The sequence below is a fragment of the Heterocephalus glaber genome, unplaced genomic scaffold (genome assembly GCF_053883595.1).
Source record: "Heterocephalus glaber isolate CG9 unplaced genomic scaffold, H.glaber_assembly_v1.0 deba00001550, whole genome shotgun sequence".
NCBI lineage: Eukaryota > Metazoa > Chordata > Mammalia > Rodentia > Bathyergidae > Heterocephalus > Heterocephalus glaber.
In genome coordinates, this window is record NW_028258343.1 from 9,487,928 (window position 1) to 9,632,106 (window position 144,179).

At 43.2% G+C, this 144,179-nt stretch overlaps 2 protein-coding genes, 1 long non-coding RNA gene, 1 other non-coding gene and 2 pseudogenes across 12 annotated transcripts in view; 5 read left to right on the forward strand and 1 right to left on the reverse strand.

The window, feature by feature from the left end:
• The first annotated feature begins 18,188 nt into the window (after positions 1-18,188).
• Stx11 (syntaxin 11) lies at positions 18,189-58,761 on the forward strand. 4 transcript variants are annotated; one of them, XM_087190079.1, is made up of 3 exons: positions 28,788-28,930; positions 45,446-52,161; positions 57,102-58,761. In XM_087190079.1, the coding sequence occupies exon 3, from the start codon at positions 57,107-57,109 to the stop codon at positions 57,968-57,970; it is 864 nt and encodes a 287-aa protein (XP_087046205.1). In that variant the 5' UTR covers positions 28,788-28,930; positions 45,446-52,161; positions 57,102-57,106; the 3' UTR covers positions 57,971-58,761. The 4 variants fall into 4 exon arrangements, with proteins under 4 accessions (XP_087046204.1, XP_004846078.1, XP_087046205.1 ...); XM_087190078.1 differs by lacking the exons at positions 28,788-28,930; positions 45,446-52,161 and adding an exon at positions 18,189-18,605; XM_004846021.4 differs by lacking the exon at positions 45,446-52,161 and having other exon boundaries at positions 28,781-28,930.
• LOC101710184 (histone chaperone ASF1 pseudogene) lies at positions 18,677-24,179 on the forward strand (annotated as a pseudogene).
• A 15,954-nt stretch (positions 58,762-74,715) lies between the features above and the next one.
• Positions 74,716-74,798, forward strand: Trnal-uaa (transfer RNA leucine (anticodon UAA)). The gene has a single exon. It is a non-coding gene; the product is annotated as a tRNA-Leu (tRNA).
• A 4,676-nt stretch (positions 74,799-79,474) lies between these two features.
• LOC147824233 (ribosome biogenesis protein BRX1 homolog pseudogene) lies at positions 79,475-82,378 on the forward strand (annotated as a pseudogene).
• Positions 82,379-111,920: 29,542 nt separating this feature from the next.
• On the reverse strand, positions 111,921-119,036 carry LOC147824234 (uncharacterized). The gene is made up of 2 exons (XR_015442627.1): positions 118,914-119,036; positions 111,921-114,040 (listed from the first exon to the last, which is right to left on the reverse strand). It is a non-coding gene; the product is annotated as an uncharacterized LOC147824234 (long non-coding RNA).
• The window catches only part of Utrn (utrophin), a 527,655-nt gene continuing 502,383 nt past the window's right edge, over positions 118,908-144,179 (forward strand). For 2 of the 6 annotated variants that reach the window (XM_087190252.1, XM_087190262.1), the window contains exons 1-2: positions 119,457-119,674; positions 124,804-124,974. In XM_087190252.1, the coding sequence (XP_087046378.1) occupies positions 124,896-124,974 (79 nt within the window). In that variant the 5' untranslated portion in view covers positions 119,457-119,674; positions 124,804-124,895. Of the gene's footprint in view, positions 119,048-119,456; positions 119,675-119,749; positions 120,016-124,803; positions 124,975-144,179 lie in introns of those variants that run through there. The other 4 variants (XM_087190253.1, XM_087190254.1, XM_087190259.1 and 1 more) reach the window with 4 other exon arrangements.

Sequence of the window (144,179 nt, forward strand, 5' to 3'; positions counted from 1 at the left end):
TGTGAGGACCCCAGACAGAGCACTCTTAACATGAAGATGGGGCAAAAAGTGGCTTCTAATGCCAGCAGCTCACAAGTGACTCCTGTCAGTCTCAAGAGCACCAAATAGAAGTTTGTTCTCCTTTATATACTTCTTTTTATATCTATGAAGCTTATTTTCATTACAGTTTCCCTGGGAATATAGCAAGCAGGATTTACACAAAGTGGAGCAGTGTGTGTGTGTGTGTGTGTGTGTGTGAATTCTGGCAGGACTTCCTGAATCCATTATGCTCCTTTGATGACAGATTACAGAAGTTGTCATGGCTACTCAGGTATATTCTACAAAGAGCACAGTTACCTAGTTAACCCGTAGTTGCCTAATAACATGTTGGGAGCAATGCTACGTAATTCTAGGGAAAAATAATTTGAGTAGGCCTATTTCTCCTGCCTACAGACCAGCTAAGACATTCCAGACATAATTGCATTTTGGCCTCGGGTCACAACTGAGACATCAGTGATCCCAAGATGCTGTAATCTCCAGGACAAGACCTGCGGGAGATGCCAGGGAGGAACCAGATCTTCATCTGCATAGTTCCGCATTGTTCTTAGATTTCCACTGCCCCCCCCCGCCCCCAGTCTTTTTACACCTTGTTTATCCCAATGTAAAGTACTGAACTCTGCATTTTCACTTGTTATATCTGTTTCCCCATGTACTGAATAAAAAGTGGTGCAAGCTAGGGGGCTTTTGTCTTTGCTGCCCAGAGCAGCACCGATCAAACCCAAAGCTCAGCTTCTTCTCATTTGTCTACCTTTCCTGTAATTTACCGTGTGCTGCCGTGGCTCACAGGAGACTAGGACTTACTGCAGAGGTTCTGGTAACGTCCCCTTCCCCTGTTCCCTACAATAACACAGTTAACCCATAGTTGCCCAGTCCATAGAGAGGGATGGTCTCCTCTCTCAGGCTAATAAAAGTGTCATGGATGGGTGGACCCCAACAACTTCTGAGCATTTTTTTTTGTTTTTAATCTATAAAATTAGGGTATCAGTGATGCCAGTACATAGTTCATGGATTTCTTTACAAAATAAATGAAGTTGAAGGATTGGCACCTTGAACAGGAGTGGAATTCAGATACCCCAGGATGTCAGGAAACAGACCGACAAGCCTGTCAGAAGCCTGTTTGCTGGAGATGGAAAGCCTTGCTGGGGGAGGACTTAGGCAGTGTCTGCAAAGATCTATTCATTGACTCCCTCACAAATATTTATCCAAAAGCCATAGTCCTTGCTATGGTTTTCCCAAAAATGTGTATATTGAAACTTAATCCCCCATGTGATGGAATGAAGATGTGGGGCCTTTGGGAGGTGCTTGGATCGTGAAGGAAGAGCCCTGATGAATGGGGATAGTGTCTTATAAAAGAGGCCTGTGAGAAACCTCGCCCCTTTGGTCACGTGTGGACAGAGCAAGAAGGTGCTTTCCATGAGAAAAGAGGCCCTCACCAGACATCAAATCTGCTGGTCCCTTGATCTTGGGCTTCTAGCCTCCAGAACAGAGAGCAATGGATTCCTATAGCTTGCAAGCCACCTAGTGAGAGGTATTTTGTTAGAGCAGCTTGAGGGGAGTGAGACTGTGGCACTCTGTGTTAGGCTGTCAGCATGCTGGCTAGCTGGAGTGGGTGGAAGCAGGGGTGTGACCCATCCAGAGTCTTTTCCTGTAGGATCTGGGAAGCATTTAGGAAGAAAACTCATGCCAAGGCGCTCTGAATCAGGCACAATGACCTTGACAATCTGAGACTATTGAAGACTGGGGACAATACGTAAAAATGCCGAGTATTTAATAAAAGCCCTAATACACTTGAAATGAGGAGCAGAACTCTCCTAACAAAGTCTTCGATATGAATGCGAGTGGGGTGCAGGGCAGTTTTCCTCACAGGATACAGAACACCAGTGGTTTTGCCATCTTGAGGGAATCACTGTCCTCACAGTGCTGAAGAGAGCTCTTCAGGAGGTAATACTGGAACTCTGCAGGCCAGGCTACAGGTGAAAACATTTCAGGAATTTGCAGAAATTATCCGGACCCTGTCCTCAGTGTCAGGCTAGTGAAGCTTGGGGACCTTTTGGAACAATGCCACCACGCCTGGACCATCCAGTGGGTGCAAAGCTCCTGGCAGGTGCTCACCCGTTACCCATGACTCACTCCCCAGTTCTGACCTTCTGTCACTAGACCACCTTAAATACAATTTTTGAATATAGAGCTAGAACCCAAAATGTCAGCCTTATTGTTGATTTTTATTCCACCTGTATACAGTCAGAAATCACAACTGGCAGGGATATGTTCTGAGACATGGATCATTCGGTGATTATGTCACCATGTAAGCATTGTAAGTGTCCTTACATAAACTTACATGGTGAAGAGCATGCTGCACTCCTAGGCTACATGGCATGTATGTGGTATAAACTCTTGCTCATAACACCATGATGAGCCAAAGAATATGAGATGAAATCAAGCCCAAGAGAAAATGATGCAATTAAGTTGAGCATAGTGAGCCAGAAGGGTCCTGGAACTCTTGGAGGCTGAGGCAGAAGGATCACAAGTTTGAGCTCAGTGTGGACAACTTAACAAATTAATGAGACCCTGTCTCAAAATAGAAAGATAAAAAGGGTCCAGGAATGCAGTTCATTGTGAAGTCTCTGAGTCCCAGTACTGAAGAAAAACAAAACAAAACAAAACAAAAATAAAAAGAGTTGCCATAAACACAAGATGGATGAGGCTGCTACTGGCATAACAGGGCACAGGACTTTATTGTGGACTCTAAGCTAGTGATAAAAAGTACAGTACAGTAAATACATAAAGTGGCAACAGTCATTTATTAACCTCATCAAGAATCATGTACTGGTTGCAATCATATGTTATACTGGTTAGAGTTTTCTAGAAGAACAGAACTGATAGGAAATATTTATGTGTAATTAGGCAAGGGGATTTGTTAGACAGCTTACAGGAGCAGAGGTGGGAGAGTCCACAGTGACCATTCGTGCATTGGAGATCTGGTGGATTTAGCAGCAGCTCAAGGCCTTGGAAGCTGCAGAATAAGAGGGATGAAGGATGCAGCAAGAGTCTGAAACTGAAGGCCTGGAAAGTAGGACACGCTGCAAGGCTGAAGAGACTGGAGTCTGATGTCCATATGCAACATCAGCAAAAGACATGGCTGCTCAAGTGGAATGGGGCTTCCAAAACACGCAGCAGACTTCCCCTTTCTTTCCTTTTATTCCACCTGGTGCCACACATGATCAGGGCAGGTTGCCCAGCAGTTTGCTGGAGCTTTCCCACAGAGACATCCAGAAGTGTGCTTTACCAACCTCCTAGGTGTTTCTTGATCCAGTCAAGTTGATGGATGATGGTCACATGTGGACTATACTTTATATAGTATATTTTATATGACTGGTGGTACAATAGGCCTGTTTACACCAGCACCACCACAAACACGAGAGTAACTGTGCTATGACCAGCTATGATGTCCCTAGGCAATACGCATTTTTCAGCTCCATTATAATCTTATGGCAATGCCATTGACTGAAATCCCCCTATGGAACACATGACTGTGTTTCCTTAAGCCTTCTGCTAACTCAGGATTCAGGGGAGCAATGTGTGCTCCAGAGCCTTGCTTGGATTCTTCCCATATGAGCAGGGTCAACACAGAGTGTCTGAGAGAGTTCTACCGGGCTCAGGAAAAAAGTGTGGATGCAACAAGAGGTCAGAGCAGGGCCCAGAAGAGGGATTGTACAAGAGATAGGGACATAGACTTCCTTACAAAAGGGTTAATGTGAAATTCAGTTTTTCAGAAAGAGGTGTCCTTGTGAGGCCAGCGGAGGATTCCATTTTCAGAGAACTTCTTAATCTTAATTAGGAGTTTATTATTTATTTCAAATGCTAGAGCCGTAAGTCCCCATCTGAACTTAATAAAGAGCTACTGAAATGGACCAATGTGGGAAAAAGATGAATATGAAAAAGTCTAGGTAGAGAGAGAGAGAGGGAGAGAGAGAGAGAGGGAGAAGACCAAGTTGCAGGTGGGAGAAGGGTGGGTGGATGTGATTCTCACACCACGTGTGCATGCATGGAAACTTCACAGTGAATCGCATTAATTAGTATGACTAAGATGTGCCAGTAACCACAACAATAATAGAAATGTGAAAAAGGGTTGCTGTCATATTTTAACACAAGGCAATTCAACATTGAAACTATTTCCATTTCTTCTGTCACAAGAAAATTAGCACCAATCAAAACTATATTTTTCTTTTTCCCAAATACACCTCAAAGGTTAAAATAGAACACCAAATAACACAAGAGACATACTAAATGTCTCAGCAAGTGTTTGACTGAGATAACATTTAACACTTCTGCAAAAAATTCAGAAACTGTCACTTCCGTGTTAGAGCTGAAAATAGCTTACAAGTTGTTCTTTCTGGTGTGAATCCTTATTAGGCTTTGTGTTATTAACACAAATCACTCAAAATAATTCCAAATGAGTGCATGTAGACTTAGAAAGAATCGTGTAATGAATGATGCTAGATTGTTGTAAAGCATTTAATCCATTTTAAATGAATGTTTTTTCCAAAGAGATCTGGTTCAAGGTTTTCTTTTTCCTCTTATAAATTCACATGTTACATACCAATTCCACTTAATAAGAACATATTATGAAGCTTTTAGTAAGAATTCAGGGATCAGAATCACAAAGATAAATAAAGATGTAGTGAATACTATGTAAAGGACAATACAACTGTGGTTATGAATATGAAAATGTTACAATTTATTATAACAGGAGGCAGCATATTTAGAGCAGGGGTAGATTACTTTTAGTACATAGGACAAAAAAGGCATTTATAAAGGAAATGATCTAAGAGAGGCTTAAGTATCAGCAGTTGGTGATGTCCTTTTAGGGAGACCGTTCTTGGAGGGGGCCTATCATGAGGAAAGTCATGGAGAACTGAAATCTACTACCATGTTCAGTGAAAGGCAGGTGTTATAGCTTAGATCTAAAATGTCCCCCAGAAGTCTTGTGTGTTCAGATGTGGGGCTTTTGAAAAGTGATTAAATCATGGAGATGCTATAGTCAACAGTGGGTTAATCAGTTGATTAGTTCATAGGTGAAGATGCTGTTAGGAGGTGGGGCCTGGTTGGAAGTGGGTTGCTAGAGGTGTGACGTGGAAGGGTGTAATTTTAGCCACAGCTCCTCCCTCCTCTCTCTGCTTCCTGGCTGCTATGGGTTGAGGAGCTCTCCTGTGCCATGCCCTTCCACCATGCTTTTTGTGCCTTGGAGCCAACCGACCATGGATGGAATCTTCTGAAACCTTGAGCCAAATAAACTTCTCCTCCTTTACATTGTGGGTTTCATGTATTTTGTTCCAGCAACAGAAAAATGACTAATACAGCAAGGTAGGAAGGAATATGGGTATGAAGCTAAAATGCTGTTGTGGGAGATGTTTAATTCATGTTAGCAAAAGGGGATGGGCTTAATCTGTAAGTGAAAGAGACTCATTGAAGATTGTGAGGCAGGATAGGGTGTGCCTGTGTGTCATGGCGGTGTGGCCTTGAAGACTGTATCGGGTCCTCTGGCTCTTTCTTCTCTCTCTGCTTTCTGGCTGCCATGAGGTGAGCAGCGTTCCTCCATCATGACCTTCTGCCATGATGCTTCAGCCTTGGAGCCAGCCAGCCATGGACTGACTGCTGAGACTAAGCACCCCAATAGCCTCTTCTCTGTTGACTTACGTATGTCAGATATTTTGACCCAGCAGTGAAAAAGTGACTGAAACGGTATATTTCCCTTCTTCTTTTACTTAGAAATCCCCCACCTCCAACTTTCACGAGGCACATGTCAATTTGGAAGACATTACTCCCTGCCCTGCCCCTGCAGCTAATGGGGTCACTGTTTTAAGGTCTGGCTAATGGATAAAAATGGAAACAAACCTGTGCAACTTCTGTGGAATAATGTTCAAGGAAGAAGATTTGTTTTTCTTCATTATTTCTCTTTCCTGATGGTTGAAATGTAGACATGATGGCTAGAACCAGAGCAGCCATCTTGGCCAAGTGTAGGTGGCTTGAAAGAGCCATAGAGGTCTCGGGTCTTAGGTAGAGACACCTCAGGGGGAAATAGCTGCACGGTGGCTTGATGGGCCCTGAGCTGAAGTGGAGTGGTAGAGACGGAAATGAGGTTTTGCTGGACATCATTCCCCAAAGATGCCTATAGCCCTTTCACAATTTCTACATTTTTGCTCCTGTGATTATTTTCTGATTTGAAAGGCCTCACCTTCAAGACGTGCCTCATCTTGTGAAATTGGCTTCAATATTCTCAAGTGGACTTGTGTTTTCCCATAAAAGTTTGCCCACCCATTTATTTGTTCATGTTGCTGCTGCCCTTTCAAACATATAAATAAAACCAGCAGTGTCTTTGCTGCTTATTCTGGGCAGATTGTTAAGGCCTTCCTACTCATGATCTCTCTCAGACCTCCATGCACGCCCGTAACAGGAATAGCCTCTCTCCAGTGGCCCTAGTTCCCTCATAAGCAACTCTCTCCTGCCTATTTGACAATGGAGGTGGTGTGTGTGTGAAGTATTTTTTTTTTCTGTGCTAGAGCTTCTCAGGAGATCATTGGGGAGGTAGCTGCCCTCAGAGCTAAAGGAGCTCAGTATGGAGAAAGTGGGAGTGGTTAACACCCATTACCTTCAGCCTTCTGCATTAGCCACAATCCTCAACAACATGGAAACTCCATCCCTTTCAAATATTTAAAGCACCTATCACACAACAAATATTTATTGAGCACTTATTTTAAAAACCACATTCTACACTTTATTTTGGTGACTGAAATTAAAACTAACAGTTCTATTTTATTATCATAGACTAGCCAGTTGTCTGTCATTTGCTGAGAGAATGGTACATATCTCCCCCATCTAAAATACTATATTAATCATTTATCATAAATTAATTTCATGTTTGTATGTGTGTATTTGGACTTGATAAACTCAAATCTAGTAATTACTAGTAGTTATTCCTAGGGATATAATCACGTTTTCTTAGTCATTTTCTTGTCACTGGGACAAATACTCGGGATAGCTTTATTCTGGCTCATGTTTGTAGTCCGTGGTTAGTCAACTCCCAAAGCAGAAACAGTATGGCAGAGGAGCATGGTGAACCAAAAGCTGCTCATGTCAAGGCATCCACAAGCAGAGAGAGAAGAAGGGAGCCAGGAAGGAGATACCCCTGCAGTTCATGCCAGCAGCGACCTACCCTTTCCGAAAAGGCCCTATCTCCTAACTGGAAGTCAGCTATAGCACTCCATGATCCAATCCTCTTCCCAAAAAAGCCATGCCTATAGGTGCATAAGGCTCTTAGGGGAATATGTAGATATAAACCACAACACTTATAATTGTGTTTACCTTTTAAAATTTTAAAAGTAATTATAGACTCAAAGGAAGTTATACATGTAGCTCAGAGTACCATGTGCCCTCACACCAAATGTGACATCTTATACAACTGTACAAAGCCAGGAAATTGACATTGGTAAGTCATTGTTAACTAAAGTACAGCTATTCACATTTTCACCATTTAAAAAACTTTTTTTCACTATTATATGTGTTTATAGTTCTATGTAATTTTATTTCATATACAGACTCCTGTAACCACCACTATAGTGAAGAAATGGGGGCCTGGGGTTTTAGCTCAGTGGCTCCGCCACCTGCCTCACAAGTGCAAGGACCCGAGTTCGATCCCCAGTACCAAAAAAAGGAAAGAAACAGAGTGACTCCATTACCTACTTCTTTTTATCTCTCTCTCTCTTTCTCTCTTTCTCTCTTTCTCTCTTTCTTTCTTTCTTTCTTTCTTTCTTTCTTTCTTTCTTTCTTTCTTTCTTTCTTTCTTTCTTTCTTTCTTTCTTTCTTTCTTTCTTTCTTTCTTTTTTACCAAATCCAGAGAAGGAACCAACTAAAAAAAGAGAACTAAAGGCCAATCTCCCAAATGAACATTACACATATATTTTACACACAAAAATCCTCCAAAAGATACTGAAAAACAGAATACAGTAAATCATTAAGATTATATACCATGACCAAGTAGGATTCATCACAGGGATGCAGGGACGGTTCAATATATGCAAATCAATAAATGCAATACAACACATTAATAAAGCCAAGGACGAAAACTGTATGATCATCTCAACAGATGTAGAAAAAGCATTTGACAAAGCCCAACATGCATTCATGATAAAAATCCTACAGATAATTGGAATAGATGGTTTTTGTCTCAATCTGATAAAAGCTGTCTATGACAAACCAACAGCCAACATCATACTAACTGGACAAGAACTGAACTCTTTCACTCTAAAATCAGGAAGAAGACAAGGATGTCCACTATCACCACTTTTATTCAATATAGTTCTGGAAACACTAGCTAGAGCAATTAGACAAGAGAAAGAAATAAAAGGAATAAGAATAGGAAAGGAAGAATGATAGTTAAACTATCATTATTTGCAAATGACATGATACTTTACATAGAAGACCCCAAAAACTCCACCAAAGACTTCTAGATTTAATAAGCAAATTCAGTAGCATAGCTGGATATGAAGTCAGCAGTCAAAAGTCAATAGCCTCCCTGTACACAAATAACAAACTCACTGAGAAAGTAATTAGGGAAACAACACATTTCACAATAGCATCCCCCCAAAAAGAAATACCTAGGAATCAGTCTAACAAAGAATAAAAGACCTTTGCATTGAAAACTACAATACTAAAAAAAAGGAGATGGAAGAGGATATCAAAAAATGGAAAGTATCCCTTGTTTTGGGGTAGAATTTACCAATACAGTGAAAATGGCCATACTTCCAAAATTGTGATACAGACTTAATGCAATCCCAATCAAAATACCAATAGTGTATTTCACAGAATTAGAGAGAAACAATCCTAAAATTCATTTGGAACCAGACCCAGAATAGCCAAAGCAATTCTGGTCAACAAAGGCAAAGCAGGGGGCATCACAATCCCCGACTTGAAAATATACTATATAACCTTTTGAGCTCCATTTTTCACTGGCATATTGCCCTTGAGGTCCTGGATGGTTTCATGTATCAGTAGTTCATTTTTCACATGAGTGAGTAGTGTTCCATTGCATGGATGCACTAATTTTTCAATCATTCACCCAGGGAAGGATGTGTGGGCTATTTGCAGTATTTTGGTATTATGTATAACATTGTTATGAACATTTGTGTAATGTTGTGTTTCTTTAGAATAATTTCCAAGAGTGCAACTGCTGGGTTATATGATAAGTACCATTTCTTTTATCAGACATTGTCAAATTATTTTCCAGAGTAACTAAGCCATTTTACACCCCCTTGAGCAATAAGTGAGAGATACAGTTTCTCTGTACCTTTGCCCACATTGTGTGTTACCACTATTTTTAAAATTCATCCTTTTAAAAGGTGTAATTCCATGGCTTTTAGTATATACACAAAGTTGTACAGATATCACCACTGATTTCAGAAAAGTAATTTAATTATTCTCAGAAAAAAATTCATATCTATTAGCAAGTTATTCCCCCTTTCCCACTCCACACTCTCAGGCCCTAGCAGCCACCAACCTACATTTTTTCTTTATGGATTTTCCTATTCTGGACACTTTACATTCATGGAATCATATCATATAGTCTTTTGGGTAAATATTATTTTTAATTTTCAGCACATAGTCATATTTCATTGTGGTTTTAATTTGTATTTCCTTAATGGCTAATAATACTGAACATCTTTTCATGTGCTTATATGTCACTGCTATTTCCTTCACATATTTGTTTATATTCTTTGTTTTATAACTGGATTATTTACAATTGAATTTTGAGAATTCTTTATATAACCTGGATCCAAGGCTTTTGTCAGACCTGTGGTCTGCAAATATTTTCTCCCATTCTGTAACTTGTATTTTCATTCCTGTTTACTAGATATTTCCATGCAGGAAAGTTTAAATTTTTGATAAGGTATTAATTTCATCTTTTATAGATTATGCTTTTGGTGACACCTCCATGAGCTGTTTGCCTAGTCCTATCCCAGAGGATAGAAAAATCATAAAGGAGCTAAGAAAAAGCTCCATTAATCCAAGAGGAATAGAGAAAGAATATGCAAGCCAGTGACATACAGAATACAATAGAATTGAATGACATTTTAAAGTCCTGACAGGGGAGGGACAAAAGGATCCATTAATATTTTATCTCACACACACACACACACACTCCATAGGAGACTGAACATGTGTGCTGGGAGAGCTGGTTAACCACACCCTGTGATGCTGTCATCCTTGTGGCTGATACTGACATTTGAGGTTTAGAGGACAGAGAGATAGGGAAGGGAGATAGAAATGAAATGGGGGAGAACAAGAACCAGCTAGAACTCACAGCACAGACCGAAGGCTGTCAGCTCCCAATGCCTCAGATCTTGATGGCACTTAAGTGTCCTGCAGAAACCAAAAGGCGCTCACGCGCGCGCGCGCACACACACACACACACACACACACACACACCTGGCCCAGGAGTGAGACAAGGTGAAAGAGGGCCCTGGAGAAGGAGTGGCAGCTGAAGGCCTAATTGCAATGTGCAGGACAGGGAAATCTGGGAAATGCAATCAAGCTCTGCCATGGCATCTGACAGTCTTATTTATTTTAGCAAATTTTTAATAAAGTGGGCATGGTGATAGAGATGTCTAAAATCATCTGGAAAAGGTAGCACACAGGTCAAGTGGATTTCGATGGCGTTTATTGTGAAATCCACATCTCAAGAAGAGTTCCATAGCTTTGCTTAATAGGGAATATATCTGGATGAAAAGAAGTCCTTTGCAGGAGGGATTTTAAGGAGAGTCTACTAAAAGTACACACTGGAGGGCAAAGCGAAGCTAACCTAGAAGGAATACTGGTACACGTAGAAGTAACAGTAGGAAGTCTTCATCCCAGAGCTCCAAGCAGCCCAGAGCTGAGAGTCCCTGGAGTGGTCAGGGGCTTAGCTAGTGCCAGAACCTGGCATCACCTGGGAAAAGTAGTGAATACCCTGCTCGGGCCTCATTCCGCCCTCCGCTGTCCTGCCACTGCTTCCTGGGGCTCAGAGCAGCATGTGGAATGGACAGGGATGGACCTGGAGGACAGAGAACAGGGAGGCAGAGAGTCCTGTCCAATTCAGCTGGCCTTCTTACCACATCACAACAGAACCCTAAATAGTTATGCAGAAAGATAACCTGGTGTAGGGTTTACATTCTCTGAAGAACTTATTCTTTCTCATGAATGTTGGCATACATTCATCATCATATTGACAAATACCATTTTTTTCCTCAAATAGAATGCTACCATATAAATTATTTTCATAGCAAAGACTGACTCAACTTTCAATAAAAGTGAAATGTGGAAATCTGCCATATTCTCACTTCATTAGTCATAAATTTTCTGCATGTTAGTCAACTTCCTTAAAAAAAGCCTTTTTTTGGTACTGGGGATCGAACTCGGGACCTTGAGCTTTTGAGGAAGGTGCTGAAACCACTAAGCTAAATCCCCGGCCCCAGAATAGCCTTTTTAATATTTAAATTATTAAAACTTACCTCTACAGTGACATAAAGCAAACAGTGCAGAACAACAAAAATACAGAAGTGATACATGAGAGTATCACCCCTAAGCCACTCTTTGGGTCAAGAGGTAATAGATTGGCTACAGGGACGGAAGTCATCAAATCACCAGAAACATGCCTATCAAGCTCCTAAATCAGCTCAGGAGTCCTGCTGTCTTAGTTACCTTTCTCGCTGCTGAGACAAAATACCAGAAGTTAAAGGATGAAATACCAAAAGTTAAAGGATGAAAGGTTTATTTAGCTTATAGTTTGTAGAGGTTTCAGACCATAGTTAGCTGGCTCCAAGGCAGGGTGGCATGGCAGAAGGGCAACACAGAGGAGAAACAGTTCATGGCAAAGTAGGGCAGGCAGAAGGCAGCAAGCAGCAAGCAGCAAACAAGCAACAAGTCACAAACAAAGAGCTCTTTCTGCCCTTATATTTTATCCAGGCTACCTGCCCTTAGGGCGGGTAGCACTCACAACCTTAATCCTAGCACTGGTAAATCAATCCCAGCACCACATCCTGAATCTTGGCAGCATGCACCCTAGATCCAGCACCTCTGAAAAGCCCCACCTATGACTGCGAAAGGTTTTGGTGAGGACATCTAGATACAAGCCGTAACACCTGCCAATAGGCTGTCTATTTAATTGTGTTCATGAAGCACTGGAGAACACAGTCCAGAGGAAGTTTCGCTCTGACACCTACTTTTAAGACAGTCTCCTCTCAATATCATTTTCCCTCCATTCACAGTGAAAATTACAGCAGTATTTATTGATCTTTTAATTCTGTTTTCAGGTCTTTACATAGAGGGCTCACTTAGTTTTCATATGATCCTATTAGGGAGGTGTTCTTATTCCCTTGATTTTACAGACAAAGAAACAGGAGGAAGGAAGCCAGGTCACCCGATGAGTATCACCCAGCAGGGGCAGGCTCTGGGCCAGGCAGCCTGACAGCCTTGTCTCACCAAGATGTACCCCCATTAACCCACGACCTTGCCGAGTGGGAGCCGCTTGGCCCAGCAGAGTGTACAGTAGTGTACACACTCAGAGAAGTTTACTGAATGATCAAATAATTGAATGAGTAGGGGGAGGGGGGAAGATGAGAGAATGAATATACAAACAGGTGCTTGAAAAGGTCAAAGATTGTTTCACAGTAAATAGGAGAAAGAAGGAAAGGTTATATCGAGGCACCTTGAATAATGGTAGGATTTCAATGAGTGAGGGTAACAAAAGGATTTTAGGTGGAAAATTTATATACATAAAATCAGAACTCAAAGGCTTAGGGATACATTCAGAGAAGAAGTCACCCAACTTGGCAGTGGCTTAGGGAAATCAAGGAGATGGGTAAAGTGAATGGAGATTGCTGAATCCTTGAAATGTAAGCTGAAGGAATTATGGGATAAAAACATGGAGGTCACTGGAGGAGTCTGAAGACCGGGGTGGGAGGATGACCATCTCAGCACAGTGCATCAAGGAACCTAAGTGGTGATATGCAGGAATTCAGAGCAGAGACAGCTGACTGGCAGTGAAAGGATCCTTTGGAGGTTTAAGAAGTGAGGAGTTTTAGGGAGTCTGTGAATTCTGAAAATGTACACAGTATTTTGTCTGTGTCTGTGTATGTGCAAATGTCCACTGAGAACACCCATGGTCTCACTGATTCTCAACAGCTGTGCCCTCACCATAGGACTGCCTCAAGCCAAAGCCCATCGGGAAACCCAAATTCCATACAGCCAAATATCATCACACTATAAATGGAATTAAGAAATTGTAAATACACTATGTTCTCCTTTCTACTTTGCCGAATACAACTTTCAGATCAGAAGACTGAGAAATAGGTTGGCTAAGTGTTGGCAAAATATAAAAAATGGCTAAATTTAATTACTACTGAGCACAATTTGGGTGTTGATGGACTAGTGTTTTGATGAGTAAAAGACTTAACATAATTCGTATATTATGGCACTTTTACTATATTTGTTTATTTATTTACCTATTTTTGTAGTGCTAGGGATTGAACCCAGGGGCCCACAAATATGAAGTACTCACTAAGCTAAACCCCAATCCATAAATTTGTTTTTCTTGACTTCTTTAAGCAAAATGTTATGTTTTTATGAGATTTCACATAATTTTGTTTATCAATAATCATAATCTAAATGATTTAAAAATAAATAGTAATGATTTTCAGAGTTTACTTTTATAAAAAATATAAATAAGGTAAATGTAAAACTCAAAATATCAAATAATATTAAAATTATCATTAAAATATAATAATAATTAAAATAACAATGAGAAACGACCACATTCATCAGAATGGCTAAAATCCAAAACACTGGAACACCAAAATGCTGAGAAAGATGTGGTGTATCAAGAACTTTCATTCATTGCTGAAGAGAATGCAAAATGGTCCAGCTACTTTGGAAGACAGTTTGGCAGTTTCTTACAAAATCGAACACAATCGTACCATTTGTTTTAATTACTTTTCTCATTGCTGAGACAAAATACCCAACACCCAAAGTTAAAGGGGGAAAGGTTGATTTAGCTCAGTTTGTAGAGGTTTCAGTCCACAGTTGGCTAGTTCTAAGGCACAGTGGCATGTGGCAAAGGGGTGCCGCAGAGGAGAAACAGTTCATTGCATGCCGAAGACAGCTAAAGCACAAGGGGCCTTAACAATGTCTTTTTGTTCCTTGTATCTTATCCAGGGTACTTAGGGTGGTAGCACTCACCCTTAGTCCTAGGGCCCTTAAGCCTAGCATTGCACCATGAATCAATTCCAGCATCACACACTTTAGATCCAGCCACCTCTGAGAAAGCCCCACCTATGGCCACATAAAGCTTTGGAGGGACATCTAGACACAAGCCATAACACCATATGATTTAACAATCACTTTCCTTGGTGTCTTATGAAATGAGTACAAAGGTTCTGTTCATACAAAAACCTGCACACAAATGTTTATGCCAGTTTTACTCATAATTTCTAAAACTTGGAAGCACCTCCTCGAATGGATAAACAGAGTGTGGAACATCTGCACAATGGAATATTATTATTTGTTAAAGCATGGTGAAAGGTTTTGGTTGTTGGAAATAAAGTCAGAAAGTGATGATGCTGATAGTGGCTTACTACTTTCTAGGGACCATTCTAAGCAGTTTGCATGTGTTATTATCATACTGAATCTCATAACTTCTCTATATAATAGTCTTTGATGCAGTTTTTCACATATTGTCATTTCTGAAATCAGGATGCATCTTGCTGGCATAGGACAGTAGTTGTCAATCTGAATTGAATTTGTTTAATATTTTCATTTCAGCCAGTCACCTGGAAGCATAATCCACCCAAGTGCACTGTAAATTAAATTATCTCCTAGAGACTCTGTCTTACCTGAGTAATGTGAATGCAGACTTCAAATTTCCACAACTACCACCTTCTGTGAAAAAGCAAGGGAGATATTTTCCTCCCTCTCATTGATGTCAAGATGGAGACCCAAGACTCGGATTCTAGAAAGACTTTCTCTTCAGAATATCTTTTTTTAAAATTTCAACTGATAAGGGTCTTGCTTCATGATGGCAGTAGCAATAGTAAAATGAATGAAATAAAACAGAATTTTCTGGAAACATTCCCATTTAAAATGGAGCTTTAGCGGCCGAGGATTTAGCTCAGTGGTTCAGCTGCTTGCCTGGCAAGTGCAAGGACCCCAGTTCAATTCCTGGTACCAAAAAATAAAATAAAATAAAATAAAATAAAATAAAATAAAATAATAAAATATAATGGAGCTTTAAATTGTGTCTTCCATAAAACCATGGACATTTTCTTCCAGATGACTCACTTTGCCATCTGATGGCAGTGCAATAGTATTGTACCACCTTCTGTGGACACTCCATGGGAACATACAAAACCGATCCCTCAGGATGAAGAAACTCATGACCAGAAGCTAAGAACCAGACTATAAGGAAAATGTGAACACCTCAAGCAAGGAACGCTGATAAGCCAACTCCACAACATGTTCTTCACTATGCACCCTTGGTATCCTTGTGGTCAGTATCACGGACCAAGGAAATTAAATCTTGCAAAAACAGATAATTTTGAGATTCTTGGAGATCAAAGAGAAATATTATCCTTTGCCATTTGAGAAAATGCAATCTAATTTTACTACTAATAAGTGAAAAAACAACAATGTCTTTTCATATAAAAAAAGGATTGAAACAGCAAGTTTTCTTGGTAGCTTTTTCTGTATGTAGGACGGATTTATTTCTTTACCCTTCAGCTTTGTATGGAGGTCTTCTGTGAGAGCAAGATTTTTTCTTTCTTAGTGTCACATAAAGTTGATCTTACAATCAAATGTGTATCATATTAAATAAAATACATTAATATTTCTAATTGACAGATTAGGAAAGTAAGGCTCATAGAGATTGGTTAACTTGGTCAAAATCAAGCCGCCAGAAAGTCGGGGTGTCTATGTCACTTTCTCGTGGCTGAGACATAATGCCTGACACAATTTAAAGGAGGAGAGGCTTGTAGAGGTTTCAGTCTGTAGTTCATTGGCTCCAAGGCAGGGTGGCATGGCAGAGAGGAGAGTTGCTCAGGGCATGGTGAACAGAAAGCAGGGAGTCAAGGGAGGAGCCGGGAAAGCAAAGGTGACCTTCTTGGTGACTCCTGCAGTGACCCTTCCAACAAGGCCCCAACTTCTAAGAGGAAGTCAGCCAGAAAACGCCTATAATCCAATCACTTTCCAAAGTTCCCCTCTGATCACCTGAGGCTCTAGATATAAACCATAGCAAGTGGTTTTGCAGAGTGGCTTCTCCAGAAGCATTTGCAGAAACAGTCTATGGAGTGGTACTGTCCAATATTCACACTCCGGGGGGTATCGGAAGCAAGGTTGGGCAGAGGAAGAAGTCAAACTGTGATGCAGGTCCGCCAAAGCCTACTCTGACTTGGCCAGGAATTCTGAAACACATAGTGCTTGTCAAACTGTCCGGCAAAAAGCTCAACTAGCCTGGCCTTTCTTCTGGCAGGGGACACAGGCTGCCTGGGGTTCAGCATAGTCTCAGAGGAAACAGGTCTCTCTGCTGCTGAGACAGACTGGGGGTGCGCTGACAGGCAGATGCTGCCTGCTGGCAGTGTTTCTGGCACCTGAGCATCCAGAGAGATGGCCTCATCCATCTCTCCTGAGAGAAGGGTGTAAGGGCAGCTCAGGGCAGCACTTGGGCAGTCTGGCTCCAGAGCTAACATTCATGACTGCTAGGACGTCCTCTCTCCCTGACAGATTCAGTGGGGTTAGTCCATGGTGGGCCTGGAACGCCAGGCTAAGGACTCAGGGATCTGATGTTGTCTCTTTCTTTTACACCATACTTCCTATGTAGCTCAGCCACAAAATAAGTCTATCTTTCCAGTCATTACTGATGTTTGCAGAGGTCCAGCTGTTCCACAAAATTTAATTTTCATTTCGATGACAGTATAAATAATTATAGTTCAGGCTTACCAGGATACTGGAGTTTGTAGTTATATGGTTTCACCATTAGCATCTGGTTGACAATTGTGTGGCATCCAAACCAAACCTGACACCAGGTAAAGCTCACATGGTAGCAGGGTGATCTGCAGCACTACAGGAAAGTGGAGGAGAGCTGAGCCATCACCTGGCACTCAGCAGTACAGGAGCCCAGCGTGAACAATCTGAAGAGTCAGTGCTAGGCCACTGACTATGCCACGTTCACCATGCTGCATCGACATTTGGAAGGAGATGGAAGACACTTATTGTTTCAGGTCATTAGCACTAGATATGATGGTAACTACTCAGTAAAGGCACTTTCATTAGAATAAATTCATACAGTGGAATTTTATTTTAGGGACAGTTTTAGACTGATTGACCTGTTAATGAATCATGGATGGATGAGTCAAGATGAATGTACTGTGTAAAAGGAAAAAGGATTAACAGTGTTAATGAGGGATCCCCGAAATGAGGGCCTAATGTATTCAAAGCAAAGAGGCCCACATAGACAACAGGTGAAAAACAAAATACCAGATGCTCTTTTCTACATTCAGAACAAATCTTTGTGGTTTTGTTTTATCAAAATGACATTCAGTCAACATAGTTCATGTGAATACTATGAATTTCATAGTTTCATGTGTGGGTTGATTTGGATCTTACGGTTTTTTAAAAGAATGTGTAACCAAAAGGAATTTATCATGTTTAAGGGATATGGTATTTATTTTACATTCGAGTAACATAATAGTAGGCATAGTTTATCAACACTGGGTGCCATACTTTTTTCCTTTAAGAAGAGTCCATTTGTTAATTCAGGTGGAGAGATGCTGCGCCAAGGCCCGTGGAAGAAATAAGGGACGAATAAGTTACGTGCAGCGACATCTGCAGTGTAATGTGTTAGGAATTCGGATTTGCATGGGAGCATCTGTTTTGTAAAGGTTTTTTTGTGACCAGGGATGCAGAATTGTGGCAAAGTTCCTGTTTCATAATTCACCTTTGTCCATCATCGACTTGCAGCACCAAGTTCATCACCTTTAAAGCAATCTGCTGGAGCAGCCTGCTTTCGACACACAGTGCTAGTGGTGCAAGACCATGCAGCCCCTACCTCAGAGTCCTCCTTCCATTCGGGGCAAGAACCTCAGAATGAGGGGAACATCTCTCTTCTCCATAAGGACTCTTCAGGAAGGTCATCAGCCAGGGGCAGACACCCCCAAGGGAAGACTCCCCTTTGAATATGTGAGTTCATTGCTCAGACTGCCATCTGCTTTCATTACTGTCACTTTTAATCAGTTCCTCATTTGCAACACTTTTATTTTCTACAGTGTCAATATTGCATTTGTAAGTTTTTTAGGGTTGTGGAAGGATGTGCTTGCAGATAGTGATCAACAGACTCATAGAAATTCTAAAGGATCAGCAGAGAAGAAATCAGTCCATCTAAGCAGAGTGTGTGAAAGAGAAAAGTAAGAGGAATATGGAGCTGCAGCAAGGAAATGAAATGGAGGAAGAGGAGGAAGAAGAGATCAAAACCAGGTCTCCACCTCAAAGTAAGGTTTTTTGGGTGCAGAAGTGCATCCTTTCTAAATAGGTATCACACATTCATCTCAGTGCCCAAGAGATGGATGTGAAAATGTTTAACCTATTTGTGAAAATGACACTCACTGAGAATGAACTTAATTATTCCGATTCCAAGTCAGTCTTTAAAGGCTGAAGACTGAACTCTTTTCTCTGTACAAGTCATTACTTTTTGGTTACATTTGCTTATGCTTTTCTGTTTCACTTTAATAGTTCTGTAGAGAAGGGCATGGCGCAAAAAAGGAGGTTACCAGAAATGAGTATTGAGTAATAGTCTCATCTTAAAATACTTTAGCAATTTGTTATGCAAAATCATAGTTGCAGAAAAATAGGTTTCCATCAAGAGCCGTTAAACAAATCAATTATTCTCTTTCTAGATTAGATTTTTTAACCCATTTTTATCAGACAGAATTCTCATTCTATTTGCATGCATAGAGCAACCAGAACATATTAAACTTCATCCTCTGATAATAGATATACACATATATCAGAGGGAAGTTTTAACTTCATTGAAATTTGAGTTAAAATAAAAATACAACAGTGTCATTTCAAGAATTATAGGCAGGAGCCAGGGATTTAGCTCAGTGGTTTTGCCACCTGCTGCGCAAGTGCGAGGACCAGAGTTCGATCCCCTTTACCAAAAAAAAAAAAAAAAAAAAAGAATTATAGGTAGGGATAAAGTTTAATGCAATTCCTGCCTCTCATTTTCTAACTCTCTTTGTGTATCATGCATGGAAAAATAAATGAGCTTATTGAACAAGAAGAAATTTGCTTTCCTATGAGGGTCATAGTAAGTACATGTTGCATTCTTTTCTCTTTTTTAAAGTAAGTTTTCTAAGCTCACCTAGAGTTCCACCTTGCTTTTTGATATAGATAACAAGATGAAAGAAATCATTTGTTTGGGTAGCTCTTACGCTTTGGTTCTTCTGTGGTTTTTGTCGTTCTCAGATTCTTTATTAATGGTTAAAAACAGGGGCTTCAGGGCCAGACCTTAGGATTTAAATCCAGGGTCTTCCATTTGATGGTGCTTGGATGGTGGACAAGACACTTTAAGGCTATTTACTCCTCTGTCAAATGGGGTTGGGTTATGCACACTTCCACAATTTGCAATGAGAATTAAATGAGACATAAAGTGCTTAGCATATCAAAGCTGAATAATAAGTATTTGTCGTCCTTCATATTGGTATTAGTATTATGAGGCTTATATCTTTCAGTGATCTGGTATTTGCTAATATTTGCACATCTTAAGCCTTAAGGCTTAGAATATGTGTCCCCCGGTAAGACTCTCTATATTGAGTAATAATGATTTGTTTGCAGTACTGAAGGTTTTGCACATTTCATCACCTATCAGCAAGCATTTCAAAGCTTATTAGAATTGAAATATTTAAAATCTTAACAATTAACCTACTCAACAATTCTCATTTATATAGTTCCCTAAATTACATTTTGTGTTTCGAGGTGCTATAAAAAAAGATTTGAGGGGCCAGGGATTTAGCTCAGTGGTTTCACTGCCTGCTGCGCAAGCGCAAGGACCCAAGTTTGATCCCCGGTACTGAAAAAAAAAAAGATTTGCCTGAGAATCTAAGAATATTTTTCTAGTTTGAATGTACTGGAGAAAAGTTTATAATACATAATATGGTTGCTTCACAAAGCTAACCCGTGGACTGAACTAAGTATGTAATAATATCATCAGGGGATACCTTTTGCAAAGATTGTAGTTATACAGTTTTCAGGGGTTGGATTTAGGGACTATAATCTTGCTACTAATTAAGGATGTCCTATCAGTTAGGACTCTAAAGGGAAACAGTGGTACATTCAAATTAGGACAATTCCAGCAGGGTTTATAAATATAAATAAAGTGACTATTATAAAGATATGGCCAAATGAAAAGAACTGAAGTGGAATCCCATGCTGAGAATCCTCAGTAGGGAGAAATGTCTGGAACTAGGATGGAAATAGAGTCATACAGGAAGATTGCCTTAGAGGAGCCATGCCCTTCTGTTGAGGGGCATAGACAGCCCTTCCGTTTGGAATAAATTCCCTGAGCTATGGCCTCTTCTTCCTTGCCAGAGCTCCCTCTGGCCAAGCCCAGGGGAAGCCGTGGGGCCCAGGCGCCTGTTACACAAACCATCAGCTCAGCCACCCAAGGCAGGCAGCAGAGTGGCAGGAGGGGGAAGTGGATCTAGACAGGGAAGCAGATGTTACATGCTGGCGTTATAAAAATTTAAGATTTGTTTTTCTCATTATAGTCATAGTTGACAAGTGTTTATAAAACACTGTCATAGCTTTATAAAAATGCACTAGACAAGACCCTTATAGGAATCAAGTGGTTTTGGGGGGTTTTTTTGAACCACAGGGAAAGAACATCACAGGAGAACATGAGAGTTTAAAATCTATGTTCTGTAAAAATAAAAGAGATATATTTACTACAGGAGAGCCAGAGAGAGGTTTCTAAATCTCACTCTGTCTGAGGGCCGATCTCAAGGCTCTGAGCTCAGTGCTTGCTTAGGTCATTCACCCACTCCTCTCCAACAAATATTTGTTAAGTGTCTCCAATGTGCTGGGCATTGCTTTAGACTCTGAGTAAAATTAATGAAGCAGACATAATGCTGCCTATTTGAAACCTACAGCCTAGGAGATGAGTCAAATGAGGCAGAGGAAGACTTAGATAATTTCCTAGGTTTGCATTCATGATGACTGTCATTGAGGCCAACAGAACCACATGATTAGTGTGTGTGGAAATATAACATTTGAACAGGAAAATGGGAGAGCCTTCAGCACAGGCATCAGTATGCAAACGAACCATAGATTTTTTTTTTTAATTCTTTTATTGGTACATTTTAGGTGTACAATACGTTTACATTTATCATTGGGTGTTTGTACCCGTACATGATGTATCTTGGTTCTGATTTTTTCCCCATTACCTGTGCGCCCTTCACCCCCTCCACTCTTCCCTAGTTACATAGATTTCGATTCCATTTTTTTTCTTTTCTCATAATTTTTCCTTTCCCTTTTTCCCTTTCCCCTTCCCCTCCTACCACCCCTACACCTTTGGACCTTTTCCTATTTCAAATTATCCATTATTCATTTTAATCCTTAATTACACTTTCAGTTTCTCACACTTGAGAAACTATTTGGTATTTACACATGTGTGTCCTATTTATTTCACTTAAGAGGATGGCCTCAATATGCATCCATTTAGCTATAAATGTCTCCAGCTTCTCGTTCTTTATGGCTGAGTAGTACTCCATTTTATAAAAAAACCCCACATCTTCTTTATCCAGTTTCCAGTTGATGGGCACTTGGGCTGTTTCCAAGCTTTAGCTATTATAAACTGTGCTGCTATAAACATGGGTGCACATATATCACTGAGGTATGATTCTTTTAATTCTTTGGGGAAGATCCCCAGCAGGGGAATAGCTGGGTCAAATGGGACTTCTAGCCCTAGTTCTTTGAGGTATCTCCATACTGATTTCCGAAGCATAGATTTTTAAGCAGCCTAGTCCCCACACCCCAAAGAAAGATCTTCAACCTAAACTTTAACTTATCCAGCTCTGGAAAAGCTCATCCAAGTATTATTTGTGAGTCAAGATAGAGGTGGCCATCAGAATCTAGAAAACTCTCCAATACAACAACCAAGGAACTGTCTGTAATAAAAGAAATGTTCTATTCTGCACTGTCCAATATAGTAGCCCTTCATGATGGGGACTGGGAAGCACTTGAAATGCTGCTAATGAGACTGGGGGCTGAATTTTAAATTTGTTTAATGTTAATTAAGTTTAATTAGCCACATGTGGCTCTGGTAAGATATCATGCAGATCAATGACAAGGTGTGTGAGCTGGGGGCAGCTGAGCCCCAGCTGCTTCATTTAACCTCATTTCCGTTTTCAACAGGGTTAATAACAGGCACTCATATTTTTCACACACCACCATGTGCCCTGCAGGGTATCAAATGGGGAGAAAGGGAAGACAGGCTATGAAATGAAGAAGTGTTAGAGATGGTTGGAAGAATTGGAAGCTTTGTGCCCGGCTGGTATGAATGCAAAGCAATGCAGTGGAAAAAGCTTTGATGATTCCATAAAACATTAAACGTACAATCACCATATGGTCCAGTAATTTCACCTCTGTATACTTAGAAGAAATGAAAGTCGGGACTGAGAGAGAGATTTTTGCACCCATGTTCTTAGCAGCATTATTCACAATAGCCAAAGGCTGAACGTAAGATAAGTAACCACTGACAGAAGAAAGGATAAACAGTCTGACATACACACACAGTGGACATCATCATTATAACATTAAAAAGGAAGGAAGTTCTGGCATGTGCTGTAATGGGGATGAAGATTACAGACATTATATTAAGTGAGCCAGGCACAAGAGGACAATCTTCTAGTTCTGGTGGGGCAGTGGCGGCGAGGCCAAGCTCCAGGTGAACAGTGTGGTGGTGCTGGACAACCCATGCCCCTTCTACGACCCGTTCCAGTTCGAGATCACCTTCGAGTGCATCGAGGACTTGAGTGAACACTTGGAGTGGAAAAATATCTATGCGGGCTCTGCAGAAAGTGAAGAATACGATCAAGTTCTAGACTGTTTTGGTGGGCCCTGTTCCTGCAGGAAGGCATATGTTTGTATTTCTGGCCGATGCACCGAACCCGGGACTCATCCCAGATGTGGATCCAGTCGGTGGCACTGTTGTGCAAAGTTCTTGCACCTATCGAGGCCAAGAATTTATTAGAGTTGGCTATTATGTAAATAATGAATATACTGAGACAGAATTAAGGGAAAATCCACCAGTAAAACCAGACTTTTCTAAGCTTCAAAGGAACATTTTGGCATCTAATCCCAGGGTCACAAGATTCCACATTAACTGGGAAGATAACACAGAAAAACTGGAAGATGCAGAGAGCAGTAATCCAAATCTACAGTCACTGCTGTCAACAGATGCTCTACTTTCAGCGTCCAAGGGGTGGTCAACATCGGAAAACTCACTGAACGTCATGTTAGAATCCCACATGGACTGCATGTGACTGACCACCTGCCATCCTGTTAGTGCAGATTAAGCTATTAAAACCACAACTATTTCCCTGAAATTCCATAAGTACATAGTCAAGACACAATGTGAAGAATTTCATCCTGTAGAAAGTTTGTAAGAAAACCAGTATTGGGGCAAATTGTGGAATATAAATACAACTATTTTTAAGTTAAAAAAAAAAAAAGAAAAAGAAAAAAGAGGACAATCTTCTAAGATTCCGCTTATCTGAGGTACTGAGAGCAGTAAATTCACAGAGACAAAGTGGATGGTGGTTGCCGAAGGTTCTGGGGAGAGGAGGGGAGCAAGTTAAGTGTTCTGTGGGGGCTTGGGGTTGCCGGGTGCCGCTCAGATGGACGGCTTGGTTTAGTGGCCTTCCACCCTGTCAGTCAGTGGGATTTTACATCCTCAAAATTAGGAAAGCCAGGGGCCAGGGATGTAGCTCAGTGGCGCTGCGCCTGCCTGTCAAGCACAAGCAAGCGCAAGGTCCTGAGTTCGATTCCCGGTACTGAGAAAAAAAAATAGAAAAAATTAGGAAAGCCAGTAGTGTCCAGATGGTTCTGCTGCTGAGAAGTCCTCATGCTGCAGTCACAAGCTTCTCCACATGCTGGCTCTGTTTATCTGGGCTTCACCTTAAGGTCCTTGTCAGCCCCATCTCTCTAAGAGTCCAACCAGATTGAAGGTGACAACCAACCTCCAAGAGTAATTGATAAAACCAGAAGACCCACCTGGGGCCTTGGCAGGGGGTGGGCAGAGTAATGGTAGAGAGGAACTGAGACTGGCCACCCTCTAAGCTTTGTCAGGATCACATCTGTATCCTTTCATATTCCCAGCTCAAATAGCCCACTCTGTGACGTCTCACTGTTTCCCAATGGAATCTCTCTACATCCAATCCATTGAGCCTCTAGTACCTTTTCAGTTTGCCTCAGCACTGTCATTTATATCCTCTTTGCAGGCCTAGATGACATCTTTTATTAGGATTATTTTCTTACATACATCCTCAAATGCTATCTCTTCCATATGAGCCTGGCAACTTCCAATGTTAGTCATTCTAGACCAGTGGTGGCGAACCACTGCGGCAGGCTGTTTGTTATCATTGAAAGCTCTAAAAGGTTCGCCATCACTGCTGTAGACCTTGACCTAGTTTTGTTTGCACCCAAGTAAATAAACGAGACTGGTGAAAGCACACAGCTATGCCAGCTGCCTCCTGTTGAATTCATGTCCCTGACCTCCCATGAACTCTTGTTGACCCCCAACCATCCGTTCTATTTTCAAAGTCCGTTTCCTTTCCCACTGTCCTAGACACCTGTTACATGCTTTTCCTCACTTTTCAAACTTCCTCCCGGCTCTTCACTTTTCGTTAGCAGGCTGGTTTCGTATGCTGTTGATGCAGTGCGTCCCTGCTCCACATTGACCAGCATATGTGCATGAGCAGCCCCTGCTCGACTGCGGAGGAGCTTCTCCTCCAGAGTATCACGCGTGTCCCACGCATTGTCACTCTCTCCTTCCCTTTTTTTTTTTAAAAATTAATTTTATTGGGACATTTTGGGCATGCAACATAGGGACATTCATCTTTGGAAATCTGCACCATCACATAATCTCTCTTGGTTATTTTTTCCCCCTTCCCCTGCCCTCCCTTCAACCCCTCCATCCCTCCCATTTACAAAGACTTTGCTTCCATTTTCTCATATTAATTCCGTCCCCTTCTGTCTCTCCTTCCTTTCTGCTTCACCCCCAGGAGCATATAAACATGCACAGTTTCTTCTAGGAAGCATCTCTCCTTTGCTTCCTTCTAGCTGCTGCTCCATTGTTTGGTCTCTGCTCTTTCTTTGTGTTCTCTCTGGGCCCACCCCAAGTAGGCTTTGGTCCATGCACCAGCCAAACTCTTATCAAGAAACTTGAGAAGCCAATTGGTCCATTTTCAGTTCTCATTTTTCGGCCTGTAAGAGCATTTAATAGAGTAAATCATTGTTTCCTTTTTCCCCTCCCTTTCTGCCTGCCTGTTTTCTTTCTTTTTCTTTTTTCTCAGTGCTGAAGATTGAATTTAGAGTCTTCACACGGAGCTACATCCCCAGTCCTGTTTTATTTTGAGACAAGGTTTTGCTAAGTTTTCCAGGCTGGACTCCAACCTGGGATCCTCTCGCCTCAGCCTCCAAGAATGACAGGATTGAAGACCTGCACCACCACACCCTGCACATTCTTTCCTGAAACTTGTTTTCATTTGGTCTCTGCAACCTCATTCTCTCTTGGCTCACCTCTTACCCCACTAAGCATACCTTCTCATTCTCCTTTCTTGATTCTTTACCTTCCTTACCTCCGGACTGCAGACTGCTCCAGGACCCGGACTTCACACCTATCGATTTTCGTTGCACACCATCTCTATGCTGACCACTTCCAAATTTATAACAGTGTCCCAGACTCATCTAACCAACTGCCTTTTTGACAATGACAACTACAAAGAGAAAATGTCAAAAAAAGGAACTTACTCATGACAGCCCCCCCCACTCTCTCTCTTATTTCTCAGGCAGTCGCCTCCATCTCAGCATAAGGAGCTGCTTTTACTTAGCTGCTTTGGGAAAAATCTTGTTCCTTGTCTCCTGTTTCTCTCTCATGTTCTTCCTCCCATTAATCAGCGATTCCTACCAGTCTTCACTTGTGAACATGTGTAGAACCTGACTGCTCCAGGCCAGCCTCACTGCTATGGCTTCAGATTAGTCGAGAGTCTCCAGAGAAACAGAATGATAGGCTGGGTGGCCACCTGATATATGTACAATGCATCTCCCAAGGAGTTGGCTTGTTAGAGTTAGGGAGGCTTCGAAGTCCCAAGATCAGCAGCCAGCCAGCTGGAGACCCAAAGAGCCAACGGGGTAAGTTCTGGTCAGAGTCCAAGTTCAAAGATAAGACTGAAGACTCATTTCAAAGACAGGCAGGCAGGGAGAGAATGAACACTTCCTTACTCTGGCTTTTTCTTCTACTCAGGCATTCACTGGCTTGGATGAAGCCCATAATCCCTGAGAAGGGCAAAGTGTTTCCCTCACCCTGCTGGTCCCACTGTTAATCTCATCCAGACACCTTGGTAGGCACACTCAGAACTATGTCTAACCAAATATTTGGCAACTTTGGGAGTCAAGGTGACAGAGAAAACTGTCACAGCTGCCTAATTGGCTGAACTGCTTCCATCTTTGGCCGTTAATGTATCCTCAATACAACAGTGGAGGGGAAGCAAGCCACATCATGTTGCTAAGAATTCTTCAATGTCTCCCATCTCAAGGTAAAATTTAAAAACTGTTGCAACTGCTAAGGCCCCACTTGCTCTATGCCCCATCAGTAGCTGTACTCCCTATTCCTCTTCCCCACTCTTTCTACACCACCCACAGATGTTTCTCCAAGAAGCCAAGCATGTCTGGCCTTTATCTGCACCTCTATAGGTTTGAAATAGTCCTAATACAAATACGAGCATGGTTTCCCCCCTCAGTGGTTTTCTCATCTTACAGGCCTTTGCAGGAAACCCTTTTTTTTAAAATATAGCACCCCTTACCTCTCTTACTTACTTCTTTTAAAGATAATTTTATGAACAGTTTTAGATTTACAAAAAATTTTTTTTGCAAAGATGGTACAGAGAATTTCCATAAACTCAGTTCCCAGGGTCCTCATTCATCACCATCTTAAGTGAGCATGGTTCATTCATCAGGAGTAACCAGTCTTGATACTTTGTTACCAACAAGAGTTCATACTCATTCAGCTTTCCGTAGTTTTGACCTAGTGTCCTTTGTCTGTCCCCAAATCCCATCCTGGATATTTCATTACATCTGGTTTTCAGGTCCTCTTGGGATTCCCTAGGCTGTGGCAAATTTTCATTTTCCTTGCTGTGGATGCCCTTGACAGCTTTGAGGAACGTTGGTCAGATACTTTAAAGGATATCTCAGTTTTGGAATTTGATGATTTTCTGATAGCAAGGCCAGGATTATGGCTGTCACGGAGGAGGACTACCACAGAGGGAAAGTGACATTCCCACCACCATAGGAAAGGTTCATAATCACAGCAGTTTGATATATGACTGCTGATGGTGACCATGAGCAGGATGGGGTGGGTTCATCCGCTGTAAAACTACTGCCTTCCACACGGTACTTTCTTGGAGGCAGTCACTACGTATCCACAGCCCACAGGTAGAGCTGGGAGTCTATTCCTTGAGCGGAGTGCTTCTGTAATTACTTTTAATTATTATATATTTTATGAGTAGAGGACAGCAGAACATAGTGATTACGTTCCTCGTGGGGGGTTGGTTCTTTATAATTATTTGGCATTCTGTGTGGAAGGTATACCTCTTCCCCACTTACGAATTCAATCAACCATTTATTCCTGTCATTATAGACTCCGGCTATTTCTTAGCTTGGGTTGTAGTCCAACACTACTTTACTCCTTAGATGATCGGAGCTTTGGGCACTGGGAGCTCGTTCACTTGGCTGATCTCTCTCACATTCCCTCATCACTGCGGGGTTCTTTTCTTTTCCCCCTTTTTTGTACACTTCCTTATTTTTAAGGCTTAGCCTTGTTTTCCAAGACACACCCCCACTTCACACATTACACATTTTCTGTTTATCTCTCCTCACTGAAATGCCAGGGCCCTGCGAACGAGGTCTTGGCAATAAGTTTTGTCCGGTGGCCTTGAAAATGAAGTCTCGACAGTACTTTTGTTTTTGTTGTGTTGTGTTTGGGGGAACCGAGGACTGAAGCCAGGGCCTTGCACTGAGCTACATCCCCAGCCTTATTCATTCAGTTAATTTGGAGACAGGGTCTTGCTAAGCTCCTCTGGCTGGCCTTGAATCTAGAGGGTCTTCTTGGGCAGGTCTCTTGGCAGGGCCAGGTGGGGTCCGGGTGGCCTGGAGGCGAGGGTCTGGCTGACCGCTGAGAAGGCGGCGCACCCGGCATGGCCTCGCGGGTCCCCGCGCCGCAGCCACCCACGCCAGCGCCAGCCGCAGGGGTCCGGGCCGCGGAAGCTCAGCCGCGTCGGGGTTTCCCCGGGAAAGTCCGGCGCCTCGGTGCGCGGGGAAAGAGGCGCGGCGAACTCCCTCCAGGGCAGGCCCGCGTCCCGGTGCGCACGGCCCGGCGCCCCCGCAGGTGCGGGTCCCGGAACGGGGCGGGGCCTGCGCGCCAGCTGCGGCGGCCGCGAGCGAGCAGCGGGGCTGGGCCGGCGGCGCCCAGATGCGGCCGCGGAGGCGTGGAGCTGCGTCGGCCGGGAGCCTCCGGGAGCCGCCGGGAGCCTCGCAGCAGGTCTGTGGGCCGCGCGCTCGGGACGCGGACTGGCACGCGGACGGGGACGGGGACGGGGACGGGGACGGGGACGGGGACTCGCTGCTCCCGAGGCGGGCACGCGGGGACCGGGACCGCCTCCGTGCCCGGGTGGGTTGTGCACCTGCCGAGGTCCTCGCGACCCTCCGAGGACCTCGCGGGGCGCGGCGTTGGGTTTCTGGTGAAGGGCGGAATGGCTTCACTTTTCGTTTTAAATTTGGGAGGGCGTGGGACTGAGGATTGAGGAGTTCGCGGTAATTACTGTAGAGATCCCTGTTGATAAACTGCCTTTCTAAAGTATCCACCTAAGACCATTTTTCTCCTCTTCCTCCTCCTCCTCCGCCTTTTTTCTTTTCTTTTCTTCTTTTTGGTGCTGGCCCTAGACTTTCAAGCCTTTCACACTGTGGGCAGGCGCTCACCCACTGAGCTCCAGCTCCAGCTTATTTCTTTATTTGTTACATTGCATCTGACTTCTGAGACAGGGTCTCCCTAAACTGCCCAGGCTGGCCTAGAACTTGCGGCCCACCTGCCTCAGCCTGCCTGGTAACTGGGATGACCACGCCCAGCTCACTTTTTTTTTTGTTTTGTTTTGTTGTTTTTTTTAAGGTTTTGTTTTTAAATGGGGCTTTATTTCAGCTTGATCATCTCTTCACTTCCTATGAGGGCACACTCTCTCAAAAACACCAGAATGGGGACTTCTTAGCCCGACCTCCACAGTGACTCAGGAGCCAGGAAGTGCAGAGACATCGGTACCGCCTTGAAACAGTTCCTACGATTTCATTTTCTTTTTTCTTACCTTTTTCCATTTCTTTTTAAAGAAGGCTAGAGAGAAGTGTCCAGGAGAACTGTCTACCTCAGGAGGGAATTCTCTCATTTTCTGCCCTCCAATGACTTCCTGTCGTTCTCAACGCACTGCTTAAGCCGTTTCTCAGCAAAGGGAGGAGTTGTTATTTCCACACGGGTATCCAAAAATGAGTCACAGGGCTGCTCTCTTAATTGTGAGACTTTGCTAATCAAATTTTGAGAAGCAAGGTTTGCTGTCTTTGTATTTAAAACAAGACTCTAGATGGGGAAGGAGTCCTGTGGTGCCCAGCTGGAGCAGGGTGTAGGAAGTGACAGTTCAAGTTTTTAGTTTCCTAAAGAGCCTGATGGGACAAAACACCAGCCAGGGTCACTAGGCTGATCTAAGATAACAACCCTGAAAATCATGTGCTTTGCTACAGAAAACCAAGAGAAAAATAACTTCATTGTTTAATAACCATTCTGCTATTATTTTCACTGTGTGGTAGAAATATTCCTTTCACATAGGAAGTTGGTGTCTGAAACGGAAATATTTTGCACAGTTTGTCTTTACAGAATTGGTGTTAAAACCACTCAGAAGGTTTTGGAAGAAGGTGGAAGGCTACTGGGGCTGAGAAACTGGAATGTTTGAGCAGACAGGTTCCACTGTGACTGAGGAGGGACAGCCAGGCAGGGACAGCATCTCTCTGGGAGCTGAGTTCAGTCCAGACAGTCAGTGCCCACCTTCCGGCGCTGGCCTCACAGCTGAGCTCTGTTACACAGCTGGGACCAGGAAAGGATGCTGCCCAGCGGGCTTCGGACACTCGGGGAGGCCAGCAGATGCAAGAAAGCCCCCAAGCAATGGGATGGGGCCATGAGGAGTCCACACCCAGAATGGGATTTCTGTCCAGTTTGACTGGTGTTTCTGCACATCTGGGGTTTGGAATGTGCACGGCCATTGCTGAAAAAGCAAGGACAGTTTGAGTTCCGTCATCAGCTTGTCTTTGTGGGCACCTACTCCTCCTTCGATAGTCATTTAAAAATATATTAAGAGACATGCTTTTAAGACATTTGATTAACCATATTTTGTGTTACTTAATGACTATGTAAAAAGAAGCCCAGGCTGTTATTACCTGTAGGCAATTGCAGGTGCTTTTACTATGTGCTGTTTAAAAACATAGATTGACTAATTAGTGGTTTATAACTTTATAACATCATATTTCAGCAACTTTGAGCTCATTGTTTTTATTCAGTAGTCCTTATCCAAGGTTTGCTTTCCTATGACTTCATTTACCAAGGTCAACTAAGGTTCAAAATATTAAATAGAAATTCCACAAATAAACAATGAGGTATTTTCAGAGAAAAAGACATTCACATAACTTTTTAATATACTATATTGTTAAAATTCTTCAATTTTGTTATTGTTATTACTCTCTTATTATGCCTAATTTGTAAGTTGAACTTTATCACAGGTGTGTGTATAAAAATGCACTATATATAGGGTTCAGTACTATCCAGTTTCAGATATACCCTGAGGGTCCTAGATTGTACCCCCAATAATAAGAGCACTGCTGCATATTAAATTTTTCCAGTTGGGCTGGGGATTTAGCTCAGTGGTTCCACCACCTGCCTCACGAGCACAAGGACCTGAGTTTGATCCCCAGTACCAAAAAAAAAAAAAAAAAATCCCAATTATCTAAGAAATCCAACTAGGAAAGGAACTAGTGCTAAGGTTGAAACAAATCTTAGTTTCTATATTTTGTTTCTCCTTCAAGAGCTTCAAGGTTGCTCGCTCTGTGAGAAAGGAAAGATTGGGTGGTTATTCAGTATCAGATTCTCTGAGCTTGGCGTAGGCCTACCTCTGACGAGTAAAAGGAAGTATTGAATGATTAGAGAATGACCCATCCCAGAGGAGGAGGAGTTTTCAGGCAGATGGAGGGCAGGCGACCCAAAGAAGGAACAGCACACGTGGAGGAGTGAAACAGTGTTATGGTCAGGAAAATCCAGCCTGGATGGGCATGAGGAGAGGAATGGGGGGGGGGTGCTGGAGAGATGGGCAGGGCCAGATCACAAAGGCCTGTGTGCCCCCGTGAGCCCCCGCTGTGGCTTGCTTCATCCTCTGGGAGCCTTTGAGCAAACGGATATTCTCCATACATGATGTTTAAAAACCTGGAATAGAGAAATCACAGGCTAGATTAGATGAGAGTCGCATTGGCCGTTGGGAATTATCGTAACGTCTGAGACGAGAAATTAAAGAAGGCTGGAGTCAGGCAGTGGCAATGAGAAATAGGAAAGAGAGAAGTGTCTGACAGGTGTGCAGTAAGCAGAGCCCAGCTGCAGATTTATAAGGGGTCTTCGGGAAGAGGGAGGAGGGAAGGGGACGGTTGTGTGTTTTGTGAATGACTAGGATGGGATTATCTGCCAGGTGGAAGGGTAGATTTGGGCCGAAGGATGATTTGGATCTCACACAGTAGTTGGCTCACAATCAGTGCTCGTTAACGTTTTTTAGCTGAATAATAATGCTAGCTAGAAGTTATTGAGTGCCTCTGATGTGCCCTTGCACAGACTGTCTGTTATCCTCCCTGTAGTCCAGTGACGTGGGTGCTCTAGTGAACTACTTTGACAGGTGAAGAGTTGCAGGGTTAGGGATGGACAGAGCCAGTAATGATCTCGAGCCCCTGGCTCCCGATCTTGTATTCAGTGATGTGCTGTCTGTGTGAACGAATGAATGAACCATATTTGGAACTTTGTGGAAACTCCAGTTGGAGCTGCTCTCCCGATCCCAGCAATTCCTCTCAGCAGTAATGGCCCCAAGACATAAGTGGGGCCACCGGTGGCCCCAAGTTTGCTATCTGACACCCTTCCCCTGCCTTCTCTCCAAGAAATACTTGATTGATCTAGGAATAAACCTGGAATTATCAGAGATTTTCCAGGAATTTAACCTGCTGAGGGAGACTCAGGGTCTGAGGGTTTCCAGAGCTTGGAGCACCGTGCCCACCGAGCTATCTTGGTTATCACCCTTCCAAGTAATGAGTGCTCAGCACTTCATAGTTCTTAGATGTGCTTTGCTGCTAAGATTTCCCACAGGGAAGCAAAAAGGTTGGCAGGGATTATGTACGCATTGGGGGCCCAGGGTGGAGGAATCCTGAGTAAATGCAGAGAGAGAGAGAGAGAGACAGAGAGAGAGAGAGAGAGAGAGAGAGAGAGAGAGAGGGAGATGCACAGGTAGCTGCAGACTGTGTGCTCATGGCTTGTGTCCTGCATACTGAGGCCTGCTTTGTTCTGGTTTCAGTCTGAAGCGGGCACCTTACCTGCCTCTCTTGCATCTAATTTCCAGAATCTTACTCAGTGAGCTTGACCCAGCTGTGTCCTTGTGCTCTGATTTTGGCTGGGTAAAATGGTTCAAGAGTCTTGGGTTTACACCCTGCTCTCTGTCGAGGACATCTGGGTAGATCCTTTGTCCCTACAAAGGTATTTTGACCAACAATCCTGTCCTTTAAAAAAAAAACTCTTGCCCAACACTTCACTACTCTCATTGTTAGATAATTCAGCCTACCCTGTCTGGATTTTTGTTCAGTAAGATGGAGCTGAGTATTTTTTTCTCAAAGATTTCTACTTTGGACCACTTGAGAATGATAAGGACTAAGTTAAAGCTGCACCCAAACTGAATCAGCAAAGTCAGTCATAGGTTGAAGCTTTAAGATCTTCCGATATCTCAAAATTGACATTTTAAAGTGTTTTCTCCACATCTGAAGTGAATGTTTCACTTGGCGTTTCTTCCGGTTTGCCAGGAAATCAAGATGTGGATAGTTTCCCATTGTGTGAGAGCAACGTGAAGCTTTCTGGGGGGATCCAGCCCCACATGCTTATTCTTTGGTTTTCGTTCCCATCTGTGATCCATACTTCAATCCAGTAACAAGAAGGGGGACGCTTTTGGTTAATCGTTCCTGTGGGGTTGTCTAGCTCCCCCTGTTCTTTGAGGTTTCCCTGTGAGCTGGGAATGCTGCAGAGTTAGGGTCCCTAACGGTCTCTGGAGTCCCTTCAGGTTCTCACCAGTCTGGGACTTTTGTTGATAGTGAAGCCACTGTGAATGCCACCATTCGTGGGCCCCTCTTTCTGAGCTTATGAATGGTGGCCATTAGTTTTGTATCTTTTTTCAAGTTCTTTCTTTTTTTGGTACCGGCGATCAAACTCGGGTCCTTCTGCTTGTGTAGCAGGCGGCAAAACCACTGAGCTAAATCCCTGGCACTCTTATTCAAGTTCTTTGCAAGGCTTAATCATTTGGTAATTTCTAGTATGAATCACAGTTTTAGAATTGGTAATTTTGGCCAGGGATGTAGCTCAGTGACAGCAAGACTGCCTCACAAACATCCTAAGTTTGATCCCTGGTATGGGAAAAGAAAGAAAGAAAGGAAGGAAGAAAGAAAGGAAAATAGAATTGGTGATTTCAGTTACCCTTGAGATAATGAAATGTGCTTTTTAGCTTAAGTTGTATTTTTTTGTTTTGGGGTGTTTGGTTTTTTTTTTTGGTACCGGGGATCGAACTTGGGTCCTTGTGCTTGTGCAGCAGGCGGCAAAACCACTGAGCTAAATCGCCGGCCCTGGTATTTTTTTTTTTTTTTTGAGACAGGGTCTCGCTATGTAGCCCAGGCTGGCCTTGAGCTCACAGCCATCCTCCTGCCTCAGCCTCCCGAGTGCTGGGGTTATAGACATGCACCACCACACCCAGCTCAAAGTCTTATGTATCTATTTTTTTTTTTTGGTACCGGGGATCAAACTCAGGTCCTTGCGCTTGTGCAGCGGGCGGCGGAACCCCTGAGCTAAATCCCCAGCCCATATCTAAATTTTCTGACAGTGAAATTTTTTTGGAAGCAAAAAACATGTATTGGTAAATTTTAGATATACATAATGATAACACTCATCATAGGGAATTTGTACCTGTACATTCTCATAACAGCCTGGCATAATAGAAACTATAATTATTATTGTAGTTGCTTTTTTTTTTTTTTGGTACTGGGGAATGAAGTCACATTGTAGTTGCTTTTGTTGCTGCTGTGTTCACAATTTATGGACTTGGCAACTTGTCCAAGATGTCTTCCGAATTCAAAATTGCTGCCTAGACAGCAGGAAGATGAAGTAGCCTCAGTCCTGGGAAGGTGAGGAGTGGAAGAAAAGCCAGGGGAGGGGAGCCTGTGGCAAGTCTGGTATCAGCACCTAACAAAGAGGGCTGCTGGGATGGTGGCACATTGCCTGTAATCCCAGCACTCTGGGAGGCTGAGGGAGGAGGATCACAAGTTTTAGTCTAGCCTGGGCAACTTGACAACTTAGTGAGTCTTTGTCTTGAAGGAAAATAATAAATAAATGGCTGGGGTTGTAGCTCAGTGCAAAGAGTCTGGGTTCAATCTTCAGTACTACAAAAGACCCAAACAGGGGGCCGGGGATTTAGCTCAGTGGTTCTGCCACCTGCCTTGAAAGCGCAAGGTCCTGAGTTCGCTCCCCGGTACCAAAAAACAAAACAAAAACAAAAACAAAAAACCCTCAAATGAATGAAAACAAAGAGGACTAAACTAGTCTTTCTGCAGTTCTGGGCTTTCACACTGCTGCACTGGAAACAGTTTTGTGATCAGTCGTGTGTCACTGAACGACAAACCTAAGTTTAGAAATGTGTTAGGTGACATTGCTGTGGGAACATCATAAAAGGTCCATACGTAGACCCAGGTGTTGCTGCATAGACCCAGCCTGCCACATACTTAGGCCATGAAGTCCCAGGCCACAAAGCTGGGGAGCAGGTGACTGTACTATAATGCCGCGCTAGGTATCTGTGTGTCTGCACAGAGAAAAGGTGCAGTAGAAGGGCTGTGTAGAAGACAAATTATGGCACATCCACCTGGTCAGGGCCCCAGGCCTGAGCAGGGAGCCCGCAGGACTGGACCTGGCTCCAGGTGAGTCGAGCAGTGACTGAGGCGAGGACAGAGAGACCTACCACGTTGTTGTACAAACGGTACTTTATAAACACTGCGCAGAGCGGGGCTGTACTACAAAAAGTACTTCGCTTGATAAAAAATTAGCCTTGGCTTCCTGTAACATTTTTACTTTGCAAGTTTTAAACTCTTTGACTCTTGTAATAACACTTAGAACACAAACATATTGTATAGCTGTGCAAAAATATTTTCTTTATAGGCTGACTTCATAAGCTTTCTTCTTCCTTTATTTATTTAAAATATTTTTTTTTACTATTTAAACCTTTTTTGTTAAACACTAAGACAAACACATGCATGCCTAGGCCTACACAAGTTAGGATCCTGAAATCCCTGTCTCTACCTCCGAAACTGGTCCCACGGCAAGGTCTTGAGGGGCAGTAAAATGCCTGGAGCTGTCCCCTCCGCTCATGACAGTGTCTTGCTCTGCATCCTCCTGCCCAGGGCTCTTCTTTAAATGTGTTTTACTCTTTTCAGAAATATACCCATGGTGATTTGCTTAGTCTGTTTCTTCTTTTCATCACAGATCTCCTTGTAAGCTGATAATACACCATGAACATTCCTGTTAATGAAATATCTGGGTGTTAGATCCATGTTTTCAGAGTTTTTAAGGAGCCTGCCAAGTTCTTTAAAATCACTACTAAACCCTTTACTGTGGGTTTTCTTGGGGATTCTTTTTCTTTCTCTTCTCCTACAGTTTCCTTCTCTTTTTTCTGGCTGTGTGTTCACTGAATCATAGGAATTTTCAGCTCCCCTATAGTCTTATGGGGTCACCTCTTGTATGCCTATACAGTGGACCCTTGACTTAGGAACTCAATTCGCTCCCAAGGGCTGGTTGTAACTCAGGTTGGTCAATTGATGGCTCAGGCTCCTACTACATAGCCTTCAAAGTCTCTCTCCTGTACGCTGACAGATTGTAGCGTCCTTAGAGAGACACTGGCCCAGGATTTCTCGATTAACTCCACACAAGAAAGAATGTTGTAGTGCTCCTTCCAGAACTCTTTAAGGGTTAAATCTGTTCCTGAGACCACCTGGAAGCACAAGCAACTGGCATTTGGGTCATAACTCAAGACTTAAAACTAAAATTCCAGTCATTACCCAAGTTGTTTGTGTGTCAGACTGATCGTAACTCGAGGGTCCGCTGTGTATGTCCCGTGCTGTTGACTAAACCATCATTATGTATGCAGTATATGACTTTATTAGGCTACAGTTGCCACCCTCTCCTCCTCCTCTTTTCTAGATCCACTGGAACAGTTTCTTGGGGTTTCAACACGTCTTCCCCAAGCACTCTTGCTACTGCTGCATGCTCCTGTAGCTAGAGGGCTGTTGCCCTAACCCGTGTGTGTGTGTGTGTGTGTGTGTGTGTGTGTGTGTGTGTGATGGTCAGATCTTGTCAGGAAGCATAGGGATCTGCACAGCAACAGAGGAGCACCTGTGCCTGTCTCTGCAGACTGGGTCACCTGTCCCCGTGGGCTGGGTCCTGTCTCTCACCCCTTCCTTTTCATTTAAATTCCCGAGGTGGCTGCAGAGAACCCAGGCCAAATTCCTTGGCTGGCTGTTGGTAGAGATTGCTGGGGGAGGGGTGGCTATGCCTTTGCAGGCTTCTGCCTTAGACAGCAGGGTGTGAGGTGTCAGATGCCATGAATAGAAAATGAAGGAGGGGAACCCTGAGCTTAGGGAATCAGTAAACTTTCCAGGAGAAAAGGAAGATTCCAGGAAATCCTTCTCCGGGGGGAAGCTTTGAGGTGCTATCTTAAAACTGTAATGACCATCTAATAAGATGAGAGAAGCAACTTTGGAGGGAAGTTTAACATTCATACATCCCAGAGAATATATTGTCAAATTCACTGAAATGGGCAATAATTTTTCTTTGCAGGGGAAAGCACTTTTAAGCCTATTGATTTTGAGTCAGATTTTTGTAGGAAGTATTAGTCACCTAAAGAATAATTTGGTAAACTTCTGGGCACTTTGGTCTGTTTTGCTCACTCCCGAGACGACACTTTGGTGTAGCTCCCATGTTCATGCCTCTGTTCAGGTTGAGGCCTGGGTCCCTCCCCTACCTCCCAGCAGCGAACCCCTACAGCACTTAGAACTGCATGGAGACAGCTCTCTAGGAAGGGACCCGCCTCCCTGCGACTGAGTTTGCCCTCCTCCACGAGCTCTCCAAGTAGTCCCTGTTCCTCTCTGTTGTTGCATCTGGGGCTGAGCACCGCTGCTCAGCGGTGCTCAGCTGTGTCCCACCAGGACCCCACCGGGATCGTAACTCGGACCCAATAATGAATTAGAGGGACAAAGTTTAACAAAAGGAAGACACTTTATTTGTAAAGAGGAAAAAGAGGGAGAAAGGAGAAGATAGATGGGTATCCTGATGAGAAAGAATCAGGGTAGGGGCTCCGGAAAGATGGAGGACGCATGGCCTTTTGCTCTCAGCTGTTTTTAGGGGGTGGTGATTCTCTCCCCTCTGCCTGGAACTTGCCATTTCTAGATTGGCTACCAGGCACCTCTGCTTGACGTCATTTCCTCCTTTTTAGTTAGCTTAGAGTTAGTAAGGACGTGTGTGGAGATCTGCTGTTCTCTATAATGACCCTAGAGTGAACAATACAGTGAGTCTAGGGTGAATACACGTGCGTGTATATATATGGTAGTGCATAGTTGTGAATACACACTGTCTTAAAGTTAGTCGGCTGCACAGCCGGGGATGTAGCTCAGTGGCAACACATCTGCCTTGCAAGTGCAAGGTCCTGAGTTCGATTTCCGGTACTGGAAAAATAAAATATAAAGTTGGCCTCCACCCTGCTTTCCCTATATTCTTTTGGAGGTGGGGACGGCTTATGGTTTGTGCGCTTGGCTTTCTCTCTGTGTCCCGCCTCTCAGCTCTTTTTCTGGTCTCTTGGTGCAAGTCCCAAGGCCATTTGATGCCTTGCTTTATCTGGGTTTTTTTCTGCCCCTGTCTTTGACTTGCTTCTGAGGGGAATTTCTCTAGTAAAGCTTGCTTTTAACTCCTTCTAGTCAGGATTAGCTGGCAGACCCAAGGAGGCCCCTATTTTATTTTCCCACCTGCAGACCCCTGTCCCTACATCTGCTGTTGCATTTATGGGCACTGATGTCCCTCCCGGCCTGTGCACCCACTGTCTTTTCCACCGAAGTGTGCAAAGAGAGCTAACCTCGTCAGAAATGCCTGAAAATAGCCACTCCACTGAGCATGTTTACTCAAGGAGTGTTTATTGAGGATTTCCTAGAATTCCTGAGGTGTCTGGAATGCACGGCAAGCACAGCAGGTGCAGGCTGTGAGTCCCCTGGAGCTCACAGGCAAGCATGAGAGAGACCGTGGACAAGAAGCCGTGTTATGAAATGATCAGTAATAGAATGTGATGAGCGCCTGATGGAGGAAGCACCAGAAGTGTCATGTAAGAGCTGGATACCCAGCCTGGCTTTAGGTCAGAGAAAACATCACATTCTCAGGAAGCCAAAGTTACATCAAAATAGAGCTAGGAGGCTGGGACCTCCTTTTAACAAAGGCAGATCTTTTGGGCTGCTTAGTTCAGAACTGACGGGTGCTTTGTGCCTGTGTCTGATGTGTGAGCACACAGGCTGGCAGAATAGAACAAGGAAATGAGTTCTTCATTTATGGAGTGAGGTAGAGAGCAAGGGACAAAGAACAAGGCTCTGCCTCATTCACAGGCCTGCGCTGGAAGCTGGTTGAGATTTTCATCTGTAATATGCAGTGGAAGAAAATAAACAGAAACCTCTGAAAATCTTCAGCTTACATCACAGCTTTAAAAAAATAGATCTAAGAATGTGATTATTACATCCTAGGAGGGTGCCTGCCGCATCCTGGGGGGACCACAGGAGGCGCAGGTCCTTAGAGGGCTGTGCGACTTCTCAGCGACCACTTGACTTTCGGTGCTCTGGAGAGGTTGCAGTGTGTAGCCGTTTGTAAGTCCGTTTGGAGAGAGGTAGTGGTTTGCAGGTCGTTAGTTGTAGCCTCCACTTAGCAGGGTCCTTTTCCTCCTTTTCTGGCCACTTCTTGTCCTCATTATCGTCCTCCTCATCACCATTGTCATTACCTGTTTGTTTCCCCCCCACAAATGATAAACTCAGGAATTATCTCGGTTTTTAAATTCAAAATTGTTTTGGTATTGTTTTCAAGTTCTATTTGTGCATTGATAGGGTATAATGTGATATTTTGATATATGGATGGGTGTATATATTAGCACACACAATGAAAAAAATCAAGCTAATTCACGTACCCATCAGTTTGTTTATCGTTGTACAGGGAGGCATCTGAAATGTTCTGTCTTATTTGGAAATACACAGCAAATGCATTCCTATGGATTGTAGTCACCCCGCTTTCTGTCTGCATGAAACTTTGCACCTTTTGTCAGGAATTCCCCACTTCCTCCTATCACCAGCCTCCGGTGACCGTCGCTCTGCTCCACTCCCAGGCGTCCACCCTTACTGGGCTCCACTGTGAGTACTCGTCCTTCCGCACCCAGCTTGCTTCACGCAGCCTAGTGTCCTCTGGGTCCATGCTTGCTGTCACAAATGACAGAATCTCCTTCCCTTTAAAGGCTGAATTCTATTCCATGGCGAATATATTAATAGATTTTCCTCATTCTTAGCTTTTTAACATTGAAATACTTGCACAATTTTTTATTTACATTTATCATATTAAATAAATAAATACCTTAGGTTTAGTATCAGAATTCATGGGCAGTTGTTAGGTTGAGAGAGGAACCAGACCGTGTCCTCAGCAAGAAGCTATTTCTTATTTAACCTGACGTCACCAGTATGCCAGTGCTGACATGTGCATATGTAACCTCTGCGCATCTCTGGTAATTACTCAGAATACTGCTCAGCGCACTAATTGCAAGGAGGAAGGGTTATATTGCCATGAAGCAGCACTTCACTCGATGTAGGGAAAGCTGCGTAATGTTCTGCTGTGACCCACTTTAGTCAGCGGAAACATATCCACACTGGCCAACAGAAGCACCAAGAAGAGCCGCGAACTTGAGTCACCTGCAGGAAAATGGATGCATCTGGAATGGATAATGTTATGTAAAATAAATAAGACATACAAACTTAAATATCACCTGGCGCTTCTTGTATACGAGAAACCCAAAATATAAATAAGAGAAAAATAAAACATATATAATAGAAAATAGGGGGATAGATCTTTTGCAAATGGCTAGGGGACCGACCAAGAGATGCAGAGAGAAGGGAGGATGGAGAGGAGAAGGAGATGAAAACAGAGCTAAGATGTGCTACATACATGGACCAACTCCCCACAAGGAAGGTAATCATTATGTACTGCAAACATGTACTAATGGAAAATAAAACTAAATAAATAAAAGCGAAAATACCAATAAAAGAAAGGGTTAAAAACCCTAGTGCAAGTGGGCAGGGCAGTCAGGCTTAAGGATGACTGTAAGTGAATGCACTTGGTAAACCCTGTGATGACCTTCTGCTATGGATTCTTACATCTTTCCTCCCATCCCTGGTTGACTTCAAGTGTAACTTACGCTCTCATTTGTGTTCTCACTTGTTTTTCTATAAATATTATATAACAGGAGCATTTGAATGATGAGGGAATAACTCTGGACATCTTTTCCTCTACTTTCTATTTTGTATAGGTCCATTGCTGGAGTAGAGGTAATGAGTTTAGCCATTGTGACTCCAGTTGAATACTTGACTGATTATAAATTAGTTCCAAAAAATAAATAAATAAATTAGTTCCGCTTTTATATTGTCACTAAGGATTGGAGATTTTCAATAAACACTTAGGGGGGTCAGGTGGAATATCTTCTCTCTTGGAAAATGCAGGACTGTAGAGAATGGAGCTTGTTTCCTAAAGGAATCAGATTATGGCAGTGTCAGCTCAGGATTAACAGCTAGCAGAGCAGAGTGCTGTGCAGTTAGCATATTTCTGTTGTTTGATTGGAAGATTTCTCAAGTCATTAATTGCCCTTTACTAAACTTTGAGTGGTGTGGATATTTCTCATTGCCTTCGACACCTAGATTCCTACCCCACCACTGTTAACAGCAGCATAAACAATAAATATTTTTATTACATCAATTTAGTCCCAGCAACTAAAGCATAAATACATCTTGTATTCTTGTCATTTCTCTAATTTTTGGCTACAATAGTAAGTCTAAACTGGTAACTTATTTTTAATTTTCATTATTTGCTAAACAGCAAATCATATTTTTATTGAGAATATTTTATCTCTTATAAATTATCTTTCTATATATTTTATCCATATTTTATTATCATGTTATTTTCTTATTAGTTCAAATTATCTTTTTACACAAAAGTGACTATATAATGTGTATTTTGTTGTAATTATTTTCTTTCAATTTCTTTTAAATTTTTTATTTTAATGTATTACCAGTAGATATTAATAAAGAATATAAAAACACTTCTATGAAAAAATAAAATTTCATAACAAAATAATTGCAGAGTAACAATGGTAAATACATTGTATATCATGATCTTTAAAAATGTTTTCTATTGCTAATCTATCTCTCAACTCATATTCTAAGAAAACCATACTTTTTTGCATAAAACATTTTAATTATTAAAGTATCTGACACTCAGCATTATTTTGAACAATCTCTTCCTATTTCACAATATCTGATATACATTTTGGTCCTTATTTACATGTTCAGTTTCTCACACCAGAGAGGCAATGCAATATTTACACGTGTGTTTGGTTTATTTCACTTATGAGTATGGTCTTGAGGTGCATCCATTTACCTAGGAATGTCTCGTTTATCCTTCTTTATGGCTGAGTAGTACTCCATTATATTAAAAACCTCATATTTGTTATCCATTCCTAGGTTGATGGGTATTTGGGCTGTTTCCAAGATTTAGCTATTACAAATATGCCGCTATAAACATGGGTGTGCATAAATCACTGTGGTATGATGCTTTTAGTTCTTTTAGGAAAATACTCCGAAAGGGAATAGCTGCGTCAAATGGGACCTCTAGTTCTAGCTTTTTGAGGAATCTCTACACTGATTTCCACAGTGGTTGCACCAATCTACACTCCCACCAACAGTGGAGAAGGGGTCCTTTTTCCCTTCAGCCCCGCCGGCATTTGTTGTTGGTTGATTTCTTATTAATAACCATTCTTGGGCTAGGGATTTAGCTCAGTGGTGCCACAGTCTGCCTCGAAAGCGCAAGGTCCCAAGTTCAATCCCTGGTACCTAAAATAAATAAATAAATAAATAAATAAATAAATAAATAAATAACCATTCTTTCTGGAGTGAGATGGAACCTCAGCCTTGTTTTAATTTGCCTCTCTTGAATGACTAGTGATGTTGAACATTTTTTCATATGTTTATTTGCTGTTTGTACTTCTGAGAAGTGTGTATTCATCTCAGATGCCCAGTTTTGGATTGAGTCTTTAAATTTAGGGGGTCTGATTTTTTCAATTCTTTATATATTCTAGATGTTAGTCCTTTGTCTGAGGAACAACTGGCTGAAATTTTTTCCCACTCTGTGGGCTGTCTACTCTGTTGGAGGTTTATTTTGCTGTACAAAAGCTTTTTAATAGGACAAGATCCCAGTTGTTGATTCTTTCTGTTATTTCCCATATGATCGGGGTTTTGTTCATGAAGTCTTTGCCTACTCCTATGTCCTCAAAAGTTCTCCCTATTCTCTTTTCAAGAGGATTTAGTGTTTCTGTTTTAATAGTTAGATCTTTGATCCATTTTGATTTTAGTTTAGTGCACAGTGAGAGACATGGGTCTAGTTTTAGTCTTCAGTTTGTAACTGTTTCAATTTACTGCTTTTATTCTTAATATTAGTTACTCTTTTTATTGTAAAGAGATTTCAAATTTTATAGAATCAAATTTGTTTATCTTTCTCTTTGGAATTTCTTCCACAGGCTCAAATTTTATAGAAAGAATATATAAATATTCTATACAGAATATATATATATATATGTATATATTCAGCTTTATTTTCAATTAGTGTTACTGTTACTGATTTTGCAATTTTAAGTCTTTGATTTTTGGAGTTAAAGACAATTAAAATTTTGCAAGTGAATTATATTAGCCTGATCACTTAAAAATGTCTTATTATTGTCTTATGATAGTTATCAATGTCTGCTAGTACTTCCCTCAGTACCATTGCTGTGCTCTTTTCAACTTATAAAAAAATCATTTATTTGATATTTCTTTTAGGATCATTTTTTTATTTTGGATTTTTTGTTTAATCTTTGGTAGGAATTTTGGATTTAGTTCACCCAAAAAAATAACTGGGGGAGAGTTTCAGATCCCTCTTGTAAATAGGTGCAAGTATTGTCAAAGTGGGATGTGCAGGCAATGTTAACACGAGAAGACAGGACCCCCAAAGAGTTCCCAGCTACCTGCGAGCCGAGAGTCCCACGTTGCCCTTTTGGTTAGAGGTTTGGATTTCCAGAAAACCTTTTTGTTCTTTTTCGTTTGTTTCATTTTTTCCCGCAGTGTTTAATTTTATCAAACTTACATCTGTGTAGTTAGTTGTATAAAACATTTAGTGAAAAATGAAAGTCTCATGAAAAATGTCTGTCTTCTCCTCTTCCATTTCTCCCTCACCAGAACAGCCACTTTCAACCATTTTTGGTATTTATCTTCGTCTCTCTAAATAGCACGCGTCTATTACTATTTCTTGGTTCTTTTATGTAGGCTTCACCTATTGAGTTCTGCGTATGAAAGATGACTTTGCTCCTGCCCCAGACAGGCACCCTTCCTGTCCCCTTTATCCCCAACACCACCATATCATAATATAGGTTGGGCCCACATCCGCATCCCGTGATTGTATTTTTTTTTTTTTAGTACTGGGGATCGAACTCGGGACCTTGCGTTTGTGTAGCAGGCGGCAGAACTACTAGTCTAAATCCCCAGCCCCCAGTGATTGTATTTTTATGATTATGAAAAGTGTAATCGCAGCTGAGCCATGCATTATATCATGACTACTTTCTTTTAACCACATTTTTTTTTTTTTTTTTTGCTTTCCTGGAAGTTAATTACCTTAGAATTTTGTTGCTGTTGTTAGATTTCTTATACCTATAATCTGTTCAACTCTAAGTTGTCTAAATCTCCTCTCGAGAAACGCTGGCCCATCAGGAACTGCACGGGTTTCATCTTTCTGCACAATCCAGGGTCCTCTCCCAGTCTAGACAGACGCTCTTTGGGGTCAAGTGACAGCTGTCACCTTGGAGTCCCCCCGAGATGCCTCAGCCCGTCCTCTCTTGCAGTTCATGTTAGCATTCTGTATCTTGTATCTTGCTGGTTTCACTTCCTTGTTTCGTTGGGCTCTTCCCAAATATCTTTCTGAGAAAAAAGAAAAGTACAGAATTTCGAGACCGCGTATCTGAAATAGTTTTTATTCTGCTTTCACATTTGCTTCACAGCTTGATGGAGCATAAAATTTTGGGTTGGAAATTCGTTTTTCTTGAAAGTTTACAAGCATTATTAATCTGGTTTTTTTTAAGTTTCCAGTTTGTATATGAGTCCAGAGGTATTTTGGCTCCTGTTTGTGAGATATCTCTGTCCTTCACCCTCTTCTTTTCTCTCTTCTTACTTCCCCATCTCTGCAAGCTCACATGGTCTCATTCTCCTGGAATCTGTGTTCTTCAGCATGGGGATGTAAAGGACTAGATCTTTACATTCTCTGTATTCACCCTGTATTTTTTGTCCCATTTTCTTTTTTTCTTGAAAGTAAATCTTTTTCCATCTCCCATTTTCCTAGCTGCAAGTTGCAGGCCAGTGTGCTGGAAAGCAGATGAAGGGAGAAGGCGTGGAGGTCCATGGTCCATGCAGAACACTCACCTCACCTCCTGACTGCACTGCGCCAGGATCCTCCTTTCCCCATTGTCTCTCGCCATATTCAGACTGGAGTCTCTTGTCAGGACATGGACAGGGGATGGGGAATATCCCTACTTTTAAAAAAGCCTCTAGGCAAGTCCAGTTTGTTGCTACCCTACCATCACACCTTTCCCATAGGGACTCAGCCATTAATCCAGATTCCTGAGCCTTCAATATTCACATTATGGTGTAACTTTGATTGTTTCTTTTCCTTTTCCTACTGCTGGCTGAGGATCAAGATTTTTTTGTTGTTGTTCTTGTTTTTGTTTTCTGAGACAACATCTCACTATGTAGCCCAGGCTGGCCTCAAACTTGAGGTGATCCTCTTGCCTCAGCCTCCCGCGTGCTGAGGTTACAGACTTGTGCCACCATGATGCCCGGCTGGGAACGACTTTCTTAAATCTGTTAGACAAGTTATCAGTTGTTCATTTACTTTACAACTTCCCAAATTGTATTGCTGCTTTCTTCTCTCTTACTCTTTATTCTGGTTGGCTTTTGCCTTTTAGAAAAGTGCTTTTAGTGGAGATTTGGTCAGGAGCAAAAGTAGTGTTCAAATGGCCATTTCACTCAGAATATAGGAAGGATCTTTTAAAAAAAAACAAATATGTTTTCTGGGTGGAGCACTATAGCTCCTAAGAGCACGTATCTTCATAAAATAGCTATTTACATTCTTAAAACATAAAGGACATAGGACTGGCTGATTAGGTGGGCAGGATTGAATTTGGGTAGATGAGAGGGACATATGAGGGACAAGTCTGGCTGGAGGACACCTTCAGAAGCAAAGCAGGATAAGATGGCACCGCCAGAGTGGACTCTAATTTAGGGCAGGAAGTGGGAAGTAAGCAACTCAGCTGCCATTCACAAATGTTCTTGCCCAGAGTGCGGAGTTCCGGAAAGGGTTATGGGACTTTGCAGCCTCATTTAAACACTAAACTACTAAATCTTTGTATCACAGCTGGCACCAAAGGTGGAAATTGAGAAATTTACTGTAAATATGCAGAAAACTGAAAGTGTTATCATCTTCAGTGTTCCGTCTTTAGAAGTGTCATAATCCTATACCAGACACTTAGCAATGGGGAAGTTACCTAAGTCAGTTCCAGTTTCAGCTGTGTCTGTATCTTAAATATTTCACCAGTCTTATGTCAAAATTCTAGCATTTTCATTTCCATTTTTATAGATAAAGCATACATTTTTATTTCTAGGCTGTGGTGTATTTTTAGCTAATAGAATCGAGACATTTTGATATTATGTTAAAGTCTGGTTATAAAGGATACTTGGCAGCAGGTAAAATGAATAATAGTGTTTCGAGTTGTGTGCATTTTTAATGGCTAGGAATTATTCTGCGTGGTTACCGATCATCTGTATATGAGAGAATGCATAAAGCTGTTCCTTATAGAAATGTCTGTGCTTTTGTGTGGACAGGAAGTTACTCACTCACTATAAACATCACCAATTCTCCTGCAAATGAGCAACGTCCCCTTTAACTGAATAGAAGCTCCTGTGTAAGGGGAAATGAAATTATGTTAGTATCAAAAGATGCATCTTTTCAGCACCTACAGTTGCTGATCATGTGTCTCTAAACAGCGCAGTTGCTACATGGAACCCATTATATTCAGGTAATGTGTAAAAGTTTTCACCTGCTACATGCATTTTAGTTTTTTCGTTTTGTTTTACAAAGAGTAATTTGTTTTTCTCCTTGGATAGGTATAATGTGAGATAATCACTTTGTAGTAAGAATGTTCATTATAAGTGAGTTTGTTTTCTTGGCTCTCATTTTGTTTTGAGACGGGTTTCATGAGGTCACCTCGGCTGGCCCTGAACTCGCCTCTCTCCTATATCAGCCTCTCAAGACGTTGGGATTACAGACACGGACCAGAGCACTCAGTTTTGGCCCTGTTTTATATAGTACATAGAAGGCATCTAACTCATACTTCCTTGAGGTTTTTATTGAATATAGAGTATTAATATCCTATGACTTGAGTTACAGGACTAACAGAGAAACTGATAGTAGAATACTGGTTTGGTTTTATAGGATCATTCAAGATCATGGGAGTGAATTTACTTCCGAAAGAACAGTACTTGTTGGGGCCAGGGATTTAGCTCAGTGGTTTCGCCTCCTGCTGTGCAAGCACAAGGACCTGAGTTCGATCCCCGGTACAAAAAAAAAAAGAACAGTACTTGTCGCATGTATCTTGGATAAACTGCCAGGAGAAAAGAAACTGTTTATGCTTGGCAGTAGTTCACAATATAGATAGATATTCCTTGACTTGCAGTGGGATTTTGTTCCTTTCAATCCATCATAAATTGCAAATGCCAGAAGTCTAACGTACATCAACACAGCTGACCTTCTGAACTTTACAGCGTAGCAACAGCAGACCCTGGAGTATGGGTTGTTTACCTTCGTGCTCACATGGCTGGTGGGGACTGTGGCTCACTGCCGCTGCCCACATTGTAATAGAGGATGGCGCTTGGTAGTGTTGGCCTGGGAGAAGATCAAAATTCAAATCCGGAAATACAGTTTCTACTGACTGTGTTCCTTTCACACCATCTATACTGCCCCCAACAAAACCTTATTAGCTAGATGGAATGGGGAAGCTTACCTTTATGAGACACTTGGAGGAAGATGTTTGATGCTGTAGACTGAACTAAAAGTGTTAATCTGCTCTCAAAAGAAAACCTAGCCCCAGACTTTATAAACACAAAGTCACGAAAATACCAGTCCTCAGGCTGACCCGGGCACTTCAGGATTCTTTCATCATCTCTGAGGGGTGTGGAATGGGGAAACCACCTTGAGATGCTTAAATATAAAAGCTCACGTGAGCCTTCCCTTCCTGTCTAGGATTTCCTTTCTTTTCCTCGCCTGGGTGTGCTTTGTATTTGATGGCTCCTGCATAATAATTTTGTTGGTGGACTGTTCAGTGTGACCTGTGTCCCGTGGCTCTGCGTCCCTGAGGGAGGCCCTGTATTTTACACAAGGACAGGGTCAGTTCTTCTAAATGCTGTCTCTTAAGTATTCACTACCTTGAATCTGTAATAATAGAGGACATTTTTATCATTGGTTGTTTTGTAGATATTGTATGTGGTTATATTAGATGGTGGGAAATGTTTACGGTTTGTGTCAAACAATTCTGTAGCATTTGATTTTTAAATTATTGTTATAAGGAGCAAGGGCTGTTTTCATAATCAGAAAAGGAGATTTTACTATAAAATCATTGAAAAAGAAGTATGTAGAACCTTAAGTAATATATTAACCCATGGGTATTAGTGCTCACTTATCCTGGAAGAGGCAGGTAATAAACTCTAAGCAGTACATTACCAAATGCACTATTTACATGACTAAAATTGCACGAATGAATGAGAATAAATAACACATACAGGCAGCTTACCCTCAGCCGGGTATTAATCAGAGAATTTACGAGGCTTATCTCAGTCCTTACCACAGTCCGGGGAGGTAGGTAACTGCACACAGGGAGGACGAGGTTGATACACCGGCAGAGGGCTGGGAAGCACCAGCGTCCTGTGAATTGCATCAGCTGTTGGGATTTGCGCTTTCTGCTGGCAGCCTGGAAACCAGTGAGGAAGCCCAGCGTGGCAGAGATGGGCTCTACCTGTGACTGCGCCTCCCGCAGGACCCTTCACTCTCTCTTGTTCTTCCCTAGTAGATGTGGAATTCTTAGCGACCCCACAGCTCTGAAAAGGAGCACTCTGCTTCCCTTTAGGGTTAATAAGGTATCCTCAACTTCTGACATTCCTTAAACACTTAGTTCTATTCATTCTATGTTTTCCGCTTGTTGGTATGGTGGTGGAGCCTTCGATGACAGCGTGCAGTCCTCTGCAGAGTCACCCCACACCTGCCCCCTGCTTTCTTTCGGTGACCTGAACAGGAGACTTGTGGTACACTTAAAACTATCCACTTCCATTTCAGAACTGGCTCTTCAAGTTCTCAAAACCTCTTGTCAGACTGCACCTCCCCCAGGGTTAAAACTGCCAAGTATCTGTGTGCTGTCCTGACCACACAGCCCAAGGACTGTGGGTCACGTGCTGATCATCGCAGTTAACCACAGTCCACAAAGGGAAGGGCTGTCCTCAGCTATCTTAAGAAATGTGTACTTTAAAACAAGTGTGTGCTTTATATTAACTTTTGCATAGACTGACTAGAATATCACACAAGGTATATAATTTAAGCCATGATCAAGTAGACGATGTACATCATTGGGACAATTCTTTGGTACATGCTGCTTACGTTGGCATTTTAGAATTATACCAGTAAAGTTTTGTTTTAAATGCACGAGAGTTTTCTTTCTAAAAATTATGTTTTTTTCAAGCTTCACGTCCTAAACTTTGTTTAAAGAAGAATACATATTAGGGAGCACAGAGAAACCCAAAGAAGGGTGTGTCAGTTGGCTTCTTCAGTGTAACAGTTGTTATTCATCATGGCTGTGAGGCTTGAAGGACATAATCCCCGTGGGGCTTCTACAGGAGTTGCTGGCAGACAGTGAGCTTTAGGTGGGTCTCCCCCTGGTCTCACCTGGGCTCAGATGAGCTCTGCCTGTGGTCCTCACCCTCCAGGAGGCCAGCCTGAGCTTTCCCAGTGTTACTAGAACAGTAGTCCAAGGGGACAAACCCTAGTGTGCCATGCTGCTTCAGTACCTGTAGCATGTTCTACCTCCTCTTGCATTCCCTTGCTTAAACCCAATCTCATGGCCCAGTCCAAGTTCAGAAGGTAGAGACCCTGACTATTTCTCATGGGAGGTACAATAGTACCCCCACCCCCATCTACTGTGATTTCAGTTACAATCAGTTGTGGTCCAAAAATAATAAATGGAAAATTCCAGAAATAAGCTATTCCACTATTTTAAATGACTACTACAGTATGTTGCTATAAACGTTCTATTTTATTATTAGTTATTGTTGTTATGTTTTTTTCTCTGCCTAATTTTTAAATTAAACTTTATCATAGGTATGTATCCATGGGAATAAGCATAGTGTGTAGAGGGTCTGGTACTATCCATGAGCGTAGGCATTCTCAGAACATCTCGAAATGTATCCCTGTGGGTAAGTGGGGGCTACTGTACTGCTAAGAATTTGTGTCTGTGTATTATTTGTCACATATAGTCTACCTTGGGCAAAAAGGACTCGAATTTCTCCCAGAAGGAAAACATGCTCATTCCCCCTTGGGATTCCCATAATCTGGTGGAAGCACAGCATTAGCCTCTAAGTCTAGAGAGTTACTTCTGATGTGCACCAGATACAGGCGAAACACCTCAGGTACAGCTCTTTGGTTATGGGGCCGCTTTATTCTGAGACAGTGAACTAGAAAGATAGGCTATTTCCCTCGTGATGAGAGGGAAAGCTTAGCTGAAGTAAACACTCCATTTTAAGAACAAGCAAACAATGCACGGCCAGGATGCAGAAGCCAAGGCCAGGATTCGCTTCTCCTAGGCCAAGATTTGCTCCTCGATCGGGGCTCAGCTCTGGTTCTTGGGAGTGGCTCCCTGGTTTGAGTTCTCAGCAGCTCTTGACTGCCTCTACACACTCCTCCTCTCCCAGAAGAGATGCTCTGCTGTCCCTACCATAAAATTCTGAGATCCTGGGGCGAGGGCTCCTGATCATGAACTGGTGGCACATGGGGGCTGGAGGGACACAACTCAGCCCATAACATTGTATGGACATTTTTTTCTCTTGTCTCTCTATAGTAAGTAGGCACAAAGCCTCTCCTTTATGGAGATAAGACTGTACATTGTGATTATAAAAAGTTCACTAGGGGAAAATTAGGAACAATAACTTTGTGGTGGTTCTTTGTAGCGTATAGCGTACTGGTTATTTATGTATGTGGTTGTCATTCCCATTCATTTTCTTCTCTTTTCCGTGTGTGTGTGTGGGGGGGGTATGCTATTGGGGATCAAAGCCAGGGTATCTCACATGTTTAGCAAGCATCTTTTCTTCCTGATACGGCAGAAAATCTCAAGATTTTATGTGCTGCATGTGGCGGGTTCTCCCCGTCAGCACTGGGGTCTCAATGACCAGGATCTTTAGCTAACTATTCACTGTGAATGCTTCAGAGAATTTATTCATGAATTTGAAGAATTTGAAGCTTGATCTTCCATTTTTAAAACATTCTCCTCTGATTGGTGCCCTTGGTAATTATAATTGTTTACTATAAAGGAAGAGGTTGGAGTAAATGATCTCTAACATTCTTGGTAACTTTGCCTTTTGGGCTTCCATAGATTGTTTGCATGACTCACTAGACTGGGGGTGAGTTCTCAGTTGGCTTTGACTTCTCTGACTTCCGTCCATCCCAAAGGGCTGGAAGGTGGGGCTTAGGAAAGCTACCAGCTTTGCAGTGGGAGGGGAGCCCAGCAGCTAGCTACTTGTTTCCTTCTCTGTCAGTTCTTTGCTTGTTAAAACTGCCTCCAAACTGAGGACCATCGTGGTTCTCCAGAACTGCAGGATTTTTATGAATAAAAAGCTGGGATAATAGGTACCTATGGAATGAGTCAAAGTTGTGAGTGTGCATTAGAATTAAGTGGGCATCATCTTAAACCTTCTGGATCCAAAGCTGTAGTGGCCCAGATATCTGCAATGTTTGAAGCTTTCCAGGTGAGTCTCTGCCTCCTAAAGACTAAAAGCCACTTAGTTATCATCTCTGTCTCTCTTTTTTTCCTCTTACGTTAAATTTTATTATTCAGTGAAAGAAGGCTTAACCAATTCTCTTTTCTTTGGTTTTCAGGACAGATTATATGCATGCCTAAAATAAAAATTAAAAACCAGATGCAGATTTAGGGCAGTTGGTTAAAGATTTTCTTTTGAATTCTTCATCTCCATGTGAATCACAGCACGACTTATTTTTAGCAACTTTATAAATACAATTTCTTAAAGTTTTTTATATTATCCTTTATCACAGTGAGATATGAAGGTCAATTGAATTGTTTCATCTTTGTCAGTTACCATGGTTCTTTTTGGGGATCTCACAGTACGGAATCAAGCTACTGGATGGGAAAGTTATTTTGATGGTCTTTTTGTGCCATCTTCTATAGCTTATATAACTTTAGCAAGGTATGCGTTTCTAAACTTTTGAGAGACGTTCCTGGGTATGGCTGCCTCTTGGTTGACTTTGTTGTAGTCTTCCTAGTGCCTGCTCCCTGGTAACCAGGAGACCTTCAGTGTGGGTGAGATCAACCTCCTTGGGGCCAGGCTGCGGGAGGAAGAGAGGCTGGAAGGCCATAGTATCTTCACATCCCTTGTGCCTTTCCTTTCTCTGTCCTCACCAGACCATGGACCTGGGCCTTCAAATGAGCTTGGGCCTTTACCTCATTAAGGACCTATAATAGTAGAGTTGTTAGGTCCTAAGGAGGAATGACTCTCCATACAGGTGTTTCTTTTTTTTCAAAAAAAAATTAATTTTATGGATACAATTTTGATATATGTAATGATCACATTCATCATAGGGCATAAAGATTTTTCAAACAATTTTCTGTTGTGTTCAACCTAAGCTTTGCTGTTTGTCTTGTGGATGAGATGATTTCCCCAAACAGGGTTTTCATGGCTTTAGAGAGCAACAGACAGTACAGGACCTGTGTAGGATCACTGGGACCCCTACAAGCAGATCCCAGGTGTCCCAGTGGGTGGCGCTGTCCCTTTATTTCCCACTACCTTCCTAGCAAGGTGGTGTCTCCTAAGGCTTGGCCAAGATGCAAGAAAGGCATCTATCCTCTGTTCTTGTCCTGTCATCAAAATTTACCCATTTCCCCCCATCCACCTGTTGCATGGTCGAATATATTGGCCACTAACCTAAGCACGTTTGGATGCAGGTCAACTCCGTGCGAGCCAGCTGGTGTCTGCTCCCCTGTAAGAATAGCGTTAACTCTCTTCTCTGCCTACTTTTTCTACCTAGGAGAGTATATATAATTTTCATGTCACTAGATAGCCTTCTAAACTCTGATTTATGTCGCAGCCAGTACCTTATTATTGAGCATTTAAATCATGTCTGAAATTCTGTAAAAATAATGTGGTGATGAAGATGTTTATAACTATGAGCTTCACATGTCTGTAGATAACCTTACAATAAATTCTCATGGATCAAAACAAATGCAACTTGTAAAGCTTTTTATATATATGTCTAAACTATTCTCTGGAGAGGTCCTATCAATTTACCCTCCTGCCAGCATTTTTGAAAGAGTTCTCAGAATCCTTACCCATTTATAAAAGATTATTTTTTAAAATTCCTACTAACTTGGTGAGAAAAGAGAAAACCCACAATATAATTTGTATTTCTTTGTTTAATAATGTAACTCTTTACAAATGTACCTTTATACATTTGCTAAAGATAATTTTATGTTTAGTGGTTGTCTTATTTCCTAGTCGCTGGAACAAAATACCCAAAGGAGGAGCGTTTTATTTGGGCTCAGTTTGCAGAGGTTGCAGCGCAGGCTCTGATGGCTCCCAAGAAGGGCGGCATGGCAGAGGAATGGGGGCTCACCTCTCTCGGTGCCCAGGAAGCAGGGTGAAGGGAGGAGCTGCCCAGGAAGATAAACCCGACCCTTCCAGGCCACGCCCCCAGGGACCGCCTCTTCCGGCCAGACCCCACCTCCTAACACCAAGTCAGCTCTAGCCCCCTTATCCAGTCATCTCTCAGCAGTCCCTGCGATGAGTGCATTGCTGCTCTAGGGGACAGTGGTCAGGTGGGTGTAATCTGGAGACTGACTTTCCTCTTATGCAACCTGGGATAAATTATTTCGTCTCCTTATGCTGTACCAACTCTGAAAGTGACACTACCTGCTTCACAGAGCCTGTATGAAACTAAAGACAATATCAAGTGACAGGTGCCTAGACAGCACCAGACACAGTAATCACCTGAAATAGATCTGTACTCCTGTGTTCTATGTCATCTGTTCTTTTTATTGTCTTCGGGTGAATGGTGGTCTCTTTTTTTTTTGTAGTTTTCAAAAACAGGTACTGCCATGTCAAAAAGCTAGAAGAAAGGACCTTGAAAGTTTTCACCATAAAGAAAATGAGAAATGTTTAAAGAGATAAATCCATTCAACTGCATTTATACACTATGAAATGTGTACATGTATTGAATCATTACAGTGCTAATATGTACAATGTTTATGTATCATTTAAAAATAAGTTTAAACTAATTGAAAGTATAAACTAGCTTAACTCATTATCTGTCATATATTGTAACTTCTCCCCCCAAATTCTGCCTTTTAAATTTGTTCACAGTGAGGAAATATTTGAATACCAAGACATTCAGGCAGAGGAAGGTGCAGTTTGGTTCAGGCTGGATTTTTTTTCCTGATGCTCAGTCATACTGTTAGGAAAGTCACCTTCCTCATCATCAAGAAAGTCTGGTATTAGGGCCGGGGATTTAGCTCAGTGGTTCCAGTGCCTGCCTCGCAAGTGCAAGTTCCTGAGTTCAATCGCCGGTACCAAAAAAAAGAAGAAAGTCTGGTACTGATTTTAGTTACAGATGGCAGAAATGGCATTTTAAACAGGAAAACTTTTTATATTAAAAATCACTATGGTGGAGTAAAATATCTGCTTAATTTATGTAAATAATGATGATGGTGGAGGGATGGGAGGTCATGGCTAATATTTCACTGTTTTCCATTTATCGCTAAATCCAGATTGTCAGCATTGCATTAGTGGTGCAGTGTAAAATTAATTACTTCAACTTGAAAGAAGCTTTTAATTGGAGATCAAGATCGCTGGTAAATTGTGTAGCCATTAAGTGCTACTGCTTCCCCCTTCTTAAAAAGAATATCACAAAAAGAGACTTTTTTGGCCATAAAATCTCAAGTATACAAGTAAAATATTCTCTATATTGGCATATATACATGCAACTAAAAATGAGAATTTTCACCTCAAAGGAAAAGTATACATGTAGAGAACATTATTTTGCTTCATTAAGCAGGAAAATTATCAGAACCACTCTTATAAAACAAATTTTGCTTGAGTTGCCAACTTAATTCAAAAAGCTTTAAAAAATGGGCATATATTCCAGCCCTGTGGTAGATAAACGAGAGTGTGTTGTATTACTGCTACAAGGCTGTGATAGAAATTTCCCATATAAAAGTTTGCTTATTAAAAAAAAAGTTGTTAACAATGCTTACCATTAGGGAATGATGTTGGGGAAAGGAGTAAACAATCTCAACTTCTGATTTGTTTTCCTAGTTTCCTTGTCGCCCAGGCTGGGTTTGAAACCACAGGATCAAGTGATTATCCTGCCTCAGCCTCCCGAGTAGCTAGGACTTACAGGGTTCTGCCACTGCCTCTGCCTTCAACTTCCAAATTTTATACTGTGCTTCCTTATTAGATTTGTCTTTATTTCGTTGTTGTTTTACTTCACGTGTTTTTATTTTCACAGTATCTTGAAAGGAAAAAAAAATTAAGCTATGCTTTCCATGGTAATTACCTGAAGAGTTAAATGCATGGGATGCACAGGGGATTTTAGAGTTGGTTCCAAAGCCTTGAAAATTGTCTTTATTCAAGGGTCCCTATATTTGCAAGTCTTTTCTTCTCCTTTTTCCTCCGTGTGTGTGTGTGTGTGTGTGTGTGTGTGTGTGTGTGTGTTTTGATTTGTGATGACTGGAAAAGTAAATCCAGAAAAAGATACTGTTTCCCAGAGCAATCTAAAATTTTAAATTGCTGGTTGAGTCCCGGGCCACAGCTGTGATACTGAACTGTAGAAGCCCAAAGGTCACAAAACACAACCGTGGTCGTGGCTTTCAATCATATTATTTCTTTACTTGTAAGCAAAATGCCGTAGAACACTCAGCTTCTAGGTATCAGCTACATCCAGGAATAAAGAACCGGGAGCACTGAGCAGAATGCTTCTTGATTTTAAGCTTCAGCTCCCTTGAATGCAAATAAATATTTCACTGGAAGAATCTAACCTTTCTTTTTTTTCAGTTTTTATTTTTTATTAGTGCATGTTTGTAGTGCATAATGACTACATTCGTCACACGGAGTTGGTGCATGTACATACACAACTTTATTCTTTTTTTCATCCCCTTCCCTCCATCTTAGTTCCCTTCCTATCGGCAAAAGATCTATCTTCCTACTTCCTGTTATCTTTTATTTTGCTCTTTATTTATACTTTGGGATTCTTGTAGAAGAGAAACCCTACAATTTTTTTTGGTACCGGGGATTGAACTCGGGTCCTTGTGCTTGCGCAGCAGGCGGTGAAACCAGAGCTAAATCCCTGGCCCTACCCATGCAATCTTTAAGCTTGTATCTGATTCACTTCACTTAACATTATGGTCTCAAAGCGCAACCATTTTCCTACAAATGGTTCAAATTCACACGATTATCCTTGTTTATGCCAGAGCAGTACTCCACCGTGCGTAAATAGCACGTTTTCTTTATCCACTCATCAGTTGGTGGACATGTGGGCCACTTCCAAGATTTAGCTCTTAAGAACTGTGCTGCTGTGAACGTGGGTGTGCATGGATCGCTGTAACTGGACGTCCTTAAGTCTTCAGGAAGACACCTAGAAGGGGCATGGCTGGCTGTAACCTTTCTATCTCCACTTGCAGGCAACATGAAGGACCGGCTTGCAGAACTCCTGGAGGTGTCCAAGAGCTATGATCAGCAGTTCCCAGACGGGGACGATGACTTCGATGCGCCCCACGAGGACATTGTGTTCGAGACGGACCACCTCCTGGAGGCCCTGTACCGAGACATCCGGGACATCCAGGAGGACAACCAGCTGCTGATGGCCGACGTACGGCGGCTGGGCAAGCAGAACGCCCGCTTCCTCACGTCCATGCGGCGCCTCAGCAGCATCAAGCGCGACACTAACTCCATTGCCAAGGCCATCAAGGCGCGGGGCGAGGGCATCCACCGCAAGCTTCGTGCCATGAAGGAGCTGAGCGAGGCGGCCGAAGCCCAGCAAGGCGCGCGCTCGGCGGTGGCGCGCATCGCGCACGCGCAGTACAGCGCGCTCACGCGCACCTTCCAGCAGGCCATGCAGGAGTACAACCAGGCCGAGATGAAGCAGCGCGACAACTGCAAGGTCCGCATCCAGCGCCAGCTGGAGATCATGGGCAAGGACGTCTCGGGCGAGCAGATCGAGGACATGTTCGAGCAGGGCAAGTGGGACGTGTTCTCTGAGAACCTGCTGGCCGACGTGAAGGGCGCGCGCGCGGCGCTCAGCGAGATAGAGAGCCGGCACCGCGAGCTACTTCGCCTGGAGAGCCGCATCCGCGACGTGCACGAGCTCTTCCTGCAGATGGCCGTGTTGGTGGAGCAGCAGGCCGACACGCTAGACGTCATCGAGTTCAACGTGCAGCAGACGCTGGACTACACCGGAGAGGCCAAGGCGCAGGTGCGCAAGGCCGTGCAGTACAAGAAGAAGAACCCGTGCCGGACCCTCTGCTGCTTCTGCTGCCCCTGCCTCAATTAGCAGGGGCCTCGCAGCCCGGGCCCAGCTGTACCGGAAGAGGGTCTCAGCTCCTTGCGGAAGTCCGGCTTTAGAGAAGGAAGAAACGCCAGGCTCGAGCATAGGAGCCCAGCTCTTGCTTGGAGAGAAGCTGAAACGGTCCAGTGGTTCCTGGGAGAAGGCAGATCCTGACTGACATTGTGTGAGCTCATTAGAGACAGCAGCAAAGTCACATAAAGCACCCATGCTGTCTGTGGGGTCATGTCTGAGACTCGCCCCCTAATGGAGACCCCGGGAGAAGGCAGTGCCTCGTCTGTCGGTGCACAGACTCATTATCCACACGGACATCTGTGCGCCCTATCTGAAAACTTCCTTGGTTCCGTCCGATTCTGAGTGAAATTGACCGTGGGGAAATTGGACTTGTTCCTTCCTGATTCGTCATCTGATGTATGCAATGTGATTCCGGCCTAGAGATAAACCTGTTATTTTTTTTTTCTCAACTCTACTTATTAAAATCACGTTGAACACTTAATATTTTATCTCCTTGACTTTTAATATCTTCTACTAGGATATACTCGGGGATTATTTTTCTAAACATTTTTAAGCACTTAATATTGAGGAAGCACTCAAGTAGAGCTACGAGTCACATTTTATGGATTTTTCACATCAATTATATAAAATTTGTCTTTTTACTTGATTGCATGTGCACATATATATGTAATTGTAAATACTAATATTCACCAACGTGGGTACATAATGGCCAGTTGGCTTGGCTTTACTTTTGTAAGTGTGCTATATAAAGACCAAGAAAAACACTTCTGAGTTTTGGTGTTGGTTTGCTTATTTTGCATTTATCTTGCTCCAGTGTGCATGTCCATAGTTAAGTTTAGGTCAAGACTTTATTTTTAACAACCTTGCCTTGGTTATGTTAGTAACGACAGGTGTTGAAGGCTGAAAATATATACAGACCTAGAGATAATAAAATTATGTTCTTGGAAATAGTTTTTTTAAACTGAATACTATTCTTTTCACACATTAAGATGGAGAAATGCTAAATGAAGTAACCTTATTTTTCAAGTAAGCTTAATTATAACATTGTAAATATCCCGTTTATGCATTTGTATCTCGCCCATTTCATTTGTGTTCAGTTTACTTTTTTAACTATTGTTAAAACTTTTTCTACGTAGGTACTTTGAGGCTACAACATCTGGGTGGAATTCTGACCAAAGCGGAAAAAATGATAAACTCAAGGAATTCATATAAGGGTGTCTTACTTTCTCCTCCTAGCTCCAATAGCTAAGCAAAATCATCACATTTTAGAGCTCTGATTTGATTTGCAAACCTTGTGATGGCCTAAGCCGAATTTGTCATGCTTCCCATCTTTCTCCTGAGCCAACTCTTAGCTCTTTCTACCCCACACTTAATGCGTGAGTAATTTTTAGTCATATCTCTCAGGACCTCCAGAAGGTGGAATTTTCAGAAGAGGAGAAAGAGGAGTCCGTAACCTCGTGGAGGTTCACTGCCGGACCTACTTGTAACCAGGAGAATCTGGCTCTGTACTTAGTTTTAATTTCATGGTTCAACATGAGAATTGTGGAAAATGTGTCCTACTGTGCTCTCCTCAGTTTTTTTCCTATTTTCTCTCTCAGCTGACCCAAGGAACATATTTCCCTTTTGACTTAATTCCTTTTCCCTAAGTGAGGGGATAAAATCTCCTTGCACCTCCACTGCCAGTTTTCATTGTAGATAAGAGATACTGCAAATGAACACTGTCAGCTGCTTTCTGCAAGAAGTAATAGTTCATAAACTTGACTAAACCCTAAAACATTTTCTTTGCTGCACACCATCATAAAAGTAAATGAGTTTCAGGTTCTGTGTATTTTAATTCCTCATTTTACCTTAGAGAATCAGAGACTGCACTTTGCTAAGAGAAGGAGTGGACTGTTGTCTTTGGAAAAGCATAACTTTTCTTCCTGTTGTCGTAACCACCTGAACTGGCATAGTGGCTAAGGGTACAGATTCTCAACTCCAGCCCTGAGGCATGAGTCCTGCTCTGCTGCCTACTAGCTGTATGAAGTGGGTGCATTACTTAAGCCTCAGTTTCCTCATCTGTATAATGGGGACAATAGGACCTACCTTATGGCCTTGTTGTCAGGAGTGAATGACTCTAAATGTAAAAGCATAGAAAAGGTACCTGTTACTACTAAGCGCTATGTTCACTGTTGCTGCTACAGAACTTTTTTTTCACCAGAAACTCATGTAAGTTAATAGGTGTTAAGTTTGGAGGGAAATAATTTATTCTTCAGTAAATATCCTTTAATAAAATGGAAAAAGAAAACAAGATTCTATCTTCTCTGAGATTAGGGCCTTTTTCCCCTATAGTGATAAAATCGTTTTCACAGTGGTGTTTCAATTCCTTTGCATAACCAAACATGATTTGAAGAAGTATCTTCCACCACAGACATGTAGCAGAAGGGAGCTGTTGTGTTCTGCTTAATTTTAGCAAGTGCTCTCTCCTGATTCCCCCCAGGATGTGAGTCAGAAAGTGCTAGATGGAGCCCTGGGAAGTTATGGAGCCTGGATCCTAGACCCAGGGGAAGACATCACCTGGCCCACATCCTGCCTTGTGCCCAAGCCCACCTGGCTCTGACTGCCATGCCAGGCAGCCAATGAAATGCCAGCTTTTTCCAGGCTCACGGAGAAATGCTGAGGGTTGGCTTTCCCTGACCCTGTGACACTCACTTGCAAACTCTGAAAGGTGACTGGGCAAGAGGAAGACCATGTGGCAATTCTGTAAATATCATACACTAAGATCTTTTTTTGGGGGGGGGGGTACCGGGGATCGAACTCAGGTCCTTGCGCTTTCGAGGCAGGCAATGGAACCACTGAGCTAAATCCCTGGCCCAGCTAAGATCATTTATTGTGTGAAATGAGAGAACCAATTACAAAGAACAATGGATCCTTAACAGCAGAAGGTGAAGACCTTTAAAACTACTTTAACACTTACAGTGACTGCTTACAACCAGCCAGATGCCCAACCTGACAGTGATGGCAAAGCCAGGTTATAGGTGGTGACAACTCCAGAAATGTCATAAATAGGAAAGGTGCTCATCTAACATGTTGGTGACCAAGATACTAGAATATTTGAAAAACTGATCATTAAAAAATTTGAATTGTGACATCATAGAAGTAATTTTATGGCCTTTGAAGACAATAACTTGGAAAAATAGTAGTATTCTTTTCCCAGCAATTCATTTATATTTATTTTAAAAATAACACCTGTACTTTACGGTTAAATGTCATGTGAAAATATTTTTTAAACTGTACCATATATAGTTAATAGTTTGAAAGGAATCTACTGAAGATTGTGTGTATCTAATAAAATAAGGAAACAATAGTCTTGGGTTTTAGGTATAAGTCTTCCCATTCTATTTTCTCCCATCAGACATATTTTCCATTGTTTTCTTTGAAATATGCAAAGTATCTACAACTGCAGCATGCACTTCATTCATTTGTAATCAAGATTTGAAATATCCAATTGTCACCAGAGTGACAGTTGACTTGCTTCTGATAGCAGAACTGAAAAGTCATTGTGATTGATATAATGTGAATGAATAGGATCTAGAATGTAACTTCATCATCACATAAATGCTGAGTGTCTTTATTACCATGTTGAAAGAATGGACAAGTGTTCTGATGCACTAGAAGCTTTTGTTGCAAAGGTTTTATGTTTAGCGGTATGAGAAAGGTTTTCCGACCTGGCTTTCTGAATGAGATTACAGAGGATGCTTTAAAACTAGCAATATCCTACACTATGGAAAGTGAGAAACAAGTTTCCGGTATTGCCATTTTTTAATGCTTAATGCTTATATTAAAGTGTATTTTCCATCCTGTTTTAATTTTAAGCATCTGTCCAAGCCACTCCCTGAACATCTTCTATTTTTCTGATACCTCAACGTTTTCATGGTCTACAGCCAACTGCTGAGACGTCCATTACTCTGCATCCTCCTAGCATCTAACAATATCTGATACAGGTAAAAACAATAGGGCAGGTCCAGCTGGGTGTGGCTCAGGGGCTGAGTGCCTGCCTAGCACCTCAAAAAATAAAAAATATCAGAACACGCAAAATTACATAAAGGGACCCGGAAGGAAGCTCCCCTGCCACCATCCCAAGCTCCTAGGGCAGAGAAGCTGAGCTGGTCCCAGCACCCGGAAGGAAGCTCCCCTGCCACCATCCCAAGCCGCTCAGGTGCCAGAAGCACCCCCCGCCCCCGGAAATGAGAAGACACGTGAACAAGTCTCAAAAACAGACTTCTGGATCACCTACAGCAACCCCAAAGGGAAACGAGATGGAACAATCTGATACTCAACCACCTGGACTCTCTGAACTGGCAACAAAAGAGGATCTGGGGAAAATGAAATCAGAAATAATTACTCAGATAACAGCAAAGATTTTGCTCATGGTGCAAGACATGATTAATAAATCTAGAGAGGACACAGATAAAAAAAATAGAGGATCTGAGGAACATGATGGAATCCCAACATACGAAACAAATGGAATCCATAAAACAGATGCAAACAGATTTCCAGGAGATTAAAAACTCCATCGAAAGTCTGCGCAGCAGAATGAACCAATGTGAGGATAGAATTTCAGATATACAAGAAAAGATTGCAATTAGTGACCAGCAAAATTACATAAAGGGGTGATTGAACAATACAATGAATGTTTAATTGCAGTAAAATACACAGAATCATTAATCCTCCTCAAAATACCCTCCCTCACTTGGAGCACACTTATCCCATTATTCTTGCCACTTTCTGAAGCAAGTCTGAAAGTCTTTTTTTGTGAGTGTCTTTAGGAGGTGTGACAAAAAAAAAAAATACAGTGAATGCTACCGCTGAGTGCCATTCAATGGAAAGGGAAGCTTGTAAAAGCATTACAGTGTGTTCACATCCACCTTGTCCCCTGGACCTGGCACCAGGCAACTTCTAGCTCTTCTCCAAAGTCAAAATAACATGTGTGTTTCCTTTCAGGATGGCAGGGCTGCCTGAGAGCTGCAGCCCAGGTGTGGCAAGAGGATGGCAGTCTGTATCCCTACCTGAGGAAAAGATCCAAATTCAAAATTTAAAGTATAATTTCTACAGGATGCGGATCACTTTTACAGCATTGTAAAGCTGAAAAATAAAAAATTGAACCACAGTAAGTCAGAATCATCTGTACTCATTCAACAAGACCTCCTCATCCCCATAATTTCCAGCAACCACCATTCTCCTTTCTCTCAGTGGGAATTTGACTATTCTTTGTAGAAGTGGAAATTGTACACTACTTGTTTTTTTGTGTCTGACTTGTTTCATTCAGTAAAATGTCCTCAGGGCTGATCCATGCTGTAGCATGCAGCTGAATTCCCTCCCTTTCTAAGGCTGAAGAATATTGCATTGTGTATATATTCACCACATTTTGTTTGCCCTTTTACCCATTAATGGACATTTGCGTTACTTGGACCCTGTGGCTATTGGGAATAACTTAGAGCTCTGGGTCAGCTGCCTCTTGTTGGGATAAAACCCTGGCTCCTTCGAGAGGTTGTCAAAGGCCCTGCAGGATTCAGGTCCTGTATACTTTCAGCCTCATCCTGCCCTTTTCATGGCAGGCTCCTCTTGTTCAGCTCCAGACTTTCCGGAGGGTTGTTTCCCTCCCAGACCACTTCTCTTCACTGGACCCCTGTGCTTGTGGTGGTCTCTTGAAAAGCAGACTCCAGGAAGGGATTCAGTGGGCAGCAATTTTATTAAGGGAAATGGTGGTGAGAGAAAATGGAGACGAGAATGGGTTGAAAGCACTGTTCCACTCCAAGGCAGGCCTGCCCCAATAAGAGGAGAGAGGAGGAAGGCACAGCAGAAGTGACCCAGACTTCCTGGAAAGTCTTTGAGTGACCATCACAGGCAGCCACCTCCTGGAAGACAAGAGGATTTCAGAGCATGCCACCACCCCACACACACACACTCAGTTCTGCTGTGGTAGAAGGAGCTCCATGAGGTGGCTTCCTATGGCTGGTGTTGTCTCTCCTCATCTTCATAATGTTTTGGCTCAATTTCAGAGATTTCTGTCCAGTCAGTGGGCTCCATTGCTTTTGGGCCCATGGTATGGTAGAAACATCATGGCGGAAGGGCATTGAGGAGGAAAGTCACTGACCTTATGACAACCAAGAAGCAGGGAGGGTTTAAAGAACCAGAGAAAGACAGGGGGGCCAAGGACAAGAATACACCCTTCAAGGTCACATCCCCAGGGTCCTACTTCCTCCAACCTGGCCCTGCCTCCTAACAGCACATTCAGCTATGAACTCCTAGGTGGGTTGAGTGAGGTTGAGCCCTCAATTCATGAGTCTTGGGGAATACTGTATATTGAAATTGTAACAACAACCAGCAGCTTCTTGTTTGTTTTGGGGTCTTAGCAGTTTATGTAGCATCTTTTATATAATACGCTTTTTGACATTTGTATTCTCAATATAGAGATAAACACTTGGACTTTGTCTTCTTCTGAGTGGTATTTGTATACCTTTGCGAAGGTGTGTTTTTACAACACCAAGCACAATATGGACACTGCCCCCCTTCCAGTGGAAGATCTGTGTTGTGATGCAGGGCCCAGCAGGGGAGGTAGTTAGTGTCCTGGGTGGCACCCAGGGTGGGACTTGGTGAGGATAAGGACAGGGGATTAGAGACAGCTCCTGGGGGGAGGCAGACTTAGACCGTTTTCTGTTGCCATAACAGAATACCTGAGACTGGGTCACTGATAAAGGAAACAGATTTATTTAGCTCAGGGCTTTGAAAGCTGGAAGTCCACCATCATCGCTGTCATCTGAGTGGGTTCAGATGAGGGTCTGGCACTCTTCCCTGGCAGGAAAATGGAAGGGAAGTGCTCGTGAGCAGAGAGTGAGGGGACAGAGGGGGCCGTGTGCTTTCTAACAACCCGTTCTCAATATCTAATCCAGCCCTGAGAGAGAACCAACTCCTGCAAGAAAGGAATGAATCTAAGATGGTGCCATCCCATGACCCACGCTCCTCCTAACACTGCCTGGGCTCCACGCCTCGAGTGGGTCCTGTTGGGAACAGACAAATTCAAACCAGAACAGAGGGGCCAGGAGGACGGGGTAGGGGTGGGGCTGAGAGGGCTGAGCAGAGAGAGTGAAAGCCTGAGGCCGCAGCACTGAAGCCGCAGCCCTGGGAGCAAACAGAAGCTGGGAGTAGATGCTGGGAGGTAGAAGCCGGCAGAAACATCTCAGGAAAGGGACAGATGCAGATTGGATGAAAGAAAGTTGGAAAACTTAGTTTGCTCTGGAAGCAATTTTTCCCATTCGATTCCTCCAATGATATAAAAATAAGATTAACTTTTTAAAAAAGATTTGGGGTGCTAGGAACATAGCTCAGGGATAGAGTGCATACTTAGCAGGTGCAAGGTCCCGGGGACAAAAGAATAAATTTGAGGAAAATGTGTGTGCTCCGGTGTGAGCAGGACACAGTCCTCTCTGGCTGGCAAAGTACGTAGCTACCCGCGCCTCTTCCTAAGCGGCTGAGTCAGAAGGACAGCTTTGGGCTTAGTACTACAATGCCCTGGATCATAAACTGGTGTGTGTGACAGTGGCCTGAGATGCCACAGCCCATGCCTAAGTATGTCAGGGCACCCCAGCCACCTCCCCCCAGGCAGACCCCTTAGAAATCCATAATGCTAGCAGGATGTGGAGGTGCACACCTGTAATCCAGGCACTCTGGGAGGCGGAGGCAGGAGGAGCCTCAGTTTGGGCCAGCTTGGGTAATTTAGTGATTTAGCAAGACCTTGCCTCAAAATTTTAAAAATAACAAAGCCTGGAGATATAGCTTAGTGTGAAGGCCTTGAGTTCCATCTTGAATACTGCAAGAAGAAAAAAGGAGAGGGAGGAGGAGGAGGAGGAGGAGGAGGAGGAGGAAGAGGAGGAGGAGGAGGAGGAGGAAATCCACGTGCTTATTGAGCATGAAGTGTTGCCTGTGTGTTGTGTGGGAAGGAGCTGACAGCCATTCCCTCCCTGCGGGACCTGGGAGAGAAAGGAGGATGTGACCTGCCCTGAAGTCCTCCTGTGACCCCACAGGTAGGGCCAAGGCACCTCTCCACAGGCGGGGTGCAGCTCCTTCAACACCTGGGTTCACCCAAATCCAACAGAGGCTCTCCAGGGAGAGAGAGCAAGTCCAAGCAATGGCAGCCCTAGATAAGAAGAAATTCTCTACCCTGCACCCAACAAGGACAGGACTTCCGCTTGCCCCAGGAATGTTTGGGGAATTCATTCTTTTGCCTTGCCCTTTAGTTTACCCTGAGCTGATGCACCGGGAAAGGCGGGACAGATGAGGTAATGTGGTCTCTTCCTAGCCTCCTCCACACCTTGTAATCTGGTTTATGGGAGAAACCTGTCAAACAAGAAAGGCTGGCTGGTGGTAAGATGTTAGAACATGCATTTAAGTGGAGAAAGTAAACAGTCTTCTCATGCTGCTACCCATCCTGAGGTGGCAGCAGGACTCTCTGCACTGGCCTTTGTCAACAGACACTGCTCATTTAACGACCAACTTCCGGTCCTATGACCAGGTCTTTAAGTGAATTGGTCACCGAGATGGGAATTGCATATAGTATGTACATTACCATATTCAGAACAAAGTAACGGACAAAGGAAACTCCAACTTGATGAGGTTACTTTTATTTGCATAACTCTTACATGTTATCATGTAATGTATAACAGAACATAAAACTACAGTCCTGTACTTTACAGTGCAATCAGCACAAATTACAGTACTGTATAAAAAGGTGTGCTGTACAAAAAAAGACACTGAGGCTCCATAAAGAAGATGTACACACCTGTAAAAACAAAAGACAGCTCATAAGACCACAGGTCGTAAGTCTGAATAGCACGCCCTGGTCATAAGGTGGAAAACTCATTATACAGGTAGGTCGTTAAAGGAGAAACATCTACATTTGAAGTAATTGCAACAAGTTATTGTTTTCAAAAGAAACCAGAGCCTCAGTCGAAAAGGAGACCTACCTTCTCACCTCGATGGGTTTCAGTTACTAAGGTTACAAATTGACTAACACCAGGCATGCCTGGGATTATATCCTCTGGAGGCTGAAGCAGGAGGATTGCAAATTCAACTTTAGCCCGGGCAATTTAGCAATTAAGTGAGACCTTGTCTCAAATTTTAATAAATATGGCTGGAGATGTAGCTCATTGGCAAGGCCCTGGCTTTAATCCCAGTACTGTAAAGAAACAAATAAAAATAAAATAAAATAAATTTTTAAAAAGAAACAAATAAAAATAAAAAAATACTAGCAAGTGATGCATATCTGTAATGTCAGCAGGATTGTGAGTTTGAGGCCAGCCTGGGCAATTCATCACAATCCTGTCTCAAAACATGCTAATGCACAGCTGTAATCCCACTATTCTAGAGGCTGAGGCAGGTAAGTTTGAGGCCAGCCTGGGCAATTCAGCAAAACTCTGTCTCAAAATAAAAATAAAGATAAACAAAGAAAATACATAAAAAGTGGGAACATGGGGCTGGGGATGTAGCTCAGTGATCCCCAGGTTCAATTCTCAGTATTGGGGGGTGGGGTGGGGGGCTGGTAGAAGGCTCTGAAGGAGGGAAACCTTTCCTTTCTAGATGGACAAAAAAGACTTAAAATACACTCTTGGGGAGCAGAATAAATAGTCCAGTGGTATGATTGAGTTTTAATTATAAAATAAATGTAGGGAAGGAAGCCTTTATATTCATTTGCATATTAATCTATTTTCATTTTACTCGGTTTATAAAAGATAAAGGGGTACTCATTTTCAGTCTGATAAAATACACATACCATTCTTCTTTGTATTCTTATTGTATTACCCTATAATAGACAGACTGAGAGAATGGCAATATTAATTTCACTGAGTCCATTGTTTCTTTCCTTCGTCTGTTTTTGAATCAGGATCTTGCTATGTAGTCCAGGCTGGCCCTGTACTTGTGGAGCTCCTCCTTCCTCAGCCTCCCAAGTGGTGGGATTACAGGCGTGTGGCGCCACGCCTGGCAGAAGAAAAATTTAAAAACATATATATATTTCTTTTTTCATTTTCAAAACTGTCACAGAGGGGCTGGGCCGCGCCGGGCGCGAGGGTAACAGAAGAGCTCCGATAGCAGGGCCTGGCGCCCGTGCCCGCCCTGGGGCCCTGCCAGTGGCGTCTTGTCCCCTGTCCCTGTCCCCTGTCGCCCTGAGGCGACACTGACTGAAATGCAGAGCATGACCAGTTACGTCCTGGGTAGCTGGGAGATGGGAGCCATAGAGCAATACAAAGCCTCTCTCTCCCCTGCCCCAGGTCCCTCACATCTCCGTAAGGCGTCTCTCAGAGGGGATCCAGAACTGCGTGAAAGCATCTTGCTACAAACAGCATTGGCTGACTTCACAGGGGCTCACCCACTAACTCTGTTCTTCGGAATCCAGAAAAACAGCACCTTTACGTATCTAAATGTACAAGAAAAGCATTTGGCAGTTCCCTGTGTAAGCCGACAGAGGGGGCTGGAAAAATAGAATCAAGTCTGAAATGTTTTTAATTGACTCCTCTAGTGTTATGGATGTAGGCCGGTACTGTATCAAACCTATGTGAATGGAAAATATCTTTACCTGCTTTTTGATACCTGGTACAACCAGGCTTTATTAGGCACTTTTCTTTTCTTTTCTTTTTTTTTGTTACCAGGGATCAAACTCCAGACCTTATACTTGCACAGCAGGTGATGAAACCACTGAACTAAATCCCTGGCCCCCTTATTAGGTACTTTTAATGATGCAACTCTAGAATATTTTTGGTTCAGATGATGGTTAAGAAGCTAATTTTTAAAATGGTGCTGGATACCATAACAGTAACACATTTTTGTGTTGTTTTTAATTTTCTTTTCCTTTTTAAATAATTTTGTTCAGATGACTTCAGAACCTGGAAATTTTATATTTTTACAATATTTAAAATTTCAATATAATATATATATTGGGGGGGGCTTTAGCTGTGCTGTCAACTTTGGAAAAAACATGCCAGCTTAACATGTTGAGATGGTATAGTACATAAATTACTATTGATCTAGAAACAAACTGAATTTTTTTCCATTTGTACAGGGGCAATCCACTGTATTAAATATGTAAGGTCTTACCTATATGGGTTTGACTACAGACACTAATAAAGTATTCTCTAAATAATAATCCTGAGTTTCTAATCCAGGAAACAAGCCCTGACATGTACCAAATATAGTGACTAAGGATGCACTATGCTGTAGGAAATGTTATCATCCAAAGATTTGATTTCTGCCTTTCAAGAATTCTAAGGCTAGGCCAGGCATGGTGGTGCACACCTGTGATCCTAGCACTGGGGAGGGTGAGCCAGGAGCTGTGCCAGGAGTTCAAGGCCAGCCCAGACTACATAATAAACTCAAGACCACCCTGAACTACATAGCGAGATCCTGTCTCAAAAATCTGAACAACAGCAACAACAAAAGAATTATAAGGCTTATTCAGTCCAAGTCACTTGCTATGGAGGATAACAGTTCTTAGTGTGGTCAAAGTTAGGACTGAAAGTCTGTCAAGGAGGAATCCGAGAGAAGTCTCCTCGATGATCCAAAGGGTTGAATACAGGAGTTTTGCCATTCTTCTAGACAGAAATGGGCAATTTGAGTATTTACATTTGTATTTTTCAAATTTTTGTTAGCACATCTGTAGACATTATCACCTACTCAAGAAGACTAGAGGGCATGCAATCATTTACTGGGCTTATAGAGTCCTGAGAGATTGTTACTGGTTATCCTGAAATTCCCACAGAACACAGGGCTTCCAGACTCAGCTGTAAACGCAAACTCTCTTTGTCACTCACTAACCTGACACGTCCGGGTGTTAGCACATTGTCAGCTGCAGTCTTGATCTCATCTAGCCCCAGCCACCATCACAGTATGAGAAGCTCAGCTCCAAGAATTACGTTGTCAGTTGATCCCATCCAAGGGTAGAAGAAACAGGAAAGGGAGGGATAGCAACAAAGTCTTTTCTCTCCCCAAGGCTCTGATTTTAACACAGGGAGAATTTTCCTCAGGAACCCCAGCCGAACTTCCTGAATGTTTCATTGGCCATAACCGGACCAAGTGCTACTCTGTGTCCCTCCCCTCACCACCTCCATGTTGACCAAAGAGGGGAGATGATGACAATTACTGGTATAGACTAATGATAATTACTGGAGATGGGGACGTGTGTCTACCTTCCCTGACATCAAGAGTTCTCTGGCCACTGCTGGCTGAAGTGAGAATTCCTTTGGCAAGGAGAAAGGGGAAGAACTGTTGGATAAGCAACTAACACCGACTGCCACAGGGGCTGACCCCACACCAGGCACCGGGGTAGATGCCTTCCCTGCAACATTTCACTCAATTCTTACGTTTCTCTGACATGGCTATTACTATTCCCCTGAAACACAGAACATGAAACAAACCAGAGCGAAAGCGGTTAAGTAAATGTCCTACCCAGCTGGAAAAAAATTAGAATTTGAATAAGTCAATTGATTGGACAGTTTAAACAATCCCTTTTTGTTATTATTATAGGCAGCTAAGTTAGATAAAAATTAATAATACAGTCAGAGAGGGACTGGGCTCTCAGGGAAGTCAGTGAAAGGTGGCGACATCAGAATTGTGGCTGGAGGCCATCTGGAGAAGGCCAGGCCTCCAGATTAAAGTCACAAGGGCAATGCTGCCCTAGGGCATGAGTGGCAATTTGAGTTATCCTGGAGGTGGTACCACCCTTTTGGGATTTCCCATAGAAATAGGCCATTACTGAATCTCTCATGAGGGGAGAACCATTCTCTTCCCCCCAAGACTAGGACTACTAAAAGTAAGACGAGTGACAAGACTGAGGCTATAGATTACTGAATTCCACAGATTTCCACCTCCCAAAATACATAAAAGATCCCCAGTTCCCAAATGTGTGTGCCTCATTCCTTGGAACAGTGCAACCTACATCTCAATAAATCTTCCCCACTCAACCTCCACTGTTCCTCGGAATTCATTCTTCAATTTCAGGGAACACAAACTCAACACATTGGACATCTAGCAGGTTAAGTGCTGTATTTCTCCTATATCATTACATACTGCTTCTTGTTTTAACTATGGTTCAGAAAAATTATTACTACCATAATGGCACAGTTATGGACAAAAGACTAATTTACATTCTCCTTATGATATTGGGTATGTATATACCAGGTTTTGTAAAAGTTGGAATAAAATGTAAATTCTATACATAGTTAAATAGAATATTCTGTCATCAAGGACCTATTTCTTGGTGGCACGTAACTGTAGTCCAAGCACTTGGGAGGCTGAGACAGGAGGAACACAAGTTGGGGCTCAGCCTGTGCAGCTTAGTGCCTTAGTGAGTAATCTCAAAAATAAAATATAAAAGGGCTAGAGATGTATTTCAGTGCAAATGCATGCTCTGAGTTCAATCTCCAGAACTGAAAAAACCCCTATATTTCTAAAGATATTATATACTTTAATTTTTCTTATAATAAACAAGGACACACAAAGCGAGAACATTTCTAATGTCTACTTTGAAACCTTCCTAGTTTTGTACCCTCATATTTCTAAGAGTAACTTATAGTTTATCATTACCTTTACAACTTTATGTGTTGTGGGCAGACAGAATTTAGGGGGGAATTTGAGGGTGTTAGGCAGAGAAAAGTAAGTATTGGAAAAACTAAAAGACTGGCAGAAAACGGTTCCCTATCATCAAGGGACAGAGGAGCACAATTTAGTGTGACAGATTAATGGAGAAGATTAGAGAGGTTATAGAAGAACATTCGTATTCATCTACATTGCTTAAACTTCATACACTTTTACATGCTGAATCTGTTTTAGAAAAGATGGTTCATTCTGCAAAGATACAACAATCACAAAGCCAAGGACTTTTCCTGAAAGTTGCTTGCAACAGCAGCTGTCCTCTTCCAAAGGGAATGATCCAAGGGACAGCAGCCAAGATGGCCTCGGCAGGGCCAGTCCATGTACAAACTTGCACACATCATCTCCCTTTTACTACGTTCTTTAGAACCAACCGCTACTCATGGGGTGAGGAATTAGCCTCCCCCTGTTGAAGAGAGCAGTAAGCTTTTATGGACATATTTTCTTAAACAGCCACACAATGTGTAAAGGGTGTAACGGCTCAAATAAGCACACATACAGTGCAGTGCAATTTAAATAGCGTGACCACTTCTCTGTAAGAAGCAAGTCAGAAGCAGTTTCTGAAACGAAGTCATTTGGATGTCACAAAATCTGTCTTAACACTGACATTTACTCTGTGTCAACAGTAACACACACCAGTGCACAGTGCTTTTCATACTTTGTTTCCTCAAGAGAGTGTTGGTCATGCCTTGTGGTTTGCAGCCTCTTTTGAACATTTGTTTGCTTGTGTTGGGGGAACTGCCGCCATCTTGTTGACAGCATCCTGAGGCAGAAGCCAGAGCTTAGATCCTAACTCCCTTTGCAGCTAGGACCAGGGATGGTGACTCCTGTTCTTCCATTCGTCCACACCCACGGAAGTGTAGATCTGGAGAACAGCAGCCCCGCCCAGAATCCAGTTTCCAGTCAGGCTGACATGATGGGCTGTGACGCTGGTCTCCACCTCCGGGCTCTGCTTTCTGCTTAGGGGGCCTCTCTCTGCCTTGCCTTCCCTAATCCTTCATCACAGCACTCCCAGCTTCTCAGTCTCAGAACTTCCCTCACCTATTATTGCACTTAAGCAAGCACGCACACGAAGTCAGTGGTGCAAAACCATAATGATTTTATGATGCGCACAGACTCTGTGAATCAGAAATTGGAAACGGGAGCAGTAGGGACAACCTGACTGCCGTGTGTAGCTGGATGTTTAGCTAAAGGGTGCACTGGTGGGCTGGGGGCGGGACTCCCCTGCAGGATCCCTGGCTGGTCAACCCTAGTTACTGGTTGAGGGACAACCCTTGAACAACCATATGTGGCTACTGGGGCTCCTCCCAGGCGGAGGTTAGAATCCAAGGGCGGGCATCTCAAGGCCGTGAAGTACAGCACCTTTATGATCCAGCCCTAGAAGGCACATGACACCACTGCCATGGACCCGCGCCTCTCCGGGCTCTATGGGGAGAACCCAGCGTGTCCACCCATTAATGGGAACAGAGTCAGGCTCCGCCAGAAGGAGGGACCATGGGAAGGGAAATACTCTTGCGGTACTCTTTGGAAAACTCCAAGCTGGCGCACCCTAGATTGACATCGCCTCTCTCAGTTACCTGTAACTCAGGCCAGCTTTCGTTCCGGGCCCATCCCTGAACAGTAGTCAGGGTTGTTGAGAAAACATTTACTACATTCTGGAGGCAGCGGAAGAATTGCCCTGAGGCAATTCTAAGGGGTGCCCTAGGAGGCTGTGTGGCTCAGAACTGTCTCACACTAGAAGTTTGTTGAAAGCTACGTCTGGGATTAAACAAAATCTCCCCCCAAACAGGGTCCCCCCGAGTTGCAGAAGACCATGGAGGGCGTGGTGGAGGGACTGGTGGCAGAGCTCTGCGATGCCCCTGGAAAAACAGGCAGCCTGAGCGGGAAGCCTCTTCCCACGTGTGAGTCTGGAATTGGGTTGCCGTGGCCTAAGCTTCAAAACGAGGGTTCGCACACCTACTGTGCAGACTCGCTGAGAAAATGGAATCAGGGATGTGCGTCAAGAGCTGTTGTCGCGCCAGTGGAGGCGTGGACCGTGTGTTATCCTACAGGACGCCTCCAAGCCCAAGCCGGGCGGAGTTCAAACGCCCCATTTTCTCCCAGCTACCTGGGCAAGACCTGAGAGTTTGCGCTGGTCCTGGTTCTTGTGGGCTTCCTGGGGCCTACGGGGACCCCGCGCGCAGAAACCACGCCGAGGCCGGGCACAGGCCACCAACAGCCCCGGGACACCTCAGGATTGGGCTAGAACTCGCCGAGGCGGGCCCCCCACTCCTGTATCCGGCTGGGTCTGCAGACGCCAGAGGGGCGCAGGGGGCCAGGGCACGGCCCAGGTCTCCTCTCTCGGGCCCTGGCTCCCCGCCGCGGCACGACACCTGGGCCCTGGCTCCTGGGAGGCGTGAGCGGGACGAGCCCCGGGAGCGGATCCCGTGCAGAGGGGAGGAGAGCATCGCGGGGCAAGCGGGGCAAAGTGCACGCAGGGCCTGCGGGGCCGTGCGCGGGCGGGGAAGCCAGCGGGCAGGGCGCTGGGGGTCGCGGCGTGCCCCGAGGCCTTGACACAGATTTCCCCAGATCTTCCTTCGCGTGTGCTTTGTGCCACAGGCTGAGGAAAAAAGCGGCCCCGCAGGTGCCAAGACTCAAGGCCTTTGTTGCCGCCCCGGCAGCCCTTGAAGCGCAAAGCTCGCGACGCTCCGGGCTCCGCTCCTGCCCTACCGGCCCGGCACCGGCAGACTTCTGGCCAGGAACACGAAAGTCCGCTCGAGTGTTTGTTGGCGGCGCCCGCGCGCCTCGAAATTGAAAGCTGAACTGGCGGAGCCCGAGACCTGCCTCGCGAACCGCCCGGGCCAAAAGCGCGCGGTTCGGCTGCAGTTGCCTTCGCCACCGCCAAGGGGCCCGGGACAGGCGCGGGCGGCGGGAAGCCGAAGGAGAGCAAGGAGCCGTCCAGCCCGGGCAGGGGAGGCTGGGCGAGGCCCGGGGTTCCTCCGGGAGGGAGCGGAGGAGGCGTCTGCCTTGTAGGAAACGTTGTAAGGGAGGTGTGCGGCTGTACCAGGATGGCCGAGTGGTTAAGGCGTTGGACTTAAGATCCAATGGACATATGTCCGCGTGGGTTCGAACCCCACTCCTGGTAGTTGCGTTTTCTTACCCGTAAAAGCCAGTACTTCGCTGTTTTTAAACAAGTTCAAACCTCACCGAGCACAACGTGCTCGGAAGAACGAGAATCCTTTTCTTTTTCTGGCGGAGACGAGCGCTGCCCATGCAGTGCCAGGCCTTTCACCGGGAAGGGCCGGGCGGGCGGCGGGTCCAGCTTTTCGGGCTGCCCCTTGCGGAACGGGAGGCGGCCGGGGTAGGGAGGGGAGGCTCGAGCTCACCCGGTTCGCGGGGCCAGGCATGCACGGGACGGGCGAGGCTGGCTCTCTCTGGGGCTGCACGCTGGCCTCCGGGAGCCGCTTTGCTTGCAGGCTCGGAGTTGTCAAATACTGACAGCCTGGCCCCCCCTCCCCCCCTCTCTGTCTCTCTCTGTCTCTGTCTCTGTCTCTGTCTCTGTCTCTCTCTCTCTCTCTCTCTCTCTCTCTCTCTCTCTCTCTCTCTCTCTCTCTCTCTCTCTCTCTGTCTCTCTCTCTGCAAAGAACCCCTCGCCCCTTGAATCGTTTGGAAGACAAGAATTACATGCCCCACAGGGCCCTTAAAATTAGGAAATTCACCTGGATGATTTACGACCTACAGTCCAGGACCCCTTCAGTCCCTCATTGCGGGGGTCATATTCTTCACAGCCAGAATCTCCCGTTGGAATGCATTGTATTTACTGCTCGTCCCCTTAGACTTCTCCGGTAAGGATCCCAGCCTCGGTCTCTTTCAGGACCTTGAACTTCTGAAGTTTCTAAGGGTGGACAGAGGCTTGGTCTGTCTGTCCGTGCCCGAGGGGTGGGCGCGCTGCAGGAAATATTTTTTTGGGGGGTGGGAGGTGTTGCTTTATTCAGTTAGAATAATTTAATCGATTAGCCCGAGCTTGGTCTCGCCTTAAAAACCCAGCGGTTATTATTATTATTATTTTTATTGAAAAGCAGACCTATTATATTAGACTCCATGAAAATTCTTAAAATAAAAATTTTGAAGCTAAATTTGATCCTTTGTAGGTATGCCATCACTAAGCTTATAATGACTAATAATTATTTTACAACAAAAAGTTATTATTTTGAATTATAAATTAAAAGAGGTAATGGGTTTATGAACATTCTGTGGGCTTGAGCAAGTTGTAAGTTAACTTAAAATTGTTTATTTTTCACTGGACTTTTTACACACAACTCCAGGGAAAAACTGTTGCCGGTACATTTGAACAGTGACACCTACTGGTGAATTTGAGGCAAATTAATTTGTCAAATATTGCTTTTTTCTGAGAAAATTCTGATGTTCCACAGTTATTGTATGTAGAAGCAGGTCGAGGGTATAACTACCCAGCCCAATCAGATGACTTTTTTCCTCGCAATTGTTGATGATAAATCTGCCATCAAAAAGAATCCCAGGTTGCTGATATAATTTGTAAGAGCCATTGTTTTAATTGTATGAATCGAACATTTATCTCTCTGCATCATCTTTGCTTCAACTTAAGATTTTTTTCGAACTCTGAACCTGGCCATGAAGTTGAAAGGAAATGGGTATCCAGATGACCCCTCAGTTAAAACATAGAAATCGTGCTCAGTTTGAGAAATCCGGAACAAGAAGCTCAGTAGTGTGCTGGAACTTGGAGGCTTTAATTAATTTCCTTTGATTTTCATTTCAACTTTAAATACAGTTCTACTTAGTCCATGACCAGTGACCAAATGGAATACATGCCATGTACCTCACCCAGTTGCTAACTCGATCAAATGGAATAAAGTCAATCTGTTCCATTTCAAAGATGCCATGTAAGAAATTAAGAGTATAGAGCTAGGTGTGATGGTATGAGCCTGTAATCGCAGCACTCTGGGAGACTGAGGCAGGAGGACCAAAAGTTCAAGCGCTGCTACAGTGGACTTAAGAGAATCAAGATTCAGAAGTCCAACGAGGCAAACCCTCAAATAGTTTTGGAGTCATCTCTCTCTGGGTAGGGTACACCGTATCCTTGTGCAATTCAAACCTCAAATTCATCTTTGGGTGTAGGTTGCATTTTTAGCTGTTTCATTCATTGCTATTGTGTGGTCAGGGTAGCAGTTGCTGGAAGAGGTAACTTTTAAAATTGCAGTGAAAAGATAAATTATTAAGAAGAGTGGTGAATATTCACCTCCATTCCACAATCTCCTTTGTATATGAGCACAAGAGGATGTGTTTGTGACAGGTCTAGCGTAGGTCCCATGAGGCAACACAAACTGTGATCAGGAATCTGCCACCCGTGACCGTCACACTAAGCTACATCCTCAGCCTTTTTAAAATTTTGAGACAGAGTCTAAATGGGTAAATTGCCCAGGCTGGGTTTGAACTTGGGACCCTGCTGCCTTCACCTCCCAAAGCACTGAGGTTACAGATGTGCACCACAATGTGGGCGTTAATTCTAGTTGTATCTCTTATAGACTGTGTGACTTTGGATGTGCTATTTAGCATCTTTGGATCTCCATCTTCTCTCTACCAAATGGGATTGGATAGCCATGCCATGGTGATGCATTCCTGTAATCTCAGCAATTAGCCACGCTGAGGCAGGAAGATCCCAAGTTCAAGTCCTGCCTGGGCAATTTAGAGAGACCCTGTCTTTAAATAAAAAAGAAAAAATTGAAAGGGCTAGGGATGTGGCTGAGTGGTAGAGCATCTCTGGTTCAGCCCCACGGGAGTGATAGTGGTACCCATCCAACAGTTTGTTGGGAACAATTTGTTCCCATTATTGTGGGAAATAAACATGATGTTGATAAAATGCTTAGACAATGACTGACAAATATTGTGATCAATGGATTAAACAATTGTACTTTAGGGATTCTTCTAAAGCAGTGATGGCGAACCTTTTAGAGACCAAGTGCCCACACTGCAACCCAAAACCCACTTATTTATCACAAAGTGCCAACACTGCAATTAAACCTGAAGAGCCAGGTTTTAGTTTAGAAAAACCAATTGTTATCCACTATTCAGCTGCTGGGAGACCTGGCTTGCATGCCTACGTCGAGGGCTCTGAGTCCCTGTTGCAGCTCACATGCCTCAGGTTGGCCACCACTGTCCTGGAGTATGTATATGAGTGATCGAGCTCAGCTCCCAACACCACCCAGTGGCAAATGGCATTCAGAGAATTAATTCTGTGGGATGTGTATTGCATTTGCTGTAAGAATGACAGAAAAGCAAAATGAGCAAATTAACAAAAGATTGAATTTCATCTGGTTTGTTCAGTAAACCTTTTTTTTAAACTAAAAGTCTCCAACGCCAAGTTTCCAGCCTCTTTTTAAACAGAACCTTGAGTAATCGAGAGTTCTAACCTCTGACTTTTCAAATACATAGAAAGTGAACTTGCTGTTTCCCGGGGGAGTCACACCTACTGAGTCACAAATACTATACTGAGGATGTTGTTCCCATTTTTTAAACACTAGCAATCCTGACCCACCCAGGTCAGCTTTTCAAAGGCAACCTGCCTTCAATTTTTAAAATTCTACACAAGAAATTGCTGTCATTGGGAAGATGTGCAACATAACTTAATATCCTGCTTCTAAGTGCAGCAAGGGGTATCATAAAGTATAGACTGGCACTGAAGTCTTATTATTATGTCTACAATCTGTTTCTCGAGGACTTGAAGTGATGGTTCCTAATACTGTTAGTGCTTTGCAAAGAAGAATGTGGGAAAGTGTACTCTTTCAACTACAAGTAGCATGAAATTTAGAAGTGGCCTAATGAGTTAAAATGACCTTGCTATTACACTAATTGGATCCACTAGTCAGTTTCTTCAATGCTGATTTTAGTCTTCTGGGAGTAATCCTCAGACCAAAGTAAGGTGGGGATGGACTTGTGATACTCTGTGTGGAGAAGCCACCGGGTGAATCCAGGTGAAAAGCGTCCCTCCCACTGGATTGCTCTGTAATAAAAAATTATTATAGTGAAAGCCACACTGCCATTAATCCCCCTCCCTTCAAACATGCTTATCCACTGTTCTTACCACTTTCGGAAGCAGTTCTGGAAGTCCTCTTTCGTGAGTGTCTTTACAAGATGTGATTGAAGTTTGGTGAATGCTGCTGCCAAGTACTAGCTAACAAAGAGGTGTAATTTCATCCACCTTATTCACCAGACCTGGCACCTTGGAACTTCTGGCTCTTCTCCAAAGTCAAAATAACCATGAAAGGTAAACATTTTGAATTGATTCAGGACCTCAAGGTAACCACAACAGCACAACCAAAGAGGTTCAGGCAAGAGGACTTCCAGAACTGCTTCAGAAAATGGCCAGAACAAAGGAGAAGTATGTTTGAAGTGAGGGGAGTACTTCAGGGGGATGAATGGCAGCATGGCTTTTGTTGTACAGCAATAATTTTTTATTTAAATACACTATATTTTGATCACAGCTAGTGTGTGTGTGTACATGTTATCTACGTATTATCTATCTTCGTATGTGTATCTATATATGCCCCCACTTCTAACACAGCTCCGTAAAGTTCACCCCAACCTCTCCCTCCTATATTTATAACTAATCTTCTCAATGAGAAGCCTCCCTCCCACTATCCTCCATAGAGTCACTTGTTTGCACTGTACCCACTGTGCCCGCAGTGTCGGGTCACACGAGCCTCCTCATCTCCCACCTCTCTGCACCTGCCAGCCTCAGGACTGGACTGCTGGTTCTGCTCCTGCACCTGATACCAACCTGGGACCATGCCCACATCCAGGTAGCTCTGAATCCCAGTGCTCAACTTTACAGAGCTCTTTGAACAACCTTTATTTAAGCTACTGTCAGGTGACTGAGATTGTTTTGAATTTTTATCATGTCATCTGAGGCATTCGCTGGCACTCCTGGTTTTGGGCTACCCAAGCCTTATCTTGAATACAATAGAGGCAAGAAGAGGGAAGGTGGTGAGGCAAGACGTCAGCACCCGAGAGGAAGCGGCGTGGGGACTTGGCGGTTTCAGCAAAGAAGCCAAAAAGAAACAAAAAAGATGCCGAGCGTCCAGCCAAGTCATCGGCTGTGCCAGAGGAGATGGAGGAAGCAGAGAAGGACCGTATCCCAGGTCCTGTTTGCAAGGGCAAGTGGAAAAATAGAGAACGGATTCTCATCTTTTCTTCCAGAGGAATACATCTCAGAACAAGACATTTAATGCAAGACTTGAGAACATTGATGCCTCATTCTAAAGCAGATACCAAAATGGATCGTAAAGATAAATTCTTTGTGATTAATGAGGTCTGTGAAATGAAAAACTGCAATAAATGCATCTTTTTTTTTGGTCCCGGGGATTGAACTCAGGTCCTTGTGCTTGCACAGCAGGTGGCGAAACCACTGAGCTAAATCCCCGGCCAAATGCATCTATTTTGAAGTGAAGAAAAAAACAAGATCTTTATATGTGGCTTTCGAATTCACCTCATGGGCCCTCTGCCAAATTCCTTGTTCAAAATATTCATTCCCTAGCAGAACTGAAGATGACTGGAAACTGAAAGGTTCTTGGCCGATTTTGTCTTTTGACCCTGCTTTTGATGAATTGCCACATGATGCTTTGTTAAAAGAACTCTTAATTCACCTTTTTAGTACAGCACAATATCATCCCAAAAGCCAGCCATTTGTGGACCATGTATTTACTCTCACCATTCTGGATAATGGGATATGGCTTCGGAACTTTCAGGTCATAGATGAAGATGTTCAACTTGTAGAAATAGGACCTCGTTTTGTCTTAAATCTGATAAAGATTTTTCAGGGAAGTTTTGGAGGACCAACTTTATATGAAAGTCCTCACTACCAGTCACCAAACATGCATCGGCGTATCATAAGATCCATCACAGCTGCGAAATACAAAGAGAAACAGCAAGTAAAAGATGTGCACAAAGTGCGAAAGAAAGAGCCAAAGACTGTTCTTCCACACGATCCTACTGATGACGTTTTTGTTACACCAGCTGAGGAAAAACCAATAGAAATACAGTGGGTAAAACCAGAGCCAAAAGTCGACTTGAAAGCAAGGAAAAAAAGGATTTACAAAAGGCAAAGAAAATTGAAACACAAGATGAACAGCGGAAATGCAAAATGAATCAATGGATAACTAAGTTTTCCAAATATTGTATATTTATTTTGTATTCATTGTATAAACACATCTATTATCCTGGACTACTTTGTCTAATTACTGTGCCATTTGAAAGAAAAAAAATCTTAGAATCAGTGGTGTTTATCTTTTTCTAAATAAAGCACTGTATCACCAAAAAAAAAAAAAAATAGAGGCAAGACTTTCCTGCTATTAAAGGTATGCTTTCTAGATGGAATCGATACATTAATATGCACTCTTTTATGTCATTTTTCCACCGACTCCAAATTTACTTCTAATGATCATCCATTTTGTATTTGTCCATTGTGACCGCAAAAACATCTAGAGATGAGTTTCCTCATACTGTACCCAAATTCAGATGCATTATGTCTTAGTAGAATGATCCTTTATTTTAAAATATTGTCAGTTTGTCCCAAGATGTTATTAATGAACCCATGTTGGTTTCTGCTACTCATTGTTTTCTTATCAGAGAGGTCAGGTAAGAGTGTAGATCACAGGGTCGGGGATTTAGCTCAGTGGTTTCGCCACCTGCTGTACAAGCGCAAGGACCAGAGTTCGATCCCCAGTACCAAAAACAAAACAAAACAGTGCGGCTCACAGTGTAGCTAATAAGCAAAGACCTGGAATTGAACCCGGGGCGGTGTAACCCTAAAGGTTGCTCTCTCCACAGCGCCTCTGTCAGCTCACAGCCAGACCCTCCTCTGCTGGTTTTTACGTTATACCAATTTAATGAGAAAGCATCGGGCGCAAGTCTTGGCCCATGGGCATGTTCAAGGCAAGACAAGGGTTAATCTAGTAGAGCCCGAGTTAACACTGCTGCATGCCCTAAGCTGTACAGATGCTGTTCTTAACAGTTTCCTAAATCTCTAGCACCATGTTCTGTTGACTTGAAACCTAATTTGGAAAGGCAGGTGTGTGTCTCCTGTGAAGAGAGAAGCATTTGAAAGATACAACTATGAAATTAAATTATTTATACATGGTGTTATGGTCTAAATATAAAGTGTCCTCCCAGAGACTCAGGTACTGTGGGTTTGATTCCCACGGCAGTAGTGTTCGGTGGTGACAGGACCTTTCATCACGAGCCTTCTCAGCAGATTAATCCATCGGGAAGTCCAGAAACTACTGAAGAAACTGTGAGGGGGGATTTAGCTCCCCACCTCTCCTTCTCTCTGGCTGTTTTTCAAGCCTCTCTGCTTCCTGACTGCTGGGGTGAGCAGCTTTCTTCTTCCGTGCCTTTACTACCATGGCACCTCTGAGCACGGACTAAAAACTCTGAAACCTTGAGCCAAAATAAACCTTTTCTCCTTGAAGTTATATGTATGAGGTGTTTTGTCCTCTCCACAGAAAAGCTGGTAATAAGATGAGAAATACTTACTCAACTTTTTTTTTCTCTCAAAATATCAGTATTTCAAGTATTCTGGATTTCAGTACAGCTTTTTAGTTCAAGAAAGAAAGGTCTAGAAGTTTTTGTTGGCTCACTGAGGCTTGGAAGGGCCACAAAAGTCACTTAAAAAGTACCTGAGTACATACCTGATAAAGCGTCTTTACTAGTTCACTAGGAAGGAGTGAGGGAGGGAGGGGGAGAGAGAGAGAGAGAGAGAGAGAGAGAGAGAGAGAGAGAAAGGAGAGAGAAATATCTCAAGTATTATAGCTGTCCATGGGGCTGTTGTGCTGGATTTTGTAGGACGTTGGGGACAAAGATCACATTCTTGAGGTTGTGGTCGTGTCCAAGGGGTCAGTACAGTGAAACAGAGACAATTCTGAAAAAAGATCTAAGTTGACAGGCAAGGAGAAAAATCCCCAGAGAGGAGCTGGTGAATTTAGGAGGAAGGGTGGGAGTGAGTCCTAGTTGGAATCCTTAGAGATGGGCTGCACAAACACACAGAGGGGCTTCTGTGGGGAGCAAGCGGGAGCTGGCAGCCACTCAGAAAAGTCCGCCCACGCCGGCCACTCTGAGCACCCGGGGTGAGGGCTGGGGCTGCATCCATGATGGCCCAGAGCTGAGCATGCGCAGAGGCCCTTGGCAAGACCACCGCGAGCTCATTCATGTTATCCAGAAAAATACTTTGTTTTTGCACAAAATCTTCATCCCTAACAGTTTTGCTCCCAGCTTTATCAAATAAATCTAGATATTCTGTGAGGTGGTTTTTAATTGTTCAGGAAACAGCGCTACCCAGACTGCTGGTTACTCCCCCTCCCACCATCTATTCCCTGTTTCTTCTATAGAAATTGAAGCACAATACTATATAACTGGACACAGAGCTGCCAGGGATAAAGCACACGTTGTCCAGCTTCTCTCGGTTGCAAACATTCATGTGAATAAGTTCTGCCTAGTGACTTATAAATAGAAGCATCACTGGAAAGCTTCCAGGAAAACATTCTTAAAAGACTGTGTGTGTGCACTTGCAGGAATGTGGATATGATGGTTGGTATGGCACTACCACATTGCATCATGAGTCTGGAAGCCACAGGCTGAGGTAGGAGAAAAAGTGAGCCTGGACTACCAAGCTTCATGTGTCCATGAAAACAGGGACTATCCGTTACTTGGGGGTTTCTTTCACCTGTGGCCACGGCTAACCCTACCTGATATTAATACAAATTAATATAAATATTAATATTAGCTATTGACTTTTTTGGTGTTGCTTGGAATCAAATACAGGCCCTGAACATGCTCGACAAGTGCTCTACATTTAAGTAACCGGAGGAGGAAGAGACCCTTAACAGAGACTGTGAAGAAGTGGTCAGGGTTGCTGAAGAGTAAAATTTCCCAAACATCATGGATGTCTTTTGTCGACCACGTGGTGGACAGTAGTTCTTGCCACCGGGGAGACAGGAGGCGAACTGCTGGGGCTGGCAGGTCTCCCAGGTGTGAGGACCAAAGCAAGAGAGTCGCGTGATCGGGGGTAGCCGGGGCGTGCGGGGCGCAGGCGCAGTGGAGATCGGGACTGTGGCCCGCACTGCTTTGGCTCGGTCTTTTGTTCATATTCGAAGGCAGCATCCGTGCGGGTCAGCGGTGGGATGGACAGGCCTTTTCTCATTTTTGGAAGCAGGTTAATAGTGGCGTCCAAGACCAGCCTGGGTTGGAGGAAAGAAACCCATAAGCTGCCTTTCTTGGATGGTAAAAATCTAAAGACTCTTCGGTCCGGCCGGGCCCTTCTCATGGGCATCCGGGAAAGGCAGGGAGCACAGATGGATGCTGGTAGCTGAACGTTCACCCCCGGCTTGGCCAGGAGGCCTTTGACAATCTATGCTGTTTGGGTTTTGTTTTGTTTTTCTTCAGAGTGACTTTTGAGACAGGGTCTCAGTATATCATTCAGGCAGACTTTGAACTCACTAAGTAGCCCAGGCTGGCCTCAAACTTTCCTAGATCCTCCTGCCTCAGCCTTCTGAATACTAGTATTACAGGCTTGTGCCACCATGCTGGGCTTTACAACTGCTCTTTAGCACCAAGATGTGGTGCTTACCACATAGAGGGAGGCTGGGAAATGGGACAGAAGAAACTGACTTAGAAACTGCTGTGCCTTTTGGGACTAGAATCAGGACAGAAATTTAAAACTTGGAAGATTTAATGTTTTACCCTCCTGTTTATATTATCTATAATTATTTCTTTTCTTTCTTTTGCTAAAACTTGGTATATTGTGCAGTTCTTGAATCATGCCAAGATACTTTCTTCTTTTTATCTCTGTTCACAGTGCCTGTGTGATTGCTTGCTAAATATATTTGACCATTTTATTTACTTTAGAGGGAAGCACTGACACCATTACCCCGCTTCTCCACATCCAGCGCACAGATAAATCACTGTAATTATGTGTTCTCCTGGAAAGGAACCGGAGGTGTACAAGCCAGACTAATATGCAGCTCTAGCCCACCCCAGTGACACTTTGTAAGCAGTTGATGGGAACCCTGAAATAAGCTCTCTATTTCCAGTTCTCCCAATTGTACAAGATAATGGAGGTTCGTGAGATAAGTTGGGAATTTTTACTTATTTTACCAACCATGGCTAAACATTGCTGAGGATTTGTATTGAGGCCTACAGCTCAGGCCTCAGGGCTGGGGAATTCATCAGAAAGTTCAGAAACAGAATCTGGAGACAGGGCACTCAGAGACCCCTTGAAGCTAGCGTTAGGAAAGTTTTTTATTAGGTTACTTTGATTTCTTTTTAGCAGATTTGCTCCTGTCTAGCAATCTTCTTAAGGAACTTAAAGTGTAATCACAAATACTTATCCTCTTCTGTCCTTTTCATTGAAAAAAGGAAAGAAGGAATACAGGCTTGCTAGAAAGTATTTCCGATTCCAATAGGAGGTAGAAAGAAAAGTTTCTTCTGATAAATTTTTTTCCTTAAGGTGGATGGACAAAAAAATAGCCCACATAAGTACCTTGAGTTGATATTGTGGACCTGATATGCATAAAGGCAATCACTGTTTTCATTCAGGAAATGTACCAGCTTCGGATCCTAATGTTGAATAAACCTCATCCTACCACAACTCCTCAGTTGCGCTATAAAAGTACTTATTTTTCTGCAGTAGAAATGTTTTTGATTGATTGTTGGGAAAGGGCCTGGCTGGTCACAGTGGCTCATGTTTAATCCTCTCCACTCTTGCCCTTTTTATTTTGAATGCTTTCAAAATGCAATCTCCAAATTGCAATCTGTATAAGGAAATCTCACTGGAAGATATAGAAGTGTAACCCATTTTCCCATAAGCAATTTTTTTACGTGATAGAAACTAGCCATTAACAGAGGCCAAAAAAATAATTGGCAGAATTATTTTTTGTTGAAAATCAGTTTTCCAAAGCTAATTTATAGAAAAATCTGATAAATCAATTTCTCATGAATTTATAACATTTACTAGTAGGAAATTTAATAAGATTTTAAAATTTCTAATAAGAGTATGAGATTCAGTATTTGCTTTTTACCAAATATTCAACCTTTCCAAAATTTTAACATTCCCTATGGGAATCCTTCAAGTTGTACCTTCATAAAAAACATGAGGCTGTCTTAACTAAATTCTGATTGATATTAGATGGTTTTTGAATTGAAAATTAAAATATAAAGCTGATAGAGCTGTGAAAATATTTATATCAGAGCTAGTAAATGCCTGAGTAGAATTGACAAGTCTGCTAAGTTGGCTGTTTGGCAGATTTGCTTGATGCAGACTTGAAGGGTGGTTGACTGGAAAGACTGAGCCGCCTGTATAGTGTAGGGTGCACACTGCTTAAATCTATGGGTTCCATTCACAGAGACCAGGAAGTGAATGAGACACCTGGGAACTGTACATCACAGTCCAGATCATCTGAATGACCAGGAGCCTGACCCCAGCCAGCTGGCCTGTTGGGAACTAAGTAACTAGACCAGCTGTCCCAGCCTGATTGGGAGGAGCACCTGTATCCTAGGGGTCCAGGTGAACAGGCTGAAGCAGGGCCTACAAGACAATTTGTAGGGTATGTGCTATCGGCTGAATGCTGTGTTCCCCCAAATCCTAAGGCCCAATGTGATGATCCGTGGAGATGAAGCCTTCGGGAGGTGATTAGATCATGACAGTTGAGCCCTTATGATTGGGATTAGAGAGTAGGACCCTTATAAAAGAGGTCTCAGAGAGTCCCCTCACCCCTTCCACTGCCTAAGAAAACAGCTGCTTAGGAGCAAGGAGGTAAATCCTCACCAGTCACCAAATTGGCCAGCACATTGATTTTGTGCTTTCCAGCCTCCAGAACTAGGAAATATAAATATCTGTTTTTAGAAAACCAACACAGCTCTTTTTTTTTTTTTTTTTTTTTTTTTTTTTTTTTTTTGCAGCCCAATGGAAGAAAACAGTGTTAAAATTATCTGGGAAAAAATTTTTAATGCTTTTATCCAGGTTGCCCCTAAACCAATTATATGAGAATTTTTTAGTGGGATCCAAGCATGGATATTTACAAAAAGCTTTCTAGGTGACTGAGACATGCAACTGTTGTATAATAAAAATTTGACTGGCATTTGTCCCAGGTTCCTGAGAGGGTGAATTTAAATTTCTGAAATTCCTTCAGTGATAGGAAAGTCTTCATTGTGCTCAGCAGCCCCTGGGACCACATCTGAGTTCATGGTAAAGAGGTGAGTCAGAATGGGGACTGAGTGAGCTGGGAAGACCAACCAGGTGGTTAGCAGGCTGGGCCTTTGAGCCACAGTGATGTTAGCTCAGTAGCCCGACTTCCAGGGAGAGGAAGGGGCTGCAGATTGATTTCCATCCTGTGGGAAATGAGCCAATTATTCATGCCTACGTAATACAAACCCAAAACTCTGGACACTGGGCTTGGGGAAGCTTGTGTTGGGAGGGTGGTGTGTCCTGGCTCTATGAAGAGAAGACATAGAGCCTCTGGATTTGGGAGTGTGTCAGTCAACTTTCCATCACTGTGACAAAATGCCTAAGAAACCAATTTGTAAAGAGGAATGATTTATTTTAGCTTACAGTTTCAGGGGTTTCAGTTCATGGTTGGTTGGCTTTATTGCCTTTGGGTCTGTAACAAAGCAGTGCATCATGGTGGGGAGCATGTGACAGAGAAGATGACTCACTTTGTGGCACCCAGGAAGCAAAAAGAGAGACAGGAGTAGGGGCCAGGATCGCAGTGTTGCCTTCAAGGATTGTCCCCAATTACCTGACTTCCTCCTTTTAGTTCCCACCTCTTAAAGGTTCCACTGCCTCCCAATATACCACAGGCTGGTGACCAAGCTTTTACCATGTGGGCCTTTGGGAGACATTTAGGATCCAAACCATCACAGGGGGCCCCCAATATCTTACTTTCTATGTCTGTCTATCTACCTGGGCTTGATGAATATCCTTTGTAATAATACTATAATGCTAATTATAGCATTTCCTTGAATTCTGTGACTAATTCTGAAAAATTACTGGATCTGAAAAGGGTAGTAGGAGCTCCCAAATCTGTACTTGGCTAGAAGTGCAGCTGGCCTGGGGACTCCTGAACTTGTGGCTGGCATCTGAAGCAAGGGAGGCCTTATTAGAAATGTCCCTTAGGTGTTCAGTGTGGGTAGTTGGGGTCAGAGTCGAATTATACTTTTTTTTTTGATTGCCAGGGATCGAACTTGGGTCCTTGCGCTTGTGCAGCAGACGGTGAAACCACTGAGCTAAATCCCCGGGGGGAATTATACTATTGTAGTAAACAGTTTAGAGCAGCAAGTGGGTGCCAAAATCAAAAGGCTAGGGCAGGATACTACCAGACTCCAGCCAGGGTGAGGAGGTCGTGGAAGGAGGTAGATGGACAGAAACGTAGCACAGGGCTAAGTGTCAAAGTCCTCTAGGAAGAAGAGTAGGAATTATGAAGCAGGACAGAAGGGCAGTGACTACATGAGTGGCCAGAGCTCAGATTGGAATGTTCCATGGTTCCCAGCTACGGAGGGTTTGGGTACAGGGTTACTGGCTCTTTGCAGTATCACCATCACCAAAACCACTACAGGAATGAATTGGTCACATGACTAGGGTGGCACTGAGTGATCATCGCTACACCAGGATGGATCTGAGGCCAGGAAGTATCAAATATACAGAATTTAAGTTCTTCCCATCAGCGCCTTCTTAAATAAAATAAGCTGAACTTATAATAGTTGCAATGCAGTTTTGTGTCTTGGATTTCTTGATGTTGAAGCATAATAGGAATCTCTTTGTGAGATTGGTTGTCATCAGGAAAAGGGAGCTGGCTGGCTTCCCAGAGGTCTCCCAAGGTGACGCTGTTCCTGACAAATTCACCACAGTGCAGGGCTACGCCCAGCTCTCCTGGTGTATAATTCCAATCTCACTGTCTTTTAGAGCTGGTTAACATGGACAGGCCAGCTCACACTGCACAAACCCCTGGAGTCTGAAGTCCATAACCTCGAAAATGTTTATATACTAAAATAATGGCATATTCTCTGTACACAAAACTAGTTGGGAAAAAAAACTTCTAAAAATGTTGTATGGTGAACATGCAGCTAAGACAAGACAAATCTGTTACACTGCACTGCCACAGTCTACATGGTCATGTTCATTACAATAGCTTTATATGTTGACACCCTCACCTCTAAGGTAACAGTACCAGGACATGAAAGCTTCAGGACTGGGTCATGGAGGAGAGCCCTCTGAATGAGGTTAGTGCCCTGATAAAAGAGGCTGAGAGCTGAGCATGGTGACATATTCCTACAATCCAGCTACTCAAGTGGCTGAGGCAGGGGGACTGCAAGTTTAAGGCCATCCTGGGCAAATTAGCAAGACTCTGTCTCAAAATAAAAAATTTTTTTAATAGGCCTGGGCATACAGCTCATGGCCTGAAGTCCCACCAGAAGGGTGGCATCCACTGTGAGTGGCCTTCAGCCTCGCTGCTTGCCACAAGGTAAGCCCGGCTGCTCATCTCTCCTCTGCCCCTTGCTTTGCCTTCTTTACTGACCAGTGCTCCCTAAGAGTGGATTCTCCTCTCTTTAAAGGCATTGTTAACGTTAACCAGGCAACTGCAGGCCTTACTGGCCCAAGATCATTTGCTGTTCTTATCAAAGTGACTCCACATAGCTCTCCTCTGTCCACTGTGCCATAATTTCATGCTTCACATTCAGAGAGTAATTTTAAAACTATCTTTATTGTTTTCTTTTGATTTAAAAATATTTTAATTTGTAAAGTATGGAAAATATAAAGGATGAAAAGCATTCGTAATCTACCACATAGTATAAAAATCATTCAAAATTCACCACATATTTGGAGCATAATTATATTGTCTTTACTGACAAAATTTATTTCTGGGTGACTGTGAGTATTCCTTTTAAACATGGCTTTAATGAGATATGATTTACATGCCATAAAATTCACCTCTTTGAAGTATACAGTGACTGTTAATAAATATACGGAGTTGTGTTTCCATCATTACAATCTAATTCTAGGACAGTCCTGTCAATTTAAATTGATCCTTCATGCTTATTCCCACCAGCTCCATGCAAGCCCTGATCTACTTTCTGTTCCTATAGATTTTCCTCTTCCGGACATTCCATCTAAATGAGATCACATGAATTTAGCCTCATGTGAATAGCTTCTTTCACTCAGCATAATATTTTTGAGACTCATCTATTTTATAGCATGCATTGGGAATTTTTTCCTTTTCATTGCAGAATAGTTTTTTATTACATGATTATGGCACATTTTATTTATCCATTCAACATTTGATGTAAGATTGGGTAGTTTCCATTTCTTGACTATCACAAATGATAATGCTGTGATCATTTATGTGCAGCTCTGGACATAAGTTTTACTTTCCCTCTCATATATAACTAGAAGTACAATTGCTATATTGTAAGGTAGATTTATGTTTAACTTTTACAGAACAATGGTGCAGCTGTACCACTCTAAATTCTCACCAGTAAGATATGAGGGTTCTGTGTTCTTCACAGTGTTGTCAACACTTAGTATTGTCTGATTTTTTTTATGACAGTCATCCTTGTGGTTGTGAAGCAGTATCGTGCTATGGTTTTAATGTACATTTTCCTAATAGGTATTGATGTAGGCCATCCTTTTCTCTTTTCTTCTCTGAATTACCCATCAATTCTTTTGTGCATTCCTAAAATTCAGTTGTCCTCTTATTCTTGATTTGGAGTTCTTTAAATATTCTGCATAGTAATCATTTATCAGATATACACGGTTTGTAAATATTTTGTCCCATTCTGTGGGTTCTCTTTTCACTCCCTGAGCGGTGTCTTTTGAAGTGCAAAAACTTTCAATTTTGATGGAGTGCAATTTTTCAGTTTTTTCTCTTATGCATCATGCTTTTATATATTTCCCTATGATCCACTTTCAATTAAGTTTTTGGTGTGTTATAAGGTAAAGATTTAAAGTCATTTTTTGCAGTTTGATATCTAGTTATTCTTGTACCTTTTGTTAAAAGACAACTCACATTGAATTACCTTGACCCCCTTTTCAGAAATCAATTGACCATAAATGTACTGTTTATTTCTGGGCTCACAATACAGTTCTATTGATTTATATGTCTTCTCGTATCAATTCCACACTGCCTTGATTACTGGTTCTACATTAAATTTTGATATTGGGAACTTGGTTCATCTTTTTGACAATTCTGGGTCTTGAATTACAGCCCCCATTTGGCATGGGCTTTCTGTCTCTCTCCTGTCTTGCTGTCAGCCCCCATACCTGGTTGCCATCAGTGCACCCAATAGTGGAATAACAATGATGATGACTCCTCCCTTTTTGTCCTCTTCTTCCTCTTCTTTCTTCTTGTCCTTCTCCCTTTTCCTCACTCATTTATCACATGCTTTGATCTGCAAACAAAAGGATAATGTCTTATGTTGGTGCAAGTCTTTCTACCCTCCGCTGTGCATAGGCTCCCAGCAGAGGAGACTGGGGAGTGACAGCCCTGGGACAGTTTCATGGAGAACACTCTCACTCTCTCCCAGGTTGACATATCAAGTTCATAATAAAAGGGGTCATTGCGCAGCTGTATTCCCTGGTCAGATCTTAGTCGGGGTACTGAGTTCATATTTGGATACCACAGTATGACTTTTTCCAGCCTTCTTTCCCTCAGGGACACCAGATCTTCCCCTCAAAGGCTCGGTGCTGCTCCTAAGTTGTCTTTGCTCCTTGCTTCTGACCAATCCTTCGCCCTGCCTTAGAGACAATGACGGGTTCAGGGGACAGTGTAAGATATATTCAGAGCTACTGTGATGCACTGAGACTTTTCCTAGAATTTCTGAAAGATGCCCCCTCTTTTCTACTAGACTTAAAGGTGTAAGAAGGTAAGGCTTGAATTCTTTCACCATTTGCTACCCTGAGGGGAAAGCCTGCTTAGATATAAACCCTTAATAGGAGAAAACAGCTGTAAGGAGAAGCAGTGAATATGGATACCTGGGGTCCTCTCAGAGCCCTTGTATCAAACCTTCCCTTCAGTGGGCTTATACTGGAGGCCTTCTTTTTCTTCTGACACTGAGGATTAAACCCAGTCTCACTCTATCACTGAACTACAACTCTAGCCCTTTTTAATTTTATTTTGAGACAGAGTCTCACTAAGTTGTCCAGGCTGGTTTTGAACTCATAATTGTCTTGCATCGGCTTCCCAAGTCGTTGGAATTACAGTTATTTACACACCCAGCTTGCATTTTTAATCTTGCAAGGTACCTTGATCTAGGTTTTCTGCCCCATGTAACTAAAAGTGTTAACTAAATCATATGGCTTACTGAGACACACTGATAAATGAGAACAAACCCAGAAAAGAATGGCCAGGGGGTGAGTGTGATCAGAGCTATGTCAAAGAAGAAGAAACTGGAAGTGTTCTTCTTGGGGAAAGAAAGCCTGCAGTTTACAAGTCCCAAAAGAAGTAGAACATTAAAGGTGCAGGGTAGACACTAAAGGAGAGGTATCTTTACATATATCAGCAATTTTTCTCTTTAGAGAGTGATTAGATTTGTCCTATTAGGCTTCAGGGACATAAACTAGAATTCACAATAGGAAGATGCTGAAAAATGATTTCATCTCTTAAAATCTCAACAATTTAGCTTATCCAACTATGAAATGAATAGCATCAATGATATATTTGCTGCATTTATCAGGGTTTTAAGTGACTTATCAGATATAAAGTGGATTCGAGCAGCCCAGTGGATGGTGTTTTCTGAATTTCAATCACTTTAACACCATCAGCACAATTTTTGCCATATGGCAAAGGTATGTTTTCCCATTCTTTGCTGAATATTTTCTTTGCACCAATTCCCTTTGCTGTGCAAAGTATTTTTAAATGAAACCTTAAATCACTCCTATAAGTGAAAAACAAGAATCAATGACCAAATATAAATTTACAATAATAAAACATTATTACTAAGTTCTGACCAGATGTTGTACAGCACAATTTCCATGTCTATGATCTTGCTTCTCTTTGTCCTAGTGGAGATCAGTAGTTGGAAATAAGATAACAGCCAATGGATCATTTCTCTTTCTCTATTCAGAAGGACTGAAGGACAATTGAAGCAGAAATGGACTTCTCACTAAACAATTCAATGTTTTTAACGTCATGCCTGTGTGTCACCTAAAATAGTCAATCTATTCACACATGCAGAAGTCCGTGGTATGGGTGTGATTAACACGAATGCTTCCTGATCTTTGCCCAACTCATCACACATGGAGAGCAGTATGTGTTGGCACACTGGGCCAAACCAAGACAGCTGCTTATCACGGGAGACAATTGGCCTAGAGGGATGGCCTCCAACCCAGATAGCAGCCTCAGTGCAACCCATGGCAAAGGAGGTGTCTACACTGCACACCAGTACCAGTACTCTCCAAGCGCAGTCCAGGGACAGTTCTTTCTAGGACTCCGTCATCCTACAGTACAGAGAGTCCTCATTTAATGACCTACCTGTTTAACAACTGTTCCAACTTATGACCTGCCGGTTAGACTTACAACTTCCTTTTTTTAATGGAGCCTCAATGTCTTTTTTGTACAGTATACCTAGTTATACAGTACTGTAATTTTTGCTGATTGTACTGTACAGTACTGTAGTTTTATATTCTGTTATACACTATAGTACCGCATGTAAGTGTTATGCAAATAAAAGTAAGTTATCAAGTTGGAGTTTTCTTTGAGCATTTCTTTGTTCTGAATATTATAATGTACATATTATATGCAATTCCTCACTTAGCAACCAATGCAGTTAACTACAGAGTCTCGGGAAGAGAACATGGTTGTTAAACAAGGAATGTCTATATTCACACCTTTAAGCTTCTGGAATCCAAGCATTCAACTTGAAGTGGTTACTTTTTGAATATATGTCTGCCAGCTCACAGACTGGCTGAGGACCATTTCTGCACCTTCTGGAAAGTTCTATTGTGGGACATTTGTCATCTGTCTCCCTTCAGACATATGACAGAAGAGCAGCTCTGAAATCAAGTTGCTGTGTTAAACAGGAAAACAAATTCCCCTGCTCCCTCACCACCAACTGAAACCTAAGACAGCTTCTCTTCTTGGTTTTGTGCTACACTGTTCTCAACAGATACACTGGAAAATCTGACTCAGTAAAAAAGCAGTGTGCATGTGCGCATGTGTGCATGTCTGTGTGTGTGTGTATTTACAGAAGCCTTAGTCACAATCCTAATCTTACATGTATGAATGCACTTCAGTTCTAAAAGCAGTTGGTTCATTCACAAGCAAACAGACAATCAAGTAAGACAAAATTATTGTCTTTAAGAGCAGTGGCTGAGGCTACCTTATTTGGAAGAATTTGGAATGTTGCTCGGGCTCTCTGTGCCTCAAAAACATCTGATACCAGTTTAGAGTTTGCATGATTCATTAAAGAATTTTGGTTTACTCCTCCTGCTTTCATCCCCTGCCTTTATCCTAAAGATTTCCCACAAACAGACTTCAGTATTTCCTTGAATAGGTAGATTATTTCTCTGACTTGATTTGTGTGTGTTTATGTCCCTGGTGTGAGATTCTGAGTTCCTTTCTTGGGTGGGAGAGGAGCTTTGCCTTCACACTGGAATGTCCCAGAATAACTGCTGTGGAAAAAACTCTTTGTGTGTTGCAGTTTTAAGAACCTCTTGTGATTGAGGCTGCATTCTCTCCATCGGCACCAACTAGAGTACGAGTATTTATATCCCTGATTTCTGCTCAAGGATTCTCTTTACAGTGGTGTCTCGGTTCACAAACTTAATTCGTGCTATGATTCTGGTCTTGAACTGAATTGGTTGCAAACTGAATCAAATTCTCCCATAAGGTTCAATGTAAGTAAAGTTAATCTGTTCTGAACCATATGTATTTTTTTAACCACAAAAATATGAAACAAAGTACAGGACAGGGTGGTATGAAGAAAGAGAACACTAACCTTGCTCTGGGAGACTCTGGTGTGGAGGACAGGAAGGGGAGGGGTCATTGTCTGGAGGGAGGGTCCCCTCCATAAGGACATCAGCCAGATCTCTTGCAGGGGCTTCCTTCTTCTTTGTCTCTTAGCTGCAGCGTCAATTTTTACAAAAAAAATCTGTCTAAAGTCACTTGTTTTTTCCTGTGCTGTATAACACTCTGGAAATGAGAGACCATGTTATCGTTCATCAGACTCAACACTGTTGGTTACAGTTATGTTGGGGTGGAACTTCTCAAAGAAATCCTGGCACTCATTCCATTTCTCCATAATGGGTTTATCACATCACTGCTAACCTCTGCCCTGCCTTCCTCTTGCTCAGTGGAATCCTCCTCAACAAGCGCCTTCCGATGCTCACTCTGGAGTTCAGCAAGTTCTTCTGTTGCCAGCTCCTCCTCATGGTCCTCAGCAGCTCCTCTGTGTCTGCACCATCGACATCCAGATCCATATTCTCACCCATGGACACAATCTCTTCTGCTACCTGTCCATTAGACCCTTCAAAGTCACGTTCAGTGACACATTCTGGCCACACCTCCCTCCAGGCTGAGTTTAAGGTCTGGTGCATGAGATCTTCCCAGGCTTTGTCAATGAGGTCGATGCAGTGGATGACACTGAAATGTTTCTTCAAGAACTCTTTCAGAGTCAAGGACGTCTCTTCAGTGACATGAAAACACCTGGTGAAAAGCCTCCATGTACAGCTTTGTGAAGTTGCACATCACTTGCTGCTTCATGGGCTGCAGAAGAGGTGCACTGTTGGGTGGGGGAACTTGACCTTTATGAAGTCATATCCAGTGTCCATATCATCTACCGAGGCTGGAGAGTGTGCCGGGGCATTGTCCATCAGAAGGCACCTTTCAGGAACCTGGCTGTCAGAAATACTTCTTAACTGTGGGTGGGAACACCATGTGCACCCATTCCATGACAATTGCCTTCTGACCCCAGCTTTCCCGTTGGTCCTCCAAACAACAGGCAGTCTGGCCTTGCTCACATTCTGTCCCTTGAATGCACCAGGGCTCTGAGAATGGTACTCCAGTAGTGACTTAATCTTCACATTCATGCTTGGGTTTGCACACAGCAAGAGGGTCAATCTGTCCTTCACAGGCTTGTGCCCCAGCACTGTCTTTCCTCCTGCGTGATAAAGGGTCTGCTCGGCATCTCCTTCCAGAGGAGGCCTGTTTCAGCACAGTTGAACACTTGAGCAGTGTGTCCTTTTGCCTTCATGAATTCCATGAATTCTTTCTTCGAGGCATCTGCATTGGCCTTGTCAGAATTGGAAGCCTCACCACGTCTTATCACTCGGTGGATGCCGCGTCTCTTGCAGAATTTATCAAACTACCCACTACTGACTTTAACTTCATCATGTGTTGCCCTTGCAGAGAGGTTTTCTTGCAGGAAATCACTGTGCAATTTCCTGGCTGCTTCACTCATGCTATCATCTGCCAGCTTGTTCTCATTCAACCACACTAACAAAAGTTTTCCCGCCTCTTCCAGCACTGTGCCATCTGCTTGGTTACACATTGTTACTCCTTTTGCCACAACAGATCCTTTGATGGCAACTTTATTCTTCAAAATAGTTGAGATTGTCAACCTCACCATCTTGTACTCTGAGGCCAGATCAGTCACATGAATACCACGTGCATGCTTTTCTACAATTTCCTTCTTCAATTCAGTGGTTGTTTTCTTCAAAACCTTCTTCTTATCATTCTTGCTCTACACTTTGCTGTTACTTTCATTCTCACTCTGCACATTCTTGTCACCTTCATTACCATTCTGCACATTCTGGTTACCTTCATTCCCCCTCTGCACTTTCTTTGTACTGCCATGCTTGCTCTGCAATTTTTCTGGTGCCATGCTGGATTGAATAATACTGTATGTGTTAAAAAGCACACACAAAAAGCTTCCCAGCAAGTATGCACATCTGTCTGTGACCATGATCTCGACTAGAGCAGGCCATGACCACATGTTCATGCAGGGAAGATGGCCAGGGTTGCATTCCTCACCCAATGTGGAGTTCAAGAATGGAAGCAAAATTTTGCCAAACACTTTTGTTTGTGAACTGAATTGTTCGTGAACAGAAGTGTTCATGAACCAAGGTGTTACTGTATTTCATGTTTAGCCCAGTTCTCCATTGAAGCCTGCAAGAATCATACCTGTGGGCAGTATCTAAAGACAGTGTGGTAAAAGGCAGGATCCCCAGGGCTTTTCAAACACCAGGGCCCTTATTCAAATGAAGATTCTGAGGTCTGGATGGGGCCTGAGAAATTGCCTTTCAACAAATCCCTACGTGATACCCAAGAAAGGTACAGGCACCATATGTGGAGAACTATGAGTCTAGAGAGTTTCCCAAATGTACCTGAAGGTAAGACTCCCTGAGGTGGCTGCTATATATGGACCCAACCAAACCTTTATGTTAGGAACTCATTCAGAGAAATCTGCCCTGGAACCTAGAGCCCCTCTGTATTCTGATCCCAAGCCACCCCTTTGACTGATCCGCTAGAACTCCTCAGTCTTCTATTCACACATTCCCCCTTCTTCTGTCCAATAAACACTTGTTGAACATCTCCTGTGATCAATGATGAGAGACAGCTCTGAATAAGAAAGATAAATCCTGCCCTTGTCTAGTAGAGGAAACGTAATAAATAAGAAAATAGGAAAATAAACAGGAGAATTATGATGTGGGGTACATGCAGAGAAAAAAATAAACAGGATGCTCTGCTGGAGAAGAATGGGCAGAGTAGGAAACCATTACACCACGGTGAGCATAGGAGTTCTGCAAAGATGAGCGTTAAGCCTCTATCCTAGGGCCTGCTACCTGTAAATGCCCCTGTGTTGGGGGGGGGAATTGCCTTTGGTCACACTGCTTCTTTCACCCTGGGTGCCTTCTTACCAATCGCACCTGCTAATTATTTAAAAACCAACCTAAACATCCCCACCTTCACCAGGGTCTCTCAGCCAAATGGGAAATCTCTCCCCAGACCCTGTTCTTCTTTTGAATATTCTGCCCTAAATTGTAGTCACTCTGTGATAAAAATGGTTGCATTTTGTAAGCAGGCATTACTCTTTTATTATTTCCAATTAGTCAATAGCACTGGTAGATGATGCTATTATCTCCATATTATTAAAAAAAACTTGTGGGAGCTTAATATTTGCTCAAAAATACCCAACAATCAAGGGATAGAGTTGAGATTCAAACTGGCTTCCCAGTGCATCTGTTTTATCTCCTATAGCAGATCCTAAGCAACATGAGACAAGAAACTATTTTATCTTTGTGGTTAGATGTCCCCCCAAAGCCTCACGTAGTCATAGGTGGGGCGTTTTCAGAGGTGACTGGATCTAGAGTGTGTGCTGGAATTGATTCATGGTGCAATGCTAGGCTCAGGGGCAGGGTGATTAAGGGTGTGAGTGCTACCTGTCCTAAGTATTCTGGATAAGATAAAAGGGGAAGAAAGACACTGTTAGGGTCCCTTGTTGCTTTGCTACCTTCTGCTCACCATGAACTGTTTCTCCTCTGCAATGCCCCTCTGCCAAGCTACTCTACCTTGGAGCCAGCCAATTATGGACTGAAACCTCTGCAAACTGTGAGCTAAGTAAACCTTTCCTCCTTGGGTGTTTTGTCTCAGCAACAAGAAAAGTAACCAACACATTTTGCATCCTTAGGTTAAAAAAAAATTGAGCTGAAGAAGAGTGCTGGCATTTGTGTATTACAAAGGAAGAAAAAAACAAAGAAAGAAAACAGAACTGCCCTCCCATCTGCATGAGTGTGCTAGAGGTGCTGTAACAAAGTACAAGCTGAGTAGCTTTAACAATAGAAATGTGTTGTCTCATGGTTACGGAGACTGGAAATCTGAAGTCAAGCAGTCAGCATAGCGTCTTTGCTGTGACAGCACCAGGGAAGTGGCTGCTGGGGTCTCTCTAGCTTCTAGCAGCTCACTGGTTTACAGCAGCATAAATCCAGTCTTCACGCAGAGTTGTCCCTGGCTGTGAATCTCTGTGCCCAAATTTCCGCATTTATGAAGCTACCAGTCCTACTTGATAATACTGCAGGATTTTTATCTCAAAATGTGTTAAGCTTAGAAAGTCTCATTAAGTTTTAGCACGAAAAAGAAATTAAATATTGTTACTAAGAAGGGAGACAGGCTGGTGAGAAGTGTCCTATACCCAGTACTTCATAATGCAAAATATGTTAAAATGTTGCCATGTGAAAATTAAAAATATAAAGTCCAATCAACTGCAAAGCATAGGCATGAAAATGTCAAGAATATTGAATCAGCCAAGTATGAGTTTTGCTTAATAGGTTACAAAATTCCTGAGGAGAAAGTGTCTCCCATCAGATTCATCTTTGTGTCCCCAGAAATGTCCAGGGCACTGCACATAACAGATCTTACACTAAACTGAATGAAGTTTTTAGAAAGTGGCTTATCTGTCTTGACAGAGACAGGAAGCATTCAAAGATAAATGTAAGAAGGTAAAGAAAAATGGGTAATGTTTTACTTGACACCATCCACTGTCCTAGTACAATCAGAAAATGAGGTAGATTTTATTATCTCTATTTTAAAGATAAAGGAATAGAGAGATTAAACAGCTCACACAGCTAGAAAGGGGTGGCAGTGGGAAATCACCTCTAGGCTGTTGATATTTATGGTCCACATTCTCAGCCACTGTGTAGCAGCACCAGTTAACCCTATTGGTGAATAGCCAGAGCTTTGTCGTCTAAGGAATCCTTCAATTAAGATGTCTTCTATCACCAGTTGATGTATCACCAGTGTTAGAATTCAAGAATACAATGTTGGCATAAACACTCCAACTTTGGAGTGTTATTTGGAGTCTAGTGACTGTAGACCTAAGTTCAACTCCTGACTTTGGCGTAGCTTGGCTATGTAACCTTATGTATATTACAGAATGTCTCCAAGACTCAGTTGAAATTAAGGCTGTTTGCTACCTCATGGAATTGTTGTGAATACTTGTTTAAAATATTCAGCACAATGCTTGGTACATAACAAAGTCTGAAAAAGTGATGGCTAAAAATTGTACTTATTTGGTAATATTTCATTGTATATACACTATTTGAATATACGCTATTTGTTCACTTTTGTTAAACAAAAATGATTGGGTCTTTTATTTTAGAAAAGGTCTGATTTTGTTGAGTTCTTTATATGTTTTAGATGTTCGTCCTCCATCTGAGGAATAGCTGGCAAAATTTTTTTTTTCCCATTTTGTAGGTTGTCTCTTCACTCAACTGGTTGGGCTTTTTTCCTCTGTGCAAAAGCTTTTTAATTTGATATGATCCTATTTGTTGGTTCTTGGTACTATTTCCTGTGCAACCAGGCTTCTGTTCAGAAAGTCCCTGCCTATGCCTGTGACTTCCAGAATTTCACCCATTTTATCTCCCAGCAGATTAAGTATTTCTGTTTTAGCATTTAGCTCTCTGATCCATTTTGATTTTAGTTTAGTACAGGGTGAGAGAGATATGCACATAGATTCAGTCTTGTTCATGTGGACAGCCAATTTTCCCAGCAGTTTGTTAAAGAGGCTGCCTTTCCTCCAATGCATGTTTTTGGCCTCTTTGTCAAAGATCAAATAGCCTGGTTTGTGCCTGGTTCTGAATCTGCTTCCCCAGTAGGAAGCTTTTAAAGGTGAGGAATTACTGTGATTATGGTGACAGTTTCACAGATACGAACATAAATCAAAATTCATTCACTGTGGCACAGGCCTGCAATCCCAGCACTCTGGGAAGCTGAGGCAGGAGGATCATGAAGTTCAAACCCAGCCTGGGAAACTTGGTGAAACCTGTCTCAAAATAAAAAATAAGAAAAAAGCCTGGAGATATAGCTTAGTGCAGTACCACACACACAACTCATTAAATTACATCCTTTATATGTGTGCAGTTTATGGTATATCTCAGTAAAGTAATCAATTTGTGAATTTTCTGAAAACAAGCCAAACATTTAAACTTGCAGGCATGCATTCCTCCTGATTACCTTTATCCTTGAGTATAGTGTATTAAAAATTCTTAAGCTGAAAAGTTACTATGGGTAAATTTGTCTCCTTTACATGTTCATAGGTCTCCCAGTCTTGATGCCGATCTGTTATTACAATTCTGTGTCAATCACTTGGTTTTCTTCCAGCCTTATGGAGGGACTAAAGTTTGACAAAGACAAATGCTCTCAAACACTTCTCACCTTGACTCTTTCATTGCTCTGTGTTCACATATGCATCCCATCTAAAGCGGTTGTTCTATAAAATGTCATTGTTGTCTTGTTTTTTGAGAAGATAGTATTTATATTATTCCAAATACTCATGTTTAACTTTACAGTTTTATTTTCTAAGAGCTTTACCTACCAGTGATACAACTGGAAATGATGCTATGAATGGATTTAAAATGCTAATCATGTTGTTGTTGTTATACCATTTAAGCCACAGATGTGACAGCTTTTATGCCAGTGCTTTAAAAAAAAATTTTTAAGCTGCTGGGCGTGGTGGCACATGCCTGAAACTCCAGCATTCTGGCAGGCTGAGGCAGGAGGACTGAAGGTTGAACACAGTCCAAGTAATTTAGAGGTTTAGTGAGACCATGTCTCAAAATAGAAAATAAAAAGAGCTAGGGAATGTAGCTCAGTTTAGAGGCCCTGGGTTTAATCCTAAGCACCATCAAAAAAGTCAAAATCCCTCTTTGTTAAAACAATACTATGTATTATGAAACAGATAAAAACATTTCAAGACAACAACATCTCTGGACAATTTAACATTTGACACTTTTCTCTGAGGTTTTGTTTGTTTGTTTGTTTGTATTTTGTTTTGGTACCAGCGATTGAACTCAGGACCTTGCACTTATGAGGGAGGCGCAGTGACCCTGAGCTAAATTCCCGGCCCTCTTAGGTTCTTAATGATTTCCAATGCCAGGATCTTTTCTGTTTTTGACTTCAAAAACTAGAAATTCCAGGGCTGAGGATTTAACTCAGTGGTTCTGGCACCTGCCTCACAAGCGCAAGGTCCCAAGTTCGAGCCTCGGTACCAATAAAACAAAACAACAACAGAAAACCCCTAGAAATTCCCCTTCTTTAATCTGGTAATTAACTAGATTCTATCATAAACTCTCATCTTGTGCAAATACAGCTGCACCTACTCCAGACAGTGACTTTGTCAGCAATTGAAACCTCTATGGCTCCCATCATCCCTTGTTTGAAGGCTATGACACCAACTTAATTTATCCAACAAAATATTTATTGGAAATCAAACTATGTGCCAGGCTTCTATGCCAGAGACAAATAGTAAATAAGAAAAGCAGAGCCCCTTTCATGGAATTTGTAGTCTGATTGGGGAGACAGTTAATGAACAAGCAATTATAAAACTGATCAGTGTTACAATAAAGGAAGAACAAGATGTTTGCTTCTTCTTCGGAAGGAAAAATCAGTGGTTTAAAAAAATGATTATATATTCCCTCCAGTGTCAGCAACCCAAAGGAACATACCACTTCAGAAGTATCTGTAGTAAGAAGTAGAGGCAAATCCCTTTGGCTAATTTTTTGCTTCCTTTTAAGGAAAGTAGAAACATCTTCCTGAGCAATAGACATATTTCCAGTTTAGCTGTTGACTGGGTAGGACTAGGTATTTATATCAATTCACTTGGTGGCCACAGCTGTTCTCCACATTTTGTAAGCTATCCCTGCCTAGGAGACACTTAGAAATTATCCTCAAGAAATGATGTTTTAGCTGGGTGTGGTGGTGCACGCCTGTGATCCCAGCGCTCTGGAAGCTGAGCCAGGGGTGTGCCTTGAGTTTGAGGCCAGCCTGAACTACATAGCAAGACCCTGTCTCAAAAACAAACATTTTAAAATAACCATTAAGGTAGCTTTTAGACCGTATGTACCGGTTTAATGATGGCCTTGAAGAGATTTTTGGGGGGTGGATCTTAGATTTCTTCAAAAACTGAGAAACTCTCATGGAGAAAAGACCATGTTTAAGGCCATAGTTGAAGTCAACAGTATCCAAACATTTTTTTTTTTTTTTTTTGCTATGTAAACCATTTGGGAGATCAAAAAGCATAGCTAAACTTGGTGAGAACTAAATGAATGAACAGCTTGGGGATCTCCTGGAGGGTTAACGTGCCAGCCTCAACCACAGTGTCAACAGCAGGCTGGACAACAGAAAAAGAGGGGCATACTGCTTAAAAACACAAGAGAGAGATAAGGTGCTTATCCAAGGGGCGAGCGAGGGTTATCTTCAGGCAGGACCGAACCAAGAAGAAGATAAACTGCACGTTTCCATGGAGAACCTCAGTTGCGTTTATGGTGAGCCCAGAGCCCAAGCCACTTGATGACTTCCTTTTCCTCTGTTTGTCACTCTAGTCCACACAAGAGAGGAGAGGGCTTTGACACTTACATCTTCCTTCTCCCCAAGCTACCTAACAGCCCTGGGTTGTGTGGGGGTGGGTGGGTGGGGACTTGTGAATAAATTCAACATTTCTGTTGAGTCTGTAATTCTTGGCTGAGAAGCACAAAATTTTTCTTGGGGCTGGGAGTAAGCTCATAGGTAAGTACATGCCTGGCACATTGTAGGCTGGGTTCCCTCCCCAGTACCCAGGCGGGAAACTGTCCTGCAATAGATGTGGAGTAGTCAGGCAGTACAGTTGAGTGATTTGTTAGTTCCTTAGTCTAGAAAAAGCCCTGAACGGTGGGAAAATCAGGTAACCTTTCTGGATTTCATTTGTGTTGCTTTTAAATGGACTACATGAGAGGTCCACATGGCAGGGTCACTGGGAATACTTGCTAAAGGCAATGATTTGTGGGCCCATGAAGACTCCGGTTTGTGGTGAGGAGAGGGAGTGGGGGGGCAGGGACTGGAGTGAGGGCTGAGCTGTATGCCCCTCTATGTCCCTCTGGAGATTCAAGTTCTGCTGTACATGCTCAGCATTGGTTTCAGGAAATAAGATTACTATTCCATGAGTAACATACTAGCGTTATCCTGTATAAACTCCTACAAACTGTACTGAAATACAGGATTAGCTGCTCTTTCCTCTCATCTGCTAGGGAATAATTTGGGTTGATCCTAGACTTATAACTAGAAATAATAAGAAGAAGAATGTTGAGAATGTAAAATACATATTGCACCTATTTATAAGGTTGAAGAATTAAATCAAATGTTTATAAGCATTAGTGCAGTCCCATAATAAAACCAAAGGAAAAGATGTAAAAACTGGCCATGTGTCAGGCACTTTTGAGTAAAATCTAAAGAATAATGACAACTTATTGAGTAGTGTATTTTCAGAGCGGTGCTGAATGTGTTTATGCAAGGTATCCACTGACTGTTGCATCATCCCCACGAAGTATGGTTCACTATCAGGGTTTTCCAGAGGAGGAAAGAGAAAAGTTAAATATTGTCCTGAAGTCACACCTGGCAAGACTGGAACCAGGGAGAGGTTTTTCAGGTGATAGATTGGCTCTGGGTGCGTGGACAAAAACATGCGAGATTAATTATTTAAACTTTCATGAAGTAAATCTAAATGAGTATCTTTATCTGAAAGCTCTGAGGTGATAAGACATGTGTGTTATGAGCCTCACAAGGGGGGAAATCAGTTCTTTCATCTTTGTGGCCACCTTAATTAGAAAGTAAAGATCTGGAATTCTGATAGCTCAGTGGGGCAGATGGTGAGAGGAACCTAGAGGTCCTGCTCTCTTCACGCCCCTCTCCTCCCATCCTCCACTCGTTATGGCCATTGGTCCAGGTCCACTCAAGGCCAACGTTGAGTGAAGAAAGATAGCTTTCACAGCATTGGCCGGAGGGCAGCATTCTTTTCCAGCTCTGGAATTCTATCGCTCATGAGCTGTCACACAGACCTAGGTTTTCTGCCTCTGATTTGTCAGAGGGGTGTGGAGACGTTTCTTCTTTCTTTTGGAGGATTCTTCTGTGACCTTTTCCACCCCCGCCCAATTCATAGGCTGAACATCTCACTGAAAGAAAGAAAAGCTTAGTTTTTAGGGAAACTGACAGAGAAGTTGGGAGTGAGTTTCCTTTTGAAGAGAATATTATGGAATTTAAAAAAAATCAGTTCTACTTTTAATCTTTTAAATATATATTGGTCATGAAATTCTTGGGAAAGATATAAAGTGGTATTCGAGTTTTCTGAAGAAACTGTACTATAATAACTAATCTATACCGCTGGTATTAAAGACAAAAGTCCTGACCAAAAGCTTCTTTTTTTGTAATATAACCAGAAAAATGAATGTAATTGCTGCATCTTTATTTGGCAGGATCCAAACACTTGGCTTTCTCAAGGCAAGCACTGCAGAGGCTGTGCAGGTCGAGTCCAGAGAAGTTCCACAAAGAATCTACACTACTCAACCAGGCACATGCAGACAGCTCATCGGTCCAAGGATGGAAAAATGAAGACGACATGACTCTGGAATTTGGAGAGGTCAGTCCTTCCTAGGCTGTTGGCTTTATTGCAATGACCCCTCAAGTCAATATTGGACAAACCACACTCAGCCTCCATTACCTTTCTGTTATCTTGGGAGAGGATCCCAGTCGATGGCAGATAATCAGAAAGTGTAGGGTTCTGACTTGGCTGCATTGAACCATTTAATGGAAGAGCTCTTGGAAAATCTACTAGCAGTGGCCTAGCACACAAATACATTTGGTGATAACTAAATGATGATTTATTCACACCAAGAAATAGGTAAAATTAGACTCATTTTCTGTCCCTCGACTTCATATCTTGTCTTTTCTTTCTGATGTATCATTTTTCTTTGATACAACTTTCCTCCTCTCCTGACTGCTTAGTCAATTTTATTTAATCTTTGTAAATTGGCTTAAATCCCATAGAGAAATCAGTAGGTCATTAAATAATTACATGCCAAGAGAATGATAGTAAGAAATTTTTCTTTCTCTCTCCCCTTCTTTTTTTTAGTGCTTTAAACAAAGATTAGTTGACACACTGATGATCTCAGTCTCAAAGTATTTGACTTCAGTCTTTGTTCCCAGCCTGGTAGGCCCTGGTAGGCAAGGGATCTACAATTAAGATGACAACTCCCTCCCTTCCCGCTCAACTTTGCATTTAGAAGTTGAGCCTTTGGGATTTTACAATGTGCTCCCATTCTTTTAAAGACTATTAATATTATTGCCTTTTTAATTGTCGGTTTTGTGGTTATTTTAACGACCCTGAGCTAAAACACGAACTAGAGACGTTTAAAAACTCACAGAAAAGCTGTTACTTTGAAGAAAAAAATCTCAGGTCTAGAGACAACCACCAGAATGCTATTTTTCCCCCAAAGTGGGAAAATTTGAAATATACATATATTTTAATGGATTTTGCAACTGTAATACAGACAAAAGTCTCATAGCTTCAAATTTGAGGTTAATAAAGTATTTTAAAAACCTCACAAAGCCAACGAAAAAGACCCATTTCCCTAGCTCTCCCTGTTGCTAGGATATTAAGAAAAAGCTCCGTTTCCCCCTCACCCAAGTAAAGCAGGAGCCAGAGGCTCGCAGTGGACAGAGGTGGACACCGCAGGAGGCTTTGGCCCTTCCATAAGCCTGGGGACCCCAAGCAACCCTGGGAATTCCCTAAAGAGGGACACAGCCGGGGGGGGGGGGCAGAAAACAGTCTCTAAACCCACAGCTGCCACCAGCTTCCCAAACTGTTTTTAGTATCTGCAGGGCTGGGAGGGGAACAGGTTATGCTCATTTTAGTGGCCGGATTTGCTAATGTGGGAGCCGAGCCAGAGGTTTTGTCCCATGGCTCTGGGTATGACGTGGGCCCTCCAGAGCCTGAAGCTGGGGCTCCGGGGACCCGGCCTCTGGCAGTCTCCCAGGGAGGCCATCCACTCGCTGTCCAGGCTGATGTCCGAGGCCGCAGGGTGAAGCAACTTGTCCAGGGTCACAGAATTGACCTCGGGAAGAGCTACGACTCGATCCCAGGGTTTTCTTTCAACTTATTCATATTTCATAAACCCAGTAGATAGTCCATTAAAAATGATCTAATATAATTTGAAGGTGTATAACATATAGACTTGTATATATAATATATATTCGAATTTTAATTGTAAAAAAATACATATGACAAATGTATCTTAATTTTTAAGTGTAAAGTTTAGCAGCATGAAGTGCCATATAATTTAGTGACATTCATATTATATACGTATAATATATGTGTGTGTATATATATATATATATATATATATATATATATATATTTAGATGTCAAGCATTTATGTGGGAATTGAAAAGGCCAGTCAAAAATATTTTCTTGCCGGGTGTGCTGGTGCACACCTGCAATCCTAGTACTCTGGAGGCCGAGGCAGGAGGATTGCTGTGAACCCAGCCTGGGCTACATAGTGAGTTCAAGGCCAGCCTAAACTACATAGTGAGACCCTGTCTCAAACAAACAAACAAACAAACAAATAAATAAGCAAAGAACATTTTCCTCTTATTAATCATTACTTAATGGACACACATTATGTAGCCAACGCTAGTTGAGATCAGATAGCCTCTGGGCCCCCCATAAACATATGATTTGTTCAAGAGACAAGATGCATATAAGTAGAATATAGCTAACCATAAAGACAGTATGTGATCTTGAAAACTGATAATAAGTGTTAAGGGTTAAAATGGGATTGATTAAGTTCATCAAAACATATGTTCTTTGTGTACAAATAGGAAGATGGTAACTCAAAGACAAATGTCAGGTTTGCTTTATCATAATGGAAAGTATTCAAATGAAAGTAATCCTATGGAAAATTGAAAGTACAGCTAAAAAATGTAAGATTGTTTTATAGTAAGCTGTTGGTCTGGAACATAATCTTATTGCTATGTAATAAATTTTTAAAAATAGTAAAGTGGTTTTGTAATAACAACTTTGGGATCACTTCGAATAAAACTTTAATGTTTATAAAGTCATTTAATTTGCTATTATTCTGACCTAGATATCCAAAGCAAAAAGAGATTTGCTAACTTCAGGATAAATAGAAATCCTTGCCCTCCTTGTTTCTACCTTTTGCCAGGGAGGACTTCCATTAGGCACAGCCAGCAATGTCTAGGGCCCGGGAGACTTTGAGGGGTCCAGGAAATTTGATTAAAATTTCCTGAGGAAAAAAGTGATTTAATGATATATCAAGAATAAATGTTAATACTGATAGTACGGAAGGATGGGGCCATAAAGTCAAAGGGCCTAAGACCCATGACTGTCTTCATACAGCCCTGCCTTAAGTATTAAACCCAGTTCTCCGACTCTACCCATAAAGCGATTGCTTCTTGCGCTGTCCTGCATGAACCTATGCATTCTGTGAGTCTGTTATTTTTTTGTTGTTTTTAGAATTATCATTACAGTTATAGTTGCCCATAATTTAAGAAGTCACCTAGTTCCACAAGTCTGCAAAGACAAGTAGCGGTCTCTCCTGTCCCTTTCTATCAGCTTTCTCTCAGAGGCGAGGGTCCACTTTCGACTTTCAAGCTCTTCTTGTCTTATTTAACTCCATAGCTCTAACCTGCTCATAATCTCCGTTCGTTTTTTTTTTTTTGGTTCACACATTATCTATTGACTTCTCATCATAAAGATGAAGACTTGGATATTGTTTCTCTTCCACCCCTGACAAGCACAGCCATTAATACTCCTTAGCTGTTCGTCCTCCTTATTTAGAGTTATTGCATTTTTTGACTCAGTGTTCAAGGTTAACACTATTATGACTCTCTACGTAAATGTTGAGTCATGTAGGGAACTATGATTACTTTTCCTGTACTATATGAGTTGTAATTTTCCCTCAGCTAAGAGTTCTCGTGTTTTCTCCTTTGCCTAGTTTTCTATTTACTTATCATTAATGCATACTCTGTACCAGATCTTTAAACACCTTCTAGCTACATTCACTCATGTAGAGTATTAGATTAATTTTATTCTCTCAGGTCTCCTGAGGAGTATTTGAGCCTACATGAATCCAAATCTCTATGTTTGTTGCATCATCCTGAGTGTGGGAATTCTTTCTGTATTTCTCGTGTTGGATTTCTTGCTATTCTGCAACTCACGTTTTCATTTTTTTCAACTTATCCCATCATTTTGCTGGTATGCATCCTCCAGTAACTCCCTGAAGGTATATATGTTGGGGACAGGTGTTGTGAGGTTTTTGTCTGAAAGACCTTTATTCTTGCTCTTTCTTGACAAGTTGGCTAGACATTTAATACTAGTTGTAAATCATTTCCATTGAGAATTTTGAGTACATTGCTTCATTTTCTTCTAACTTTCTGTTTTCTATTGAGAAGTTCAGAGTTATTTTGACTTCTGATACTTTGTGATCCCCACTCCAACACTCTGGAAACCTATAGAATCATTGACTCCTGTTGTCTTAGTCTGTTCTGACTGCTGTAACAAATTATATTAGGCTGGGTGGATTATAAGCAACAGACTTTGTATTCCTTGGCGTTCTGGAGGCTAAAAGTCTGAGATCAGAGTTCCACCATGGGTTGGCTCTTGAGAGGACCCTCTCATGGGTCCTCCCACTGCATCCTCATTTGTCTGGAAGAGGCAGAGAGGGTTTTCTAGGGTTCCTTTCATAAGGCACTACTCCCATTCATGAGGGCCCCACCCTCATGACCTAGTTATCTGCCAAAGGTCCCACATCCCAGTGCCCAGCGCCTTCCAGGATTTCAACAGATGGATTTGGAGGGCCACAAACACTTGCTCAAAACACCTATATGCCAAAGAATGCCCATGACGTGTCCTGCTGTGGGTATATTTTTACTGCTAAATACTCAATGACCCCTTTCACACCAGACACAGATAGCCTTCAATTTTAACAAATTTTAAATTATTTCATTAGGGAAATCACTGCTTTCTCTTAATCTTTCTTTGAGGAACTTCTCCTGGACTGGAGTTTTAATTTGCTATTGCCTTCTCCTTTATTTTTCATTCACTTATCTTTCTTTCTAGAAGACTTCTTCAACCTTCTCTTCTAACCCACCTCCTCAGTATTCATTTCTACAACTACATTTACATTTTTTTTCTGCAAGTTTATAGTTTTGGTCTCCTATTGTTATTTCTTTAACTTGAGATCTTCTACTACCTATCCATAGGTATCAAAATTAGATTTAAAAGGTTTTTTCCTGCCAGCCTATTTTTATTTTCTTGAAACTGTTTTGTGTTTCTATATTTTATTGCAACATCTGTGCAAGAGATTATCCTCAAATGTCTGATAATTCTTGTCTGTTCATGACTACAGGTGTCAGAGTAAAAAGCTGAGCAGAAGCTCACTATGCATGGACAGTGTCCAGAGGACCCCATCAGAAGTTGAAGGCCTGGAGCTTACTGCAGAGTCTTCTGTGAGTCTGTCAGGAAACCAAGTGCCTGCACTGGGAGGCTGGAGACTCTGAGCTAGGAGCCTGGAGACAGACGTCCAGAGGCATTGGTAAAGATGGGAGCTCTTCCAAAGAAGCAAAAAGTAAGACTTCCCTCTTGATTTCTTTTTTATTCCAAGCCTATTGGTTGGTGCCACTCACACCTGGGGTGGGTCTTCCCTCTTCAGTAAGTCAGCCATTCAGACACATCCAGAGCTGTGCTTAACCACTCTGCCAAGCATTTCTTATTCAAGTTGACAGCATGATTAACTGTCCCAGTGGATGCCTAACCTTTTTCAAGATCGTCTGTCTTTTGGCATTTAGGGTTAGGCTTTTACAGGCCTGCAAAGGCTGTTTGCCTTTGACCATCTACTTTCCTGCCCCTAACCTTTGTCGTCATTGTCCGTCTCTCTCCTTGTGATTTTATGCCTTTAAAAATCCCTTTGGAAAAAAAATCCCTTTCATATAATTTCAGTGGATGGTGGGAAGAAGCAAGATTATAGGGTGTGTTTAATCTCCATTTTTATCCTAAAGTTCCCACAATTGAGGTTTTTACTACAGTGAGTTTGAATTATTTACCTCTTTACAGAAATATAATGACTTTTGGGGCTTTTGAAGTTGTGGGTAGTATTTTGTAAAAATCTGTGATCATACTTGCCAGTCTTAACATGGCTATTGGATCAACCCAATGTTTTGCAAACTTGAGTAACTTATTTATTTAAAGAAAAATAAAACCAATAGACTGCTGGTGCAGAGTTATGTTATTTTAATTATAACATTACTTAATGTACACAATGTAAGCATAGACTATGCCTATAACTCTTGTCTCTTTATAAGCAAAAGGAAAAACCACTTAATTCAACAAAATTGTGTATTTAATTCAAACTAACAACATACATTTAACCTGACAAGTTTTATTGTAACAGGGCTAAATTGTTGATCTAAATATGAATGTGGTACTTACTACTGCATCATGGGTTCTTTTGGTTTACTCTCCATGTGCTTCTAGTATGATGTGAAAAATAAATTCGTCCATCTCTCTGAATTTGAAATACAGGGAAACCTCTTTTCAGATAGCAAGATTTATTATTTTATGAGTATTATTTAGCAAGAATGGATCTTTTGCCTACAGAGCCTGCTCTGTTCTTTTTATTTTAGCTCCTAACAAGTAGAATAGTACTTGGTGAGGCTAAGGGGATCCAAAATGCATGAATTGCCTTTAATTTGGGAATATTTTCTGAGCAAGGTCTCTGCTGGCCATGTGAGATGACTGACAACAGCCTTGAAGTCACAGCTCCCTAGGAAGTCCCCTCGGAGGTAAGGTGACAGTTTCATCTAGGCAGGGGAATGGATGTACTTGTACACAATTACAGAAATGAAGAACAACTCTTCCGGGATTAAGAGCGAATACATGAATAAAGATGCTTATTGGAGGAAGGGTACACTTTGCATAGCTATGTGATTTTATTCCAGTATAGCCACTGGTTTGAAGTCTGTGTGGTTGTAATTATACCTGCTTGGGTGTAAATGCCCCCACCGAACTGCTGTTGAAATTTAATCCCTACTGTGAGGTATTATGAGGTGAGACCATGTAGGACCTTTAGAAGTGGTTAAGATCTGCCTTTGTGAGTGGATTAATCCACTGATGGATTAATGAGTTAATGCACTAACGAGTTAATGGGTTACTAGGAGAGTGGGCTGTTATAAAGGCCATTTAGACCCTGTCTTTGTATGGGCCCCTCTCACCATGTGACACCCTGTGATGTCTCAGGACCATGTAGAGGCCCCACCAGCCAGAAGACCCTTCCTTATCAGATGTGTTCCCCACCTTGGAACTCCTGACCTCCAGAACCACGAGCAGGACAAGGCTTTGTCCTTTATAAATTACCTAGCCAGTGGCATTCAAATTTTACTCAAAAGCATTTTATTCCAATTTTGTAAAAGAAAACAAAACAATTTGTTACAATAATCAATGCTTAAAACAACACCTAAATATTTTACCACTTTACTATGATTGAATTCTTGGGTTCTTCCTCAGGCTAACATGACTGGAAATGCCCCATGATCATGAGGAGGAGCCTCCGGGTGGTTCTCCTGGGGAGGAAATCCATGTGGCTTCCCTGCAGCCACTCAACCTAGTATGGGAAATCCCATGTACAGTACGCCTGTGCCAGTTCACCGTGACAGTTAGTTTGACTGAGGTAGGGACTTCAGGTGAGGTGACTGGATGATGAGGACACTCACCTCTTCAATGGCTTAACCTCATCAGTGAGTTAGAGGAAGTGGTCACAGGGAGATGTCACCTTGGGGGCCATATTTGGTCAAGGCCCCTTCTTTTCAGGCTCTTTCCCTGCTCACTGCTTCCCAGGTGCTATGAGTGGAGCAGCGCTTCGCCACCATGCTCTTCCATTGTACTGTTTCTGCCTTGGAGCCAGCTGACCATGGACTGAAACCTCTGAAACCATGAGCCAAAACAAACCTCTCCTTTTTAAAGTTGCAGGTGTCAGGTATTTTGTCCTGGAAACAGGAAATATGACTAATACAACATCCTCTAAAAGCAGAGTAAAAATGAGTAAGAATTTGGCATTTATCTAAAATTTATGAGAGGATTTTCTAGAAGGAAATAACAGTTGATAAAGGACAGCTAGTTGGTGAAGATCCTCATTTGGTCAGGGTCAGGTTTAAATCATCTTGGCCACCTGTCCTCAGTACAGAAAGGCAGTCCTAAAGTGGGGGACTCAGGAAAGCAGAGCCATGGGGACAGTATGGACTCTCAAGCAGTCCTTTGTGAATCGGTCAGCTTGGCAATTTAGTGCATGCCTTCCGGATGGGCATCAGGGACAGCCAGCTGACCAAGGCAGCCCTTCCTGCCTGAGAAGTCCCACTGGAGTGGGAATGACTCTCGGCCAGGTTCTTGATGCCACACTGGTCTATCTGGTTGTAAGCTGACTCTGAGACTGTGACCAGGAGCTGGACCCCTGCCTCTGGGTGAGGAAACTGCAGAGTGAGGCTGAGGGTTATCGCTCTCATGAGCCTGTGATTTAGGGTGCGTTCCAGCTCCAGTATCCAACCAGAGTCTGAGTCAAGGGAACTAGTGCACAATCTAGGCATATGAAACACCTGCTCACGGCCTGGAACTCTAGATCTCCAGGGTGAGTTTGAGTCCATGTCTGTGTTTGGATGAGTGTGCGTCAGGGAATTGGAGCGACAAAGCAGAACTTCACTGTGACGGGTTGGGTCCCTAGGATTGGCTATTCCTGAATCATGAGCCAGGCTAGGAAGAGAAGTGATGGATAGACTCACAAAAATCTGATTGGAGCAGAACAGGAGCAATTCCCCTGAAGGAAAGGGTAAAGTTCTTTCATAAAAAGCTGGATGTGGTGGCACACCCCTGTAATCTCAGCACTCAAGAGACTGAGGAAGGTGGATCTCCATGAGTTCAAGGCTAGCCTGGGCTACATAGTGAGACCCTGGCTCAAAGACAAAAACAATAGCAACAACAAAAACCATAAAAACAGAAAAATGTTGCCCGGCTTAATGGCACATGCCTGTAATCCTAGCACTTAGGAGACTGAGACAGGAGGATCTCTGCAAGTTTGAGGCCAGCTTGGGCTACATAATGAGTTCAAGACCAGCCTGAACTACTTAGTGAGACCCTGACTCAAAAAACAAAAACAAACAAACAAAATCTAAGAGGGGGGGTAGGTGCTGGGCAGAGGCAAGACAGCAGACGTCTTTTACAATTCCTAATCTCTTCAGGCTCAGCTCAGTTGTCCGTTCCTGATGCCCCCGTCCCTCTGGTGGGTTAGGTGTCCCTCTCCTGGCTCACATTACCTCCCAGTTGCACTGCTGTGCCTGGGCTCATTTCCAATTGTTTCTTTATGCACGAGCTCTTCCAAGACAGGTGCCATGGCTTATTCCAATTTGCACAACCAGGCTCTCAGGTTCCATGAATGTTCATAAAGCAGGACCGAAAGGGATTCCCAAGTGACTGAAAATCCTCTTCAGAGAAAGACGAAAGAGCGTCCTAAACGTACAAGGACCAGGTAAGGATAAATACTTTGATTAGGCAACTTCTTTGATTCTCACAATCACGACACTCAAGGGAACATTGTTCTTGTATTTTGTGGACTGGAAGCGAAAGGTTACATTTTAAAAGCTCATAGAAGGGAGAACTGTCACCATCAAAGTTAGCACTTAGGTAACTGAACTGAGCCCCGTCAGTCCTCACTCATCAGACACTTTAAACTTGTGTCCTCTCTCCTTGCCTTAAAAATAAATTCTTTCATTTATCTGTTTATATTTTGAAACAGCATCTCAGAATGTAGCCCAGGCTGGTCTCTAACTTGTAGTGGTCCTCCTGCCTCAGCCTCCTGAGTGCCTGTTTGACAGGTGTGAGTCACCATGCCTGGCTACTGATGAGTTCTTACAAGGGTTCTCTTTCTACTTTTTCGTAGTTTGCAGTGTCCTCCCGTCACTATTACTGTTTAACTAAATGTAATCCCGAGCCTTTTGTTTTCCTAACAGTAATGGAGATTGAACCCAGGGCCTTCTGCATGGAAATGCTAGCCAAGCCCTCTGCTCCTAAGCCGCCTCACTGGCTCGTTCCTCTCGCCATTTTTGTGCCTTGCATTGGCTGTTTTTTTTTTTTTTGTACTAGGAATCGAACTCAGGACCTTGTGCTTGCCAGGCAGGTTTAGCACCACTGAACTACATCCCCAGTGACATTTGCTTCTTTATCTGTAAAATTAAAAGGCTGGAGGATGGGGCTGGGGATGTATGTAGCTCAGTGGTTCTGCCAACTGTCTCACAAGCACAAGTTCCCAAGTTCGATCCCTGGTACCAAACAAACAAACAAAGGCTGAAGGATGGACCACAGTCTTTTCCAACAGCAACATTTTAAGAGTCTAGGAAACAAATTAAAGCAGTCAATGAAGGTGCACAGCTGCCCCAACACAGAGCGCTGTAGCAGGAGGGTCGCTTCCCCTCTCCTCTGTCTCTGCCATCTGCTCCGTCCTTTCCCTTGGCCCTGGCCGCCTTGCACTCCGCGTGGGGCACTGCACACCTCTCTCCCCTTGCTCTCATCGCTCCAGTGGAACCCCAAAAGAGCTCAGAGCTGCAGGCGGCCTCCATGGTCTCTAACTCTGCACGAAACACTGCAATTCAAAGAGATAAGCTAGGCCTGGATATTTTGAAATTATGGTTGATCAGGTATGGATTTTTTTCCTTTCCCTTGTAGGGCAATTTCTAGGGCCTCCAATCACAGAAAGTGGCCTGTTTGAGGCCAGCCCCTAGGGCACACTGGCTGCCCGATCTGACACTCCTGAGCTGTGTGTTAAAGAGGAAGGCCTGGGCCCCACCACACCCATTAAATCAGAATCTTGGGGATGCCAGGCAATCCGAATTTAATGTATGCTTCCCTGGTGATCTGTCAGCTCCCGGAAGCGTGAGGAACTCTGTATTTGTGTTATTTATTCTTAAAAAGCTTCAGGCATGATTACTATTGTCATTGTCTCTTTACCTCAATTAGAAAGAATTTTATTTATAGTTATTTTCAACATGTACAGGTGCTAGATATTTGGCTGAAGAATTTAGTAATATATTTATTAAACAATATTCTAGTATCTCTTATATACAAGCTGTAAATTTGTATTTTCTTGACCTGAAAAAAGAGGTAAATTCCCTAACCTTTCTCCATTTTGCTACACAGGGCTTTACCCATAGTCACACCAAAGGAATGCTGAAAGAAGCTCTGGAGGTTTACATACTTTGCAATTCCCCATGTTTCTACAGTATAAAGAGAAACTGTGTTTGTACACTCTTGCACCAAGTTTAGCAGAAAACTTTTCTTTGGGGCTCTTCTATGGGGTTGAAGTTCTCCATGTATGAACAATACCTATGCATATCAGGTCTGCTCATTCTACACGCTGCATGGACTTAGGGGAGTATCTTTATATGTGGATCTGTAAATACACCGCTCATATCATAATTTGCTCCTGTGTCAAAGGCTTCTTGTCCTGCAGTGAACCAATACAAGTCGCTTTCATGTCCACTGTTCTATGGTGATCATAGGGTGATTCTGACTTGGGTTTAATAGTTGCCCCAGAGCAACGCTGCTGTCACTTTCTCCCCAGTCATCTTCATCTTCAGAAGGGCAGACCAACCCCCCAGGCTGTTGTGGGTCAGCATCCCTGGTGTGTGTGCCACAAGTGGGATGTTGCTTGCAGATGTACGGAAGCCCAGCTGCACACACTTCCTGGAGGCCACTTTCACTGGATCCTGGGCACTCCAGGGAAGAGCATACTGTTTGCTTGATGGAAATACAAGATACCCTGCCAGGACCAACTGGGGACCTCTTGGTCATTCCATCAATGAGACTTGTCTGGCCTCTTTGGCCGTTTCCAAGATTAGCAGTCTCTGAGAAGGGCTAGGAGGAGGTAGGGCACAGGTTCCATAAGGCTCTCAGCCACTGATATTGGGGGTCCTTCCCCTGCAAGAGGCGGCTCTCCCCTTCTTCCTCTTTCCTTTCAGCCTTCAGCAAGCTTAAGAAAGTATCTCCTCAGAGTTTAGAGACTCAGAAACGGCTGGGTGTGGCAGTGCATGCCAGTAATCCCAGTATTTGGGAGGCTGAGGCAGGAGGATCTCTAGGAGTTCCAGGGCAGCCTGGGCTACATAGCAAGACCCTGTCTCAAGCAAACAAAGATCTCAGAAATGATAGGCCACAATACATCCGATTTTCAAAAGTTTTGAGTTGAATAAATATTTGTGTTGCGTTTCACAATTTCTAAAGTGCTTTACACTGCAACATCCAGTGACAAAGTCACCAACCCCCACCTCAGGTGGCCTTATCTCTTTTAAAGGAGGGACTCTAATTCCATCCACCAGGGTCCAGGGAGAAACAGCTGCTGAAAGTGTCTATAGAATTATTAGGTAGCACTTGGTCTGTTCTTTAATTAATCTTGTGTATATTTGTTTACATACCTCATCTCACCTACTGGATTCTACATTCTATTTATAAGGGCAAGGTTTCTTTCTTTCTTTCTTTCTTTTTTTTTAAAACATGGTCTGGCTATGTATTCCAGGCTGGCCTTGTGCTCACAGCAATCCCCCTGCCTCAGCCTCCTGAGTGCTGGCATGACAGGCACACTCCATCATACCCCGAATCTATCTGATTTCTTCACATTGTCCTGAAGAATCAGCAGGCTCACATTAGTGTTTCAGATGATGGAGTGAGGGTGAATGACAAAGTCATACCCCTTTCAAGTGAATGCTTTGGATTTTATTTGGCTTATGGGAAGAACATCCCCAAAGGGAAGGAACCTAAGCTAGAACCCTCTCTATAAGGAAGAGCTCAGGACCGACCCCCCCCCCCCAAGCTTTCAGGCTAGTGAGTTCTATCTGGAAAGCTCTTTGAAGGCTCCCCTACCCCATGCTCTTTGGTTACCACCTCAAAGTTACTCAAATATTAAGCCGGCAACAAGCCAGAGCTCTCTGTCAGCCATCCTTTCCTCTACGTGAACTAGTGTGAGGACCAGAGCAATACACATGGAAGGAAAGCTGTGAATAAGACAAAAGTGCCGGGCGTGGTGACGCACGCCTTTGCTCCTAGCACTTGGGGGGCTGAGGCAGGAGAACCAACCGCTGCAAGTTCGAGGTCAGAGTGAGATCTTGTCTCAAAAAACAAAAACAAAACAAAACGAAACAAAAATGCACACACAACACAAGCTCATCTCTTTCCAGATATTTTTGGCCAACCCTTTAAACTTGGAACAGGTTCCACAGACAGATGCGTGTTTGTGTGCAAACTGGGGAAATAGAAAAATGAGGTCGGTTCAGATATCACTTGTACACATGAATGAATATACCACGAAATTTCAAGTATTTTCTTCCTATTAAAAAACGATGCTTAGAAAATTACGTAAATATACCATTGGATTCTAAGACCAAAAATGATCCACGTCAGCAGACTCAGATGGGGTGCACTGGGGAACAGGTCGCTCTAACTAGGGGGAGTGTGACCCCTCACGGTCACGGGGAGCCAAGGCCCGCCCCAGCCGGTCCGGCCCGCACTGTTCGCCCGAGGCCGTGCAGGGCTGCGGGCGGGGAGGGCGCTGAGGGCGGGCGCTGATTGACCGGGCGCACGGTCAGGTGACCTGGGGCGCCACGTTCCGGAGCGGGGCTGCGGTGGCTGCCGAGCCGGGCCGGGGCACAGCCCGAACCGAGAGGGGCCGATCTCCGGAAACAAAGTTCCTGGGGCGGCCGCGGCTGCTGCGGGGCGGGGCAGCCGGGAGCCTCTCGACCTGCCTGGCCGCCTCCTGCTCGCAGGGGCGCACCGGGCACGGGGACGCCAGCCCTTCTCGGGGGTGGCGGTTCCCGCGCCCCGCCCGCCCCGCTCCCCCTGGGGCGCTGGGCTGCAACAAAGGGGCAGGTCCGGGCGGGGAGGAGCGGGCGCGGGCGAGAGGAGGAGGAGCCCTGGAGCTAGCCTTTCTCCGCGCAAAGTTGAGGCTCGCTGGGCCCGGAGGCGGGGAGCGCGGCGCACGCAGCCGGCCGCGGGCTTTCTCCCGCCCAGGGCGACTAGGGGCCTCGGCCTCCCGAAGCCGATCGGGGAGTCTCGGGGGGCGCTGCCCCCCTTCTTTCGGGTCATTGCTTCAGCCATAAAACTTAGTGTTTGGCAAACGTGCTGCCTGAGCGCCTGCCCTCGGTTTGTGCTGGCACTGTTTTGTTTTTGTTTTTGTTTTTGGCGGAACTACCGGGCAGGAAGATTGAACAAGTCGGGGGCGTTTCCAGTCGGGCATCAGTTTTTTTCCCTTCTCTCTCTAGTTTCTGATTCTCCACATTGCATTAAAAAAAAAAAAAAAAGCAAAAATCCCCAACCAAAACCCTCGCTCCATCCAACTCACCCTCGCGCGCACCCCCACGATCGCGGCGACCCCGAGCCGCGCCGAGGACCCGGGGCGCAGGCGGAGGCGGCGGGCGCGCTGTGCCGCGGGAGAGCAGGTCAGGAAGCCCGTGCATTATTGAAGCCTCGGACCGGGTAAGGTGACGCGGGCCCCTGGGGCCTGGGGCGGGGATGGGGCGGGAGGCTGACTTCGCCGCCGCTCTTCCGCCGCGATCGGCGTCCCCGAGTCCCAGCGTGGAAGCTGTAACTTCGGCGTGCCCTTTCCGGGGACCTCAGTTCGGCTCCCTGGGGGGAGAGGGCAGGCCGGCTGCGAGCGGGGCGCCCAGGTCCTCGGGGTCGGTACGAGTTGCGAAGGACTCAGACTCCTCCGAGTGGGTCTGTGCCGCCCCCTCTGTTCCCCCGCTGCTCCCCGCTGGGAACGAGGGTCGCGCGTCCGTGCCTTGCGCGGAGCGGGGCGCAGGGCCAGTGGTTTCCGAGAGGGGACGTGGCCTCCTCAGAGAGCCTGTCACACACGCCCCGGCCCCGGGGAGGCGGGGCCCGGCGCTGTCCGCGAGGAGAGGGTGGGGAGCGGCCGTGCGGTCGGCGGCCAGGGCAGCTCGGCCTCTGCTGCTGCCGAGGGTGGGGCCCCGGGGAGCGGGGCGCGCTCGCCAGCTCCCCGCCTGCAGCTCTCGGAGGCGGAGGGGCCGGGGTGCCTCGCGGGCGCGGTCCCGCGCGGTCGCCTGCTCGCCGGGACTCGTGGCATCTTGGGCGGCAGCTGACAAGGTAATCAATCCGTGCCCCGCTTTGATCCGGGGTGCGAGGCTCTGGTTGCCCGAGGCCACTTAGAAAACCAACGAAGCGCTAATTGTAGGCTGTGCAACTTTCAGAAGGCACACTGTTAGAAGAAATTTTTCTTTTCAAACCTCGGATTCTAAAAGGGATTCGTTTAGGTTTGTTTCTAGGGGAGGAGAAAAACTGCCCGACCTGCGAGAGCCTGGGGATCGGCACTTAAAAAAGAAATTGGAGAAGCTGGGTGTAATAGCTCCACGGCCGTGCCCTGGGGTGTCCCGCAGGCACCCAGCCCGTCCCAGCCGCCGGGTCACCTGGGTCATCAGGTCCTCCGGGTCAGTTCCCCACGCGGCGCACGGGAGGCTCAGGGCGGTGAACGCCGCGGCCAGAGCGCGCTGCGCGGCGGGGGAGGCCGTATCGCCTGGGTCTGGCGGGGCGGGAGCCGCATCCCCTCCCTGGAGGTGCACAGGGCTCGGGAAGAGAGCCGGCTCGTCCCGGGCGACTGCCGTTGGGCGCGGCGGGCGCAGCCTGCGGAGAGCTCGGTGTCGGGAGAGCGCTGGAGGAATGCGAAGCTCGTGGGGACTGAGTCTCCCGGTACCAGGCGGCCAGGGCCAGGGTTTCCCGGGGCCACCCCTGCCCCCTCTTCACCAGCGTTTACGGGGCCGAGGAGACAGCTCTTGAACCTTCCTTTGGGTGTTTACCTAAAATTTATTGCTCCCGTAAACAGTATGAATCTCAGTAGCATTAACCTTCCCCGGAGCGCCTGTCAGTGTGAATGGCAGGGCTTGACGCGCTGCATTTCTCTCGCTGTGCTGCGAGCTGAGCCGCAAACTTGTTCCTGGTTTCTGTCAGTCCTAGGTTTGGGTTCCTGGTGAAGATGGTTTTGCTCTAGGTCCTACCCAAGCTGCCTTCGTAATTGTACGTTGCCGAGTATTCGTTCACGATGGCACTCTGTTGAATGGTGCAAATTCTTACATTGTGCAATTCCTACATAAAAAAAAGAATTAACTTTTTCTTTAAGGCCATTCTCTGTCTTTTCCCTTTGTTTGTTTTCCAGACTGGGTCTCGCTGTGTAGTTCAAGTTGGCCTCGAATTCACTCTGTAGTGAAAGTTGGCCCCCAACTGGCGAGGATCCTCCTGCCTCAGCCTCCCCAGTGCTGGTTTTAGAGGCATGAACCACCACACCCGGCTTGGTCTTTTCACTTTAGGGTTATTGCTGAACACTCTTGCATTCCAGTCCATAGGCTGCCAAGACACGAATAGAGTGAATAGCTTCCAGTAGGACCTCTGGCCAAACTTTACAGAATGTCATTTTGAGGGAGGACCGGCCTAGGGCGGTGATAACAATAAATTGCTATTGTGTAGGTCTGGCTCAGGGCTTCTCAAACAACATCCCATGCAGTCATATAGCTTCTCACCCGGCTCTGTGTGGAGGGTGGCATTCCATCCATTCCAGGGGTGTAGAAGTCAAGGGTCACATTGGGACACGTTGATAGTGGTGAAACTTGATTGTATCGGCATTTTCAGATTGAAACAAAGTTGAGGCAGGAAGATCGCTGTGAGCTGCAAGCTCAGCCTGAGCTAGGTAGTCGGACCCTGTCTCAAAAAACAAAACAGAACAAACAAAAAGATTTAGATGTGGTATCCATGGCCTGTTGCTCAAACTGGGCTCCTCTGGCCCTTAATGGCAACAAGTGACAGTCACCAGGGATTACTTGTTTATGTGGCCAGTTGTTCTTTTCCCTTCTTATTTTTTCCTGGTCCTTTGATCATCTCTCCTGCTAGATTTTTGCAGCCTTTAAAGAATTTGCATTATATTATTAAGAAGAAGTGGTTTCTTTTTTGAGACAAGGTCTTGCTGTGTAGTCCTCAGACTCACTACGTAGTCCAGGCTGGCCGCCAACTCACAGTGATCCTCCTGCCTCAGCCTCTCAAGTTCTGGGATAACAGGTGTGTGCCGCCAGGCACTACTTTTCTCGTTTGTGGTGTGGGAGAAGTCCTGGAGAAGCATTAAGTTGGAGACCCTGGACTAAGTCCAGTTGCAAAGGAGAGCATCAAACTTACCTCTTAAAGGAACTAGTTCTTTCTAGGAAAGAAATTGTTTTTTGGGGGGCTGGGGATTTAGCTCAGTGGTTCCGGTGCCTGCCTCGAAAGCTCAAGGTCCCAAGTTCAATCCCTGGTACCAAAAAAAAAAAAGAAATTGTTCTTTGGCAAACCTGATTTTCCATAATAAAAATTGTATACATTCTTCTGAACAAGACTTTTGGTTCTTGAAAGTACTAAAACTCACATAGGAATTTAGCAAATTCTTTATAGTTTTGTACTTGAAGAAAGGAACTTATTAACACAAATTTTTAATTGTAGGAAGGGCATATAAAAATAAAGCTTTTTTGAAAATAGTCTTACAAGATCTGGCAGATTTTGATAATTCAATCCACATATTCCAGAGAGGAAATGGTTCTTAAAGCTTTAACAGTTTTCATCTACCTCAAACTCTTTAACACTTAAAATTATTTTCTGGAATAATTTGCTCTTATTAGTCCTTTTCTCAACATGGTCAGAAGAGAGGATTAGGGTTATATGTTGCTCATGATTATATTTATATAGTAAAATACTACTCTATGCTATAATCCTTGAATATTGTATTATAAAAATGTATAAAATATTAAGTATTATAAAATAGTATATGTTTTAGAATAGTAATATCATACGATGTGTCCTTGAATTAAAGAATTTAGTTCCCCAATCCTGGTTGGCATTAAACCTTGGTCCTGATGTTTGTTTTAATGGTGAATTAATATACATTATCTGCAGAAGTGATTAATTTACTTAATTAGGCTTTAGGGACTCCTCCCTTTTTTTTAGTTGTGCTGGAGATTAAATCCAGGGCCTTCACAATGAGCTACATCCCCGGTCCTTTTTGTCAATTTTAAGACATGTTTTGTTCAATTGCTTCATTGCCCAGGCTGGACTCAAACCGGCAATCCTCCTGCCTCAGCCTCCGGAGGTCCTGGGAGCACAGGCATGCACCACCATGCCTGGCTTGGGTTAGTCTTGAGTGGGGCTGTTCTCGGTCAAGAGACACATTGCTGAAAGTAAAATTGAGTTCTGTTTCTCTCTGTTGTTATGTGTCCAAGGAAGTATTGGCGATTTCATTCTGTAATTATTGACATTCTTTTAAAAATGTAGCACTGCCGGACAAAATCTTCAGTTCTTTGGAGTCTAGAGATACTTCTCACTATCTACTAAAGATTAGGGTTATTTTCCTTGAGTGGTGTTCATACTTGGCACAGTTCCTGTGATGAGCCTTCCCCAGTAGGGTTTGTGTTTGTGGACCTTACATTCACCTCTCTGGATTTAGATCTCTCGTCGGGACCATTCCCGAGATCCGCATCTGTGTTCCACTTGCCTTTTTATCTCCTCTGTGTATCTCGGAGGGACCTCAAACTCAGCAAGTCCAAACCACATTCATCATTTCTCCCTCCAGCCAGTGACTGGAGAATGATTCATCCTCCACCTACTCACCCAGACCAAATTGGGAATCGTTCTGCATGTTCTGGACCTCTAATGTCCAGTCATTCCCAGATCCTACTGACCTTCCTCATCCAGTATCTAAATCCCACTTATTTTTCTTTCCATGTACCCTTGTTGAAGTTATAATCATGTCCTGTGTGTAACATTAGCCCAAGAAATATATATATGTCAACATACACATATAGATAGATATAGATAGACTTGTGGCCCTGTTGAAATAAAATTGAAGATCTTGTCAAACATTTCATTGCTAAATATTCATCATGTGTCTCTTTCAATCGAAGGCATTCTCCTGCATATTTCCAACTTTAATTAATGTTAGAGAAATTTACCGTTACTACAACAATATGGCCCAATCTACAGTCCAAATTCACATTTTTGAAAAGATCTCCAAAATGTTTTAAAACTCTGCATGTAATTAAGGATTGCATTTGGTCGTTTTGTCTAGTTAGATCCTTCAATCAACAAGGTTCACCCTCCCCATGTAATTTTGCCCTTTCTTGATGTTGACAATTCTGAAGAGACCAGGCCATTTGTTTTGTATCTTTTTTGTACCAGGGATTGAACTCAGGACCTTGAGCTTGCCAGACAGACATAGCACTACTGAGCTACATCCCTGGCCCCCTGCCATCTGTTTTGAAGGGTACCTGCAGCCCAGATTTGTCTGCTCATGATAAGCTTCACGTTTAAATATCTTGGCAAGGATATCATATAGATGATGGGTTTATTTCCCATTGCAGCACACGACCCACCTTGTGTGTTATGTAAAGTTTGATCACTGGCCAAGTTTAGGAACTTTACCCCCCCCCCCCCCACATTATCATGAAAACATTTTAAAAGTATAGAAGAGTTGAGAAATTTTCATTCAACACCCATACACCCATGGCTGGGGTTCTTTAATTAGCATTTTTCTGCATCCTGTTACACTCTTCACTGGTTCTCTACATGTTACTCTGACCCGCGCACAAGCCAAAAACATCTTTTAAAAAGAGCAGCCTGAAGCTTTCGCTTCCTGCGGGCCATCTAACTGGACCTCTGTTCGCTTCAGATAAAAACCAGAGGCCCTGACCTGGTCCCCAGGGCCCAGGCTCTGTTCCTGCCTCATTTCCTCACCTAGCTCCACAAATCCACCTGCGTTTTGGTTTTCTTCTCTCTGAAAACTCTGACCTGTGCTTCAGTTCTTTGGATGCTTCTGCTGCTTCATATGGGAAACTTTACTTTTTCTACTTCCCTTTTGGCTAATTAATTTCTTCTTATCCTTGAAGGCTGGGCTCAAATGGCTCTTCTCTAAGGAAGCCTTCTGGACCATCAAGGGCAGGTTGGATCCCTCTGTCGTATGTACTCATTACTCTACACTTCTCCTTTGTAGACTTAGCAGGATTGTATTGAAATAATTCATTACATAATGAATTGTTTAGTGTGTTAATGGCCCAGGCTGTATTTCTGCAGTGCACCACACATGGTAGACACTCAAAACTCCACAACTATCGATGGAAGAAACACGAATACAGTAGTTACTATCTATAACTGGTATGCAGTTATGTGCATATGTACATATCTAAAGTCAGTACTTTCCTTTTCCTTTTTAGATATTGATGTCCAGGTGGACCATTGTACAAAGTTGAAAGTCTCACAAAGAGGATTTGGGAAAGTCTTTGGATTACATTGGAACTCAGCCAAGATGGCCAAATATGGAGAACATGAAACCGGGCCTGATGATGGGCAGAATGAATTCAGTGATATCATAAAGTCCCGATCTGGTAGGTAATAGATGCTCACGGTAATTATGAATGTTCATGTATAAGAAATCTAGAAGAAATCGATTTCTAGATTTGTTTGCATTGTTTGTGTGAGGCCAACTTCTTTTGAGAAACTGAATTCTGATTAATGACCATCATTTTGTAAAAGGCAATATAATGTCTTGGAGTGTGATGTCTTAATATCTTTTAACCCAGTTTTGTCTCATTGTATGTTGACTGGAATTGATTGGGGAAATTGCTCGTAGTAGCTGGGTGCCATTCAGTTTTTAAGACTACTCCATTAAAATACAAAAATACAGGGGCCAGGGATTTAGCTCAGTGACACTGCACCTGCCTCCCAAGCACAAGGTCCTGAGTTCAATCCCCAGTACTGAATTTAAAAAAAATATAGCTAAGCGATTTCCCCCCATTTTCTGAAAATTGCAGGAGGTTAGGTACGGAAAACAGGAAATACTACCGTCTCTGGCAGGAAGAATCCTCATGGTTTGATACCTTTTCCATTTACCTCCCATCCCTCTGGGTGGGCAGTGCTGGAGCAGCAGGCATCTTATCGTTGCTTACAGTTTTGAAACTTCTGAGGAACTTTCCCAACGTCCATTCATGCCCTGCTGCCATCGGACACTAGACTAAGACCCATGAATGGTTTCCGCATGAACATTTGGACTGGGGACCTCAGGATACCTCCCTTCCCTGAGTGCTCATGTATAACCCAGTGCCTTTTGATTCTGGCTGCGCAAATGGGGAGTTTTTACAAATGCAGATGCATTGGCTCCACTCCAGACCTATTGAACACAAATTTCTGTGTTTTCAAAAAGCTTCCAGTATGATTCTGAGACAGGCTCGAGGGGGAGATATTTTTGAGCAGGAAGGTCCTTTCTGAGCCTGGCAAATTACACAGAACTCTACTCTGGGTGTGAACACTATACTTAAGTAACTTCGAGAGTTACTTTGAGGTATAAAATTATATCTAGTGTCACTTTCAAAACAGAAAAGGAACTCACATCCTGTTTTTGCTATGTGAGCACTTCATATATTATGGTAGGAGCTTATTCTATTTGAAACTGCAGAAATATACGCTAAAATGAAGACCTAAATGAACTATTTTAGGATACACATTCCCCACTGTGTTTCTTGTGTTTGTTGCCTGGTAAAGATCTTGGTTATTGTGGACTTGTCTATAAATATGCAGTGGCTGTTTGGTAGTTTGTAGCAACTATTGACGTACAGCTCCATACTCTGTGGTTTGTGCACTTTGACATATGCTTTGAGGATGTTCTGTTTCCCCAAACTTCTTTTTCTTGTAAATGTTTTAGTGGTATAAACTACAGTACTACATACACATAAAACATTGTTAATATCTTCTGAAGCGTACAGGATGAATATGTAGAAAAACATAAAGGTGACCAAGAGGAAGATGGAAAAGAGACAGTTTCACATCTCTTCCCTTGTGATGTTCTGTGACTTGTGAGGAAGAATATTCCTAAATGGCTTTCAGGTCTGGTCTGTTATAGTCAGACCTCTGATACTTCTAACTCACTCTGGCCATGCCATGAAAGAGTAACTATGTAAGTTTTAAATGTTGGGTGTGTGAGATGAGCACATAAACTCCCAAAATATTCTTTTTCTTTATTTGCTTGTTTTGTTTTATGACAGGGTCTCACCATGCCCACTATATAGCCCAGGCTGGCCTCGAACTCATAACAATCCTCCTGCCTCACTATAGTATGTTTTTAACAGGGGCATGTCAGTTGGCCAGCTGATTCTATTCCTAGAGATTCTCCCTAGGCAGTACATAAAAATGTACATTGAAGAAGTTGACCCCAGCGATATTTATAATAGAAAAAATTGGAAACACCATAAAAATCCAATATTGAGGATTGGTTAGGTCATTGCTTCCAAAAGTACTTTGACAGAGTCACAAATTCTAAGATTGTTAATGTGTAATTTAAAAAGGGTGCCATTGTCAAATAATTCTAGGAAATAGCGGTGAACTTTTTACTTTACTGAGCGGAGCTATTTAATTAGAGTATATCCACAAAGTAGAAGACTGTGCATCTATAAAAGGTGATACGAATGTGGTTATATATGTGTGTGTATGTGCACGAGCATATATAGATCAGTTTAAGAATATGTTCTTGACATTAGTGTTAAGTTAGAAAAAGTGATATACAAAGCGATTAAAGTGAAAGCGATCTGTAAAAAAATTTAGTGGATATACAGTAAAATGTTACAGCGATAATCTCTGCATTGTGTGACTATTTTCTGTTTTTGTCCATATGTATCATCTAAACTTCTTATATTTTTAAGAACTCAAATTGCCTGTAATGTTTTAATGGCAGGGTTACAACTATTACTCTGTTCTTTAGTGGCACTGACTTCAAAACACATTGCAGTTTTGCTGTAGCTGAGATATGAATCACATTCTTTTGGCTGGATTTGTTATAGAAGCTTGTAGATAAATTTGGATTTGAATGGGGCTGTTATCCTCAATCTTGCTTTCTGGAAGGTGCTTTTTAAATTTTTTAAAAAAGAGAAATGCTTAATATATGGTGGTAATATCTCAAGGTACTCCAAAGCTTACATATTATTAAAGGATTTTGAGTTTAAATTAAGCCAGAGACATTATGTGCATTCCTTCTGTCATTTATCTATCTATCTACCTATCCATCCATTCACTTATAAATCTATTTAATCATCCTTGAACATGTTCTATGGAGAATTTGTTGCTTTTTTATTTCTTTTTTTTTTCTTGTTACTGGGGATCGACTCGGGTCCTTGTGCTTGTGCAGCAGGCAGTGAAACCACTGAGCTAAATCCCCAGCCCATGCTTTTTTATTTCTTAAGAAGGAATACTTTCCTATTAGAGAATTTTGATTGTTATCTGCTGCCCTAGATTTCTTCCCTTGGAAGGATTGGATGCAGATGATGGGGCAGAGATTGGGAGGAAACCCTGATGCTGAGAATATATTGATCAATGAAATCTTTTGATATGTGAAGGTTCTTCTCCCTTTCCCCCAAATCCTTGAGTTTGAGCAGTCCAAAAACCTAGCATAATAAAATATATATGTATTCTATGTTAACTATTGGGATTATTTATTGCCCGCCTTCAGTCTGAATTTGCTTTATGTTGTGTGTGAAGTTTTAATGTTTAAAAGCTATTTCCACCATCTAAACAGAAATACAGTTATCAAGTGTTCTTAGTAGAATAGTTTCATAAGTATAAAAACCATATCCTTTTATTATGGTTGTAGTGTATTTGCCTTGGATTTGAGTAAAGTTTAGAAAGGAATTTGATCTTTACTATTAAGGATTTGAGGCTGGGTAAAAGTAGACTTTTCTCTGTTTAACAGTAAACTTGTCAAGTTTGTCACCAATGGCTGGATTATTGATAGCCTTAATTAGTAGCCTGAATTACTCAGTGAAGAGGCTCCAGGGCTTGAAATTGCTAGGGCTGAGTGAGATTAGATCCCAGGTGCCCTGACCTCAGCAGTCCTACCTGTGGCATCTGCATGTACCAAAGGCAGTTCATTCTGTTGTCGTTGAATGGTTTTTCTTCATTTTGTGCCTAGTTACGTCCCTTGGAAATTTTGCACCGCCTCAGTTGCATCAATCCACCTCTTCTTGCACAGTTACCAAGGCTGGGACCTGGGCCCAGGGGCAGGGGTTGTCACCAAGGCCCTGCCAGGGGGTGCGATGGTAAGAGACAGTGCCTGCAGCTCCCAGGCTGTCCCAGCCTCTGGCTTGTGGGCTCTGGTCTCTGTCACTCCGTGTTGAGAGTTGCCAAGGGGGAGAATACCAGAGGACAGACAGTCCTTTGGGCAGAAGATAGAGAAGCAGATAATGGGTTGTTTCTGACGTGAATTCTCTTTTCTCTTTCCCTCTGACTGCTGCTCAGGGCTTTTAACTGGTCTGTGACAAAGGTAGTGGATTTCAGTGGCAATGACATCCAGCCCAGGTTCTGCCTGGTCTGATGCCTGATCACCAGCTGTGATATTGAGAGAAGTGTATGGGGGAGGGGAGAGTCCAGTGAAATGAAAATAACACAAATTCTTGGACTACTATACCTGGTTATGTGTGCTGCATGGCTTCTGATAATAGGCTCAGTTTGCATCCTATTGCCTGCCAAGATGCAGTGTTACGAAAATTAAGGTAGCAGACAGATGACCTTCCTTGTTGACTTTTTAGAAACCTTTGTTTAGCAAAGACAGTGGCAGTGTTGTATTAAGGGAGCACTAGTCTACTTTTATCTCTTGCATTTAAAGGAGGATCTGTGAGGGGATTTTTCTAAACAGCTTAAGAGACTGTGGAAAATAGTTCATTTCTTCTCCTGAAGAAGCTTTACTTGGTTGCAATACCTGTGCTTTGAAGGGCAGTCTTTGAGCAACGTTTTTTTTCCCCACGAGCCCTGGGGATTCGCTGCAAAGGAAAACCCTGATGGAAACTCAGTCCGGGGTGGAGGAGAGCAGCCTTCTGGTAGTGGGCGTGAAATCTTGCCCACATGTTACCTCCTTATGCTCCCGTATCGCGCCATCAAGACAAAGTTTTCTATGTTCCTGGGACTTTCAGGACCTGTTTGTAAGGTTGCGAAGCGGTGGAGGAGATCCGTTCATCAGCCGGAAACTGCGAATCACTGAGAATAATTCTAAGCAGAGGAAGTGCATTAACTATGTGGACAGAATGAAAAACTCAATTTTATTGAACCTTATTTGAACCCAGAGGTTTGGACTACGGTAGATGCTGATATGATGATTTTCTGGGACCAAAGGAACATGCAGGATTATTTCAGGAGTTGTAAATGTGAATTAAAGTTTAATCTACAGCACCAAAGAAAAAGTGCACAGCTGGTTTCAGGTATATTGGGTGGAGCTTCCCCACCTTTAACTGTGGATGGAGGCATAGGCATTTACAGTGGACCCTCAAGTCACAACTGGTCTAACATGAACAACTTGTGTTATGACTGAAATTTTTGTTTTAACTGATGACCAAAGTCTTGACGGTCTCAGATACAGATTTAACCCTCAAAGAGTTCCAGAAGGAATATTACAACATCCGTTCCTGTGAGGGGTTAATCCTGGGCCAGTCTCTCTCTAAGGACAAGGAGATCTGCCTGTGTACAGGAGAGAGACTTTGAAGGCCGTGTAGAGGAGCCTGAGCCTTCAACTGACCAATTTGAGTTATAGCCAGGCCTTGTGAATGAACTGAGTTTGTAAGTCAGGGGTCCACTGTCCTGTGTTATTATTATTTTTATATTATCTTTTTGTGTGTCCTAGGTGCTTAGGAAGAAATGCACTCAATTCACTATTTGAAAAGTGAACCAGTGTGAGTTCTTAAAATATATTTCCCTCCAGAGAATGGCTTGGGGCCCCTGAAATGGGAAGCAGGTCTCAGTCCTTTCGCTTTTGTTTTGTCTGTTGTGCCTGGATTTGCACGTGCTAATTCCAGGAGGGGAACGCTCTGATTTCTTGTGGGTCTCTTGTCTCCACACTTGTGCCTTTGGACGATCACCTATCTTGCATTTACTTACGTCCTGTGGGGCGTCTCTGTCAGAAACTTGTTCTCTTGGCCCAGTTAGAAAGAGGAATTGTTTGTTTTTGCTTATCTGGCAACTGAGATTAAGGTTTGTAGAGAAAACCTCTCATCAGCTTTGGGAGTTCTGCTGCATCTGAAGCACAAAAATATTTAATCAATGACTGTTTTTTTTGTGTGTGTGTGTGAGTGTGTTTGGAAGCACAGTCTGCCTGTGAATTTGCAGGGATCATCCTGCCTCAGCCTCGTAAGTGCTAGGATTACAGGTGTGCACTACCACGCTCATCCCCTCAACAAATATTTTCAAAGGAACTTTATTTTTGGTGTTTGGCTGGTTGACTGGGAATTATTATTTATGTCTGGTTCAATAATTTAAACAATGGTGCAACAATATCTTTTTTTTTTTTTTTCAGTGAGTAGGGGGAAAATACCACACCTACTAACTTGTTTTTGTTTTTTTTTTTTTTTGAGGCAAGGTCTCACTGTATGGTTCAGGCTGGCCTTGGACTCACTATGTAGCCAGCCCAGGGTGGCCTCGAACTTGTGGTGATCCTCCTGCCTCAGCCTCCCTAGTGCTGAGATTACAGCCATACACCACCATGGCTGGCTAACATTTCTGATGTAGCAGAGAAATCCAGTGACAAAAAAATGACTGTGACCCTGAAGTGATGCAACTTTGAAATACACTACAGTTTCAAAAGCATTATCTCTAGATCTTCTCTAATTCCATAGTCTTAATATTTACAGATTTCTTCAGTTCTATTTTGTAATTAAGCTTTGGAATCAGTGCTGCATGCCTGTAATCCCAACTGCTCAGGAGGCTGAGGCATGAGGATCGCTTGGACAACTTAGGGTGACTGTGTCTCGAAAGAAAAATTAAGAAGGGCTGGGATGTAGCTCAGTGGTCCAGCACTTCCCTAGCACCGGTGAGGCCCTGCATAGGATTCCCCAGTCCTTCCCCTCTCTCCCAACAAGATTTCAGACCACAGTACTTAGCTGAGGATTGTAGGGCACATGCATTTGGAGGCTGATTGATTCTCTTGTCCCTCATAGGCTTTGTGTGAATCAAGCTATTTAACATTAATTCTGTAATTATGTACATTTGTGTGTATGTGTTTATTCTGAGAGTCATGGTTTGTGCTTGTCACATATGGAATCCTACCTCTGGGTGTGTGTCAGCTCCGGCCCTGGGTTCTGCGTCAGGAGGGGCTGGCATCAGGAGCTTCCCCAGGCACAGTCTTCTCCCTGGTGCTTGGCTTCAGGCAGCAAAGGGAGGTTTGAAAGCCCCAGGATCAAGGTGAAAGTGCCTGCGTTTCAGAGGCAGGAGGAGAGCTGCAGTCAAATGTTTATGATTATTTCTTAACTTTCTTTCGCTTTTTAGAAATTTTATTAGCACATGTTCGCAGTCCACAATGAGCAATTCATCGTGGGGGTTTGGCACATGTTGATAACACATCTGAATTCTTTTTACTTCCCCTGCTTTTCCTCTTTCAGATGTTTGGATGATTTTTACTTGCGAGCACTTTCCTTTAAACAATTATAATGGGTGTCATGATTGTGTGTGTGCCTTGCTTGCTCAGGTTCTGTATTTTGAAGGGTTGGTTTGTGCCCAGCAAAGGTAAATCCCCGTTCTTCCCCTTCGGTCCCCTTCTCAATTTCTCTTCTTTTCCTTCCTGTGCTGGGGATTGAACCTAGGACCTTTGCACTTGACTACATTGCCAGTCCTTTTTTATTTTTTATTTTGAGCCAGGGTCTCACTGAGTCACTGAACAACTATCCAGGCTGAGCCTATACTTTGATTCTCCTGCCTCGGCCTCCCAGTGTGCTAGGATTACATTACAGGTGTGCACCATCATGCCCAGGCTTTAAAACATTCCTAAGACAGACGTGTTTTTGACTCATGGTGGGAAAAATAATCCATTCACTTTCCGTGCTTAGTTGTCTTATCTTCTGTAAGGCTGGAGAAAAGCGTTACATTTGTATTTGCATCCCTGCTGTTTGATTTCTCAATAGGCAACATCTGGTTCTTCTATTTAATGTAGCCATCCTTTCTTTTGGAATGAAACAGTTTGCCTACCATTGTTTTAAAACAGATGAATTTAAAAAGAGGAGTAAAGATTTTTATGTCAAAGGTGAGTTAAGGAGTTAAAGGACGTACGGACCACATTACAAGCTCCCTGGGATCTACAGAACAGTCCTGAGGTCTTATGCTCAGCCTCTCTGAGTCCTTGGGTTGTGTGCAGGGAGGGTTTGTGCTGGAATCTTTCACTTTGGTGAATGTCTCGGGAGGGCTCTTCAGTTCCTCACTGATTAGACAGCCTCCAGGGTTTGAGGGTTCCACTGCTGCTCTGTGTGCGGAATTTGACGTCAGACATTATTGGGAAACGTTCCTGAGGCAGTTTGAAGACTCCATCCAAAGGGGAGCTCTTGGTGGGACTTAGTCTGTATCAGGACGAGGACTTTGTGTGGGCCTCGGCCTTGTGCACTTGTGGGGTAATTCTTAATGAACCAGTGTGGGGAAAGCTTTTTTCCAATTGATTTGAAATAAAGTGACCACAAAATAAAACCAGCAGAATCCACCACCAGAAAAATAGACTTGGTTTCTATACTGTGCATGATGCATTTTTCGAAGTTAATTGTTATATTGCCAATTTTGAAATTATATTACTTTTGAAAATTTAAAATGCAAAGATCGAGATGGGAGTGTAAAATTTAAGTCTTATTTGGGATTGAAGTCCCCTGGTATTACCCAAAAGCCCAGCCTTTGGGGGCTTCATAGGTATGTGTTCTAGTTACTCTGTGCGTGACTCCTTTACCTGTTACCCCGCGTCGTTCCTTTTAATGTTGGATGCCTATAATCTCAGCATTGTGGGAAGCTGAGGCAGGAGGATCACAAGTTTGAGTCAAGCCTGGGCACATTAGCAATGTAATGAAATCCCATCTCGAAATAAAAATTGAAAAAAAATCAGGGTTGTAGCTCAACTCAAAGAGCCTGGATTCAATCCCCAGTACTGAAGAAAAAAAAAAAAAAAGGATTCATACTGCAGCACATAAACATGCTAACTTCTGTGGTTTTAAATGTGGTATCAGTGGTCAGTTCCACAGTTTGTAACCTCTGTAATGCATCCGACCCCTGATAGCGTGTAACTACCACTGAATACCATTTGTATGGAAAAGTCGGAGTGGACTTGAATTACTGAAACTCGCATGTATACAGCCAAGAGACTTAAACTTCTTTGCGTGAGCAGGATGTCGTTCTTTGGAGAACATAATTTTGCGTTGCTCTCTGTCTTGCGTGGCCTTGCTGTGCACTGGGGCGAGACAGATCTCGCTCAGAGCTGCTCGGCAGCGGGGCAGATAGATTGCTCCCACAGGGAAGCTCCACTGGCCCATGTGTTTAGATGACTGTGTCCGAAGTCTAGCACCATCTTGCCTGTGAGTCCGCCCTGCCCTCGTACCCCGGGCCACTGAAGACGCCGCGCCCATCCCCTGCTACTTGGCATATGCTTTGCATGTGTATCTGCTTCCCTTATTGGCTTTTTTGATGCCAGCCTTTAGCTCAGTCTGCGCACATGGAAAGGGCTTCCGAGCAGCTGCCTGTGCCCTTTCAGGCCTGCTTGTTTTCCTGCCCTATTCACTCAGCAGATGGTTATTGCCTGCTCAGGGTTGCTGGGTGCCCTCTGACCAGCTGGGACGAGTACATCCTTTTTCTACTTTAAGTTGTTTAATTGTTTTAATGTGTACATGATGATACATGTTCACAAAAATTTACACGGCTTGTGTCACACTAAAATTGGCACAGTGCATGCATACAGCATTTTAGCAGTTTGCCTGAAATGTTAAGAAAATCCTTATAGAAGGGTGAGGTTCTGTCACACACAGTCTGTGCTGGTGCCATAAGCATCATCTTCTTTAGTCTTTTTATCCAAGATAATAAAATAGATGGTTCACCTGCTATTGATGCCTCCAGCAGTGCCTTGCTGGTCTCTTCTGCAGGGGAAATGTCTGAGATCTTTTCATCAACTTCTTCACCATCAACACTTCCCTGGTCACTGACCATAGCTTCGTCGTCCTCTCTGTCCTCCTGTTTCCTCTCTCCTCTGTTTCGGCAATTCAGGTATGTCCTTCTCCCCTGTTATTCCATCTGTCAGCGCCGAGGACCAGAGAAGAATGCTATTGGCTGTACAAGGGGCCCTGATGGCTCGAGTGCTATGTGTATTGTTCTGCAGCTCTTCCAGGTTGAAGGTGCTCTTCAGGTCTGCAGTCTCATTAGCACGTGGAGAAAGAGTCCAGGATGTGGGCGTGGGCAACAGTAACTTAATGAAGCACCTGTCCGCTCAGACCACAGCAGTTTGGCACCACTCAACATTTGGCCTTCCACCTTTTCGGTGCAGACTTCTAATTTGAGCAGGATTAGTAAAAAATTCCAGTGAGTTCTTATAGTCTGGGACGGTATATTTTAGAACTACCTGTCATAGACATCCTTGCAGGAAACCTAGTGCAGTGTATCAAAGGCAGAAGGAACATAGAAGGAGGAAGGCCAAGCCCTGGCCAGGGTGAGCACCAGGGCGGGGTGCACTCAGAGAGGGCCCTAACCGGGGGAGTTTGGGGTGTGTCTCAAAGAATGCACTGGAGGCAGCCATGAGGAGGGGAAGGACATTCCAGCTGGTGGAAAAAGACTGGCTGAGTTGGAATGTGTAGCTAGTAGAAGAGTGTGGCTGCAGGGGTGGGGGTGATGGGAGGGGTTGGAGCCAGATTTTTTTTTTTTTTTTGGTACCAGGGATCGAACTCAGGTCCTTGCGCTTGTGAGGCAGGTGGTGGAACCACTGAGCTAAATCCTTGGCCCTGAAGCCAGGTTTTGAAAGCTCTTTAGAGCAGCCTGAGGGAGCCCCACGGGGACTTTAAGGGGGCCATTGACTGGCTCAGGACTGTTTGTCACAGTGTGCACGATACATTTAGAAAGGGACAGTGTTTGAGTGTCGCCCTGGGTGATGGGGTCTCAGATGGGGTTCTAGGTTCTTGTGTGCTGCAAACAATCAGATGTGGCACAAGACAGCAAGGAAAAAGCTGGAAAGAGGGATGAAGTGTAATCCAGTGACGGCACACACAGAGTAAGCAGGCTCACGCCAGGGGAAAGGAAAATAGTACAGGTGCTGAGACTGTTGGGTGTAAGAATTTAAAGTGTTGTGCCTAGTGGAGGCGCCTCCCATTGGTCTCCCAGAGCATGACCGACAGCGTGATTGACTGGTGCTGGACCACGTCAGCTGTGTGAAGTGCACGATCCTTTCCCACAGTGCGCTCTGTTACAGCTGGATGTGTGAGATGCAGCCCGTGTGCGTGAACCTTGAATGAGCTCCAAGTGGAGAAAGGCTACTGTAAGTCTTGCCTGTAGGCCTGGCAAGCATCCATCCTGGTTTGGTACTTAGGAATTGTGTGAGGTGGGCCCAGGGGTCTTTGTCTTTCTTGCTTCTGCCTCTGGGTAGTAGACCTTAGGACAAAGGTTCAGGTTCAGGTGAGTGGAGGGAAGTGGTCTCATAGCTGCAGTTGTACTGTGTTTATTAGAATGGGGCAGAGAGCAGGTAAGAGTTGTGAACAAAGTTGAGATTGGAGATTATGGGCATCATCAGGTGTAGGTGGTGTAGGGGAAGGACTTAAAGGATGGCTAGAGGTTAGTAACAACATGCAGAAAGCCCTAATGTAAATTTAACCTTCATGATGTCCACTTTATGTTTTTAGCAGGGTACATAGTTTTTCAAATTGTATTATAGCTCAACTTTCAAAACTTTAGTTAATAGCTCTTTCTCCAGAATTAATTGTCTTAACTTCATTAACTTCTTAATATTTTAGTTATTACTACTTCTTAGTTGACTGCTACTGTTTTTCTCCCATTGCATTTTTGCTTTTTAGTTCAGGCTGGCCTTGAACTCACTGTGTAGCCCAGGCTGGCCTTGAATTTACAGCGATCCTCCTACCTCAGCCTCCTGAGTGCTTGGATTACAGGCGTGTGCTACCACACCTGGCTTCCCATTGCATCTTGGTCAGTTAGTGTAAGTAACTTTACATCGAATAAAATTTCAACAGTATCTGTATTTTTTTCCTTATATATTCTGGAAGAGAGGCTATGTTTTAGGAAAAATTAGACAAATTAAAATGAGTAATACGAAAGTTTATTCATGTTTATGCAACACTCTGTAATCATTCCTTGAAAAGGTAGCAAAGAAAGGTAATATTAATCTCATTTTAAAGTGAGGATAATAGTCTTGGACAGCTAAAAGAAAATCTATGTGCAAAAAAGAGCCTGGAAAACTATTTCAGTGCAACTTTAATTGAAGAGTAGAATGTTTAATGTGACTCTGTGAAGATAATGTCATCCTATATTACTGATTTCAGCTTCAACAGAGAGGACAGGGTAAAATGCAAATTAAAAATAAATTAAGAGCAGATGTTGAAAAATACCTTTCATTTAGGGAATAATTAAATTGTGGAAAGGTCATTGGAGTTTAGTCAATAAAGCTGGGATGCTCAGAAAGCATAATTTTTCAGCAAACAGATGTTCTGCAGTGGCGGTTTTAGGACTGGGAGAAGGAAGAGGCTGGTTTTGCCCTGCTGTTTTTAAATCTTTCAAATCCTTTTATTCAGCAGACTGACTTTAAATTCCACTGTGTAAGCTAGTATTCCAGAAGTGGCAGTTCCCTTAGTTTTTCCTTTCTCTTTCTGAGACAGGGTCTCACTGTGTAGTTCAGGCTGGCCTTGAACTCACTCCAGCCTACGCTCAGCCTCCCAAGTGCTGAGATTATAGGCAAGCACCACCAAGCCTGGTCATTCCTTAACATTGAAGAAAATACACAGGATCTCATTTGAAAGCTCTTGCAAGCATTGTTAGGTGGCGTATTATTGATGCCTAAGTCTTTGGTTTGGGACCCTGCTCTTTGGCATGGCAGGCATCTGGATCCATGCGGTGTGGATGAGACACAAGCCCAGTTATCACATGTGTTGCCTAGACTGGGCAGTTACACTGGATTTAAAGAAAACAAATGAAGCATGTGGGCCTCGGGATAGGAGATGACAAATTATCGCCAGGAGCCTCAGGAAAGGCATCTTGGAAGTGGACTATATGAACTGGATCTGAAGAATGAGCGCAAGGTCGAGAAAGGGTGTGAGTACTGTTAAGACAGAGGAGATCAGTGGCGACTCAGAGCTTTGGAGGCAGAAATTATGACTTACTCACTTTGGCAGTGCTGGAGAATTAAGCTGAGACCAGCGAGTGAAGAGTGGGGTGTGGGGAACTAGTGCTGGGAGGGTCATGAGGAAGCTCCACAAGGATTGAGACACTGAAAATTTTTTCTTAAAATGTTGGATTATTCTATCTAATGAAACACAGGAAGTATTATATCAGATACACATATGCCCTCATTGGACATTTATCAGCTATTCATATTTGGACATGTTTGCTCTAGGCCATACTTTTAAGAGCTAATTGCAACAGCATAGATGAATCTCAAAAACAATTTTGAGAGCCAGACATAGTGGTGCACACTTGAAATCTCAGCACTCAGGAGACTGAGGCAGGAGGATTGGCATGAGTTCTAGGCCAGCCTGGGTAATGTAGTGAGCTCAAGGCTAGGCTGACCTTATAGTGTATAGTGAGACCCTGCCTCAAAAAACCAAAACCAAAACAAAACAGCTTTGAGTAGAAACACAAATCAAGTTGCATACTGTATTGAATGGTATCCTATACATATAAAGACCAAATACTCTGCTGAAATAAATCTTTACTCTTTATATATTTAAAAATAAATAGGAAAATATAAAAATGTTCATGGAAATTATAGACACTGAATTAAAGAGGTTGAGGATTTCTCTGGAGCTAGTGAGAGAGGAAGGAGGGCCTTTCACTACATCCATAATATTGAATTCCTCAATAAAAGTAAAAATAGTATCTGAAGCAAAGAAGAAAATCTGCCGAAGCTGGATAATGATTATCAGACCCTTGGAAGAAGAATCGGAGAGCTGTGTGTGCTTGAGAGCTGTCCCTACAGGAACAAGAAGGAAGGACTAGAGGCTGCTCGGTGGGGTTTGGTCTGGCTCTAGCGTGGAGAGTGGAGGGCTGGCTTTCGGTGCCTGATGATACAAGGCCAGGGTCTTGGGGCCCTGCTGGTGGCTGTTGCAGTTGAAGTGGGGAGTACTGGAGGCCCAAACCCAGGCGGGGGCTGCGGGAAGGAGGGAGAGGGGAGAGTTGGCAAATGCTGTCTCAGAAGCATTCAGAGAAAAGTCCTGATTTTGCTAGGCTTAGGGTGAGTAGATGCAGAGTTTTGAAGGGCAAAATTTGCGATAATGTTTGACCCAGTTTTGCATATAATGAATTTTTATTTGTTGATGAATCTTTCCCTTTTGTTGCTAAAAGTGGATAATAATCAGACATAAATTACTAATTAACAGTCTGGTTCAGATTTTTTTTTTTTTAATTAATGCAACTTATGCTTCATCAAGCTCTGGTGGAGTGGGTATCACAGCACTCTTTTTTTTCTGACATCAAAGGAAATTTCACCAAAAAATGTTGCCGTAGTTGGGATGACCCCCTTTCACGTGGCTTCTTTTCCCCACCCCTCACAGTCCTGGGACAGCGTGGCAGTGTCTCCTCGGCTCTGGTATCCAGCCCAAGCTCACCTCACAGGCCCTGGGGCTGCCTTTCTAGCCAACCTCGCTGTGAGACGTCCCTTCCCTCCCCACTGCTCTCCGTCATTTCTTAGTGACTTCGGCTCTTGAGTCACTGTCATGCTCCAAATTTGCTGTCGTTTCAGTGGTTTCAGTAGAGATGTAGACAAGCCCTCCAACTCTGTGTCATCTGCATTTCAGGAGCTTTCCTTTCTTATCATGTTGGCTGCCACCCTGGTGGTTCGATCCTGTTGCAGACCACGCCGTCATTTAGGATGACAGCCTCTTCCTAATCTGAATTCCAGGTGTCCCACTTTCCACCCACCACGCCTTCGGTTTTTCAGCCACTTCCTTTTGTAACTCCAGGCGTCTCTGCCTCCACTGAGGTCTCTAACCATTGAGTCTATGGCCTTCATGCCGTTTGTTCTTCCCCCTCACATCCTGCCTTGGGTCTTCACTTAGATCCTAGTGTCAGTCACAATCAGTCCATCGAACTTGTCTGCAAATCCCTTGCCCTTCTTGTTCCATCGAAGCTGTGCCAAACTCCACCCCTTGCTAAACTGAATCCTCCTCCTCTGTCTGAGTTTCCTGCAGAGGATTGGGACTGGAGTAAAACACACAGCCCTGCCTCCATACAGCTCAGGATTACGGTGGGGGTGTGGGTGTTAATGCTGTGATTCTTTCATACTGTCTCTTCTCTCCTGAAACATTCAGCCGAGGATGCTGCCCACTGTTGTCTGCAGCAAACTGAAGCAAAATCATGTGGAATCTGTATGCTGGAATCTGTATGCTCCATCTCTACAGCTGCGTCTGTCTCAGCTGGACTGGATGCGAAGCCCCAGGATCCCCCAACAGTGTACATGCTGTGCCATCCTCTTAGTTACTCAGTGATGTTTCCCTTCTCTCCTCTCCACCCCTGCTGTCTCCATCAGCAGATCTCTTTCCATCAGCTCCCAAATATGCTTTTGTTTTTCTTCTTCTAACAAAACTTTAACCTTGATCTCTTGTCTGTCCAGCTACCACCTATTCATTTGCTACCCTTGATGAAAGAGTTCCTCAAGTGTTTTGTATGCCAGCAGTTGGAATTCCTCTCCTCTATTCTCTCTTAAAACCACTCAAGTCAGGTGTAGCTCCTATAGGTCCACCAAACCTCTGTTGTCCATGTTCCTGGAGATCTCCACATTGGGAATCCCAGTGCCCAGTCTAAGTCCTCAGCTTACTTGGGGTCCTCAGCCCCAGGGGTCCCTCCCTGGGGGCACACTTGCTTCATGTGTCCGTCAGGATGTACCACATGCTCCTGCTTTCCCTCTTGCTTTCTTTCTTTTTTGCAGTACGGGGTTGAACATAGGGGCTCAAGCATGGTAGGCAAGCACTCTACTACTAAGCTCCATCTGCAACCCTTTTTACTTTTTATGTTGAGAGAGGCTGTCACTAAATGGCCCAGGCTGGCCTTAAACTTGCAGCCCTGTCTCAGCCTCCCAAGTAGCTAGGATGACAGGCGTGAGCCACCCTGGCAGATTCACTTTTCTTTTTCCCTAATTCTTCCTCTCAATGTTGGAGGAACAGGGCACAGTCCTTGGTCCTTGTTTCTTTTTTTCTTTTTTTTTTTTTGTACTGGGGATCACACTCAGGTCCTTGCGCTTGCCGGGCAGGTGACAGAACCACTGAGCTAAATCCCGGCCTCTGGTCCTTGTTTCTTATCACCGCTCACTTGCTTTGTCACCTCGTCAGTCTACCCGTCTTCAGTCCTATGCGAACGCTGGACTCAGTTTCCCACAGGTCTGGACTTCGCCCCTTGAACTTCATACTTATATTCCAGCTGTCTCCTCAGCCTTCCTACTTGTAAGTCCAAATCTGAAAACATGAAGTCTCGATCTCCCCTTTACCCAAAGCAGATCCCAGTCTTGCCTGTGTCTAATAAAGGCAACCTGACTCTTCCACCTTCTAAGGCGTCCTTCTAGTCTTTTCTTCTTCCTCTTATACCCTCACCTGACCCATGAGCAAATTCTCCTGGCTCTATTTTCTAAACACTGTTTATGTAGCACCTGGGGTTATTTTACCATCTCTACTGCTTCTGCCAGGCCCAGGCCATCATCTCTGTTGCCGGATGTCTGCATTGGTCTCTTCACTGGTTTCGTCGCTTCTGCCCTCGGCCAATGCTAGCCTTTGGCTATGCCCCCCAAATTTTGTATGTTAGAAACCGAAACCTCCAATTCATGTGATAGTGGTATTTTGAGGTGGGATCTTTGGGAGGTGATTTGGTCTGGAGGATTCTGCCCTTGTGAATGGATTCATGTACTCACCAGTTAGTGGATTATGGTAGGAGTGGCTTGGTTACAGTGAGCTCACTTTGCACACTTTATCTCTTCGAGCTCTCTTTGGCACACTTGCTCTGTCTCCAAAAATGGTGCCCTATGCCATGTTAGAATGTAGTAAGAAAGTCTGAAACGAATAGTTTTTCTTTATTAATTACTGAGACTTGGGTATTGTATTATAGCAATGGAAAAGAGACTAAGACAGCCCACCAATGCTGGTCTTAACCTAGCTGTACAGTGATCTTCATTAAAGCAGATGTAGACCGTACTACCCTAGGTTTGTCACTCCACAGCGACTCCCCACTGTACTTATACTAAAAGCTAAACACATTTCGGAGTTCTGCAGTGTCAAGGTGACCCTGCCGGGCTTCCCCTCCTCTTACTCCTGTCTGCCCATTGTGTCCTATGGGAATCCTCGAGGTCTGGGCTTCTGGCTGAGAGCTCTTCCAGCAGCCTCCCATCAATGTGACTGATTCCTGCTTCTCAGAGGCCTGCCTGACTACCAGCTACGACAGCACCGCCTACCCACTCTGCATGCCTTTCTCTTCTCGAAAACCCCTTCTTTTCTGACAGCCCTAATATTAATTTATTGGATGTGATGCCATCTCTTCCTGCTGGAATGGAAAGTGCATGAAGGGGCAGGTATTTTGTCTGGATTGAATTGAGATTATCTAGAACAGTGCCTGGTACATAGTGTGTGCTTGATAAATATATGGGTTTTTTTGTTGTTGTTAAATTCTTTTATTGGTACATTGTAGGTATACAACACAATTACGTTTCTCATTGGGAATTGTACCTTTACATAATGAATCTTGGTTCTTATTTTTTCCCCATTCCTAGCCCTTCCTTCATGCCCTCCACCCTTCCCTATGTACAAAGACTTTATATCCATTTTTTCCATTTCTCATCATTTTTCCTTTCCCTTCTTTCCTTTCCCCTGCCCCTCCCACTACCCCTACCCCTTTGGACGTTTTCTTCCTGTTTTGCATTACCGATTATTCATTCTAATCATTGGTACATTTTAGGTATACAATATAATGACATTCATCATTGGAAATTTGCACCTTTACTAATCTCTCTTGGTTCTTATTTTTCACCCTTGCCCAGCTCTCCCTTCAACCACTCCAGTCCTCCCTATTTACAAAGATTTTGTTCCTATTTTTCCATTTTCTCATATTAATTCCATTCCCTTCTATCCTTTCCCCTACCCCTCCCACTTCCTTCCCCTTTGCCCTTTTTCTTCCTATTTCACATTACCTATTATACGTTTTAGTCCTTATTTACACTTTTCAGTTTCTCACAGCAGAGAAACTATTTGATATTTATACATGTGTGTCCTGTTTATTTCACTTAAGAGTATCACCTCAGTGTGCATCCACTTAGCTATAAATGTCTCTAATTTCTCATTTTTTATGGCTGAGTAGTACTCCATTTTATAAAAAAACCACATTTTCTTTATCCAGTCTCCAGTTGATGGGCATTTGGGCTGTTTCCAAGTTTTAGCTATCACAAACTGTGCTGCTATGAACATGGGTGCACATATATCACTGTGGTATGATTCTTTTAATTCTTTGAGGAAGATCCCCAGCAGTGGAATAGTGGGGTCAAATGGGACTTCCAGTCCTAGTTCTTTGAGGTATCTCCATACTGATTTCCACAGTGGTTGCACCAGTCTACCTTCCCACCAGCAGTAGAGCAGGGTTCCTCTTTCCCCACAGCCCTGCCAGCATTTGTTATTGGTTGATTTCATGATAGCAGCCATTCTTTCTGGAGTGAGGTGGAATCTCAGTGTTGTTTTTATTTGCATCTCTCAAATGACCAGTGATGTTGAACATTTTTTCATGTATTTATTTGCTATTTCTACTTCTTTGTCTGAGAAATGTCTGTTCATGTCAGATGCCCATTTTCGGATTGGGTCTTTAAATTTGGGAGGTCTGATCTTTTTAAGTTCTTTATAGATTCGAGATAGTAGACCTTTGTCTCAGGAAAAGCAGGTGAAGATTTTTTCCCACATTGTGGATTGTCTCTTCTCACTGATGGTGGTTTCTCTTGCTGTGCAGAAGCCTTTTAATAAGAAGAGATCCCACTTGTTGATTGTTTGTGCTAGTTCACGGGCAACTGAGGTTTTGTTCATAAAATCTTTTCCTACACTGATGTCTTCAAGAGTTCTACCTAACCTCTGTTCCAACTGGTTCAGAGTTTCTATTTTAATATTTAGATCTTTAATCCATTTTGATTTTAGTTTAGTGCATGGTGAGAGATATAGGTCTAGTTTTAATCTTTGGCAAGTTGAAGCCCAATTTTTCCAGCACCATTTATTAAAGAGGCTATCTTTCCTCCAGTGAGGATGTTTGGCTCCTTTATCAAAGATGAGATGGCTGAGTGTGTCTGGCATTGTTTCTGCATCTTCTAATCTGTTCCACTGGTCCTCAGGTCTGTTTCTTTGCCAGTACCATGCTGTTTTTATCACAGTAGCATGGTAGTAGAGTTGCAGGTTGGGGATTGTGATACCCCCTGCCATGTCTCTGTTAGCTAGAATTGCTTTTGCCATTCTGGGTCTCTTCTTGTTCCAAATGAATTTGTGGATTGTTTTCTCAAGGTCCGTGAAGTATGCTGCTGGGATCTCAATTGGAATTGCATTGAATCTATATAGCAGTTTTGGAAGTATGGCCATTTTCACTATATTAATCCTTCCTACCCAGGAGCACG

What these genes read in the sequence shown, in the direction of transcription:
- Stx11 (XM_087190078.1), top strand. Translation starts at nt 18,533, where the DNA reads ATGGAGCTGCAGCAAGGAAATGAAATGGAGGAAGAGGAGGAAGAAGAG. An exon ending in AACCAGGTCTCCACCTCAAA is followed by an intron (nt 18,606 to 57,101) that starts GTAAGGTTTTTT and finishes CTCCACTTGCAG; the next exon opens with GCAACATGAAGGACCGGCTT.